This window comes from Tachypleus tridentatus, chromosome 11, assembly GCF_004210375.1.
Source record: "Tachypleus tridentatus isolate NWPU-2018 chromosome 11, ASM421037v1, whole genome shotgun sequence".
In the NCBI taxonomy this organism is placed as follows: domain Eukaryota; kingdom Metazoa; phylum Arthropoda; class Merostomata; order Xiphosura; family Limulidae; genus Tachypleus; species Tachypleus tridentatus.
In genome coordinates this window covers 93,716,666-93,860,844 of record NC_134835.1, presented here as the reverse complement: position 1 = coordinate 93,860,844, position 144,179 = coordinate 93,716,666, and the positions used below count along the sequence as shown (strand labels likewise).

Sequence of the window (144,179 nt, the reverse complement as noted above, 5' to 3'; positions counted from 1 at the left end):
CAAATACATTTAGCGCAGTGAAACTGAGAAAATCATGTTATATTAAATATCGACATGTGTAATTTGTACAACGAGACAATTTCTGTGGATATTATGAAGGATTTATTACAACAGCCAACAATTATGTCAGACACATGTAGAAAGATATGTAAACCTATCATAACAACACATTACCATAACACATATGATGACAAAATATAATACCAATTTATCACAAATAACTTGTGTAACCTTATATCACATGAAGTTATTGATGTAATATACCTTAATTTCGTCTAAAATTGTCACTAGAAGGCGTTTCAGCTCAGCTACAGTAGCTGGTTCAGGATTGTGGTTAGCAATTTTCCAGCTCAGTTTTGTCCAACAGTTCTCAATGGAATAATGATCTTGAGACTTTGCTGGCCACGGTAATCTTGTAACAACCTCCTGGTCAAGATAATTCTTTTGGCAGTGGCATTGTCATATTGGAATACAAGATATTACAAAACCTTTCCCTAGTATGTGGCAAAAACATCGTCTCCACGTAATGCCTGAAGGGGCCACATTGACGTTATTCTGGAGGATGTTAAGAGCAGTTTTTTCACCATGACGAATAGTCTCCGAAACATGTACTTCACCATCTCCTGTGCGAAAGAGAGTCTTTCTTCATCTGTTCTTTAAGCAAAAAACGAACACAAATCCTACCATCAGCTTTAACAAGCCAGAAACATGGTTCATCTGAAAAGACATGTTGGTAGTGTGATAGGTGAAAGTTAACATGCAATCTTGCCCAAGTAACACAGTGATTGCGGTGAATTCTGGTTAATATCGGTTACAGATAATTCTTCTTGTAAAAATAACATTGACTGGTCAGCCCCTGGATACTTTGGAATTAACGTGTTCTTTCCAATCTTGTCGTAAGTTGTTGCAAAACTTCTTTAGATCTTAACGTGTTAACCTGATCAAAACACGGGCATCTCCAGCAGTAGTTTTGCAGCGTCTACCACTAGACTTTCCTGGAACAAAGTTTTCTGCAGTCTGATTAATTTTAAAAATTCTGGATACAGTACATTGGAATTATTCTGAAAATTTCCGTTTGCGTTATACTATTTCTGGACAGTCGAACAGTTTGACGCCTTAGATAACTTTTGGCACATAACGAGACATGACTCTATACCAAGTATTTAGACATTGAACAATGCGTTGATTTGTGTAAAAAACATTCTACAAAACAAATGTGTATGTGTGTTTTGATTTTTAAAATGTTCAAAATACTTGTACAGATAAGAATATCTACTCGTACATGCTTCTCCGATCATAACTTCCCTGTTACTACCTGGACATTTACCCATTAACTACTTACTCCATGCATGTAGACAAGAAAATCAATATAGAACAGTGTGCAAACATTTTATCAAATAGTGTTTAAGGTAACCTAAATTTAATTATTAAAGTTAATAATAAATAACCAGATTTAAGTAACTGTATAGGTTGCTAACCATGACAAAGGTATAATTTTCAGACACATGGGATACTTATGGTCGTAGACACCCTGGTTTTATGGGCAAGAAAATTTATATATGCTCTTGTATTCAGGGAAAACATATAATAACTACTTAAGAATACTTTCCTTGTTTATTTTGTTATTATGCTCAAAACTATACAATGGGCTGTCTGTGCTCTGCACACCTTGGGTATTTAAATCCGGTTTCTATCAATTTTAGTGTTTAGTCGGACCAAGTACTTGTTACATTTCATTGTCTTTATATGTATATATATGATGCATAAAAAATCGTAGGCGACTCATATTAATACATTTTTTAAAGATTGAATGGTTAACTGACTGTTTCAAGATTTGCATTTTGATTGGTTTTTCAATAAGCTTGACACACAACTGTTGAAGGTTTTCATATTTTCTTTATGATGAAATCATTCAGTCTTTCTGTAACTGAAAGTTTTAAAGAATAGCGAATAGAAATAGCCCACAAGCGTATTTCCAACGATTGCGAGTAACAAATAAAAACTATATATATATATATATTACCAAAGAAATACATTTTATTAGTATGTATGTGTAAATATATATACACAGCATAAGAGATAACGTTCGTTTGTTCGCAGGGCTATCTATGCTAGCCGTTCCTAATTTAGTAGTGTAAGACAAGAGGAAAGGCAACTATTCATCACCACCCATCGCCAGCTCTTGAGCTACTGTTTTACCAATGAATAGTGGGATTGACCGAAATTTATAATGCTCTACGGCTAAAATAATGAAAATGTTTGGTAGAAGGGGGATTCGAACCCGCGACCCTTAGATTACGAGTCAAGTGCCTTAACCACCTGGCCAAAAGATAACATTTAATGAAAATTAAATTGGTGATGTTTGTAATACACATATAACATAAGAACTTTTTTTTTTTTTACATGGATAGAAAGTCATGCGTTGTTAACACACTACGTTTCAGTTAACCATTTGAAGGTGTATTTTTTAGTAGCTCACGAGGTTCGTGAACTATTCATGACAGCTACGCTTGAACAGTTTTGTAAAATAATTACGGCATCATTAGCACTTATATATTTAATACTAAACGAATTTCGATGTTTCTTTTCTGGTATATAAATCTGTCAATCAACAGACTTTTCTTTATACCCAGCTCCTGTTCCCTGTCTGATTTTAAGTTGTTCGTTACACTCATTCAGTGCAAGTTTCTTGAAGCTTGAAAACGATGTGGATCTTAAATATATATATTATTGTACGTAAGTTGTTACCCACTTAGTGGTGGATTCAATAGAACTTAAAGGAAGGGGAAACAGATAAGAATAACTGCATATAAAACCTATTGTTCAATTCACTTAAGATGGGATTAAATTTTCGTTTATTCTTCTTCTAAGGTAAAGCTTAGTTTCACAGTAACGATACTGGTATTCATAAATGTACCAAAATAATATTAGAAACTTCTATAATAAAAATCAAGGCGTATAACAAAACAAGACATTTCCAGTAATTCGTGATGACGAGAAACCCACTTAAAGTGTGTTTGTGTTTTCTTTATAGCAAAGCTACATCGGGCTATCTCCTGAGTCAATCAAGGGGAATCGAACCCCTGATTTTAGCGTTTTAACTTCGTAGACTTACCGCTGTACCAGCGGAGGACCCCACTTGGAGTAAAAATGTAGCTCAAATACACATCTCCAGTAAGTTCTTCTAAATATTCTAAAATATGATTATGTATTGTATTCTAATAACCCGTAACTGGGAAGATTAGAGCGTTTAAAGTATAAATAAACAATTTTATGATTGCAAGTTAATTTAAACCAGTTCTTACCAAATGAAGAACCAGATCTAAATTTTGTTGGATACTAGGACAGTTTCACAATACCAGTGTCATCAACAACTTTTTAAAAGTTCCTGGTAATAAAAAATGCCATAAGTATTTGAGAATATTTTTTATAAATGAAGGGAAACTTATATCTATATATCCTTGTAAAGTGAGGTTTTTATGTACTTCTTTCGTCTTACTTTGCTGAAGACAACGTTTTGGACTCTATGGTCAGTTCTTAATCAGGTCTGCATCTTGTCCGCACGATAAACACACTGCATAAACTCATTTTAAAATAATATTACTAAGTTCATGTATCGTCGTGAGCAATCAGTTCACTTTTTAATCAACTAAAAATAGATATCTAATTTATAGCCACACATAAATTAATAAACTTCATTTTAATTTCAAATGAAATAATGAAATCCTTGCACTTACAAAATAACATGAACATTAATAAGTTTTTTTCTTTACTTGCTCTGAGAATATAATAAGCAATGCTATTTTCTAAATTTTTACATAGTTTAAAGTTCTTTTCATTTTCTTCAAAATCCCAGTTTTAATCTTTATTTAAATTCTAATTAACTGTTTGTCTACTAATACTTGTAAGTCCATTTACATTTTTAACCTGCGTTTGATAGATGCTAATAACAATGGGATGTCCTCAGATATTGTTGAGTGTTAATATCTCGTACAATTGTGTTAGAATTTATTCATCAGAGGTTGTTGAATGTTAATATCACGTGCAACTGTGTTAGAACTTATTTCTCGAAGATTGTTGAATGTCATATCACGTACAACTGTTTTAGAACTTATTCCTCGGAGATTGCTGAATGTTAATATCATGTACAACTGTTTTAGAACTTATTCCTCGGAGATTGCTGAATGTTAATATCATGTACAACTGTGTTAGAACTTATTTCTCGAAGATTGTTGAATGTCATATCACGTACAACTGTTTTAGAACTTATTCCTCGGAGATTGCTGAATGTTAATATCATGTACAACTGTGTTAGAACTTATTACTCGAAGATTGCTGAATGTTAATATCACGTACAACTGTTTTAGAACTTTTTCCTCGGAGATTGCTGAATGTTAATATCATGTACAACTACGTTAGAACTTATTCCTTTTGCAGTTGGTACTATTTAATTTTCCCATTTTGATGCCACTTTTTTATAGATGTATATTTAAAAAAAACCTAGATAATGTGACTAGTATGTATGCGTATGTATATAATATTATGCGAGGCATGTTATCTGTATGATATATATTGGTTTTCTTTCCCTTTCTCTCTACACATTTAAGGCTGTTTCAAGAAGTATTCCAACCACTACCATGTTTTTGTTTACCTCCGTCTACCAGGTGGTTAAGGCACTCGATTCATAATCCGAGTGTCGTGGGTTCGAATCCCCATCACACCAAACATAATCGCCGTTAAAGCTATGGGGGCGTTATAATGTAACGTTCAATCCCACTATTCGTTGGTAAAAGAGTAGCCCAAGAGTTGGGGGTGGGTGGCGATGACTAGCTGCCTTCCCTCTACTGCTGATATTTTTGGTCGGAAATCAACAATTATTAAATGTCTTGTGTTTTTTGAGATTTAAGATAATAATTACCACCTGACTTTATTCCTCAAAGACGATTTTTGTATTGCAAGAAAAGTGATGAATGCAGTTTTTGTGTGTTAGTTGGTCAGTATACAACTGAACAATTCTGCTCTGTTCCTCGAGCCTCGAATTTTAGCCGTTGTGCGATAGGAATACCAAACAGAAGATTAGCTCAATAGAATAGTTAGTAAACAATGTTAAAATTATTTAAATTATTGTGATATGTTTACTAAAATATACACATGACAATAAGAATCATAAGTTTATAAAATATTTTTAGGGTTTCAGATGTTTAAATAAACAGATGCAGTGGAACAAGATGATTTTTGTCTCATATTTTTGGTACCCCAAGTGAACATTTTTATTTTATACTAATTAATTTTTAAATACACTTTTTAGATAAATATTATAATAAAAAGTATGATGCACAAAATTTAGGTTTAACGACTTCAATATCTATTTCTATGCATTGTCTTACAGTAACAAATGTGTCTACATTTGTTGTTTCCTGTGAGTTTGTTTTTGGATTTCGCGCATAGTTGCACGAGGGCTATCCGCACTAACTATTCCTAATTTAGCAGTATAAGACTAGAGGGAAGACAGCTAGTCATCACCACGCCAACTCGTGGGTTACTCTTTTACCAACGAATAGTGGAATTGAACGTTACATTATAACACCCCTCACAGTTAAAAGGGCGATCATGTTTGGTGTGATGGGGATTCGAACCCACGATCCGCGGCTTAGGAGTCGAGTGCCTTAACCACCTGAACATGCTGGGCTCTCCTGTGAGTTCATCCCTCACTAAGACAGTCGTAAGTCTAGGGATTTACAACGCTAAAATCCGGGGTTCGATTCCCCTCGTAGACACGGCAGATAGCCCGATGTGGCTTTACTATAATAAAACACACATACACACACTCCTGTGAGTTCTGTGGTCATCATTTGTGTCTTTGGTTTAAAATAATTCAGTAATTAGTTCAAATGCGAGACGAAAATTTGCGTTAATTAAACTAGTCACACTATTTAAATGTACTCGTGAATATATTAGTTATTTTACAACATATCATTTCTTGTTTATTTTATTTAGAGTTTCGCGGGAACTAGCTGCGCAAAACTCTTCCTAATTTTGGAGTGAAAAGAGGAAAAGTAGATAGTTAACAACACTCACCGCTAGAGACGTTATTTTACCAAGACATGGGGTCGTACTGTCATCAATAATAATAGTAATGTTATCCATTGATGAAATTCAAGTCTGTTATACTTTTTATATTTAAATAAACTAAAACATTGTTAACAAATACATTTATGATATTAAATTTCATCTTTTCTTTACTATTTTTCTTCAATTGTAATTATTTTTCATTTTAAATATAACATACTTAACTTACTCTTCACCAACTTTCAATAGCCATACAAGATGGCACTATTTTTTTTTAATCTTCCTCATTCAACACGATAGATATGCTGTTTTAGTTAACCTGGGAAAGGGCGCTCTTAGTCATTCTGGACTCCTGAGCAGAATTCAGTAAATAAAAAGATTAAAAGGCATAACATCAGATGGAGAGGGATTTCATGTATGCAGCCCCAGGAAATTGCCTAGTTTGTCCAATATGGGTGACGTCTTATGTATTTGTAACAGTGTTAAATTTTGAACCATTGTATGTGTGCCGTACTCTCTTATAATGCACTCTCGATTCCAAAATATGGAGAGCGTTTTTGGGTGAACAAGTCACAAAACATAAATATTTAGATTTACAGCCCAGACACTCTAGCCTACAGGTTTCTTAAAAATAAGATAGATAATTTATATCGACTCGTCTGAAGATTTATAACGCTTAAGTTGGCGAAGTGTGATCTGTTGATCGGTAGATGGCGCGCTATTACATCGTATTAAGCTGATAATTGCCATAATCACAAAAATGGGTATGTTGAATACTATTACATAATTTTCTTGCTACTATTACTTGTAGTGGTATGCTAAAATAGCGATCGTTAATTAAAAGTAAAATAATCATAAGTCATGGATAAAGGTGATGCTGTATATCAAAAAGTGCGCATGATGTTAAATAATATCTTGTTTAATGTAATATAAGATGGTTGTTAAAAGTATAATAGTTTTCAACAATATTTTAATATGAAACCTGTAAAATTCCAACCGGGTCGATTGATGTACTCTACCTACGCTGGTTGTGTCAGCAAGAATATAATGTTTAAATTTTTTTAATGTTAATTCGTTGTTGTACAAAAGAAATTAATTTCATAAAAAGTCCGTTCTTTGTAACTTTATCTTGGTTATCGTATTCAATAAATTCAAAAGTGAGAAATTACCTTGTGTTGGTCATATTTTTTTTACTTACCTTATAAATTTTATTTTTCGGATTGTTTTGGGTCTTTCACTATTCTCTAAAAAAAAACTTAATTTATTTGTTTGCGTTGAATTTCGCGCAAAGCTACACGAGGGCTACTTGCGCAAGCCGTCCCTAATTTAGCAGTGTAAGGAAGCTAGCTAGTCATCACCACTCACCGCCAACTCTTGGGCTACTCTTTTTACCAACGAATAGTTAGATAATAGTTTGTGTACTTGTCCTGATTTCTGTAATAAAACAATATCTCTGTTTCTAAGGTAGTATAAGGGATAGAGGACACTCACAAATGAGTGCTCAGCAAATGTAAATATCATTCGAAGTCCGTGCTACTTTCAGTTAAAAAAAAACAATTCCCAATAATTAAAGTTTTCAGAAATCGTAACAGATATAGCGAGTTTTGAAGAATTAGTTTAAGCTAATGAGTAAACATTAATAAAACTAATTCACATAAAAAGGTATATTCTACTTTGTTTTGCTTATTAAAGTGAGACAGAAACATTACGTTAATTGCATAAGCAGTTACTAGAATTTGCCAACATTTCTTTCGATAATAGTAATTTTGTTCATAACGAAAAGGAAATATTGTTTTTAAACTCTTAAACGAAATTTTAAGCCTTATTTGTGAATAAAAATTTACGTAATTTATTCTGGGAGTAGAATTTGTATGCACCCGACGTTTGAGCAAGGTTCCTTTCAGTTCAACGTCCAGCGGGTAAAGCTAAGTCTACTTTTATGAAAATTAGTTATTAGATGCATATATAACAACAAAGTAGGCACACATATTTATGTTTTTCTATTTCATTTAAACTGAATATTTAGTTCATACAAATAACCATTCACGGTGTTGAAATAGAAATTACTTTAATTAAGTTTAACATCCTAAATATAAGTATATCACGGCTGCTAAGATGAGAAAGCTGTACCTTTTATACTTACAAGTCATGCTAACCATAATGAGTTGAAAATTAACTCACTCAAAATGTATGCTTAGAAATCTCTCTGGGCCGAAGTTTTAGTGCACTCCAACAGTAGCACTTAGAATGCTTAAACCTAAGTTTATTCGTTAAGGTTTAAACAATAGATGCGTAAAATTATAACTTCAAATTATCTTCTATTTTACATAACTTCATCAATTGAAATTTCTTGAGCAATTAAATTTTATCTTGTTTATTTCTTTCGGAATTTCTTGCAAAACTACACAACGGTTATTTTCGCATGGCTGTCTTTAATTACGAACTCCTCAAGTGGATGAAAATAGGTAGTTAAAAACACATAGGTCAGAACGTACGTAATACAATTTTGCAACAATGAATCGCGGATTGCGATCCCTTAGATTCCCAGTCCTGTTACGCTAACTACCCAGCCACATTTAACCCAGTAATGATGATGTAATGTGTGTGTATATATGTAGTCTATAATAGCAGAGACACAAGTACTTATAACAACCAAAATGGCACTTATATACATTCATGTACTCTGTATCTTCCAGTTTCAGAGTGTTAGAATTGTGTCCTATGCATTTTCACTATTTCCATATTGTACATACTATTTTTCATCTTTCTAAATGTGAATGCTTATGTTAGTCTATTCATAAACTATTTGAACTGAAATCTTCATCGTGATGTGAATAACATTTTGATATTTTTAGACTGACAGACTGGACACGCTATGCCACGTCAGGGCCCTAAATTTTATCTGAAAGATTATTTTTTTAAAATTCTAGAAAGCCATGAATAACTTGTTAAATTCCGAACTAGCAAAGCAAAAAACCTTTTGAAACTTATTGCATATGGTGAAACATCACACTGAAACTGAAATGTTTTTATCACCTTTTCTTTGATCAACCTTATAAAGAACTAAAACGAAACAGTCTAATATAATATTCAATATTCATATTCTGCTATTACAGCTCATTAACTTAGATTTGCTAGTGTGTATTAAAGAAGTTGACTTATCTCTTTAATGTCAGAACATAATTAAAAAATAAGGTGAACATATCTGTAAATGTTATATATCGTTCAAAAGGAAGTTTTGAGTTATTACGTCATTTAAATGTCATTTTAAACTTTTTCCTCTTTAGTTGCTAACAAAAGAAAAGAAAAATTTCTCGTTATGCTTATCAATTAATTTTGGAGAAAGAAAATCATTTTCTTTTTTCTCAATGATTTTGATCATATTAAATTATATTGTGTACTTTTGTTTGTCATATTATGTGGTGCATAATACTGACTTTGCCTTCCTTTACTGCTGGTACAGCGGTAAGTCTACGCATTTACAAAGCTAAAATCAGGGATTCGATTCCTCTTGGTGGACTCAGCAGACAGCCCAATGTGGCTTTGCTATAAGAAAAACACACACACGCCTTTCTTCAGAGGTTTACGAAAATTTGGTGAAAAGTTTTTAAGAGTGGATGTATTATCATGCAGCTCACTTTGTAGAATCGGTTACCAACTTCTGGCTAATAGCTATTTCTAAGTAAGAAACAGATTAAATGCTTGTCGTATTTAACTCATAATCATGTGATAAATATTTTAAAAACGTTTTAGCAGAAATATAAGTTTATATTTATGAAAAGCGAAATAAGAAGTTTTTTTGTTTTTTTTTTATTTCCCGCTTAAGAACAGGTAATGTTTCCTTTCGTCTTCTAATCCTTAACTTTCAGGGTAAATAAAGTACCAGAAATCTGCCAATTGCTCTTACAGATTCAATAACCTGAACAAAGTCCTAAAGACAAGCGTATTCTACCGAGACCATTGATTCCAAGGCTTCTCTAGAGACACGTTGGATGTCAATCGTTTTTCTGCTTGTGCAATTTCCACTTGAACTGAAGTTGCTTCAGGACTGAACACTGAAGACAAGAGAAAAATGCAATTGTTCGAGAACTAAAGAAAAATTTAGTAAACACGTACACAGTCACCTATCAAATATCTATTGGTTTTATAGACTAGCTTTATTTGGTTTGTAAGGCAATCGACCATAATATACATAAAATGAGAAATTGTTAAAATATTTTTGACCGCCTTTATTCTCATATCAGAGTTTTGTTAAGCCTAACGGCTCGTGTTCCCAGTAGACAGATGGCAGCATCCAATGTTTCTTGTTCGAATGTCGTATTGTTCTCTAATTAACGCCCCCCTGGGGCGTTTCAAACTACAATCAGAGCACTAATTATAGTATTTGTGCAGTTCCGGATTCTATTTTTCGCCTGTGATTTGTTGATTTCAATGCTAATAAGCGTGTGCATGTGTTTGTTTTTCTTCTTTTTTGTTTTCAAATAAAAAGTAAAGTAATAACAGTGGGTTATTATTGCTGTTAAAAAAAGAAAGATTTATAAAAATGCCAGAAAAACGATAATTAGAGAGGGGCGTTAATTAGGGGTATTAAGATAAACCGTTTCAATCTTTTCTAGTTACTAAGTGTATGTGTATGACCCCCAGGGACAGTTAAACTTCTGATGAATCGGCTAACTCTTGATTACCAATAGTGGTTGGTAATTAACTCCAACCTCCCTGCCGATTACTGATTTTCAACACATTCCTGCCACCCTGCTATATAAGAGGGCAACGACAGCTAATTCCTTGGAAAAACTAACAGTTTAGCAAATGCCCTTTTAGTTTCGATTCGAAAGCAACAAGGTCAGCTTTGGAACTCATCATATTGGACGTGTTGTTTGTAATCGTTTTAAAATTACTATAAAGATCGCCATTACTTCTAGGCAATAAGCCGTCGATTTTATTCCTTGATAAGATATAAATTCAAAATAAATGGTAGACAACAAGTACAGAACTTTTCTGAAGTATCATAAATCGAACACCAAATATATTTCGTTCAAACAAACCGCTGACCTATAAAAAAGAAAGTACTAAAGATATAAACTAAGAGTTGAGGTGAGTGATAATGAATAGCTGCCTTCTTTATAGCTTTACACCGTTAAATTAGGGACAGCTAGCGCAGATAGCCATCGTGTAGCGTTGGGCAAAATACATCGTCGTCACTGTGACGTAAGTATTTCATCGAGTACAGAAAAAATTGTCTAAACGTTCATAATTGAAAATAAAGTTATCAGTAATAATGCTGATATTGGTTTCAAGGATATTTCACTAAACCAAAGGAACAGCGACAACAAAAGTGATTTTTGTTTACAAACAGTAACTAGTAAGAAGCAAATTTAACACGAAGCTTCAGCTTAGAAAAATAAATAAAAGGCCTGGATTGGAAAAATAGTATTGTAAAAATGCCGCATGGAAGGAAAGTGACTGTTGAAGTACTGATGAGAGACAAGTAGAAAAGTTAGATGTTGAGGCAACGCTGGATTAGGCATAAACCGAATTGCAGAATTATTTTGTTTGCTTCGAAACTACATAACCTATTATAAACGCATAGCCATTTCTAATTTTGAACTGATAGACAAGACCAAACTCTTTTAGTCTGAAGCTCCCTTGAGTGAATAAAAAAGTTTGAGTCCCTATCCCCCAACTTATAACTTTAGCGTGGTGGTTGAAACACGTTGCCGTATAAAAACAATAACATCTCTTTTCGGCATACTGTATCACTTAATTAATTCAACATATTTTGTATTGGTGAATTGTTTGTTTAGAATTGAAATTAGTTCAACATCATTGTTTTCGGCCCATTGTTTTGGGCTGGTCAACAAAATATATTTCCCACACTTGCGCCACGGCTCTGACCAAATAGTGGGATTTGACCTTCATTCTATAGCACACTCAAGAAGCCAAAGAGCATAGCGCGTTTTATATGATAATAAATCACGAGCAATGAATCCTCGGACTCACAGTTCGGGCTACGTCCAGCTACACTAAAGATAGGTAAATTGTTTGTTTGAATTTTGCGCTAAGCTACACGAGGGCTATCTGCGCTAACTGTCCCTCGTTTAGCAGTGTAAGATTAGAGGGAAAACAGCAAATCATCACCACCCACTGCCAACTCTTGGGCTATTTTTTTACCAACGACTGAAAGGGCGAGCATGTTTGATGTTACTTTCAATTGTTAACCATCAATAAATAAAGACCAGTGATATTAGGTAAACAGAAACATGTAAAAGACATTCACACACATACAAGAAACAAAATGTCTTATAATCAAGCACTACTTGATACATATGTATATATATATATATACGTTTACAAGAATGGAGTGAATATCTTTGATCGCATATTCATGTATAAGCTTCATAGAGCTGCTTTCATTAAGATACGACTGTATTATTCGTAATAACAACTTAAGCGTTAACTGAATACGTAGAAACATTGCAAAAAGACACATAACATAAAAATGCTTTTCAACTTTTTTTTCCCACAGTCTTCAAGTAATGAACTGTACTTGAAACATGTTTACCAATTTACTTCTACTAAAAGAAATGTTAAAAGAATAGTTACAATTGATGATAAATTGTATTAATTGTGAGTAACAGGCAAACTACAAAATCCTTTTATGACTAATTTATCTTAAGTCATAAGTTGGGTATCCTCGCTGCTAGTGGTGTTTTCGGTCGTTAACCGAAGAATACCTAACGAAGTTGGACCTCCTTAATGATGTTACCAAGCATTGAAGTAGACCAGTTTTATGTAAAACTTTATTTGTTATGTCTGTCACACTTGATCAACGTAGTTATTATACTATTTAAGGTCATTTATGGAGTTTACTCGCTTTGTTATTTCCACCTATTATTTTAACACTAAATGTACTAGCAGTTTTTAATAACAATTTTTAATTTGCCGGAACATTATACACTTACATTTCCTTTCTTTGTACCCTAATAAAGGTTGTTACAGTAAAAGTGAAAGCTCTTGATAGTTTACTTTGATGTAATAATATAGTAATTCACTCTTTATATTTAGATGTGTATTATTATAATAACTAAAAACAAAACCGTACTGCTTTTACCGCATTTTTCTCAGATGCAGTTTTTCGTTTTTATTTTAATTACACTTTAGATTACTATGTTAAAAGATCGTTAAACAAGTGATAAATTTAAAGCATTTTCATGCTTGTTACAATTTTTGTTTTAATAGCAGTAAAAGTGATTAATGTGTATAACAGAATAGAAAAAAATATAAATATCAAAACTGGAGTTAGCTAGTAGCGCAAATATAGATTCAACTCTAAAGTAGGGATAACAAGTTAAAGGTTGGTGCATCAGAACAGTATAATATGAATTATTGATGTTAACAGTCGCGTGGTGAAGCATTAAGCATTAAAAAATGAGCAGATAATGTAGTGAAGAATGATTAGTAGAGTCAACGTGTGTTATAGTGAAACGGCAGAAAGGACAAAAAAGTATAAGTAGCGCAAAGAAACTTTAAAATATAGAAGGGAATTATGGGATAGCTTGAAGAAAATATTCTAGCGTGTGAAACATTGTGTAAAATCGCTGATGGTAAAAAATACGCGTGTTCGTATTTTAGTTCGTTATGATACAGAGTAGAATGCTCAGATAATAAGATCAGGAAATGGGTCCATCTATAGAGTTAAGCTGTCAACATGTAGATGCCAATATACAGAAGGTGATACGAAAAGTCGCCATAGTGTTTCAATATGACCATTCCCTCCTATATCGCTGGCTTGCTTGCAAGCTTTCGAGTTTGTAACATTAAGTAGGTAGATAGGTATTTGCGGTTTTGTGGCGTCAACTGATAATACTAAAATGAAGTTGGTTTCTACCTGCGGTGGATAAAGTGTAGATATCCCATTGTCTAAAATTTGCGCTTAAAAAGAAATGACCTCTACATGTGGTACAAAGAAGACATTGTTCTTGATGACGAGAAACCCACTTGAAATAAAAATGTATCTCAGAACGGCTGGTATAGGTAATAACACTTTTATTGACAAGCAGAGAACAGCGTTTTGACCTTCCTAGATCATCATCAGGTTAACAAAGAGAGTTTGGAACTAACCGCTGCCGGACACATGATTTAAGGACGAGAGTATAAACGGGTACGGGATTGTAGGGGGCGTTGCAGGTGGATGTTACGTTATTAATTAGTACAGATATAAAGGTGTTCCTTTATATTGGTTTAATTTTGGTTTTAGTTAATGTATAAGTAGGGCTTCTTTGATTTTACGTTTGTTTATGTTTGTTTCTTTATTTAGTATTTGAGTGTTTTCTATGGTTATGTTGTGTTTATTTGATTTGCAGTGTTCAAAAATATGAAGGTGTTTGTTTTTTTTGTTCTTTGAATCTGGTTTCCATTTTTCTACTTGTTTCTCCAATATAGAAGTCATGGCAGTTGTTGTATTGTATTTTATAAATAATGTTGGTGTTGTGTTTGTCAGTGTAGTTTTTACACAGTATGGACTTTACTTTTGTACCTGGTTTTTGAATAAATTTAGTGTTTACTGTAATTTTGTGTTTTGTTATAAGTTTTTTAAAATGTTGGTTATTTTTTCGAAGATGTCGGGAACATACGGTATGCAGCAGTGTAAGGTTTTGTAGTTTATTGTATCTTGGGATTTATTGTTGTTTCTTTGTTGTTGGTCTAGGTGTGTGCGTATAATTGTTCTACGGTTTTTAAAGAAAATTTGATGTTGATGAAGTATTGTTTTATATTTTTTATTTAATCGTTAATTTTATTTGGTGAGCGTAGTTTTGTGACTGTGTTTATTTGGTTTCTTAGTATGTTAAGTTTTTGTTCCTGAGTCCCAGATAATGTATAATTTAGTATAGGTTATTTTTTTGTGGATTTCTGTTCTAGCGATCTTGAAGCTAAGAAATGCTATTTGGTTATTTTTTTCCTGTTCATAGGTGAACTTAATGTTGAGGTGTATCTAGTTAACGTAATTGAAAAAAACTAAGACATTGAGTAGCATATTCACATGTGAAGTAAAGAACTGCGAAGAAGAAAAGCAGTCACATGTGGAATTAAGCACTTAAACTTTGAAGGTAACAATAAGAAGCCATTGGATAGAATAATCCAAAACACTTGGAATAGAATCTGAATTGTTAAAAAAAATGAATGAGTGTTACACGTGAAATAAAATACAAAAGAAAAATTAATAAAATCAGAGAATGGAATCAAAAGTCAAATGTTTAAATATTTGAAATATACTACTAAACTTAACAACCTAAAAGATAGACAGCACAAGGTAAAATCATTTTTGACATGCGGGATGATACGTTATGGTTAACATGACAAATTAAAAGCTAAATATTGAAATTTTAAAAAATGAGTAATTGTTTATAAGAAAGTGTTATTGTGTTGGGCTAAAGACTACGTATTGAAAGTGTAAAGAAAGAGCGACATTTGGCAAAATAAATTCTTCTAAAGACTGGAATGTGTAGAAGTGAAGGAATAAGAAATATTGTTATACAAAAGAAAATGGGAAAGTTGAGGTACAATATTCAGTGACGAGGTTTCTGACGACCATAACTTGAGTGATTGATCAATGTTTAGTTTTAATAATCGGTCCTATTGTATCTAGTTTTCAACTCAAGCTCGCTTTTGTCCTACGCGTTCATAGGGAAGAAGCTGACTAACAGGAAGGAAAGAAAGTAGATAGCACGAAATGGCACATTTGGTACTTTATATATAATATATATAGCAGGGTTGGTGGTGCCCCTGTCTATAGAAGAAGAGATATTCCTAAGCATATTACAGATAATCGATATGCCGTTCCCCTTGGAAGCACTTAGAAGGCGTCATAACTGGACAGGGGGACAAAACCATATTCTATAGTTAGTGAGGTTATAAATTTTCCTGTCCCTTGGTATCGTTTCATCTGATTCTCTTCCATAGTTCATGCTTTAAAGAGACACGAGAGAGATTGGTTTTGTCTAAGGGTTTTTTTTTGCCTAAGGGGATTTTTGCCGAATTATTAGACAAAAGTTGCGTACCCACAATAAGTACAAATATATATTTTTTTTATATAGACAGAGGTCATACTTGTTTTCAAAAGAACAGTAAAAAGTAAAACAAATTATTTAATTAACTTTCTAGATTGGTACTATGCGTAAGAATACAAATTTTAGTAAATTCTTCATTAAAAAAAACAATACTTTAAATTCCAAGCGCATATAATTCAAAGTATATATAATTCACAAAACCTAAAAATAACAGTGCTTTAATGTCGAACGTGTTTGGTCCGACGGAGATTCGAACCCGAGACATTCAGTTTAAGAGTCCGGCCATGCCGGACCTAGAAATGATAGACTAGAGGAAACACTCCTAATCAACACCACCTACCGTCAACTCTTAGAATACTCTCATTGGAAAGTGGAATAAACTCTCGGCTGAAATGTAGAGCATGTTGGTTGATGGGAATCGAATTCAAGACCTGCAGATTTGAGTATAGTGCCCCGACTCATTAGAATATGTCAGATCCTCCAAGCGATTGATTTAATCAAATGATTTAGTAATCTTCTATATGTGTTTCCATTAAAGTTTAAAATGATGCCCTAAGTTTTGCCATGAACGAAGTGATCTTTTGACATTTCAAAATTTAATGTCGAAACTGTTGAATTATCTAATCATTGAAAATGAAATTCTTATGATTAGAATATTTTATTAATAGTATTAACAGGAAGGTGCTTTTTAGTGGTTGATAATTTGTAATTATTTCTTGTTATATCAATAAAACCACTTATTACTAAAATAAATATGTTTGTTTGTTTTTTAATTTCGCGAAAAACTACACGAGGGCTATCTGCGCTAGCCGTTCCTAATTTAGCAAGGCTAGAGGGAAAGCAGCCAGTCATCACCGCCCACCGCTAACTCTTGGGCTACACTTTTACCAACGAAGAGTGGGATTGTTCGTCACATTATAACGCCCCCACGGCTGAAAGGGCGAGCATGTTTGGTGTGACGGAGATTCGAACCCGCGACCTTCAGATTACGAGTCGAGCGCCTTAACCACCTAACTATGACCGGCCGAAATAACGATGGCCAGTGTTATTGATACTTCTCATATGATGTCTCATTTTGTCAGTGCCAGTTCTTCATTATAGTATTATTATATTGCAAGTTAGGGTAAATGTTTCTTTGCGTTATTGTGGCTTGCATAGCTTTAAAGTTCTTTTCCAGATATTTTCACCACATTTCATTATCTAATTCCTTGCAGAAGTACTTAAATCACTATTTCTTTGTTCATCAGTTATATTTTAAACGGTTTAGTTGGTTATTAAATGGCTTCTAAAATAAAAATTGTGAGATTTCATAATTTTTTAAGTAACCTTTTAGTTTTAATAGCGTTTTCTATTTGTTTGGTGAAGAAGAGTTTGTTAATTGTTTGTTGTTGTTTTTATCTGGAAAGTTACATTGGTTGCAAGACCAATTTACCTCATCTTTATTAAGGCATGCTGTGTTTATTAAAGTATCTAACATCTTATAGTATTAGGATACTGTCAAACCATGTGGCCAAAATTTTGAAGAATTGTAACAATGGCTAACAGCAGATGGCATGTGACGTTTTTAAATTTTAAAGTACAGAAATTGAATTTGAGGCTGGTCTAAATGTTTTATTTATTATTCTGAAGGTTTTACCTGTTTTTATTCCAGGTTGCTTTTTGCTGTGATATCTTCGAATAATGTATTTTAATTTACACTTTTAACAACAATTTCCTCAAATCATATTTCGTGTTGTAACCTTACATTTAGCTTTACTTGGTCAAGTACTTCTATCGGACAGGATAATAACAATTCTTTGTACGTGCTTTTATAACTTATGGTAGATGTAGCCTACCTTTAACCTCTGTTGATTTTAGTATATATAAAAACTGTTTTTTGTAAATTGATTATCATTACGTACTTTTAGCACTTATAAAAGAAAAAAAATGCTAATTTTCTGTGTTTTAATTACGTTTGTTTGACAATTTTCAGTTTCTTGTTCTAGAGTTTTGGTGGGAATTGCTAGACATAAGGCAATTTATTTCTTTGTCTGCATGCGGATCTGAGCCTGAGATATACAGTTAGAATATAAAGTTTGTACTAGTTAGGGATTTAAAACTCGAACTGATTCTCAGGTTTTTCCTTACTCTATTAAGTAATAATTTCTTTCTACCAGAAGAGCAGCTACAATTCTATAATAACAGTTACAATTTAAAAAAGTCTTACTAATAAGTGCTTTCAATGGCTGATAAACACGTAGAAGTGTGAAGTCAACTCTACAAGATGCTATTTCCTGATAGCTGAAGTTTTATATTGAAGTCTATTCTGATCTATTTTCAAGTTACAAAATTTTAAAAACAATTAAGTCATACAACTTGAATTCGAGGCTGGATTCCCCACGGCATGCGTCTCATTATGTATCTTTGCACTAAAATGAAGAATACGACTGAAAAAAACCAGTTTTGTTACTGAAAATACCAAATTTTATACTGAAGTCTGATTGATTTGTCGTTTTAGAATCCACACAAACAGTTAGGTCAACACAATCAAAGAGTCAGTGCTGCTGATATTGCATTCAAATATGAAATTTCTATCATATTGGAATCTAGGCCAACAATTAATTTTAACTGCGGTTGATTCAGTTCATGTCTGTTTCTTTTAACTCTTAAAATATTATAATCCAAACTTGACAATAAAATTATGGTAATTATTTTGTTAAAAGTGACTATATTTTAGTAGTATACTGAGAATGTAAGACATTAGCATCTTCTGTAATTTTTTAACGTAGATGATCTGTGTTTACGTCGAAATGTATTCACTCAAAACTGCCCAAGCTTTTAACTAATCAACGCTTTTAGAAGAATATTTTACCGTAGATTAGTATACTTAATTATAGTCTTAAAGTCTCTTTCAGAGGTACACATATGTATTGAAATCCGCCTCCTGAAGAGGGTGGTGGTTATAATTGTAGTTGAACCAAATTCCTCCACCTTTTGTCATTAAAACCACACCCACAGCTATTGCGCGATGTATAGTTTCTTCAGTTTATTACTTATATATATTTTCCCGCGAAGTGTGGCGAACTTATCTTAAAAGGGAAAGATCATTTTAAGAACAATTTCTCAAGTGAGAAAAATTAATTTTCGTACGGGGTTACTGAATTTTTAAATACCCTGTTGTACTGAATTAAGTGAACATTCTTGGAAGAAAATATATAATCACTATCTGAACGAATAAATTATTCAATGGCTTTGGCACACTTTGTTTAAAACAAACAAATATATATCACCCACGTATAATACCAAGACTTGAATGATGACCTTCTTGAAACATACTTCATATAATCTACTGGTATTTTTTACCTCAAACTAACGGTATATAAATATATATCTGAAAATGAAATTTATTCCAGCTTCTAAGTATTTTATGATCTAAGAAAAACATTCTATAGTTCATTGGTTCGTCTTCTGTTTTTTAACTACTGATGTTCTTTTTACTGTTAGACGCCTTTGTCTGCTAAAAGTTTACGTCTCTTTGAGGCACAGAAGTGTAAGCTATTTTGACCTAAGACTTTGCAAAAAATTACCATAACCGTAAAAAAAGTCGTCAACGATATTAAATCTCGTACTCAAAATGATAGCATCAAACATCGACTTTACTGACTCCAACTAGAAACGCTTGGAAGTGCGCCCATAGTTACGACCCTGAGCATAGTAGAGGGAGACGTGAAGAAAGATTATTGAAACGAATATAACAAAATAGCCGGCCTTACTCTGAGGCTCAATCGATATCGTTTGAAGAAATACTGGTATATCATAAAAGTCAGTTATCACTTTGAAGCCGATTATCCCTAGGGATAATAACAAACAACTTTTCATTGGATCCTCCGCTTCTTCCAGAGGTCTTAGTTTAGATGTATAAGGAAATCCATCGAAGTATTTTTGTATCGCAAATAATATTTTCGATACAAGAATTTCTTGAGAATGTTGAAGTCAGATTACTTGTCGTAAAATATAAGATTTTCTAGACAATTAATAAATGAATGAATACAATTTAAGGCTAGCTTAGCATGCAGAGTGTAGCTTCAAATATCAGTAGTTAAAAAAATCTAAAATGCGTCCGCTCAGTTTATTTGAATAATAGTAAAATAGAATTAAAAGCATAAAAACAAATAATGATGTGTACTTCTACTTCTGATTTCATTAAAGCAAATTGCTAAAGTATTGTTTCAATTTCCTCTCCTTAGTTTGAAAGTTATATCGAGGCCTTTTCGTTCTTTTTGAATCAGAAATACCATAGGTCTGAGTGCGCTTTTAGTCGACTTGCTGTCTTCAACTTACCTTAAATTGTTTTTGTTTTTTTACAAAATTACTGCTATTTTAACGGCCAATGACATTGCTTGCTCTCATAAACTATGGTTCAAAAAGTGTCAAAGAAAGAATGATTTACTATAATTTGTACTTTTAGTTTAATAATTTCTTGCCAGGTGACTGCATACTCATTTGTGTGGTTTTTAAGTTCATTTTTGTAAAATTTATTATTCTTTTCTTAAACAATTTCATAATCGCAATCTACAAACAAAAGTTCAGATGTTTATAGGACTCTACATCACAGATAAACCAAATGAGGGAGAACTTTATTGGATCAAATGTTCCTCCAAGTTAAGGTCGTAACTATTCTTGTTTGTTACATTGGAATTATTCATTTAGATGTTATTCATATGTATAACAAATCGTGCAGTATACTAGTAAAAGAAGAGAAGTGGCATAATGATATTATGCATAAAATAGTTGATTCTAGCGAGCTTAATGAATTCCGTTAAACATAAGTATATATTCTGTAACATAAATAGTAATTGTAAAATTTTTGAGGGAATTAATACATTTCCTGATTACAAATCGTATGATGCTATTCAAGCATTAGAGGAAGATCCAAATATAAATTTTGTTTGCCCAATGTACATTTTACACGCTGTTTAGCTCACTTATAATATTGAAAAAAGTAATTAAAAAGCTGGCATATACATTATATTTCTTAGTGCGTATCGATAATATGCGATCGGAGAAAGAACAATATATATACTGAAAAGATAAGGTATAAAATTCAATGACTTTAACGAAGTAATAGTATATATTTGTGTATATGTTTTGTAATATCGAGATACCTACTCTTATTTTATAATAATGATTTATGAAATTCGCCTCCAGTTTTCTGGAATCTTTCCAGAGAGGTTCATAAAATTACAAAAAGCTGTTATAGATCCCTCGACTGGTTTGAACTGCGACTAAAGTTTTAATTCGTGATGTAAAAGCGATTTAGAACTAGTATCGGTGAATACATTGTTTTTTTCTGGGTGGCTATATGGTGTTTTTAAGAAAGCATAATATAGCAGTCTTTTTTTTTTACTGGAGGCGACAGCGAAAAAGGTGCGTGTTATCTTAATTCTTTTAGAAAGAAAACACAACTCTTAGCTCATCAAACAAAAACAAATCGAGTAATAAGATTGATAAAACATAAATCTAGCTTATAAGTGATGTTTGCCTTTTAATTTTACTTCTGATTATATCAATCTTTTCATCTTACTTCTGATTGTATCAGGCCAAAATTGATTTCTTCACTGCCTCACGAGTCCTCTTTAGCGCTACCTTATCTGAACGTACACTAGGAACTACAATTCACCTTTATTTTATAAAATGGGATTTCTTAGACGGCATACATTATTATATTAGCGTTAATATGGCGAATATTTTGATACGCTTTTAACTTTAAGCGCTGTGCCATTATAACTAAAGCTTTGTATTTACACTTTATAGTCTGTGTGCAGCTGGCTATTAGTAAATAAAATTACAGTGTTTCCAATATCAACCATAAAATCAAATGTCAAAAACTATCAAGCATTGTGCAAACTGTGAGTGTTTTATAGTAAACATTTAAATGCCTACCATAAATTTATTTACAGTCTACAACGAAAATCCCATTTATATAGCTGGATTGTAATTAGTGTAAGAAGCTACACTCATGCAATATCTGAGACGAGAAGTTTATCTTTTATTCTGTGAACAATATACACGTTCACAGGTACAAAGAGTTCAAATTAGATTAATAGACTTAATCATTTCATAGTACAAAGTGCACGTGTCTGGCTATAGTGAATACAATGTGGAAAACTCTGAATGGTTATTCTGTTTCACAAGCTTTCAATCATTAAAGGGGTGGACATCTCAGATAATCTCTTAGGAAGCCAGGCGTAATCAATTTCTCTAATGAAATCAATTTCTAGCTTGTTGTCACATGCTTGTTTTCTGCTGTCTTTATACGGGCCTCGCTTCAACAGTTCCAATGGATTTTCACATAATCACGCTACCATCTGTGCGGCGCCAATTTTTAACTCAGACAGCATCGATGACAAAGCTTTCGTCGAGTTTCGATTTTCTATCCGACTTTCCTCTTTTACTTTCCCTCTTCTAACTCTTTTTTTTCCCTCTCTACTTAAGTATGAAAGGTTAACAGATTTATAGAAACATAACAATAGAGTTAATAGCATGATGAAATACAGATGCGAAAATTACTGCAAAAATCAACCAGCAATGGTTTCTCTCCCTTCAGTAGTTTAATCTTTGATATTCTACTATACAGATCAAACAACTTAAATGACGCTAATAAGCGACTTTCTAAGTTGGTTTCCTTTAGTAACTGACACATATAACTGCAATATATCAGGTAAAATTGCTGAAAATAAGTTAAGTACAAAATCCTGTATTTTTTTCAAGTTTTAACAGTAATAAACACAGAGAAAAAAGTTATACAGTAAGGAAAATAACGAATAAAACGTCATCTTCTTCCGTTTCCTATAAATATGTTCATATAACATCTTTACAGGTGGTTAAGGCACTCGACTCTTAACCTGAGGGTCGCGGGTTCGAATGCCCGTCGCACCAAACATGATCGTCCTTTCAGCCGTGGGAGCGTTATAATTAAGCGATCAATCCCACTATTTGTCGGTAAAAGAGTAGCCCAAGAGCTGGCGGTGGGTTGTGATGACTAGCTGCCTTCCCTTTAATCTTACACAGCTAAATTAGGGACGGTTAGCGCAGATAGCCCTCGAGAGCTTTGTACGAAATTTAAACAAACCAAAATAATTTACAGTATACACTGTAAATACGTAAAGACTGTCAATGCCAAGCTAACACTTTTTTCTCGTTCACACCGCACTTCTAACAGTAGAAAAACAGATAGATGATTGCTTTTTAAAGAATATGCAGCATAATTTTGGAGTTAAAATATAACATCAAAAGATAGTTGGTGTTTTTGCCGATTACTTGGATGCGTTATTGAATAGAGAAAATCTACATCACCAGCAATAAGACTGTAAAATAAACCTGTGTTAAAGATGACATAAATGTGTTGAATTTATTATAAGATACATAAACGTAATAAAAATACAACCCAAGAACACAAGGACGTATTTAAATAAACGCACGTCATTTGTGTTGTAAAAAAACACTCACTATATTGGTACGACAATGAAATCGATTATAATTCACACAATTCTGTTGTTGTTGATATAACACAATGTTTATGTTAATTTACAGGACAACGCGTTTACGGTGTAATGTAAATATTGCCATTTTATAAATTACGGTGGAAAAGGCGTGGTAAGACCAGTCAATCTTTGTCTTTGAAGTTATCAGTACCGAATAAGTCTACTAAGAGTTGGGTATGCTATAAATTTGGTCTAACCCGATGAGTGTGTGACATTCTTAGACGCTATTGTAACAGTTTAAATGCGAGAGCACTCGCTTTCATACAGACTTCATCACGTAATAAATTTTCTACACACGTATCTCCAGCATACAAAAAATAAAATATTACTTTCCTAGTATTCTGGTTTAGTCAGCTGTTTATATTTACAAATATTTAACAGAATTGAGGTAGGCTATTTTCTGAAACTACTATCATTTACGTTTTCATACCAGTATTACTACAAATGTGTGTGTGTGTGTGTTTTCTTACAACAAAGCCACATCGGGTTATCTGCAGGGCCCACCGAGGGGAATCGAACCCCTCATTTTAGCGTTGTAAATCCGTAGACATACTGCTGTACTAGGGGGACACATATTACTAGTGTTCCACAAGCCAACTTTTAAAGACTCAAAAATATTTGATTAAATTTAGGCCATGTTTTTGATACTTTTACTACACGTTTTATTTAAGACGTTTCCGTATTAATATGAGACTTTCTTGTTGAATTTTTACACATTATGATTTCATATAAAAAGTAAACCTTTTTATTCCGAAAAATGCATTAAAGCTTGATTTTGTGTTTTGTTTGTTTGTTTTGAATTTTCGCGCAAAGCTACTCGAGGGCTATCTGCGCTAGCCGTCCCTAATTTAGCAGTGTAAGACTAGAGAGAAAGCAGCTAGTCATCACCACACACCGCCAACTCTTAGGCTACTCTTTTCCAACGAATAGTGGGATTGACCGATACCTTATAACGCCCCCACGGCTGAAAAGGCGAGCATGTTTGGTGCGACGGGGATTCAAACCCGTGATCCTCAGATTACGAGTCGAACGCCTTAACCACCTGGATTTTGCAAAGAAAACCCCTTATAAAAGAGCTTTGACTTTTTCGCTCCAGTATCAAAACGACCAAATTATTTAAGATTTCTATTCGATTAATTTGAGCACTTCTTTTCGTATTGCATGATTTAGTAGTTGCTGTTATATCCTTTAGTGTGTGTTTTTAAAAATAGAAACCAGCATTTATCCTTTTTTTAAACAAATTTTCACAACTATTTCACAACTAACAATGTACAGCTTAAACTTGCTTAACTTGAGCATGTAGTTAAATGTAACGGACAACTTAGTTATTTCAGGAAAGTAAAAAAAAAAAAAAGTTTGCTTTTGTTGTAGAATACCAGGTGCTGCTTTCTAAAGAAATTGGTAAAGATTCTAAAAATAAGACTTTTATAAAACACCAAACTGAAGTGAAACTCTCCACATTTTTTACATTTTTGCTCAAATAAAGTTTTATTTCCGGTTTAATAAGTGCAAATGCCCTTCCAAATTGATATACTTTATACATGTGTACCACGGGACCAATTCTGTTAAGTAAAAACCCAGAACTATATTACTCCAACACAGAACAATAAAAACATTAAGAGTATTGTTTTTGTGAGTTTAATTTAACAGTGTAACTATTCCTCTTGTAACTTAGAAATTGTTGTCGGGTTTTCATCTGTACAAATTTGTCATCTTGTCGCCATTATACTTTTCAGTTAGTTTATTGTAAAACTTTTAGCTGAAAGATTTGAAACAGAGTTTTAGTCGGGATCTGAATATCTTCCGAGTCACTTTTTTTCAGTTTTTTTATTTAATTAGTGATGACAGATAATTAGATTAGTTACAATATGGGAGGTGTTTTTTTTTTAAACGAATAAAGTAATTATTAGGCTTAATGGTCCCATTTTGCCCTTTCCTTAGCTATTCTAAAATAATTAAAGTAATTATTCGACCATGTGGTCTATCTTTGTAGTGGTCGAATTTATTTATTCAATTGCGATAAAAGGCGATAAAACTTTATCACTCATTTATTACCCCATTCAAATTCCTGTTTGCAAAGTCATAACTATTGCTAGTCATGAACTACTATGATCTAAGTCATGAATACGGACTCTTGTCTAAACATGTGCATTTCTAGTTTAAACGTTTTGCATTTCGCAGCATACGGTAATCAAAATTTCATTCTCTAAAATCTTTTGTTTGTTTTCTATTAATTACAAACCTAAACAAGGCTATTTGCATTGTACTAGCCACGAATACCAAAACCGGTTTTCGCGTTGTAAGCCACCAGTCTTACCAATGAGTCAATAAGGAAGAAGCAAAATTACACATAATTTTTAAAGCACGTAAAATTAGGATAAATATGTATATATTAAGTCAAAAACTCATTAATTTAGTAGCTCTTTTGGTAGATTTGAACAAGTGATCCATCATTTCAAAATTTGGATAGCTAGCAAAGTGTATTCGAAGCTTTAAATCTTAATCTTGTGTCATGCTAAGAACGATCTCATTTTACGTATTATAAAACGAAGTGATTAGGGACAAAGTTTTTCCAAATGGCAACACATTTATGGTTTTCATTTTTAAGATATGGCTCGTAGGTATCAGATAATGTTCAGTGGATGGTTCAGTTAGAGCTCAGTATTTTAATCCAAATGATTTTATTGGAGCATTAGTAGATTCTAGAGTTTTAAAAAACGCACCCAGTGTCCCTACTATAGGTTAATTAGGGATGAACATCGAGCATTACTTGTAACCCCTTCATTTTCTGATATTGGAGTTAATAGGGATAACCACAACATGTTTAAAAAAGGAAAATAAAAAATTACCAAAATTATCACAATGATGGCATATCAATGTATTCCAAAACAACAGACTATTATTGTTATATAAAACTACCTTCTCAAGATATAATAAATCAGTGTAATAGATATCAAATGTGTACATGCTCACTGTTGTAAGTGACAAATTAAACGCCTCGTCTCCCACACTTAACGATAATAAACAGAAAATACATACTAGACACCAAAGGTTTCCAAAACGAGGTAAACAGGTACAAAAGTTATGACATAGACATCAGGCGAAATAAAAAGCAAATTGTAGTATTTATGAACGTAGTTTTATTCTTTACTGAAAGCTTAGGCGCTAAAGCTAACATCTTGGAAACTCTATGAAAATCCATTCGATAGTTCATTTGAAATAAAAAGTAATTGAAGAAGTAGGTGTTATCTCTAGTCACAACGTTTCACTGTACCAAGAAATGATGCAACTTTTCTAATAAATTATCGGCCTAAGTGTCATGTTATAAATGGATAATCGTTTATAATTTGAGAATACAGGTGGTGGGCTCGTGCAGATCTTCGTTAATTGACCGGAGATTAAATACCTGAAGTGAAGCATGAAGGTATAACAACATATCTTTGTTGAAGACATTAACATATGGTGCGTAAAAGGAAGGATTACAATAGAGAGTATGTGATGGCTGACTTTGAAATTAAATAACAAACCTAATGGACAGCTGTTGAACACTAGTAACACAGGTTGCTGTCTATATTGTTGCTTTGTTGTTAGACTTTAAATCATTTACTGACAGAACGAAGTAGAAGTGTTTAATGTAACTTTACCAGACGAAAACTCGTAACATCGGTTGCTGTCTATATTGTTTCATCGTTACTACGCTTTCAAATGTTTCTTAACAAAACGAATCAGAAGCGCTTGACGTGAATCTACCAGTTGGAAACTCGTAACACAGGCTGTTGTTAATGTTGTCTCATCGTTATTAGGCTTTAAATTACATTTAAAAGAAAGAAACATAGTTATTTGATGCAAAACTGCTCGTTGAAACTCCCGCTAGAAGACCAAAAGTTTGTGCTGAAAATGACGTGTATACGCAGTGCATAATGTTTGTGAATTCTTGGAGTATTGTGGAAAACTTGTATAGTAAATAATGTTTAAGCTGTTGCTCATGTAAGAGTTAATATATACGCATTGTTAACCATGGCTAGTAACAACAAAAAGAAGTAACTGAAATCTCAGCTATAGATATTAGTGATATAGACGAAAAGGATAAGAACCTGTCGTATTATCCTTTAGGTAGTAGAAAGAAATTTTTGAGTACAACGTTCTAACCAGTTAACTTGAAGAAAGAGAAAGAAAATTCGTATATTTTGATACTAGGTAAAGATTTAAGTTCACCGGATGCTCTTATGTAGATAGATTTTATTACTCTCTTTGTTCTGTATTTATTATATTAATTTCAAGACATATCCTGTAGCGCATTTATCTAATTATTTCATTTATGATTAGCATATTAATAGTGTTTAGCCTTAAATAGCTAGAAGTGTAACGGTTTTTTAGAAACCCTATTATAATTTAAGAAATTCACTACAGATGGGGCTGCATTGTAGCATCTCACAAACGTAATGTGAGTTTTAAGCCCGGCGCTACACAATAGACTACTTATTCTGTGTCCATGACAGGTATCGAACCCCCACTTTTAAAATATAAGCCCTCAGGTTTACCGTTGGCCCATTACAGTGCAAAGTTACAGTTAAACCCATGTTATACAATTAAGTAGATATGCACATTCACACACATACACGAAGAGACAGTGAATAGCTAGCTAACTAAATGATGGTCCAAAAACAAATAATTTGTAGTAGCTCGACAGATGGCACTACAAACATGCTTTATTTTTCAGTCTGTTCCACATGTTTTTACATTTAGACTCAAATCGCTTTTTAAACTAAATAATTATTCTATAATAAATATTAAGATGCAACAAAAAGCAGGTAATAAGGTTTCAAGTTCTGCTTTTGCGTTTTTGCTTCAAGTATTCAAAAAGTATCAACATCTGTTAAAATATAATTTTATTGAACAAACACGTTTTGACAAAAGTGTCATTTCCACTCCTTTAGTTGATAAAGCTAGCTTATTATTTTGTTCTTTTCACGTTTAATTTTTATAAAGAAACAAAAACATTGTACAGCTTTCAAAGAAAGGGTCCCACCAAGTGGCTTTTGTTCCACAGAATGCTTTATTTTGCGAGTCACTATAAGATTAATGAAACAGTTACAAACGGGAACGCACTTTACTTTAATATAACTCAATAGCTTAGACAAAAATAAAAAATTAGCTCACAGGATCGTAATAGAAAACTATACAAAATAAATGAACCATTATGTTTCATTCAGATGATTCTGGATGTTGCCCATTGATAGGACGTTCTTTCTCGCTCTCATATGCGACGATTATGAACAGTGGAGAACGCGTGATGTTGGTCCTGTCACGAGGGAGCACTAGGCGGCGGGCACAACGCGTGCCACAATTTTCGAAAGGAGAAGACGCAGAATCCGTCATTGACAAGCTGTTCCCTATGTGGCGTGTACGGCTGAACTCTAAGATCTCGTGCACGTCGCGTGGACTCCATTGAGCGTGACTCCGAGTCCAGTCTGAACTCAAGCTTTTCGACAATGACAAAGATCAGTTGTTTTAAAGGAATTGTTATGTCTCAGTCCTGAGAAAAAGGTTGCATTTTCTTTATAATATGATAATCGATTAGAGTTTACAACAAACATAATATCGAGTGAGTAATTTGTTGGTGGTATCAAGCTTTCTCAAATTAAAAAGAAAACATGTTAAATGAATTCAGAGGTGGAAAATAAATGCAACGCTTGAGTTCAATAAATATAAAGAAAGTTGTTTCAATAAGACAGGAAAACTGACGTACAACCCAGGAGTAACAACTGTGATTTTTGACATTGTGATGAGGTAGGTGTTCGAACAACAAATTTAAACAAAAAATTAAGATTTTCTCTTGTGAATAACGATTTAGACTGAGAAATCTGGCGTTTCTGGTACCGTATTTTTTAAAATCAAATATACTACTCGTTAATAAGTTGTTTCATTTATAACTGTTTCTTAATTAGAATTTGTTTAATTCTCTTGTGTGTTTCTTTTTTTCAAATTCTTTTACTCCAATCGTTTGGGAAGCAAAAAATTTCAACTAACATTTAATATGGTTATATTCTCTCATTCCAATCTTCGGGCAAACTTAGTTTTCTAGTATTCTTTTGCTGTAGTTTTTAAGAAGCAGTCATTCTCAACGAAGTTTTTGATTAATCTCAGCGCTAGCAGGGAAACCAGAAACGCTTATACCTAAAATTATCTTTCAATGAAATTCTACTATATGTATGGATATATACACATATATAATGCTTGTTTTGTTGTGCTAAGAACATTCTGGGGATATTGTATTGTTAAATTTACTAACGATCTTTGGCTGTGAGGAAATTTCTTTCAAATATTTCAATAAAAGAAGTTGATAAATATACAAAAACACGTACTCTGTTTAGTTAGGATGATCATATTTACTCGTAAGTCATAGCTGTGATATTGAATAATATATACACGACTGATGAATAAAACATAATATTCGTCAATAAAAAAAATCCAAATACTCCGAATTTTTCCAAATCAAAATCAGTGTAAGAATAATAATAGTTTTAGACAGATAGATAAATACATGCAGAGAGAGAAAGTGAGTGCATATGCGTGAACAGAATTATCGTATTTGTCGAGATTTTCCTTTGATTTGTCTTTCAGTGAACAACATGAAAATGCCCTTAAGTATTATCTCTGTTCAATAAATAATTATACAGCGTAATAAGCTTGCAGATTCATAAAAACACAGCAAAATATGTCGGATAGAAAGTACGTAAGGAAAGTCAGAGGAAACTCATTGAGGTATTGTATTGAGTTTAATGCCATTGCACTAAAATTTTGAAAGCTGCATTTTTCAAACATTTCATGACGATAACCGTAATACAATTGCTTCATTTTAAGTCTAACTTGCCTTTCAGTTCGTTCAATGTTTAATGGCTAACGTAAAACACCATACAACTAAACGCAATTGAAATTACAATTTTATTACATAATTACATCGAATTATCTTAAGAATGCTTTCATTTAGAGAGTGCCAAGTATCGGGCTGAGAATCAAAAAGTCTACGTCTCCCGCTGCAATGTTTCTAAATGTTCTCTGAACTTTCAGGTATGGATGAGTTACAATACCGACAGTCAGTTCCGTTTCTCGTTTCAAAGTGAGGCAATAATCTTGAGCCAGCGAGTGAGGGTGAGTGACTGCTACTGCCTGTTCTTTTGTAAGTAGCTTAAAGTATAAAATAAGGAGGAGGGGGCGGTCTCTGGTCTGGCCGTTTAGCTCGAGTGTCGCATAAGGTGTCGTTCACGTTAAAATTTTTATCAATATCTTGCGCAATACAGCTTTCCCTTGCTATTTTTCATTTTATCAATTATACTTGAAGTGAAAGAACTTACTTTGATACTTAAGATCTTAAAGTAGATGAGTCCTTGCCTTTTGAAGTGATATTACAGAAATAAAGATACAGTGTTGTAATAACATTAAATATTAGAAATTATATGACACTTGAGATTAATTACTTCAAAGTATCGTAGTCAGTAGATAAACTAGAAGTATTTGTGCCAAACGCCAAGCGTAATAGTATTAATACTATTATTAATAATAATAATATATTAATAATAATAATAGTATTAATACTATTAAAGTGGTTGTAGTCTTCTGATTTTAACCTAATTACAAAGTAACAAGAATGGTCGACTTCAAATGTATTTATGTCAATCCAAGAACTGTTTGTAAAAGGAAAGCATCCACTAAGGTTAAAACAACAGTAAAAGTTTAATACTAGGCTTATTTGTCGAATTTCACACAAAATCCCTAATTTTGATGTAAATGACTGGAAGAAATTCGGCCATTACAACCAATCACCAACATTTGAACTACTCTTCTCAGATCGAATGTGAGATTTGACAGTTACCTTTATAATGCATCAGCAGATCTAAAGTGCGAACTACGAACAGTTCAGAACGTTAACTGCTGGGCAAGCTCGACTCTATGAGAATGAATCATACGTAAAGTAACAAAACATTTTTGTGTAAACTGTTTGTTTGTTCACCAAGTATTGAATCGTATATGATGTCTGAATTCAGGTCATACTACGTAATTCCAAACTGTTTACAACTGCTTATATTCTTGTCACCAAAATTATTTTATTATACTTTACATTAACTCTATAACGATAGCCCTAAACGCTAAGCTTGAGCTCATATGACAATGTTTAAAGCATATAGACTTGATGACCGTACTTTTTCCTAGCTAAATGTACAGTTCGATAAATTAATATTATCTAACACATTGTATGTCATGAATAATATCGTTTTCATGTAAAAGATGAATATGATTAAAGAGTGAATTTTGGAAGTACTAAAAAATACAAAAAACGCATAACTCACACTGCGGAAGAGAGATTTTTTTTTTCGAGTATTGAGTGAACTATACAAGGCACATATCGACAATTTAAAACCCTGGCGCCCTTCCTTTACGAATACTTCAGACGAAGTACCAAATGAAGAAATTGGTCATGTTGGGTACAAACTAAAAAACAGTTATAGTGACTCCAACTCTAACTTCCCATTTGCACAATGCATGCTGTATAATAAAACGTTATTCTGTTCGATAGAAAAGTAGAGAACAAGACATTTCTGCTCGAGGCCCACTCTCAAGAAAGAAGTTATCCACGCGAAAACAGACGTGACTTTAGAAGGTTCCTCTTCTATTTAAGCTGGCGCTGCTAAACCAAACATACCCGTAAGCTAAAGCAAAAGCAAATGTTGGCGGTGTTGATACACATTTTTTTTTTTGGTCTGGATACTTAGTAGGATAGACTGAGAAAATAAAATGTAGAAAAGTTGGCTTCAAGTATGTAAATTCACTGCTAGCTGACATGTTAAATGTTAAATTCACTGCTAGCTGACATGTTAAATGTTAAATTCACTGCTAGTTGACATGTTAAATGTTAAATTCATTGCTAGCTGACATGTTAAATGTTAAATTCACTGCTAGCTGACATGTTAAATGTTAAATTCACTACTAGCTGACATGTTAAATGTTAAATTCACTGCTAGCTGACATGTTAAATGTTAAATTCACTACTAGCTGACATGTTAAATGTTAAATTCACTGCTAGCTGACATGTTAAATGCCTTGAGTTTAAATACGCAAAGTATAGAAATATCAGAAACGTCACTTTTTTTAAACAGCTCAATCTAAAAAGAAAAATTATTAGGCACAGAATCATAATGTGAACGGAATATACAATCTTAATTTTCGTAGTTTTGGAATATTAGGCTCTATTTAATGAGCTGTTAAAAATATATATATTGAAAATTATTGTGAAGGTTTATAATGTGATGTTGTACTGTAACCGTTTTTTTAAATCATTTGTTTTGTGGAAGAATGTTTAAGGTATGTTATATGTTTGTGTAACTTCATACTTTCACACTCCTTTTTTGTTCAAAGTTTATATCGACGAAATTAGTGAAACAATCTGATATGTGCAAAACATTTCATCATATAGTATCTAGAGGGCGCTTTGAGAGAAACTACAAATCGATCAATTTAATGGTCTAGTTAATAAGCTAAATTGCAGACAAAGTGTCATTTATTATGCTCAGAGTATCAGTACGCAAAAAAATGATAAAAATAAAAATAAATAAAATAAAATATATACGAATTAAAGGGCTGCTTATTTTTTTCATTAGCGTACAATCCTTTCAGAATTAGTTGTGTAGAATTAAGCACTAATTTGATTATGTTGATTATGCTGAAAAAAACAACATCTTTAGATCCCAAATAGCTATAACTTCGAAAGCTAGCATATTTGATTAAGGTTGTTCTGTAGCTGCCACTAATGAACAACATAATAGGAAAGTTCCTAGACTGAGATGTAACCCTTGATTAATGCATTTACTTGAAATGTTGCATTTACTCTCAAGTTACTGGAATTGTATTCCTTTAAGTCGCGTTTATAGGGTGGCTAAACACGGTAAAGCTATTGAACTAGCTCTTGGCTAGTTTAACATACCAGCTAAACATACGCACACTAACTCACACATGTTCTACACACTACAGCGGTCTTCGTAGCCAAGAATATATGTGTAGAATGCATTGTTTGAAATTCGCTTCCAGCCACTCTCCACTAAACAGTTCGTAGTACACTCTGAGCATAAGTACATACAATATGAACATGCACCCAAGAGGTCAACGTTTGAAATAATTTATGTGACTAAAATTTCACTAAGTGATTATTGCATCAGTATTGTATGGCAAAACTTGACATTATTTGTGTTGGCGAAGCTAATAATAAATCTTCAGGAAGTCAAGACATACACGTAAATGCTACAAACGTTTTCTGCTATTCGATATATAATACCTATATCCATATATAATCTCTATATCTATATCCATATATAATGTCTATATCTATATCCATATATAATACCTATATCCATATATAATGTCTATATCTATATCCATATATAATGTCTATATCTATATCCATATATAATACCTATATCCATATATTATACCTATATCTATGTATAACACCTATATCCATATATAATACCTATATACATACATTATGTATATATATTATATATATTCATATATAATGCCTATATCTATATATAATACCTATATCCATATATGTTAAAATTACTATACAGTGTACCTATATGTACGAACGCAATACTAGTACATATATATATATATATATATATATTAAAATGGAAGAATTGCTTATTGTTCGTTTATGTGAGAACAAAGCCAAATTAAGCTATTTGTTGTATCCGTCTAAGACAAGCTCCGGATTATAGCGTTCTAAATCAGTAAAGTTATTGCTGTTATACTGAGAAACTAAATGGACGAACCAATGTGAAGATATGGTTTTAAGGTTCACTTTAAACCGATAATAATGGTAGTTTTTGTCACGTTATGTTTCACAATGTAAGACAAAAGATGTCGTAGAAGCTGCTAGTTTCACTGTTGAAGTCAGAAATATATTCATATGCTTCATAAATACTTCGACATTTGTATTTCAGTAAACGTATTAATCATAGTACCTGACGTGTGAAATAATTTTGTAATTATCGTTATTTATGCAAGCTTCTAAACAAGTTACCCTGGGGGACAGCAGTAAGATTGAAGACTTACATCGATAAAATATAGGGTTCGACTCCATACAGTGGACACAACAGAGAGCAAATAAAACATCTTAGTAGATGCGCTGTAAGAACAACTATGATTAATCTATTATAATCAATAGACAATAAAACCAAAGTTTATTTGACTTTTGTAAACATGTGCTTATAAAGTCTTTATTACGAAAAAACATAATATCACTTCACAAAATAACAGAAAAGGAATAAAAAATTTCGTGAACAATTTACTCAAGAAAATATACCGCGACGTAGAAATTCTTGAGATAAGAGAGTCGTGAAAATAAACGTAATTGTTTTATTTTTAATGGTGTATTGCTATATAGCGGTAACTTTAACAGTCGATTACCTGCTGGTACACAAGTTTGTTTTTTTAGTCACAAGGGTGCACTTTGACTTTGGATGAATACATGAAGACACTTTAGAAATCAAGATGACGTTAAGACAAGGAGCTTCGTTACACTTATTTTTAAAACGCGAAAAGATTTGCTTGCTATTGTGTGACAGCGGTATGTCTGCGGACTTACAACGCTAAAAACCGGGTTTCGATACCCGTGGTGGGCAGAGCACAGATAGCCCATTGAGTAGCTTTGTGCTTAATTCAAAAACAACAACAACAACAAAACAGCTATTGTGTGAATGTCTATTCTAAATTAGTGAAGCGCGGTTAAAATTAAGAAAAGGGTACTTTGACCGCACTATGTCCAACAGGGATGTTGCGAACATAGTGTAATCGAAACTCTTATTACATTCCTTTTCGTCTTGAGAAACCCTAGGTGCGTGAATTAAAAGGTGTACTAAGCCTAATACTCATGTCTCATAGCAAGACAAACCAGCTTTACTCGCTGTCATAGGATTAGTATCAGTATTTTTTTAGGGAATCAGTGACACGACATCTGTAGATGGCTAGTAATGCAAATACATGAACATTTACCACATTACTCAGCTCTATGACTCTTAGGACAAATCAACTTCATTCTTTGTTTATGATTAGCCACCATTTTCATATCTTCGATCAGTTTTTATTTTTGCCTGTGTGCTAATATAAGTACACGAACGCTTGCGCTTAGGTTTCGGGTAATAGGAAGCTGTATGGGTTTTTAGAACCAAGCAACTTTTCTTAAGCGTTTTTTTTTTTTAAAGTAGTGAGATACTCCATTTTCATTAAAGTTAGTTTAGTTGTTATTATTGGCTATAATGTTTAAAATACTATTAAGTAAATGATTTTATCATTAAACGCAATACCTGGAAAACACCGATTGTTCGCATTTGACACAAGTGAACAAAACCCACTGGCGTTTGAACTTGATCAAGGAGAACAACAATCGCCGCTTGGATTTTAAAATTGACCAGATGAACAGCTGTGTTTAACTTATTTCATCAGCCAAGACGGTTTTACACAGAATAAACTAACTAGACAATAATACGAACAAAAACACTAAATTAGGTTTTAATACTCACTGTGAGCTTAACACAGATAAACCATTGTTTAGCCGTATGCTTAATAACAATCAAATCCCTGTCACACCATAGATGCTTGCCCTTTCAGCCGTGAGGGTGCTATAATGTTACGGTCAATCCCAGTATTCGTTGGTAAAATAGTATCCAAAGAGTTGGCGATGGGTGGTGTACGACTAGTTGCTTTCCTTCTAGACTTACACTGCTAAATTAGGGACGGCTAGCGCAGATAACCCTCGTGTAGCCTTGCGCGAAATTCAAAACAAACCAAACTTTCAGTCAAAACATAACGGGCGCCGTAACAGATGCGTACAAATCTAATATCTAGAAATTTATACATTGTATTATTTACAACTATTTCGATGTTCTTTTTTTTCTCTTTTTTATTTAGAAATATTTCATAGTAAAATGAAAGATCAGTCTGTAAAAAAGTAAAAGTGTTATTTTAACATAGAGATAATTATCCTCTATTCTTTGGTTTGTGTGTTTTTTCTTGAAGCAAAGCCACATCAGGCTATTTGCTGTGTCCATCGAGGAGAATCGAGCCCCTGATTTTGGCTTTATAAATCTTAAAAACCTACTCCTGTTTCAGCGGGGAACGCAATCTTTGGTGTCTACTTAAAATTCATATTTGACCGTAAATAAAAAATCGTAATAAAATAAATTGAACTGAGAAAAACAGGGAACTAGAATTACGAGACTCTTGCAAAGTCTTATAATGTATTGTCTGTCCTTGTATATATATATATACATCACACACATATATATATATCACTACAGAGAACGACAATCCCCAAACTCCGCTGCAATACAGACAACTTAATATACATTCCAAATTTGCAACGAATACGGCCGTGTTTATAGAATATCATACGCACGATAAATAAAATTACATCCCGCTGCACTGAGGCTACAGATCGTCTCGTCAACAGTAGCACTACTAAACCACAATGTCATCAAACAAAGAAAGTATTATTCATAAAAAGGCATAGGAAACATTACGACAGCATACTTTTATACCTTGTTTTTATGGATTTAATTAGGCTGAATTTAACTATTGAAAAAATAAAAGGATCTCCATCACGTGGATAGTAACCTTTCAGCAGCTTGTGTAAGGATACTCATGTTACGCCTTTTAACGTGTATTATATATACTATGTGTGACTGTTCGCTGATATTAAGTTTATTCTAGTGTTAGGTTAAATAATGCAGTGTTGTATTTAATTTGTTTTGCTTTTGTACGTTTGAGTAAACTGATTAAATGTTTTTTTTTTAAGTTTATAATTGACTACTGTAACCAAAAATAATTTGTTTGTTTATTTTTGAATTTCGTGCAAAGCTACACGAGAGCTAACTGCGCTGGTAGTCCCTAATTTAGCAGTGTAAGACTAGAGGGAAGGCAGCTAGTCATCGACACCCACTGCTAACTCTTGGACTATTCTTTTACCAACGAATAGTTGAATGTCCGACACATTATAACGCCACCACTGCTGAAAGGGCGAGCATGTTTGGTGTGTGTCAGGGATTTAAACCCGTGACCTTCGGTTTTTGAGTCAAACGCCTTAACCACTTGGCCTTCTGACAATATTGGATACTAACTTTTAAAATCTGATATCAAGTGGTGCGTTATTCAAAAATATATTGTTTGTCTATTTCCTGTTAACTTAAACAAAAAACTATCAACGGGCTATCTTTGCAATGGCCACCACGTGTATCAAAGCCCGAATTTTAGTGTTATAAACCTTCAGATTTAATAACGTGCCATTACAGGTTTAAGAAACGGCTCCAACCAACAAGTTTTAAGATATAAAGAAAACATTTAGGGTTTCGTGTTGACACCTTACGTAATAAAGATATATTATGCTACTTATTTGCTTGACTGATGCGATTATCTATTCTACATTTCATGCCCCCAGGTGGTTCAGCGGTAAGTTTGAGAGCTTATGATGTTAAAAGTCGATTTTCCATATTTGCGATGGGCTTGCGACAGATATTCCATTCAGGAGGTTTGTCCACCGTTAGATCAGCTGTAAATTTAAGAATTTATCACACTAAAGTCTGGAGCACGATTCCGTGCAATGAACAGAGTGCAAATAGTTATTGTTTAGTCTTTTATTAGCCAGCAATAAAAACATCAAAATATCACCTGTCAATAACTATGCAATTTTTGGACAACGTTGTTATGGTACTCTATTAAGCTTCCAAACCACAAAATTCCATTTGTTACAGAATATTTATTTTAAAACAGATGACAAAATTTTACATCACTGAAAACAGTAATTTTCCCCTCTTTGAATTTAATTATGTCAAAATTGTTACTCAAGAGCCTTGAATAATCGAGTGAGGATCAGTTTCCAAATCAGTAGTGAATCGTTACAAAATTGATGAAAAAAAAAGATCAATAACCCGCTGTATATGTGTACAGCCTTCTGAACACGCGCATGCCATTTTTCCCCTCAGTTTTTTTTACAGTTCTGTTCTGATATGCATTGTTTCGACTGACTTTTATATACTATAATGAATACTGCGTCTCTCTATCCAGTGTCATAAAATACAAATAATTATTTTCATTCCATAAGAGAGGCTAGAATGCGAAAGCCAAAAACGTCATACTGGTCATTTTCTTTGGATTAATTATATAATGATGTATCATGATGCACAAGTGAAGAATAAAAACATTTTGGAAAAAAATGATCATATGATCATTCGTGATTAATAAGAGTATTAATGCAAAACAATTGTGAAGATCACTTGTAGTGGTATATTATATATTAAAGCCATTGTGTTACGAATAATAATTATTTTTCTTATATTTTCCCATCACAGTAAGCTATCACAACGTGCAGATAAAAACCTAACTTTTGCACATAAGTTAAGATTGTGCTAAAGTGTTGCTTAAATAAATACACTGCTTTCTTAAAGGCACTGATAGAAGCTTTAGTTGATTTTTTAAACTTCTAAGGTTATTGCTAGTTACAAATGATATGTATATAAAAAAACATACGAAGGACAATCTTTTGATATTCATAGCCAAAGTTAAGCTACATTATCTACTTGGAATATTATATTAGACAAAATGATACTGAATCATCCTATTTTGTATCCCATCAAACAGATAAGTAAATCTAAAGCATCATATTTTGCATTCCATCAAAAAGAAGTGGTTGACTGGTACGATGTGAGACATAGAAGATTATAGAATATCAAGAAAGTTGGTGAAGCAGGAAGTTTGAACATCAAAAATAATGTTTGAAAAAGATTATCTGAAAATATAAAAATTAACACAAAGGATATCTTTAAAAATATTAAGGGTAAATAAAATGTTATGATGAGGGTAGGATCATTGAGAGATAATAAAAGAAGGATTGTATCTGATGCTTATGAGATTGCTGAGTTATTAAATTCTGCTTTTTCTTCGGTTTTTACTAATGAAGATTCAAACAATATTCCTCATTCTGAACAGTTGCTAGATGGATGCAAGAACAAACAAAATGATCACATAGATTCTGAGCTGGTTGAGAGAAGATTCGAAAGTTTAAAAAACAATAAGGTTTCTAGGCCAGATAATATTTACCCAAGGGTTTTGAAGTAGATTAAAAATTGTATATTTGAGCAACTTGTAGTATTTTTTATAAATCCTTAAATAGTAGGCTGATGAGGATTGGAAGTTGGTAATGTTTTTCCTCTTTTCAAGGAAGGTAACAACAATTCTAGTCATTATAGATTTACACCAGATGTGGGAAAAATTTTTTAAATTCAATGCTTTGCAAAATCATTTAATAAAGTTTGGAATTTTACTGGATAGTCAACATGGTTTCGCTAAGGAAAAATCCTTTTTATTTTGCAAATCTTTCGATATTCTTTGAAAAGATTACTGTGTATGTAAATGATGGTAATGGTATATATTTGACATATCTGGATTTTGTTCACGAAGCATTTTACAAGATGCCACATAAAAGGCCTTTAAAATATATTTATAGAAGAGGGAGAGCTAAGTTAACTAATTAGATAGAAGATTAACTGTATGGAAGAAAGCAGATGCTTGTTATGAATGGAGTTCACTTAAACTGAATTAATACTGTAAGTGGTGTATCTCAGGGCTCAGTCATAGGACTATTCTGTTTTCTTACTTACATCAATAACATAGATGAAGAAATAATCAATTAATTACTTAAATTTGCACATGATATTATAGTGTTGGATGTTGTTAGCTCTGAAAAGAATGTTGCTGATTTACAAAAGTATTTAGATAATTTAGTGAGTTCAGCGAATAAATGACAGATAAATTATAATATAATACAAGGTGTTCGGAAAGTCACTCTGCACTTATATATTTATTAACATACATGTTTCAATATAGAATACAGGAGGTAAATATGAATGACAATTATAAACAATGCTAAAAGTGACCCTCGTTGGCATCAATACAGGCCTGGATCCTTCTTATTTTGTTTCTAAACACCGCTATCAGTTGCTGGCTTGAAATAGACTGAATAAAATATGATTACAAAATTGCACAGTGACTTTCCGAACACCCTGTATAATGTAGATGGGAATAAACTTAACAGTGTCATGAAAGAAAGGGATCTTTGCATAATAGTTGATCAGTCTTTAAAGCCATCCAAGCGGCGTGCTGTTGCAATTAGTAGGGCAAGTAGTAGTTTAAGTCTTAGCTACAGAAATATTAAATACAATTCTAAAGAGGTTATAATTCATTTGTACAGGCCACAGGTTAGACTACATTTGAAGTATTGTGCTTAGTATTGGGCTCCTTATCTTAGGAAGGACACTGAATTGTTGGAAATGGTCCAGATAAGGGCTACTAGGATGATGCTTGGGATGGAAAGAGTTGTCATACGACAAGAGGTTAAAGTCTCTGCAATTGTTTTCTCTTGAAAAAAAGATTTAAAGGGTTCTGTTTAAGGTATTTAAGATTGTTAATGTAATTAATAGTGATGATGCATCATATAAATTTTGGCAGCGAAAAAGTCACTTTCAGCCAAGACAGTTTTATTTTTTAAATAGTGTGGTTGACCTTTGGAACGGATTGCCTTCGGATATTGTGGAGACAGTAAACTTAAGTGACTTTAAGAGAATGTTTGATGAGTATATAAATGATAAGGACTGGCTTTGAGGTATTTTATATTTTTTTAATTAATAGTTTTAGTTTGGTTTAAAGGATGGAACAGCCTAAATAGACCAGTAGATCCCTTATTATTCCCAAACATTATGTTGTGTTGTGATTATTAAATCTAAAACGTTCTGTTTTGTATTACATCAAACATGTGATAGATAAATCTAAAGCATTATAATTTGTATCATATCAAACATGTGGTAAGTGAATCTGAAACATTATAGTTTGTATCACATCAAACAGTTGGTAAGTCAATATAAAAAATCCCCTTTGGCATCCCGTCAAACAGGTGGCAAGAAAGTTTAAAACATCCTGTTTGGTATATCCTATAAAATAAATGATAAATAAGTCTGAAATGTTCTGTTTTGAAAGTCCTACCACACGGGTGAAAAGTGATTCTTGACGCCTATAACCAGAAATATCTGAAACCTGTAGCATATTCTAGTGGTTAGCGTAATGATCTGCGATATGTTGCTGAATACAAATCACTCTTCTCGCTGTGTTAGTCAGTTCTACTATTCAGCTAAAGTAGCCCATGAGCTGTGGATGTTGTTAACTGGTTTCGTTTCTTCTGTCAGCAGTTCTTGGTCAAAGATGGCTTATCTGATTTTCAGGGTTTTCTGACTTGTTGTTTAGTCTATTGAGCAAAGTGTCGTTTAAGTTGAAAATACTAATTGTTTCGTGAGTTTCGAACCAACACTCGATATTCTCTAACATCCATGTTTTATAACAGTGGCACCAAAGTGTTGTTTGTTTTGATGACCAAAGCTACATTGTGGGCTATCTGTGCTTTCCGTACCGCATTTCGATACCTAATTTTGTTTAGTGTTATAAACTCTGAGTTACAGCTGATCCACCAAGAAGCGTTGCACCAGTTCTTTCACAGTTACTTTTGTAAATTACATAAGAAAATATTATATTAAACATTCTTATAAGTGATTTATGTTTGAAAGTTCCTGTACCTTTACTCTTAGTATCCTTTAAGATGAAGATTTGTGATACTAACTGTTTTATTTGTTTTTACTTCACGTACAAGGTTTACCTCCTGTTTTTATTTGCAAAATGTCCAATTATATGTGTTTTTATTTTGCCATCTTCCCCGTAGTGTCAATACATACGATGGTACATTTTAGCTGCAAGCTTCATTCTTGTATTAACTCAGTCAGATTTTCTTTTAAAATTATTATAGAAAGTTATCTCTTCAAATCTGATACAACCTTGTTAGACTTTTTCGTGAAATGGTTCGTCCAAATGATGAAAATGTCTTACTATTCAGTTTGTTTGTCTGTGACTGTAAACTCTGTTAAGCTAGCGTGCAACAGGGCGCTATACGCTGTATATTTTATAATATAAGATTGATTAAAAAGAGTAAAATTATTATACTTGTTTTTCGATATGTATTGGATAGTACACTCTAAACGCTTTGAGAATTAGTCAAATTATTTTTCCTAAGATTTCCCATCAAAGAATATTCAGTAATTTGACTAAGGTAAAAGATCTTTGCCTCGTTGAAAGATTCACGACTCATAATGTACTGATCAATCTTCTTCATTATACCTAGTTATTTGTATAGTTACTCCAATGAGGTTTCATACACATATAGCACTCCGTTAGGACACCCGTTCCTGGTACTTGAGAATATGTGCCAAGTTTGTTGTCGCAAGTTTGGGGCCCCCCGCTAGTACAGCGGTATGTCTCCGGATTTACAACGCTAAAATCAGGGGTTCGATTCCCCTCGGTGGGCTGAGCAAATAGCCCTTTGTGGCTTTGCAATATGAAAAACACAAACACACGCAAGTTTGGGAGTAGAGAAGGAGATATGAGCACAGTTTTTCAACATGATGCCTCGGGATTATGAATGGGTCTGAAACACAAAATCTGAAAGCAATTTCAGGCTCAAGCGATCATGGAAATATACTCTAAGGCTTTCCGTCATGTTTTAGTGACCTTATGAGGACATCATTTTTAGCTCCCCTTGGTAGTAGAGTTACAGCATACAGTAAACTATAACCCTTCCAGGCCATTCCGACTCCGCCTAAAGTTTGGTCCTCCTAGCTCCTGAACTGTGGGAAGGGTTAGTTGGAATACCTACATGCCAAGCTGCAAGTTGAATTTATATATGGTTGATGTTACTATTGTTCTATCAAGTATTGGTATATCTATATGTGTAGGTTATGCCGTTCTCTAAAACTGTGGTGTATATTAGGTTCTGTAAAGTAGTAATAAGTGTAAGGTTTCATTGTGGTCTTTTTAAGAAACTGTAAACTTATGATCCATGTAAGGTTTCACAGTGTATGTTACGTCGTTCTCTAGAGCAATGATCTGTGTATGTTACTGTTGTTTGTTAAGTTATGGGTTATGTATAGTTTCAGGATGAAACTTCCAATTTACTCATACGAGCGTATTAAAAAAGGCTTAACTAGCTTAGGTAAATTTAATTTCTCTGTTAGCCTGCAGATTCCAAAAACTTTATCAAATTCTCAAGTTTTTTCACGGCAAACCTTTACAGTGAACTTGTTCAAGTTTTAATGGAAATACGTTAAATTTTTAAAGTCTTATAATTCTGTTTCCAACAAAGGGATGATTGTATCAACTTTTGTTATTGGATAAAATTACTTCTGTCGAATGTGGGTTCAGCATGAGATCCTATTTTGTTTTTAGTGCGAACTACGATCGTACCAGTACTGCGTGTAAAACCTTACAAGTGAAGCAGAAGTTGAAACGCGTTTCCTTATTTAATTCTAACCAGCCAACCAGATAAATCCTGATATTAGGTTCACCGCATCGTGCTACTAGCGAACAGTAAGCACGGAATAGATACAGTTCATCAACCAATCTAATGCGTTGTCTGACTAAAACGAGGACTATTTACTGTCTTGTTGATGATTGTTGAATTTATAACACGAGGAGACAGCAGCGGCGTTAACTTCAACAACCCATCCTAATAGAATATTAAAAAATCCTATATCTGAAAAGGCAGCAATATAGCATAAAGCATTTTGCATCACTTTAACACTTATAACACTATGTAACAAAATTTTTACTTTTTCTTGTTCCTGGGCAGAAGGTACTATTTCCCAATTGCTTATACCTAAAGTAAATGGGAAAGACCTATTTTTCTCTTCAAACTTTGCTTTTCTGACCAGGAAGCGTATAACGAAAACATGATGGGAGACTATATCTGGGGGCTGATACGTGCAAATGATTTACATTAAGTCGCAAATCTCGAAAAACTACTCACTTTTAAACATTTTTGTATAACTTTAGTATAAATACATGTAAATATTGATTCATATGTTGTTTTATTCAGACCTTATGTAAATGAAAAGGTGCAAATTTGCCTGTTTTTACATAGAAAATAGGTTAATTTATAAATTTCATTATCCAGGTCACAAAACAATGTTTGAAGGGAATAATGGCCATTTTCTGTACTTTTACAACATAAGCAATTAAGAAATAACACATACTATCCAGGAACAAAATTCGTGTTACACAGTGTAATCAACACGTGGCTTGTTTTTAGTTCTTCAGGTCGTCTCTGTACCATGGCTCGAAAAACTGTAGAAAACCAATCAGAAACAACAAAAATCAGCCAACAAGCCCATTCCCTTGGCTGTGGTTTCGCTAGATAGTAGAAAGGGACAGTGTGAATCTCGTTAATCACATGCTCGCCCTTTCAGCCGTGGGGACGTTATACTGTGACGGTCAATCCCACTCTTCGTTGGTAAAAGAGTAGCCCAAGAGTTGGCGGTGGGTGGTGATGACTAGCTGCCTTCCCTCTAGTCTTACACTGCTAAATTAGGGACGGCTAGCACAGATAGCCCTCGAGTAGCTTTGTGCGAAATTCAAAAAACAAACAAACAACTCCTTCCTTGATATTTCGGATACTTTGTTCCTTCAGGATGTTGTTAAGAAATAGCATTAATTAATATCAGCTGTAAACAAACAAATTTCTGACAGAGAAAAATGGCGCTTCAATATTGTATGTCCAAAACTCTTTTTATGGACACTCGTGAAAGGTAGGTTTATATATATCTAATTAAAGCTTACACTAAGTTACGAAGGAAGTCAATCACACTGTATATTACCTACGATTCACATTCAGATACGGAGAATACTTCTAGTACCTATGATACAAACAACTTTAAAAGTGTGAGCACACAAGAGTAACAACAATATGATCAACTTATTGTCCCTAGATACCATTTCACTTCAACTTGCTTAGTGTAGTTTATAGTTAAACGCAGCAACAGAGGTAGTCTGCCTCCATTACCTTGGATCCACGTGTTTGGTTAAGTGAAGTTACATTAATAGAATGACATTTCTCCATAAATCAGTTATCACAGCAATCTACACACCAAGTTACTTTGAGGTCTTTTATGAGGTTGTCTTTGATAAAGTGATCTATTGTCGAAGATTAGAGGGAGCGAGATTATTTACGAAAACAATTTTAGAGTCGACTGAGCATTATATCATTATATCGCTTGCTGATGGCAACAATCTAGTCAAGCAAACTCGGGTTTTCATCGTTTTATTTTATTATTGGGTTGAGGAATTTCTTCGTGAGCGTTTTTTCAAGTTAAACAAATATATTCATAAATGAAATGCTTTCGCAAAATATTTCATGTCATTTGGTAGATAATTTTTTGCTCTAATAGATGGTGTGTTTGATTTTCGTATGTCTTTAATTTTTGCTTTCATTTTCAGCTCATTAAATTGACTGTCAAGTGGACAAAATCGAGCATTTTTGACACCATCTGCTTTTCGCATTTAATTTCTTGCAATTTCGTTTAAAACAATGCATACTATATACCTAGGTATTACATGAAATAAAGTATCATAATAAATGTTTTGGGTGTAATGTGTTCATGCATTGAAGTATTGTATAGTCTTGCATGTAATGCTTGAATGAAATTATTTAAAAACGCTCACGAATTATTCCTCAACCTAATAGAAACAATGGGATGAATCCCGGATCTATAGGAGACGACATGTATCTACCGAATGGTTGTAATAAACAAACATTGCACAAACCACATGGACGTATAAGTTAATTGTGTTTGTTTTGTTTCAAATATTCACGTACAGTTACGACAGAAATTGTTCGTACCCCTGCGTCCCGATTAGTTTTTTTCTCATAACTTAAAAAGTATAATGATTTTGCTAATAGACATACAATATGTTATAAATATTATACTAACACACATCTACATAATTTTTATGTAAATTAAACGACAAATAAACTGTTTATAAACAAATAACCAAAAATAGGAGCAGAAAGTGTTCGTACATTTCAGAATGTGTGGAAAAACTGATATTCCCGTAAAACTTTTGTTTCGTTTGGCGAATAAACTACATTATACCATTTCAGAACTAGACACTGGGTTCATAATTTTTTGAATTTAGCCAGCAAAATATGTACTTCTGGCAATTTAGCGCCGTCTCCGTCATTATCTGCTTGGTCATCATTGCGAAATGAAACAACTGTCCAGTGATTTAAAAAAACCGAATTATTGTAAAATACAAGTCTCGTGTGCCTCTTTCCGTTATTGCAACACAACTTAATGTGCCGAAATCTACTGTTCAAAGCATAATTGCCAAGTTTAAGCTTATAAAATCAACTGCTAACCTCCCTCGTTCCGGACGCCCCACCAAAATTCCAGAGAGAACCAAGAGGAAGGTTCTCAGAGAAGTTAGTAGGAACCCTCGTATGCAAGAAAGTATGTAGATAAACCCTTTACCTATTGGAAGAGTATTGTTTGGTCAGAGGAGACTAAAATCGAGCTTTTCGGCCACAATGATGTTTGCAATATTTTCCGTAAGAAAGGGGGAACGAAACCTTCCAAAGAACACCGTCCCTAGAGTTAAACACGAAGGTGGCTCGATCATGCTATGAGGTTCCTTTAGCTCTTCTGGTGTAGGCAGTTTTCACTGTGTCAACGAACTCATGAAAAAAGAAGAGTACGTTGATATGTTAGGCACATATGTCAAGAATGATGCTCGGAACTTGCGGCTTGGGCGTCGTTGGATATTCCAGCACGACAATGACCCTAAGTACACATCGAAATATGTACAATCCTGGTTGCAGAGGAACCATATAAGCGTTCTGGAGTGGCCATCGCAGTCACCCGATCTCAACCCAATTGAAAACGTTTGGCATGAGATGAAGACCAGGGTTCATCAGCGTCATCCGAAAAACTTGCAAGAGTTGGAGGCCTTCTGTAAAGAAGAATGGAAGATAATACCAGTCGAGTACTGTCAAACCGAATAGAGATTGCGCCAAGTAATTCACCTGAAAGGCTACACAACTGACCATTAAAGTAGACGCACGAACACTTTCTGCCCCTCCTATGTTTGGTTATTTGTTTATAAGCAGTTTATTTGTCGTTCAATTTACATAAAAATATATGTAGATGTGTGTTAGTAAAATATTTATAATATACTATACTTTCATTATCCTAATCATGATACTTTTTAATGTATGAGGAAAAATTACTCACGACGCAGGGGTACGAACACTTTCTGTCGTAACTGTAAAGCTACACAAGTGTTATGTGTGCTAGCCGTTCCTATACTTCAACAGAATAGTAGCAATAAAAAAACATTTCATAAACTAGATGGACATATAAGTCGCGTTAGTTTTGTTCCAAATATTCATAGAAAAGTACGCAAATGTTATTGGCACTAGTTTGTAAGTGACAGGCTTGAAGAAAGACAACTAGAATAAACATCATCACCGTTAATTTCTTTGGTTACTCTAATTGGATAATGAGATTTCACCATCACTCTCTTAATACACCCACGGTACCGAAGTGTGGAGCACGAGTCGCTATTGTTGTTTATTTCCTATCAACGAGATGCAAGTCGAGGAATCAAGAATCCTTAGAACTACAACTCGATCATTTAACCATTTAACCTAAGGTTAAGAATTGAGCTTGAGATAGTTTTACTCCTTTGGTAATCATATTTAAAATATGAAGAGTTTATCATGGAGTAAACTGCACACGTTTATGGTTTTTTTTTGTTGAATAACTCACCAATGGCACAGTGCTATGTCTGCAGACTTACAATACTAGAAACTGAGTTCCAAAACCCGAAGAGTATAGATAATCCCTTTGTGTAGCTTTGTGCTTAACTTCAAACAAAGTTATTGGATAGTCTATATATGTATATGATATCATATTCAATAAATATAAACTATTAACATGCAGAACATTTATTTCCAAATATATAAAATTATACATGTATATCAAATCAATTGAACTTCTTCGAAATATGCGATAACATAGCTTTAACCAATTTCAATGTATCTTTGAAAGATATCACAATATTTTATTGAATTTTTTAAAAAAATTACATATTCCTTCATGATTTCAACGTAAACTTATTCTGAACAGTTCTTGATTATACTCCAAGGTATAAAAACAATGGGATGAAACTCGTGGTTACTGGTTCCAGACTTACCATTTTAGAATGTGACAGAACATTCTCTTACCCGATTAGTTCTGTATACAACGAGATTATGTTTTTATTTAACATTAAATAAATTCTTATTTTACCTGTATTTGATATAAACCTACTCAAGAGAGAGAGCGATGAGAGTGGAAGGGGACAGATGTTTCCAAAAACAATGTTTTAGCTGTACTTCTCTTTCCTCTTTACCAAATACTGTTTTATAAACGTGTCTGTTTTTTAGTGTTTCATGTTGTGGATTTAACTCTTAAATTAGAAACTAATTATGGAGAAATACTGTCCGAACTTTATTAAAAATATTAATTAATTTAACTTTTCTCGAACTCTTAAATAATTAAAAAAAGACAATGTTGAATGTTATACGATATAACAGTCTTCAGCAAGATATTATATATGACGTAACATTCTTCAGCAGGTATTATATATGATGTAACATTATTCAACAAGGTATTATATATGATATAACATTAAGGTATTATATAGAATATAACATTCTTTAGCAGATATTGTATACGATATACCTGTGGCCTGGCATGGCCAAGCGCGTAAGGCGTGCGACTCGTAATCCGAGGATCGCGGGTTCGAATCCCCGTCACACCAAACATGCTCGCCCTCCTAGCCGTGGGGGCGTTATAATGTGACGGTCAATCCCACTATTCGTTAGTAAAAGAGTAGCCCAAGAGTTGGCGGTGGGTGGTGATGACTAGCTGCCTTCCCTCTAGTCTTACACTGCTAAATTAGGGACGGCTAGCACAGATAGCCCTTGAGTAGCTTTGTGCGAAATTCCAAAACAAAACAAACGATATACCTTTTTGCAGCTGGTATTATATATGATATAACATTCTTCAGCAGATATTATATACGGTATAACATTCTTCAGCAGGTATTACATACGGTATAACATTCTTCAGCAGGTATTATATATGGTATGACATTGTTCAACAGGTAATATATATGATATAACATTCTTGAGCAAGGTATTATGTATGATGTAACATTATTCAACAGGTATTTTATATAACTTTATTCAGCAAGGTATTATATATAATATAACATTATTCAGCAAGGTATTATATATAATATAACATTATTCAGAAATGTATTATATATAATACCTTTATTGAGAAAGGAATTATATGTGATATAAAATTCTTCAGCATGTATTACATACGGTATAACATTCTTCTGTAGGTATTATACACGATGTAACATACTTCAGCAGGTATCTTATAGAATATAATTTTGTTCAGCAGGTTAATATATATGGTATAACATTCTTCAGCAGGTAATATATATGATATAACATTCTTGAGCACGTAGTATATACGATATAACATTCTTAAGCGGATATTATATATACTACAATATCATTGAGAAAAGTATTATATGTGATGTAAAATTCTTCAGCATGTATTATATATAATATAACATTCTTCAATAGGTATTATATATGATATAACATTATTGAGCAAGGTATTATGTGTAATGTAGCATTATTCGGCACGTTTTATATATGATGTAACATTCTTTAGCAGGTATTATATATGATATAACATTCTTCAGTAGGTGTTATGTATGATATAACATTCTTCAGCAGGTATTATATACGACATAACTTTCTTCAACAAGGTATTATGTATCGTATAATATTCTTCATCAGGTATTATATACGATATAACTATCTTTCAGCACGTATGATATATGATATAACGTCACTGATAATAAGTTAAATTACATATTTTTATAAAATAAACCACGATTCTGCAGTAAGTGTGCAGGCTTATAACACCAAAAATTGGGTTTCGATACCAGTGGTGAGCAGAGCACAGATAGCTCATTTTGTATCTTCGTACTTAATAACAATCTAACTTTATCAAAAGAAAAATTATCTTGAAATTCAATCGAGCTTATGAGCCTGAACTGGAGAAATTCCCTTGTCGAGAGGACATACTATACCATTGTGTTAAAATTTATTATTCACTCTTTTAAACAGAAAGTGCTTTAGATTGTTATTAATATTATTTGGTATTACATACATTGCCTATTCTGAATGTCACTTCATTTACTAATATATATATATGTGCTATAGAATTCTAAAAGCTTTCTAGCTTGGTAGTCTATTAAGATATAACACAATACATTAAACATTAAGATTACTGACAAATAAGGGTTTGTTTCCTGATTCCTATTTACGAAATGCTTCTGTTCAAGCTAGTGATGTTATTTGGTATCTGAACCAGAAATCTGGGATAAACGGCTAAGAAACTTCAAGTAATGATTGCAGATTAAAGATAAGTCATCTAATCCCTGAGAATGAGGTGCCCAATCGATTTCTAGCTGCGCATGCTCATCTAGAATACATCCGAACTAAAATTTTGGTATCTTTTAAGTGAAAAGAAGAAATGGCGTTGTCAAATGTATTTTAATTTTACTGATAATATTGCACAATTGAGACCACACGTATTTAGTAAAGCGTTCAATTTAGTTAAATATACTTTCGTCACATAAACTTTCTTCTTTTAGTGTAACGTGAGTTGTGTTTAATTTCTAAAGTCATTAAAATTCAAATGCTTGACTACTGCTTTACTTCCAGTGCCCTTGGCATATGCAGTTTTGCAACATCTTTGCTCCCGCAAGTGACGCTGTGTTATAAAACTCTTTTATCTAACAAAACCTGTTATGTTAGTGAAATTTAGCATATTTGTACAATTCACAAAGCATGGTCACATACCTACTGTTTAGTAAGTTCACTGAGACGTAGTACTCATGGCTAACTACTAATAATGTTTCAATTAGCGATGCTAAATTTGGTATTTTAAGGCTATGTGTTGCAACAATGGTTTTGTGAAATCTTAAAACTTCTTCTGCAGAGTCCAAATAACAGTAAAATTATTTCATGTGGTTTGCAACATATTTTAAATAACTAAAAAAAAAAGTAAGTTAGTTAAGAACCCCTTATTGTTATTGTAATATTATATCTGGTCTCTTCAATACACCTATTGATGACACTATAAGTGATACTTTGACAATTGAAAGATAGCTGGACCTGTTAACTGCAGACCAAATTTCGACTAAATTCCATAAAACGTCTTCTTTTTTCTGATATTCTATTTTTCATATTTTCCATGAAAAGTTTTCCTGTTTCTCTTCTCATGTCGCTCTTTTCTCTTTCCCTAAATCAACAGAACTTATGTTGAGATATGTAGATGAGCATGAACTGAACACATTCTGCAACGTTTCCTTCCAACCACAAGTATGACATAAATCTACCTTGTCATCATACCAAACACTTAAGTGTAGAGAGCAAATCATACTTAAATTGCCAGAGGAATGAAATTCTAAAAGGCTCCACCCTCCATTAACACATTTCATAATAAAGCCCGCTGCTCTACACAATTCTATCATGTTTATCCTAGGCAACCACTGTGTTTAGTTTCTTTTTTCTTCCCAGCTGTTTGAATCTTCCTGAAAAACTAACTCATTTCCCTCTTGGTCACCAGCATATGACCATCATTTATGACTTCATCATCCCAGATCCTGGTCCTCTACCAGGATAGCCTCAAAAGTCTCTTTGTATCTAATTCTGGACTGTGCCTCACTTACTGCTACCTCAGCAGTCCACTTTCTGCCAGATCAGATATTAGGTTGGGTATCTCTGACCAGAGAATATTTTGAGTCTTTAGAATCATGAATGATCTTGCTTTGGGTATTTTGAACTCCTTTAAAAGAGACATCACTGACAACACCGACTTCGTGAGAAAGCTGTGTAACGAAACAGTTTTATAGCCATCTAAATAACCAACTATCACCACTAACTTCATAACAATAGAATCGTAAAGTGATTACAAACTTCTTTTTTCTGATGTAATAGTTCTGAAAACAAACATCAACGCAAAACCGCAATGTACTAACACTTATCTACATAATTTCTCCTGCCACCTAGAACTGACTAAAATAGAATTATAAACTATTTTGGATAAGGATAGGCAATTCGCTTGAAATTATTACACGAATTTTCGAGACTAATAAGTAACCAAATACAATAATACAAAACATATTTAGAACACCTGTATATACACATATATAAGAAACCTGGTTATTTCATTTCCAGGTGACAATTCCAGAAAGAGATGGACACTTCACTACATTACTCAATGTTTCATATTTATATGCTACAAGAAACACCCACACATTAAATTCAATAATTTGTGGATTCCGTTTATTAAAAATAAATATTTGGAGTGAATAATATTACATTTTTTGTTTCCAAACTTAGAAAAATTTCCAGTTATATTATAAAGAAGATATTATATTCTTCTTTATTGATTTCTCTAATTTAGTTGGTAGATAGCAACATGTAAAGACGGTTAGTGATGCAGTAACTGAAAATATCTGAATTAAATAAATAACAAAGAGAAAAACAAAACTTGACTCTTATTCCTTAATACCTATATATACTGTCCATGCTACGAACCTATATCATTAACTGAAAACTGATATATACTTTTGAAACATCAAATGTACTTTTACAATATCATGTCATCAAAGCTTCTTCGATACGCTTAAGTCACTTTACATAATAGATTGTACTAAATGTGATACGGTAACTGGATAACATGATGATAGAAAACACAGGTGCTAACTAAATTCTAAACATTAGTTTGATCTGGATAAAGTGTATTCAAAATATTGGAAAACTCTCACCACTCTTGCTTGAAAAACACAATATGAAGATTCCAGCAATCAGGTTTCTTTTTGTTGTTTTGTTTTTTTCTGTTTAGCGTGAAGCAACACAATGGACTGACTGTCTGTGTACCGTCCGCCTCTAGAAGTGCAACCCTGGATTTTAGCGTTGTAAATCAAAAAGCTTATTTCTGTCCCACCGGGAGACAATCAGTTAGGATTGTATAGTATACATATGTACACCATACATTTACTGTTGATTTATCAGGAGACAATTATATAGAACTGTTGTATATATTATAGGTACACCATAAAATTACCTCTGACCCATTGGGTGACAATCGGGTAAGAATGTTATATATATGTGCATACCGTAAATGTACTTCTGACACACCGGGAGACAATTAGGTAGGACTTAATGTATATATGTATATCGTACATTTACCTTTGGTTCACTGAAAGACAATAAGGTAGGACTGTAATATATATATATCATAAACTTACCAGAAGACAGCCAGTTAGAACAATAATATATATACAGTACTGTTTTAAAGTGTTAGGACAAGAAAATATTTTGTCATTCTTTCCATTATATGAGACTAATTCTTCCATGTCATTGCAGAATGTTAATTTCAACACTGTTGTAATGTGTGATCTAGATTCATTTTTTGTTGCTATGGTAATGCTTCACTGATCCTTGTTGACAAATGAATGAGCCAGGATGAGAATACTTAGCATTATTTAAAATTACACCTTAGAAACAGGTAAATTTGAAAATAGGATGGAGACAGAACATTTAAACTCAATGATATCAATGTATCTTAGTTTGTACAGTTGAAGACAGAAGGAAGACTACCACTGATCTCGAGCATGAGATAAACAACCATGTACCAAATGACAGAAAGTGTCCAGATCTACAATATCAAAAATACTCAACAAGAATGAAATATTTGGTTGTGCAGTAGCATAAAAAACTTTTACTTCATTCTCCAAATATTGTCAAGAGACTGTGCTAAAAAGTACAAAAATTGGGCTACTAATGATTGGAAAAATGATGTTATGGTCGGATGAGTCGAAGTTTAAAATATTTGATTAAATGTGTAGGTTGTACGTCCGGCAGAAGAAAGGTAAAATATACTTATCTCAGTGTATAGCTCCTACCATGAAGCATAGAAGAAGAAGTGTGATAGTTTGAGGTGTTTTTCTGCTGAGGCGACAGGAGATTTTTGCAAAACAGATCGAATAATGAGCCAGCGCAAGTACCATCAAATACTAATCAGTCATGGTATACCAAGTGTTTTGTGTATTATTGATAAAAACATTATACTACCAGCATAGAGAGTAATTGATTAATCCACCCTATAAAGAAATTACTTAACTAAGAAAGAAGTTGTTGGAGTCATTTAAACGATGCAATGAGCAAATCTGGGATTTTAAAGATAAAAAACTTGACAACTCAAAGTTACTTCCAAAGAACGTTTATGGTAGTATATTAGAGACATCTAGAGTAAGTTCTCAAAGAACACTTTGATTAAATATATTGCAACAATGTCTGAAATACTGTTTGGAGTTATTAAAGCAAAAGAGGGAACACACAAAATATTAACTGTTTGATGAACTCAAGTAATTCGACTGAATTTCTGTTGTATTAAATGTGAATATTGATAAAACTTGGATAATTCACCTGGGATTTACCTTCCATTGTTCTTTGAAAGAAGTCTGATATCTAACTTTTGACTTAGTCCTAACATTTTTGCACAATACTGTATGTAAACCGTAAAAGAGACAATTAAGTAGGACTATAATATATTACATGCATATCGCACATTTACATCTGATTCACTGGGAGACAGTCAGGTAGGACTACAATATGCATACCTTAAACTTAGCTCTTGGTCACCGAGAGAAAATAAGTTGAGACTGTAATATAAATAAATATACCATAAACTTACCTCTGACTTATTGGGATATAATCATGTGCATATGTGTGTGTAAACATAAACGTGATATATGTATGTCTACACCACAATTTTACTTCTAACCAACCGCAAGGCAGTTAGGTTAGGCTGTAATATATATTTTTTCAGGTGGATATAAAATCACCCAATTCTTTGTGAATTGCGATTAATTTACAATACTAAATCTACGTGATTTAATAAGCTTAAGATAATTAAATTTAGTAAACCTAGGTTAGGTTACTAGAGATGCCATGAATGACAAAAGTATATTTAGTTAATTGAAGGATTATTTGAAATTACCTACATGAAGTTTGATAAATATATTTGTTTGGAGTAAGCGTCAGACGTAGAGAAAAAAATTAAACTTGAATTAGACCGCTAGGAGCACAACAAAGTAAAAAAAATACACCTGTTTACTACCAGGTACTGGTTAAGCCTATATTTATATATACAATGTTTGGTAAAATTGAGCATTTTTAGATTCTTTAAAAACGCAAAATCGAAGAAAGAACATCTTGTAAGAAGTGGTTTTTGGTATATACACTAACACTTCTCTGCAGCAAACATATGGAGTGGAAGATGCTTCATAGATTTAATGAAAGTCCATTCTTTAAATAACACTCTTTTATTGCCTGAATCTTTAAATACTAGAACACATCCCTAACCATCAAATTGCAGGCTTGTTTTTATACTGTTCTCTACCGGTATGGTCCACAAATTATATTATATATTGATCAATTCTTTGTTTTTGTCCATTAAAACACCTATTGTAAAGAACTGACCAAATATTGAACATCATCATTTTTTCTCTCTCTCTCTATGTGTGTATATATAACGCACACAGAAGCAAACCGATAGTTGGTAAAATTAAGTTATATATTAATGGCATTCTTGTTCAAAATTTTACGTGACGCATATGTTATTAGGAATTTCCAAAACAATAAAACAACAAACAGTTTGGTGCATGAATTATTTACAAAACTGGGATTAAAAAGTCGATGAGCTTGGATCTAATTGGTAGATTAGGTTAAGATTACTTTTTTGAACATTTATTAGCATAAACACAAGTCGCTCTATGAACTTAGTATTTCTATAGAAACTTCTCATTCCTTGCTTACTATTCACGTTAGGAGCTTATATCATTAAACGAAAGCTGATACATGTCTTTAAAGCAGATGGCCCTCGAGTAACTTTGCGCAAAATTAAAAAAAATAAACCTTTTGGTTCTGACCAGAAGCTACTAATAAGTAGATTGTCTTAACCGGTAAATGAAAAATCTTCAGATATCTTGTTTCAGGTGTTTTGAGATGTGTTAAGTTTACATAGTTTATGTTTGGTAAAAATGCTAAAATCAACAAAAATCAGTTACAGTTGAAAATAAACTCCATCAAACTGAATATGTGTGTGTCAGAAACATTATAGACAGAACTAGATTTTTTTTTATTGTTTTGAATTTCACGCAAAGCTACTCGAGGGCTATGTGCGCTAGCCGTTCCGAATTTAGCAGTGTAAGAGGAAAGGCAGCTAGTCATCACCACCCACCGCCAACTCTTGGGCTACTCTTTTACCAACGAATAGTGGGATTGACCGTTGCATTATAACGCCCCCCCAGGCTGAAAGGGCGCGCATGTTTGGTGCGATCGGGATTCGAACCCGCAACCCTCGGATTACGAGTTCGAACGCCTTAACACGCTTGACCATGCCGGGCCGACAGAACTTGAAGAATGGTTATTGGAAGTAAGTTCACGTTCAGCCTGTTAGAGGACGCCATAGATCAATAATTTATAAGGTGCTTATTCCCGTGACACAAACTTTTCTTGGCTTTCATAAACATTGAAATAACTGTATTATAAAGAAATACTAGAATGTTTTTGGTTTAGTAGAGCTCATTTTTGGGTTACGTGAAGTTATGTCAAATAACAATTTATGTATATTCTATGTTAACTACAAGGTTTAATTGGTTTACTTTCATAAAACTTGTTACAAATGCAGAATGATGAATGCCATTGTTAATAAAGCATATTTGCTCTTACCATTAGAGGACAAAAAACGGAAAGTTCATACATGAAGTACCTTAATATTTTATAAAGACTGTACATACGTAATTATGAAAAATGATTGCAGTAAGGCAATTCTTTAATTCACACCGTTTTGGCTATAACGTGAAAACGGATAGAGCAAATAAAAATGACACTTGTAACCTAAGTTCAAATTACCAGAGTTGAAAATACAGTACAATTCAGGTAGTAAACGTCACAATAAAACCAAAACCAAATTTTAAAAGTCAAACCAAAAACGTGGTACAAGAGTCTTTCGTTTCCTACGAACGTTTGAACAACTACTACGATGCTCATTTTCTATCAGGCCTATTACTGTGGTTAAAGAACTAATTTCTGTGTTTACCCTGGCCATGCATATTCGAACATTAGTCATGTGATTGCTTATACACTCTGCATTTGAAGAAAAATGTTAATTTTCGCTACCACAAATTCCTTGTTATATCACATGTGCTTACCCGTGTTTCTTTATAGACAATTATCACTTTTACATCTGGTTGGTCAAGCACCCACACATTGTAATTCTCAAAACGATCTAACGTCTGAGCTTGTACTTACATTACGCTTATCAACTAAATATTGAAATGTGTAAAAAGTTCGGTAAAGAAGTGCAAAAATTTCGTTTAAATTATGTTGCATTAGTTTGTTTGTTGTTAGGCGCAAATCAAGAGAGATGGCTACCTGTATTCTGCTCATCGTAAATACTGAAACCGATTTAAGCATGAAAAGTCTCCAGAATAAGCTTTGAACCATTAAAGGACAGTCGAATCAGTAAACTAATTTAGTTTATTTGAAGCACAAATCTAAACAATATGCTATCTGTGCTATGCCCACCACGGGTATCAAAACCCGGTTTCTAGTGTTTTAAGTTCGCAGACATATCGCTGTACTACTGGGAGGGAAAGGCAAAGTATTAAGATTAGCAAGAAATGCAATAATAGTAATAACAAAAGTGTATAACTAACTTTAAAATAATAAAATTATAGCTAGCTAAACTACGTCAATCCGCTTAGAAATAAATGCTTTGATGTAACTGAAATAAAAATAATTATACAGCCATAAAATAAATTAATTAGTTGTTTAGTATCTATATATAATACCTTATCATGAAAAAAAATGCCTTATAGCCAAGAATTAAATCTTTTCCGATAACACAGCACCAAAAACGTTACCGACTTGTGAAGAAATATCACTAAGTACAGCAGTAGTTAACAGTAGACATCGTGAAGAAACAAAATGGTGTCCATAGAAATCACTCGTTTGAAACCACCTTTAAAATGTCTGAATATTAACAATGAATATTTAATAGCGTTGGCTAAGAAAAACTAAAACTTATTTTACTTATAATGTCGCTTTAATTACTATATATGTATTTGTGGAGTGAATCCAAATTTAACTATTTAAACAAATTTTCATCTAAGAAGTGACTTCTCCAGACAAGTGTACTAAAAAAATGAGGAACCTAGTCACTCTAACTATTTCACAACATTATTCCAACTGGGATCCCAATTATTCCTGTTTTGTACTGAAAATGGTACTAGTATATATATAACGAATGATGTGTTAGTTTGGGAATATAATTAAACTTAAGGGTGAGCTGGTAGAGAACCAGAGAAGTAATAAAGTCAAATGAGTATACGACCGTCCAACAGTTTGGTATTGCTGGCGCATAAAAATAGAGCTAATAAAAAAGAAACAAACAAACCTATTTAACTATAATAATATAGAAAGTTTTAATGCTACAAAAAGTAGTGCACCAAGAAATCAAAACTATTGGGTTGAGGAATAATTCGTGAGCGTTTTTTCAAGTTAAAAAATATATTCATAAATGAAACGCTTTCGCAAAATATTTCATGTCATTTGGTAGATAATTTTTTGCTCTAATAGATGGTGTGTTTGATTTTCATATGTCTTTAATGTTTGCTTTCATTTTCAGCTCATTAAATGGAATGTCAAGTGGACAAAATCGAGCATTTTCGACACCATCTGCTTTTCGCATTTAATTTCTTGCAATTTCGTTTAAAACAATGCATACTATATACCTAGGTATTACATGAAATAAAGTATCATAATAAATGTTTTGGGTGTAATGTGTTCATGCATTGAAGTATTGTATAGTCTTGCATGTAATGCTTGAATGAAATTATTTAAAAACGCTCACGAATTATTCCTCAACCTAATACAAAACTGAATTATTTAAAACTTAAAGAGTGTTATCTTATATTTGACTCACACTAACGTAATTACAGTGATTTCTAATTACCGACTATTAAGTTAAATTTTAAGTTTTATTGTGTAATTATTAAATCTAATAACTTCCTAATTCTAAAAGATAAGTTATTTTAGAGTAGCCAATTTAGGAAGATAGTGTATTGTGTTTAGTGAGGAGTCGAGACGCTCACAATATACCACTCTTTTAGAGTAGCCATTTCAGGAAGATAGTGTATTGTGTTTAGTGAGGAGACGAGACGCTCACAATATGCCACTCTTTTAGAGTAGCCATTTCAGGAAGATAGTGCATTGTGTTTAGTGAGGAAACGAGACGCTCACAATATGCCACTCTTTTAGGGTAGCCATTTCAGGAAGATAGTGTATTGTCTTTAGTGAGGAGACGAGACGCTCACAATATGCCACTCTTTTAGAGTAGCCATTTCAGGAAGATAATGTATTGTGTTTAGTGAGGAAACGAGACGCTCACAATATGCCACTCTTTTAGGGTAGCCATTTCAGGAAGATAGTGTATTGTGTTTAGTGAGGAGACGAGACGCTCACAATATGCCACTCTTTTAGAGTAGCCATTTCAGGAAGATAGTGTATTGTGTTTAGTGAGGAGACGAGACGCTCAGAATATACCACTCTTTTTCTTGTCTAAATAGTTATCTCTAAATGCTCATCAACTTGAACTGTGATGACTGTACTATTCTCTGTCATTGTAAGTGGATTTTTTAAACTGTGTTTTTGTTGTTTTCTGCTATCGGGTGTATAGAAGTTGAGAGAAGCCAAAAATTGCTGATGGACTAAAACCAAAAAATATATCAAACAATGAATGTACTAAATAAGTATAAATGAAATAAAGTACACATAGTTTTTGTAATATGTATACGAAACACGAATATGAAGTGTAAACTCACAAATGAATAAGAGTCCTGAAGAGTGTATTAACTTTATGGTGTAGACCTGCTACCAAGGGGGTCTAAAACGCTACCAGAAGGCTAACTAAGCACAATACGGGCCTTTGTATAGGTTTTCAATGCCACTAAACCCGAATGTTGTATCAAATGTTGTGTTTCTAAATTTACACAAGATTACGTGGTCGATATGTTCGAAACTATATTTGAACCAATCACAAATTAGCGGAAACAAACTTGGTATGCGTGCTCAGGTATCACGTTTAGGTGCCCTAATATACATATATTTTTCAAATAAGGATCCTCCTTGGGATATCTCTAGAAGTAGCTGGAGTTAATGAGAGCTTGGTCACTATAAGTAAATAATGAGGGGAGCTTTAAACCCCACAGCAGAGAGTGGGCATTTCATGTTATTCTTAGAACGTGTAAGTTAATAATGAAGTATTTTGTAACAATATTTGTTGGCCCGGCATGACCAAGTGGTTAAGGCATTCGACTTGTAATCTGAGGGTCGCGAGTTCGAATCCCTGTCACACTAAATATGCTCGTTCTTACAGTCTTGGGTGGGTTATACTGTGACGGTCAATCCCACTATTCGTTGGTAAAAGAGTAGACCAAGAGTTGGCGGTGGGTAGTGATGACTAGCTGCCTTCCCTCTAGTCTTACACTGCTGAATTAGGGACGGCTAGCGCAGATAATTCTCATATAGCGAAATTTAAAACAAACCAAACCCTTCATGGCACTCAGATTTCGTGTGTATAGTTTGGCCCTGCTAGTTTCAAAATTGTGAAAAGAGTTATCATGGCATACATACATATAAATCTACAAGCTAAATTAATATAAAATGTATTTTATGTGTGTGAATATACTGATGCAATCCTAAAATATATACCTGTATGACATGTTAAAATAAACCACAAGGTTCATTTGTTTGTTTGTTCCTTCATCTCGATTTCTCTTATACAAGTCAACTTTTTCTGTGGTAGTTTGAAGTGACCCTTACATGTTTATATTCGTCTGTGAATATTAGCGTAGCTAGTTACGTGCGTAGAAAATATTTTAATATTTATGCTTGGTTTCAGAACTAGGTACTTAAAGTGCTACTTGTAACTATTGGTTACAATCGTCAGTTGTAATGAACAGTGTGAGTGAGAAAAAGATGAGGTGTTAAGAACAAACTAACCACGACTGATGCTGACCACGTACATAATGTTAATTACACAGCAGCCCTACATTTATTTTATTCAATAAACTATGTCTATGTTATTTGTAATTACTGGATTTCGGTTTATATGAACTGCGTAAGACCTTTTTACTTCAACAAAATAGGAGACTTCAACGATGTCAGTAACAGAGAAATTAAAACTATTTCAATGTATAATTGAACAAATATATATAATGTACATTATTGTAACAAATCAACTGATCCAATAATAATATGTAACTAAATAATACAGTATTTGTTTCAAAAGCAATCATATAAGGTCGACATATATTGACTCCTACTTCAGCGATACGGTTTTATTGTTTTTTTAATAAAACAGGACTTTCGTATGTAACATAAATCAATTTACAATCATTTTAAATGTGACTTTTATTATATCACTGGCATATTGTATTAGTATTCACAATATTTTGTTATATACTCTCTACTTCTTACTATTCCAAAACATGTAACATTATCACGTTTTATATACGAAGGCCCAATTTTTCTAACAATGAACACAATGTTCTTATTACTTTACAGCCTGTAGTGTCTTTATAGACTAAAGTTTTTTCCGTTTAGTTAACCTACATGAAAGCTAAAGATCGAAAAGTTCATAAAGCTAAATCTGTATCTATAATAAACGATGCATACAATGATATACACATTGAAAGAAATTATGATGCATTATCAGTAAATCAGTATCTTCAGTATTATTGTATTTCGGGTTCTGAATAAACTAAACTCTGTTATATTCTCCCTGTTCCTACAGTCTGATGTTTCATGTGTTTTATGTAACTGTTTTTGTGTTTGGAGAGTAGCCGAATTTCTACAGCTGGAGCGGATAAATGTTCATTTAAAACACGTGTATAAATTCCTCGTCTATAGATAGAATGGAGAGAGGGTCAATCGATTTTTACGCTTCAGTTTATACCCTTGAGCCCGGTCACATCTGACTACGTTCTTATGCTTACACAGGCTTCTCTCTAATGAAGAAAACAGTCCCTTAGTGGCAGCCCACAGCTGTCCTATTTTCGGAACTATAATGTTTATCTCCAGACTCAAAGTTCCAGTAGAACTTGGGCATACATACACTTGAATACACATAAGACACCTTATTCAGCGCCACTGAGACCATGTTATCTCTAGAACATTTTTAATGAATTACTATAATTTGACTACGTCCTTCATACAGAAACGATTTATTCAGTGTCGTTGAGTAAAATCCTGTTGCATTTACAACATGCATAACGAGTGTCTTGTACTGTCGACTATGCCCTTCGTACGCAGATGATTCAGTGCCTTTAAGTAAGAACATATCTTTAGAAAATGCTTTATAGCTGTCTAAACAGTCAGTCAACCATGTCTAGATTAAAGACTGACTGGTGAATTCTGTCGTCTTTAGGATAAATTGAGATTGACAGAATAATAGAGTCGTATTTTGTGAAATATCTGGTTATGTTGTTTTTGTTTTTAGCTTACAATGTGCCTGTTAAATGTGAATGAATTAAAGTTAGACGTTAAATGTATCTGCGATTTTATGTTGTTTACATCACAGAATTGCACTTGAATGTTCTAAGTGTCTGAATCACTTTTTGGCTAAGAAATAAGATTAATCCATAAACTAATTGTCCAAAATGATTGGGGTAAATTTTAGTTTTTGAATGGACTAAAGTTAAAATGAATTATTTGGTGTGACTTAGTTACATTTTAACTGTTGAAAGGACAAGTCAAAGGTTGATTTTCTGATATGATTATTACGTTTTAACTGTTGAGTGGGCCTTAACTTCAGAAGTATTGATGAGTGAGATTGACCTACAAATTAATTGCTTAGTACGACTTGCAATACAATTATTTGTTGAATATGAATGAAGTACGATTCACTTTTGGATTTCAGTGAGTTACATTACGGTTGATTTGAAAGGCTGGAATTCAGAAAAACAGATTTTAACTGAACTTAAGACTGATTACTATATTAAAAATGGTTATGTTTTAACTTTTTTACTGAGTATAAGCTGTACCTGTACTGTTTTATGTGACCCATTGCTAGGTTTAAGTTGACCATCTATTGAGTTTTTTACTGAGGATAAGCAGTCTTGTAACGTTTGTGCGAGGTCAACTCTCACTGTATTTTCTGACGTCCTTAATTAATTTATCACTGTAGATCAAGACTGGCTCTTTGATTTAGTAAGTGACATGACTCAGTTATGCTTTGACTGTTGCCTCACAATGAATTAGATAACCGTTGTTATATTTGCATTTCTATTATTAGAAATTTCACAGTTACTCAACAATATATCAGCGAATACCTTACACAGTATATTATTATTGTGTACTAGTAAAGCTTTACCCGTTCCAACTAGGTTACTAAACCCAAATACGTTTACTGTTATTTAGAACTTTATTTTCTATTTATAACAAATATAGTTTATTTTTATTTAATACATATAATAAAATAATCAAGCACACGCATACTTGCTTTGTATAAAAGCTTGAGACAAGACGTAATGAAAAGTAATCAAAATCATATCGGAATACAACTAGTTGTTTATTCGATGAATTAGCTATTTTTTTCAAGATGATACTCGACTTTACACAGACCTGCCAAATTTTATTTTTTTTTATTTAAAAAAAACACTGAATTACGCTGTCATCACTTGTAATGAAATACTTTATCGTATTCTTAGTATTAAAGCCAATCATATACATTTTCGTTGTACTTTGTGCTGTTTAAATGAAAATATTTAATGAGACACTTCAGAGGTATGAATACTACGCTTGCAGTAAAATGTTCATTAAAACATAATTCTGTCATTGTTAGTGAAGCCTAGTAATAACAATTTCAGCACTCTTAACTTTTTCCTAGCATAAAATAAATTAATTTTAAATAAACGTATCAACGAATTCTTCAAGTTGCATCAAACTCACACAACCAAGCTTGTATTTCTGCTACTTATGATGTCAATAATTAAACCCCTTTGCTGAAATCTTCCACAAATTTAGCTATTAAGAAACCCATAAAAAATCACAGGTTATAGAGCTGAACTAATCTATTCTTACGTATTAGCTCGTTACCGTAAAATAAATAAGTGCCTCTAACTTTCTTTACACATATGTTCCAAAGTAAAACCTCTCATAATTACTTATTTTACTCTTTAATAAAATTAGGTTAGTTTTTATGATACAGAGGGAGTAGAGGACTTCTTGACTGTGTATTTCATTCACCAGAAGAGAATATTGTCAATGAGAGTTGCTTATCAATACATTCAAGAAAATATATAATAGTTGAGAAATCTCTATCTCCTTTAATGTCCATCAGAGTTCCTTGCTACAAACACGTTTATTGTTGTTTATAACGGATATGTTTTTTTTTGGTTGCTAATAAGGATTTTTCTTTATATGAAATATTTTCTTGTAGACAAAGATAAAGAGTATTATTTAATCCACTACACTTGTGTTAATGCCACTACTTATAATATTGCTGGTTTTGTTAACAAGAACGCCTCACTTCTTTCTCCGATGGCTAAGCAACATATTAGAGAGTTTATAACACTGAAATTCGGAGTTTAATCCCTATGGACAACACAGACAAATGGTCCATTATGAAGTTTTCTGCAAGTTAACAACGAAGTAAAATAAATTTCACGTAAAACCAACATAAATATATGTTAGAGAACCAACATTAAGGCTGACTGTGAAGATTAAGATGCAAACCTAGAGTTTATTTTTCTCTTCTTTTTACCTCTAGTTTATATTTCACTATAATTATTATTAACAACTTTCTACGCTATTTTTTACATTTTTGTTTCACCTTTAAATAATAAAATATAAATGGTATTTCTTAGTATCAGTAGTAATTGGATTATTTTTGGTATATTAATTCTGAAAGGTTCTTGAAAGTAACTCATAAGTCAGGTTTTGTTTGTTTGTTTTGGAATTTCGCACAAAGCAACTCGAGGGCTATCTGTGCTAGCCGTCCCTAATTTAGCAGTGTAAGACCAGAGGGAAGGCAGCTAGTCATCACCACCCACCGCCAACTCTTGGGCTACTCTTTTACCAACGAATAGTGGGATTGATCGTCACATTATAACGCCCCCACGGCTGGGAGGGCGAGCATGTTTTGGCGCGACTCGGGCGCGAACCCGCGACCCTCAGATTACGAAGCGCACGCCTTAACGCGCTAGGCCATGCCAGGCCTCATAAGTCAGGTAAGAGACCCCTAGGCTCACAAATATCTTTATTTTTTTAGAATGTTGACCAAAATGGCTTTCAGTTTTAGCACTTCCGTCTTCCTGGCTACTTTAAACAGACTGACAAAATAAAATGCTACTTTTGTAATACGCTCACAGTTATAAGTTTATAGACTTACAACACTAAATTCTGTAATTCTATTTCGCGCGGTGGACAGAACAGATATCCTAATGTGGCTTTGTTCTATAGCAAGCAACATAATTCCGGGTTTTTATTTTGTATTTTTAATTTTTATTTGCCCCCCAGTGACTCAGCGGTATGTTTGTGGACTTACAACGCTAAAAAACCGGATTTCGATACCTGTGGTGAGCAGAGCACACAAAGCCCATTGTGTAGCTTTGTCCTTAATTAAAAAAAACAAACCAAAAAAAACAATTTTTATTTTCGAAACCATTGTCTAGTTCGTATATTATATGCTAGAATCTGTATATTGAGTAGTTACAAAAATAGTAATTACCGAAAAAGTAATTACTGTCTAGCTGCAGCAAGACAGGCGAAATCACATTTGGCTCCTAACACTAAAACCACGAACAAGATTACATAAACCTCTCACATTAAACTTTAAAAAAAAAAAAAATTGTTACTCATATAGTCACTTCATTACTAGGCATGGCCAGGTGGATTAAAGCGTTCGACTTGTAATCTGAGGGTCGCGGGTTCGAATCCCCATCACAATCAAACATGCTCGCGCTTACATTATAAAGCCCCCACGACTAAAAGGCAAACATGTTTGATATAACGAGGATTTGAATCTGTGACCCTCAGATTGCTAGTCGAACGCCCCAGCCACCTTGCAATGCCGGGCCGGAGACGGAAGCATATATTTTGAAGTTGCTTGACCTTTAACACATAAAATAATTAAAAAGGACTACATTAAATAAATGAAAAAAATGCATGTGATATATTGGTTCCCCGCTGGTACAGCGGTAAGTCTTCCGATTTACAACGTTAAAATCAGGGGTTTGATTCCTCTCGGTGGACAGATCAGATATTCCGATGTGGCTTTGCTATAAGAAAGCACACACACTGAGTGTATTGGAACAAATTATGACCCTAACAAGTTTCAAGTTAATCCGCCGAAAAATGAAGGAACGGTGGTCGATTGAAGAGTGTTTGGAAGAAGTACAAACAATATAAAAACAGTATGTTTATCAGTGGATACAAAAATATGTAACATTAACCACAAAGATAATGAAATACAGAATCAAAGAAAAACCCAATGGCATACCAACATTTTCTCTTTCATGCAAAAGTGAGAATTCAAGTGAAATTGAACTCATTCTCCTTAAGAACATCGTGTCAAACGCGTTTTATGTCCTTCACCTATCAAGAGCTGAAAATCTAACAGAATAAAAATAAAAGTCTCTAATAAATCAAAGGGTCATTCATTCTCCAAAACTATACACGTAATAGCTTGTACTATATTTACTGTAAGCTGAAAATATTATACTGACAGAGACGTAACAAAAATTGATTCAAATACTAAACTCTAATGAAAATTCTTTTTAAAGAGCGTTTATTTGCCATCTTTATAATTTTAACCCTCATTACTGATGAGCGCATATATTGTACACATTTCAGTAATATTATGTTACCTAATATAAAAAACTCAAAGAATTGAGCGAAATCACTCGATTTCTATGTAAAACACAGAAGGAACCATTATTAGGGTTAATTACAATATTAATGACATGTTAATTTAGATATTTCGTGTGATTCGTATATAACTGCTGAGACTGTAATCAACAAAGGCTTAAACTCACAGATAAATTTATCCATAAACAGTTTAGACATCCTTGCTTAAAAACAAACAACAATGTACCTGAATATCACCGATTATTATAAGGTTAATTACTCTTGATAAGAGAAATGTCAAACCTTGAGCCTACATTTTCACAACCTCACAAAACACGAGTTTTCCTAGAAATTAAAGAAAAAAAATCAAACAATATATTAACATTATATTAAATTATAAATATCTTTGTTGTTCTTTTTTCTAAAATAAAGAAGGAACTGTTTCTAAATTAGTTAGTGATTAAAAACCCAAATATGTGTGAATATAAAACAACTTTAATCGGAGTCTTTCTGATATTTTAAAATAAAAAAACTACCGTTTTGGTTCCGCTATGCGACGAATAATAAATTGTACATTCATTTTATGAGTTTTTCTTCCAAGTCGTATTCTTCTACTTAAAGCCATTCTCATCTAGCCTATTTCACAAACCATACGTCCATTTACTGCAGTATTTTAAAGATACCAATCTTATGTCTTTCATCTGCGCATCAAAGAATCCTAGTAGGATTAATGACGTAAAAACCCATATTTTATAAGCAGACTACTGTCCAAAGCCGCAATTTCGAGGCGTATTGGTGAAGACATTCTATTAATGTGTCGTTGCAAAGGATAATCTAGAAGAATTGCCAACACTGATTCCCGGTCAAACTGCTCTAACTGATGGAACGCGTCCTGTGAGTCGCAGCAGGAATTGTGCCATCTATTACTCAAGTAGGATGGACATTATTGTCTTAAACTCTTGTTAAATAAACAACTTCCACTTACATTAAGACGTCATCTAAAATAATTAGTCCAACAGATGGCGGTAATAACCTTCAAAGTTACTGATTATTAGTGAAAACAAAATTTGGTGTGTCATAACTGCCATCAATTTCTAAAAAGCTTCTTCAAGAACTTTAATTTATTGCAGAACTTTAATCTAATTTATAAATAATTTGTGTATAATCAGTGATATCGAGAAAACCCACTTGTAGAGAAATATATATGCAAAAACGGCTCGTTTGGGTTGAGAAAATATTTTACGTAGAAGAGCGAACAACGTTTCGACTTTCTACGTAAAATATTTCCTCAACCCAAACGAGCCGTTTTTGCATATAAATTTGTGTATAGTTCTGACTTATGTATAATATCGTCTTATGATCCTTTTAAATATTCGACTGTTTCGAAAGTTCCAAAATATACTCAAAATTAACGTCCCTCACCGTCATTGATAAGTCTTAAAGAGTTAATGTAAAGTTGTTAAGAACTTAATTCTAAAGATGGTTTGAAAAAAAAAGTTAAAGAACTGACTTATAAATTACAAATATAACTAAATACACTTATTAAGCTACGATTACCATATTGAAACTGAAGTCCGTATTTCTTTGGAGAAGGTTTTTTTTTTGAGAGAAAGCTTCAGTAAGAACAAGTGCTAAGAGATTTAGTAAGAACAAGTGTTAAGAGTTTTAGTAAGAACAAGTATAGAGAGTTGCAGTAAGAACAAGTGTAGAGAGGTTTAGTGAGAACAAGTATAGAGAGTTTCAGTAAGAACAAATGTAGAGAGGTTTAGTGAGAACAAGTGTAGAGAGCTTTAGTGAGGACAAGTGTAGAAAGCTTTAGTAAGAACAAGTGTAGAGAGATTAAATAAGAACAAGTGTAGAGAGATTAAATAAGAACAAGTGTAGAAAGCTTTTCTAATAACAAGTGTACAGAGTTTTAAGTAGAAGATTCAGTTAGAACAAGTGTAGAAAGCTTTAGTAAAAACAAGTGTAGAGAGATTCTGTAAGAACAAGGTTAGAGAGTTTTAGTTAGAACAAGTGTAGAGAGATTCTGTAAGAACAAGGTGTTGGATGGCAAGGATGAAATTTGGAGAAGAACAGTTGAAACGAAGATGCACTTGAAACAAAATGCGGATTCAAGGGAATGTTAGCAGGATTCTAATCCAAAAACTATGAATTTAAATATATGAGTAGAAAACAGAATTTTGTGTTCAAAAGAATTATAAAGGACTGAAGGGAAACCAGATACCTAAATGAGTTAAAAAAGTAGAAAAATGAGTCGTATGGATTCGACATATGAAAACCAAGTAAGTAAGGAAGAAAGTGTCCAAAACCTATAATAGTAACATTTTGACAAGTAAAAGAAAGCCAATGTCTTCTCAAAAAGAAGAAGAAGGAATTTTAAAACTGTAGAAATCTTTGGTGAAGAGGACTGTTCGGTAAGAATTAGAGTTATAAGTGAAAATGAACCGGTTAAAATTTAGAGGAGGTGGACAGAGACGGTGGTGCGTATGAAATACGATAACATAACAGTTGAAGAATCTCCAAAGGTTGTAAGAAAAGAGGTATGCGATAAGAAAAATGAGGTCGACATAATGTAGGAATTGAAAAACACAAAAGAGTAGAAAACAAAAGAAGAGACTATTGAACTGTTAATGTTACATATTGGAACATTATTACAAACTGGGGTTTTTGGGAAGCTTGTTTAGTAACATGAAATGGTAAATCTGGATTGAAGAAAAATTCAAAGATTTATGTTGAGAAGAAATCTTCACCTTGAGTCTTTTGGTAAGACGGCGATAGGTTTAAGGATTTACGACGCTAGAATCCGTGATTCGATTCCTTATGGTGAGCACAGCAGATAGCTTAGCGTGGCTTGCTCTAAAGCAACCAAACTCTACGTAAAGTATCAGCCAAAACATTAAATGGCTAGAGAGAAAGAACAACAAAAGAGATCGCATGATAGGAGTGAGAAGAAATATATAAAGAAAGACTGTAGGAAGGGAAAGTATGAATAACAGGCGTTGGAGAGGAAATAAACAAGAATATCATGTACAAGAAGAAGAAAACATGGAAAATGTGAAAGAAATCAAAAGATAGAAACTGAATAGACTAGAGAAATATTTATGGTTTTTTTTTTTAACTTGGAGTTTGATCGAGTTGAATGGGAGGGTGGACGGTGACATGAGGGGAAAAAAAGACAACGTATTGTACAGCTCATTGGTTAGTTGTTTTAAGCCAAGCACAAAAAGTACACAATGGGCTATCTGCCTACCATTGGTATCGAAACCCAGTTTCTAGCGTTGTAAGTCTGCAGACATTCTGCTGTGCCGCTAGGAGGCTGTACATTTGAGAAAGAAGAACTAAAATCGATAATTAAGCGAATGAAGGTAGAAACGAGATTAAAATTGAATCACATGTTAATTACATGTGGGTGTGAAAGAAGATTCTGCTGGTTTGTTGTTAAGCGCATTGTTACTCAATGGACTATTTTAAGTATTAAAAGAGGACAGAGAAAAAAGTCCAGAACAGTGAAGAGAAAATGCTAGAATAAGTAACATAGAAATGGAAAGACGAAAAAGAAAAAAAAAAGACGTGGAAAAAACGAGGCTAAGTAAGAATAAGATCTATAATACGTTTTGGAGAAGATTGACATAACCTGGAAAATGATAGCACAGAAGGTAGGAATGAAGGGTCAAATAGAAAGAGAAGGTAATGAGAGGCAGGGAGGAAAAAAGGTACGGGAGAACAACAATAAAAGATAATATCATGTTGAAAGCAAAAAGAAACTGTAACAGTTATATCAAAAAATGAATAAGAAAAGAGAGGAAGTCTGGAAAGGAGCAAAATATAACAAAACAACTAATGAGTTTTGGAAAGCGCTGGACATATTCGGCAGGAAGTGTAAGGACAGTAAACAATCGGAAAAACGGAAGGATGTAGGAAATATTTTGAGAAAATTTTTATATAATGGCAAAAATAGAACTGAATTGCAATAAACGGAATAGAAAACGAGTGAAAAACTGGATAGTTTGAGGACAGAAAAGAATATGAAAAGTTCGTGAACAAGAGTCGATTTGTAAGAGCTTTGTAGGATTTTGATATATACCGTAAAGTATTAACAATTATGAACAAAATATGAAAGATATCAACAGACGTAAAAAAGAGAAGGTTAAATACATGTCGAATTTATAAATCAATAAATAAAGCAGAAGCAAAGAATCATAGAAAAGCACCATTAATATATGTAACATATAAATTAATGACTAAAATTATGAGAAGATGGCTTAAAAGTGATTAGAAGAAAAAGAAGAAATAAAGGAAAGCTAAGCATAGTTTCGAAAAATTTATGTCACTAGAGGTAATATATTTATTTCAAATGCTTTAATAAAAACAAATTCCAAGAAAAATATGAATGTTGTAAGGATTTTTTAAAGGCTTAAAAGCTGCATTTGATATTAAGGATAGAAAGAAGTTATTTCAAAATTAGAAAAGTGGGAATATTTTATAAAATGCTAGATATAGTTAAAGATAAAACGAAGCAACAAATGGAATTAAAGGAAACACATGATCAAAGTGACTTTATGCGGTAAAAAAGGGTTAGAGAAGGACGCTCGTTAAGTCCTGCATTGTTCTCAATATATTTAAATAATTTTCTAGATGAATTAATGGGAAAATTTCTGTAGTAAATGCATTTGTTTATTTAGAATTAAGTAAAAAGCTACACAATGGACTATCTGTGATCTACCTACCCGGTTTTTTAGCGGTGTGTTTGTTTTGGAATTTTGCACAAAGCTACTCGAGGGCTATCTGTGCTAGCCGTCCCTAATTTAGTAGTGTAAGACTAGAGGGAAGGCAGCTAGTCATCACCACCCACCACCAACTCTTGGGCTACTCTTTTACCAACGAATAGTGGGATTGACCGTCACATTATAACGTCCCCACGGCTGAAAGGGCGAGCATGTTTGGCGCCACGGGGATACGAACCCGCGACCCTTAAATTATGAGTCGCACGCCTTAACACGCTTGGCCATGCCGGGCCTTAGCGGTGTGAGTCCGCTCAATACCGTTGTGCTACTGGATAGCAGGAGAAAGTTTAACGGTTAAAAGGAAGAACTAAGTGTGAAATATGAAGATTACGTTATAATGGCTGAGGTTTAACCACAGAAAATGTTGTTACCATTATTGTTAGTTTCCAGTGCAAAGGTACACAAAGACATATTTGAGGTATGTCCACTCTGGAGAATCATATACCGGATTTTAGCAGTCTAAATCCAAACAGTTTCCATTGACCCATGGGATGTTCCACAGTAGATTGAAGAATGTGCTTAAAATACTTAGAAATACACTGAATACACAAACTTTAAAATTAGAAAAACTAAAAATTAATGATGTTCTTTAGAAAGGGGGAAGGACAACAAATAATGAAACATGGTAAAAAAATCGGTACGTATAGGTTTGAGGTATTTATTTAACAACAAGAATACTGGAATGAAACAAATAAAAGACGTTGAAACCAAAGTACAACGAATAGTAAGTACAATACAGAATGTAACTAAAACAAGCAAAATGTTAGACCTGGATAACCAGTTGCACTTGTTTGAAAGCCTTTTGAATTCTATTATTAGCCAAGGGTCAGAAATTTGTAAGATTGGAATAAAAATACATTAACAAAACGTTGTGTTTATAACAAGATACACATTATTTCATTTAGTAGATGGGGTAAAAATGCCGGATGTTTTAAACGTATATTTTATTTGAAAAGACTTTCTTGATAAAATTTTATACGCGCCTATTGGGAATTGTGTTTTAGTCTAGAAAAATATTTATGCATTGCTACATATCATATAGAGAGAATTTAGTTACACAGAAACTATAAATGTTCACAATATTTCCAAACAAGTCTTCATGACAATTTTCAGTTGGTGCTTAACATCTTACACCTCGGACTAATGCTATCAAATAGTCAATAGCTACAGTAAATTATCATGAACCGTATCAGCCAGCTACTAGGTATGTTTATTATTATTACAATGTATAAAGTTAGTTGCCATATCAAGTAATAATTTGCCAATAGTTGAACACAGAAAAGCCAGTAAACAGGATAAATAAAAAAATGGCAACTTAGAAACCTGCAAACAGGGATCGTAGAAAAAAGTAAGCAAACATTGATGGAGATACCGTAGATATTATTTACTCAAACTACAAATCTCTATTTTGATTCCACCAAATGTAATTCTAGGTAATAGCAGGGAGCCAAAATAGAAGTTTGTAGTTCAAGTAAATAATATATACAATATCTTCAGATTTGTTTCTTTACTTTTGTACGATATCTATTTGCAGGTTTTTAACTTCCTAATTTTTCTTTATCTTTAAAAAAAGCTGTGGGAAAATCAACTTTAGCAAGAATGAAGTATAGTAATGTATCAAATTGGACAATAATTGGATAAAGAAGGATGGAAGAAAATGTAGACTTTGTAAAGAAAAACAAATACTGTAACATATACATGAAACTGAATAGAAACATGCAGCTGATGTGTAATGAGTAGAAGATGGCAGAATACTTGAAAATGAAAGAATTAAAAAAACAAAGAGTAAATATACATATAAATATATAGATGTCCTTATAAGAAAATAGAACATAATTAGATTGTGTAAACAAATGATATATTTCATGATCAAATTGTGTCGAATTGTAATAATGTAATCATAAGTAAAAGAGAAAATAGAAAATACTGTAAATGTGCATTTCTTAAAAAGGCTGAAAGCTTAAGGAGTAAACATGGTTTAGTTTTAGTCATCTAGAAATATAATGGTTATAAGGGTAATTGTCATGATTGAAGTATTAACACAGTGAGGTTTTAGACTCTGTTTTACTTTTGGAACTAGAAGTTATCGATTTCCTTGCCAGAGTAGAACAAAAACACATATTATTATGTAAAAAAGATGAATGAGACATTATATTATATACGAATCTTTTAAATGACTATAATTTATTATTCGAGGTTCTTCTACTTTTGCTGTTTGTTGTGTTTCCTTTCTATGAAAGCAATTTAAGAACTTAATTCTACCTGTTCATGGAAGTAACTTTAGCCGAGATGCATAAAACAAAAGATTGATTTTCATAGTTTTTATCAAGATGTATACTTTAGTTAGCCCAAGAAGACAGAAAAATGTTTAAAACTGACATCCAGAAGCATATATATTGCAAGTGATATGACCAGGTGAGCACTGAGTAAATAACTTATCGTTAAGTTAATTCACAACCTTGTGCTTCTTTATTTTTTACTAATCGAACATTTTATACTTCCAAATAACATTCAAGTTTAAAAAAGATTAAATTAAAAATTTTTCCTGACTAATTACTTTATCAAACAAAGTTCATATAACGAATGATATTGATATTCATTATAAAACAAAATGTTCACGTTAGTTCACGTTTCTTTTATTGTTCATTAAAGAAACAGCAAAAATCCGTAAGACAAATAGTTTTGTGTTTCGTAAGCGAAGTATGTTCTCTATTTCATTCTTTATTGTTACTTTTATTAACGCTATTTGTTAGAACGTACCAGCTCAGCGGTATGTCTGCGGACTTACAACACTACAAACTGGGTTTCGATACCCATGGTGGGCAGCGCAGAGATAAACCATTGTGTAGCTTTCTGCTTAATTCAAAACAACAACAATCGTTATAATGTTTAGTGCGTTTACTTTCGTGATGTTATTTATTATAAAAATTGCTTTTTATTATTAATTTATGGACTTGAAACAAAGTTAAATTTAAACTTGGCTAAACATATTGCTAACAGTGAAGGTAACCAACTTATGAAGCAATGCATTCTGATCTTTGTAAATAATAATGGTATATTTAATCAGCTATACCCATTATCGAGTTGATTTATAGTTAGGATCTAAATAGGTAGCTTTCTTTTATGATAAATTAATACTGATTATTCAAGAACACAAGGTAAACAACAGAAAATATTTTGAAAATGTTTTATTGTTGTTCGCAAAATAAAAAGTGAAAACCGAGAGGATAAAATATTTTGAAAAGTCTCTATTATTTTACACGAAAGACAAAAACGTAAAGGTCAATAATAGAAAGCATTTCGAAGCAAAGACATGCCAGTTCATTGAATACAAAACAAATAACCAATCAAATAATATACCACAATCTATGACGTACATGAGAAACAAAAGTAAAGGACAATAGAAAATGATTTTACAAAATGTCCTTCGTTGTTTATGAATGACAAAATAGAAGTTCTGTACGGGAAAATATCGGAAAAAAAAACTCTATCATTAAATATGAAACACAAAAGTAAAAGTCATTAAAATGTTACACATATACACACATAAAAATTCATCATTGTTAATGGAATGCAAAAGAGAATCCCACTAAGAAATGAATGCTTTAGAAGCATCTCTAAATTCTTAGTCTTAAAGCTTGCAGTCTATGGAATGCTTTCTATGCATGGCTACTTCCCATATCATCGTCATCAATAGCAATCTTAATAAAGACGGACGAGCTTGAAGTGACCCAAAGGAAAAATGCATTTCACTGCATGCATCACCTATGTCTTTCCTATGCATGCCTTGAAAGGTACTTCTTGCTTTGTCGTCTCGGGAGAAAATTGACAAGAATTCTGGTTGTGCCTCCCCTTAATCTCTAGTAATTCCATAAATCTGGACCGTATACAGTGACGGAAGTCACCATTTACACGCAGCTTAAGATCACTGTAAGTTATGAGAATTGATAAGAATGGTAGATAGGGAAGCACGTCATTATATGTACTAGTTACAGTCAAGCTAGCCACGCTAGGGCAGCTTGTGGTGGTAATCTCCTCCAACTATTCCTTGCCATCAAGAGTCTAAGTTTGAAGGTTTTATTACTTTGAGTTTATCGAAACTTCTGATAAGCCACGAAAAGGCTTAAAATGAATAGCTTGCACCATTATTGCGAGAATGGATCTTAAGTACGTAATAAAAGCTCCTAATTACATGTGAAGTATTATGTTTATTCAATAAGCTCTATCTCTTTGCTTTTTTTTTTTACGTTATGTTATAGTTATTAAATAAATTTTATATCAAATTAAAGTTTAGTTGGGAATTCTTTAAACATTTAACGAAAGTGCAATATGTATATTTTACATGGAAGAAGGAACAGTAACTAAACAAACTTTCTGAATATTAATGTTTTAAACAATGAGCTTGTATCAAAAATGACTCTGTAATTGTAAGCTCTTGTTTACCGATAACTGATAACTAACTTCAAACGACTTTTTAATCATCTACTGGAGGTAATTGTTTATTTTGAATTTCGCACAAAACTACTCCTCGAGGACTATCTGCGCTAGCGTCCCTAATTTAGAAGTGTAAGACTAGAGGGAAGGCAGGTAGTCATCACCACCCGTCGCCAACTCTTGGGCTACTCTTTTACCAACGAATAGTGGAATTGACCATCACATTATAACGCCCCCACGGCTGAAAAGGCGAGTATGTTTGGTGCGACGGGGATGCAAACCCGCGACCTTCGGATTACGAATCGCACGCCTTAACCCACCTGGCCATGCCGGGCCCTGGAGGTAATGAAAAACTATTGAATGTTGATATGTTTCTTTAACGTATTTTTACGGTTGGTTTGTTGGTTTTTTTAGAGGAGGAATTTTGATAAATGACTACCAGGGAAAAGTATTTACTCAATTAACTAATTCATTTGTCATGAACTCTAATGTAATGAATATAATGTTACATTTATATATTTTTATAGTGGGATCATTTCAAGAGCAAAGTAACAGAATGTTGTGTACTAATGGTCTTTCTCGTTTGTAATGCTTGAAGTAAATTTCAAATTTCTTGAGTAACAATTATAAACCAAACAAAAGTAATCTAGGTTTCGGATTAAGTATTTTTCTTATTCTTCATGGAAAAATGAACGTGCTTGCCTCATAACACGTTCTCATTGTGTTCGTTTACGTGACGAATATCCTGGAGTTTCGTTTACAGTACCGAAATATATGGTGTTTCAGTGAAATGTTGACATACAAATATCATGTTGTATTCATGATCTTACAAAGAAATGGTGTTCTATATTTATTTTCATTTTGGTTTGGTTTGTGTATTTTACATATAATACTTATATATGTATATATTGACTTTATTGAACAAATGCATATACAGGTGTAGTTAATAAAGTAGTTCTGTAGAGGAACTGTGATATTCGTTGTCTCATTATATCTTTTCTGTTATTGTTCCTCTGAAAGAAAAAGAAAAAGCGTTTCGTTGTGTACCTATATTGCTTGCTTGTATAGTTCAGTACAAAACTACATAACGAGCTAGCTGTGTTGCGCTCACCACAGATATCGAAACTTACTTTCTAGTTTTATAAGCCTTCAGACTTACATCTATGCTAATGAGGGCATGTATACGTATATTCCTATGTGTAGATCACTGTGACAAATTTTAAACGTTTCAACTAAACCACACAAAAGTAAAGTAGTTAGCTATAAGAAAATATTGTTCCAGATCAGCTGGTAGTATAATAAAAATATGCATGGATAATATATTATATATTCTGTTGGCTGAATTAATTGCGGCCTTGTGAGACATACTAGTTACATATTGGTTTAGACTTTGTGCTGGAAGAAAATATTAGTTTAGAAAACTTGAGCAGGGTTTGACTTGTTAAATATTTTTCAAAGGAACAACATTAAAATACTTTAGTGCAGTCAAATATTTCTTTATATATATGTTATTTTGTGTGCTTTATATTAACCCTCAAAGTACTTCCTGATATCGTATTGACGAAGTCTGTGATTTGTTTGTTAGAGCATTCATAAAGATTATTGCACGAAATCATTCATTTTATGGGTAAATACAACGAAAAATCCCACCAGTATTAGTGAGGTTCATAGCAATACTGGTGATATATTTTTTAACTGTTTTGCGTGACACGTGGTTTTAGAGACCCTGTAAGCAACAAAGTCATGGACCATCAAACAATCTGATACACAAACAATGTAAAGAAACGTTTTTAGAGAAGCTAATTTTCCATATGGATTCTCCGTAATTCTCCGGTTAACGAATTTATACTGTTTTCTTGAACAAATACGGTGGGCAAGTACAGTGATTTATTTGTACAGATTTACGTCATTCTTAAATTGCAACTGTCTTGGTGATATAAAGCGAGACTTCATGATAAAGACAAAACTCTCCTCTTGTTTCTAACGTAGTTCAACTAAACAAAGACCAAATATATATGTTGCTAAAAACAAAATGTAGTGAACAGTTGATAATTCACTTGCGATGAAGCGTGATACGCATATGTATGTAATAGAAGAAAAAAAAATATTATCTGAATCAAGGAACTTTTTCCGTTATATTTCCTCATTTTCTTATCTTAATTAAAACACGATATACCGTTACTGGAATTCACATATTATTTCTGTTCATAGTTCCCTATTTCGTAGCTTTGCAACAAACTATTAAAATGTATTCTGGAGTTTTCAACAAATTAAGATTTAAAGCAGCTCTCGATTTTTACACGTCTGCTTTAATAACCTTTCGTTGACATGCTAAATTAAATAATGTTACTTTAATGTCCTCTTTTACTTACTTCTCTCAGTTATGAAATTTGAAAGAAATGCAGATATTCCCATTAGAAAGTTGCAACTTTATGGAATAATGTACGTTCCTAAATAACAATTTGAAGCTATTTGAAAATTATTGTTTAATTGTTTTAATTTATTAGATTGTTTTAACGTTATTTAACATATTATTCTGAAGATACACTTCCAGTAATAAAGAGAAAACAGACTAGTTACGATTATATCTGATAAGGTATTTTGATATAAAGAGTTCGCTCGTTTCTAACATTATAACAGATTTGAACAGGTATAAAAGTGTAAAGGTGTTGTCGTTAAAACAATAATATTGAAAAAATATATCCGTCTATACTTCTAACTCTCATAAGACCTAATTGAATTGTGTTTATTACATATACGAGACCTAATGAGGAAAAATCTCAATCTGACTTGAGTAAATCCATTCGATTTATCAAGATACTATTAGAAAATCTCTGTTGTCTCAGATATTGAGCGTAAACTATACTGTTAACGGTAAATTCATCGCATGCCAAATCCTCTGTTATATTCAAGAGTTAATATTACCAAAGCATATATGAAGTATGAACAACAAACGTAGGAAACTTCTAACCTCTCTTGCGGGATGTATTCCAGGCGCGTTTAACGTGACTGCTACAAAGAAATGCCACCGAATGCCTTCTTCAGAAAAAGATGCCGAAAAGCTAACGAAGCAAATTAGTCTAATTACTGAAAAAGCGAATAACCTATAATGATTTATGAAAGTCGTCATTAAGCATTCATACATTTAAAAGTCAGTAAACTTAAGTCAAGCGTTAATCTCTTCAGACCAGTATACTTACATTTACGGAAAACTTCCTTGTGTCAACAGTGTTAAAAGCTTCACTCCGATTAGTTACCTCACGCTAAGCTTAGATGAGAAGATTCTTAAAAAAAAAAAGAAAAGAGTAATATGCCAACCTAAATATTCATACGAATATTGAGTTATTCCTCGAATATGTATCATAATCTAGATTTTATCTGCTTAGTCACACTGTTAGCACATGATAAGTCAGGCTGCTAAAAACAAAGCCCTTTACGCAGACGTTTGCTTTGTATTTATATCATTGCATTAAAATAAGTATCAAACGTATACTAAAATTTATGAGCATAAATAATTTAAAAAGTCTCGGTTTCACGCCTTTTACCCACACATTAGTTGTATATTTATATATAAATCTCAAGAATCACTCAACCAGACGAGCTGTTTATAACACTAAAAAAACGTGAAATCTAGTCTGTCATTCGATTTACTATTTGTAATTGATTTTTACCGATTCGGGGAATCCTACCTCTTATAAGTAACCCTGGACAAAGGTAAATCAAAAGAATAAGACTGGGATTTATATAGAAGTAAAGTTTATATCTTATGTATGGTGCTATGAAGTGTCTTTATATAAGTCTTTGTAAGTATTTTTTATTATTTTAGATAGTTTATCTGGTTGAAAACTATTACAAAAGTAAATAGTATTATCATTTCTCCATTTTATTCATATTTCGATATGTATAAAATTACTACGTGAATAAAAGACAATTCAAAGCTCCATACATACAGTATCCATTCCACTACTATATGAAACTTAAGAGTATATCTTCGATTTGTATTTGGAAAGGATTACTGATGAGAAGTGGAATTCCCCGAAACTGGTATAATTCAATGACAAATAGTAAAGCGAGTGATAGATTGGGTTTCACATTCAGATCTGTTACGAACATGATGTATCTTAAGTAATTCCCACAAATTTATACAGCAAACAGATAGTAAAAACTAATATAAGTTATGGAAGAATTATTCGGATTTATTGTGAAATTTTCTAATGAGATTTTACGAGCTTCTTTTGCCATAATAATACTTGTAATACCGAACTTTCTTCGGTTTCTAAAAGGTTTTTAAAAATATTATATATTTTTTAACAATAACTTCATTCAGAGACAGAGAAATATTAGCTTTTAGAGGGAGCTCCACTACATAGAGGATAATGAATATGTCATTCATCCTCCTTTTGTATGGCCCGGCATGGCCAGGTAGTTAGAGTTGATTCGAATCCATATCACACCAAATATGCTTGCTCTTTCAGTCGTGGGGGCGTTATATGCAACGATCAATCCTACTATTCGCCGGTAAAAGAGTAGTTCAAGTTAGCGGTGAGTGGTGATCACTAGCTACCTTTACTTTAGTCTTACACTGCTAAATTAACTAATTCTGACATTTGGGTATACAGAGCATACCATATCACTTATCTTAACTGATTCAGACACTTGGGTATACAGAGCGTACCACATCACTTATCTTCACTGATTCAGACACTTGGGTATAGAGAGCATACCATATCACTTATCTTAACTGATTCAGACACTTGGGTATACAGAGCATACCATATCATTTATCTTAACTGATTCAGACACTTGGGTAAACAGAGCATACCATATCATTTATCTTAACTGATTCAGGCACTTTGGGGTAACCGGGATGGCGAGGTAATTAGAGCGCTCGACTCCTAATCTGTAGGTCATGGGTGTGAATCTCCCTCACACCAAACGTGCTTACCTTTTCAGCCGTAGGGGCGTTATAAGTGACGGTCAATCCCACTATTCATTGGTAAAAGAGTAACCAAAGAGTTGGCGGTGGGTGGTGATGACTAACTGCCTTCCCTCTAGTCTTATATTACTAAGTTATGGACGACTATCGCAGATAGCTCTCGTGTAGCTTTGCGCGAAAATTCAAAAACAAAATTATTCTATCTAATAACCATAACATGACAACGGAACTAAAAAGTTGTATGGGAAAACGAAACTAGCGTTACTGCAAGACCCGTCTACTGATTAAATAAAAAAAAAGTGTGGAGAAAACAATGAGGTAATTTCTTGTCCATTCACACCACGTTTACAATCCCTTCTTCTTCTATACAGGTGGTAGTTAATGAGAAAAAGTTAGCAGAAGAGAAAATATCACTGTTTTTGTTATGCTAACTAATGCTACACAATCTTTATGATATTAAAACACGATACAGAATATGTTCAATAACTGGTAGAAAATTACGTTAAAATAATGTGTTTTTATTAGAATATTCTAGCGCACATATGCTATATCACATAGTAATTTAATCCTCATTAAACAGCTTTTTCTGATATACAAAAAGAGACGCTCTTTAACTAACACTTTTATCCTGTGGCAGATGTGTAGTCTATTAAGTATATAATGTGAAGAAAAAACGTGTTTTGAAAATAATCTATTGACGCAGAATTTGTTTCTGCCAAAGGAATTCTCTATAAAAGATTTTCTTTTGTATATGGAATTGAAGTCTGTGATGGAGATCTGTTCCCGATTTATTTCTTTTTTTTAATAATATTTTATTTTTCATCAATATTATAATAACAGTAAAATCTTTCAATTGATGACTTTTATACGTAGCTGGTTCCCTTATTTCATTCGTCTTTTTTACAGCGAAAGGCTTATCGTTACAGACTGTCCGCACTACACATGTCGCAGGGATCGAGTCTTGAGTATTAGCATTTTAAGTAACTATACTTATAAGGCTGATTAGTAACCTCTTGCATCTGTGTTTATTGATTTAAAAGTTTGTAATGAGAAAGAACTTGAATCAGTTGTGTCGAATTTTAGGTATTACTTAATAACGTTAAAATTTATTATTTCCGTCTAATGGGTTTTTACTCTACCATAAGTGTACATATTGTTTTTTAAAGTAAAAAAAAAACTGAATAAGTAAAGATAATCAAACTGATTAACATTCAGTATTTCAGCACTCGAATTTCTCATTTGTGAATGGCATCCTTTCAGTAATCTTTATTCCATGTGTTATTTAATTGCTTCAGGATTGCCATGAAAATTGTGATTTCATGTATAACTTAAGCAGATTCAGGTTGTAACGAAAATGGCATGTGTTAGTCCTGTAGTAGAGCTCTAGATTTCAAAACTATCGAGCCGGGTTCGAACTTGTACGGTACCACAAGATATTTCCCATGCTTTAATCTGTGGACGCATTATAACGGTTACAGCCAACCCCTTATCATGGATTATGGCTATGAATTTAAAATGTCTACATTCTTGAACAACATTTAGTGTACAAATATTGGAAATTGTGATTTGAAATACGTGTTTGTATGAGTATCCGCTATAATAAGGACTGGCGTGATAAGGAGTAATGAATCGTTTACATTCTGTTTAACTACTATAGAAAGGAATTTGTAAGCCTAATTTTAGTCTCCCTCGTGGCTTGGAAAATACGGTTTTATAACTTGCAGCATCACCATTTATATCAAACGGTTATTAAACAAATGCTATGAGCCAATAATCGGATCTGGTGTCTTGAGGGTGATTATAAAAATTTATGACAATACGTGACGTTATCCAACCGACAGAAAAGACAAGATAAGAAACATCACTTTCAAATATTCTAAACCCAATCTTTCTTTTTCCTATCCCTCATTAATTGTACGAAGCAGAGCTACTATCTGTATTACTCCGAATAACATAAAGAACAATATGATGTAGTACCATTATCTCCTCTTCTGAAACTATTATAATGATGATTTTTAGCATATATGTAATAGATACTCAGATATTTTCATTCAGTATAGACTGGCATCGAGTAAAATGCACATTTTTAACATTCCTTTCGCCATTATCCTTTATGCGAATCATTTAGCGTTCTACCTACAATTTGCTGTTATTTTTCTATGGAGACAGTGTCAGTCGTGTCAAATGTGACTCGAAAGCGAATGTTCTAAAATATGATAAAGATGATAATGACAGCTAAGACATGAAATAAAATATCTAGAAAAATAGACAGATAATCCTCCAAAGTACGAGATATAAAAGGTGTTTGAGGCGTTAGCAAAGCTCAGTTCGTAGGGTACAAGGGTTATGAATTATGCACGATCTCAGTGTGCAATTTATATGCAAGTAATAACCTTCTTAGACTCGCAGTTTACTGTGTCAGTTATGGTATCTGAGTTATTTAAGTGGATACCTGACTATGTTACCAAAGCCAATCAGTAGGAACAAGCATTATTAAAAAAAAAAAAAACATAGACGGAACAGCATCAAATATATCTGGTAAAAGGCAATTCTATCTGAAGCTAAAGCCGCATCGACTTCAATTAATAAAAAAAACAATGCAAAAAATAGCAGCAAAACAAGCAAAGATGTCAACAGGCAAAGCTGTGATCAATCACCGTTTGGAAGATATCTAAGAAGACAAGGGTTGGATATATTCTAGAGGACAGTGTCCGAGATATATGAGATTTATTGTAGTGTAAAAGCAGTATAAAACGAAATAGAGTTATAATATACTGGACTTTCAAAAGGTGGAATTATGTAATACATTTGTTGTGTGCACATACTATGAGAGAAAACAATGTAAATTAAGTGTTGTATAATGTCATAGAACTGATATTACTACACAGAAGAGTAGAATATTATTGATATATAAACAATATCGTGACGAAAATAGAAGTGGTACGTATTATTCAAAACCTGAAGTTAAAGATATAAAAAACAATATTAGAAATACTATTTGGTTTGTAGAATAATATACTTTATGTTGTGAAAAACTAAAACTGGATAACAAAATTGGTCGAACGTGAACTTTATATGTGATCTGAAGAGGAACCATCTGACTGTTTTCTAAAATTAAATAGATTTTGAAATAATTCATCTTCTTTTTAAGTTATTTTTATACACTTTAGTTACTTATATAATGTTCTTCTCCGATGTTCAACAAAACTACAGTAGTTACTGTGTGTTTCTTAACCTTTTAGGTTAAGGTGTTTTTTAACCTTTCAAAACCTGCTGGGTCCTAAAGGAATTTACTGGTAGTCAGCAAAGAAGTTTGCTTATTCAAAAGTAGCCTTTCCCTCATTCCTGTCAGTAAAGTAAATTCACATTATCCCCTGTATGTTTATAAAAAAAATTCATATTACTAACAAACAGATACGATATTGGAGTAATATAAGAATATCGCATCCAGTTTAACCCCTTTTTTTTTTGTAAGCTGCAGATTAATGGAATGGCAAGTATATTGGCAGACCCTACCTCCTTAAGCGGCTGCTCTTAATCAAATAGCTATATTGACTGCTACTCTTATAATTCATTCACAGCTGAAAGAGCAAAACCTGTTTAGTAGTTTCACGTTTCTAGCCTGATATTCTCGGAACCCTATTCTGAGACGTTAATTATAGGCTACGATCGGGTTAGTATAAGTAACATATCCACCTCGTTACCGTTAGGACAAGCCTTAACGATCATCGTTTGAGAATCCTTTCATCGTTCACCAAGTCAACTGAGGCAACGGAAGAAGCCAAGAAAAGCTGTAAAAATAGCACAGTTTAATTACACTATTTCAGAATTTTAGCTACCACGTTGTTCAGAAACATTGATAACCATTGAATTGTAACTGAAATTATAACAAGTTTCTAATGGTTATTTACAGGGTAGTTTGTAACTGAAGCTTCAAATGTTACTGTTACGAGGCCCCTTAAATATTACAACAAACGGCTGTTCACACTTTAGACAGTTGTTTTTCTTTATTTAGTGTCAAATATGCTTAAATTTAATTAAACTAGAGTAAAATATTATTACATAGCTATGTTGTAAGTCATGACAAGTAATTATTATTGTAAAGTGTATGGTAGCTACAATATAGTTTTAGTTTTTAACATGCTACTGTAAAAACATACGTATACTGAGTAGAATATAAGGTTAATCATTACTATACACGGGATGCAGTGCAAGGCCTGATAATTATTGAATACTATATAATACACGCGTAAGAATTGATCGTTATAATGCAAAGAGTAGTATATGACACGTGGTCTTTATTATAGAACGGGTAGAGTTAAGACTCCTGATAACTATTTCACACTTGATAGAGTATGAAGTCAGATAATATTTACATTAGCTAGAGTATAATAGTGGATCATTATTGTATACCGGGTAGAGCATGAAACTTGGTAAATATTGTAAATAGGAAATATGAAAATTAGTATGCTATTTTACATTTAGTAGTAATAAGAATTGGTTATTATTGCATACTAAGTAGAATATAAAACCCGATCGTTATTGTATAATAGTTAGAACATAGGATCTTGTGAAGACTACACACGGGGTAGAGAATAAACCTGACTGTCGTTGTATGGCGGCTCAATATAATGCAATAACTAAAACATAACGAGGACTACAAGAGACGAAAAGCAATATTATTAATAAATGTTTGGCGAATGTAAGAAATAGTAGAAAATATTATTATCTACCAAAGAAATAATCGATACACATGGAGAGAAGTTAATCGTTTTATAAACTTATATTTTGAACATTGTAGATGTCATCATGGAGATTTGGTGTTTTTTTTATTTTTTTTAGCTTGATCAAGGCGTTCGATGGAATATTAAGGTTATGAAATGTCTTAGTTAAATGACACATGGTACATATACTCCTTTGGTTAGTGCAACATAAGAAGGAACTCTCCTTGTTCTGGATGTAATGGATCTATTGTTATTTTATAATGGGTGCTATATGGGACAGGTTATCGCTAAGGCCAGATAAACAACACACATTTCTCAATATTTCTTAGTGTAAAACAGCCATTTTTTTAACAGAGAGTACCTCTACCATGAATAGAAGCTTAACTAGAATGTGAAATCGGAAATACTAAACTTGTCTGCTTAAACAGGAATATAATTACTTGGGAACAATAACAGCGGTTCGAAACTAAAGATATATCATTAAAGCTGACGGCATGCAGGACGACACAAGCCCATATAATCGAATCATCTTTGGTGAGAAATGGACACTAAATATTCACTAGAATACACGAAAAGAGCGAGGATATTCTATCAGTGTTTCTTTCTGTACAGCGGTCTTCGTTTCAGCTTTCTAAAGCGCTGGTGATCAAACGGTGTTATTTTATCTAAGATTTTTTATATATAAACGTATAAAAACTAAACTTTACAATTATTTGGAAATTTAAGAAATAACGACAGTTTTCAAGATCTTTTCTGCTACTATTTTTTGCATAATACCTGTTTCACTTAAAGGAACCCGAGTTTTGGTACGTTGCAAATCTTTACTGAAAAATCACTAGAATCTGAGTCTTCTATTTCCGTTTTGAGCACGATGGTTAAATGTTTTATCTCTTTCCATTTCTTGTGCTTGTATACTGCAAAAAATTGATGAAATTTGTTCATAAGGTGTAAGTTATAATATTTGTCATTTCTTCCATATTTTCGCTGTAACTTATAATCTAGCTCTGACTTTATATATTAAAAAAATGAAAATAAAATATTGATTTTCCGTCTCCTTAACTTTCTTTTTCCACCACAGAAAAAAATATCTCGAAACTTCCTCTTCAGCTAGAAAACGATGGCACTCGTATGCTTGTGAATAAGATATTTGTTACTTACGTTGCTTTATTGCTTTATCTCTCGGATTGTCAGTTATTGATAATAAAGCTGCGCACTATTAACTAGCATTTAGCATAGGTGGAATCATTATAAGAAAACTAATTAATTTCGTATCGTATATCAATTTCTGATTTTTTTTCTCCAAAATTTAAAATACACTTTCTTATTTGAACCATTAATTGAACGTTAACTTAAAGTTTTTTACGGATTTAAAATGCTCAAATAGCAACTTCTGTGATGCGTATTACATTTCAGCTTGAAAAGAATGCAAAGGAAAAAAAAACCGGCCTAATCCGAAAAATGCTTCATTTACTTTAAAGTAAAGTCATTCACCAAACTAGGAATAAAGTAGAATAACGTTGTCACGTGTATCAAGTAGGTGGTTTTTGAAGTAAGATTGAAGACAAAAATAAAATAAATGAAACATTCCGATTCATAACTTAATTTTTGTACATGGCATTTTTAGTAATAACCATACACTGCACTATCGATATCGAGTTGTTTTAAATGCTTTAGAAAAGTAAAAATTGACATATTCAAAATTTTTGTTTTAATAGTTCTCTTTTCAGAAAGAAAAGACTAAAATAATGTTTAAAATAAAAATCTGTCCTATATATTATATAAATATACGCAATGTTTAAGTCGCTTTATGTTTTTAATTGTTCGTGTGCTTGAGTCTTATTATTTTATCGAACACCAAATTGGTAAAATGTTTGTCTTGTATTTTTTATTCCATGTAAACATAATTTAGAACTAAGAAAGCAATCTGGATGTTCAACTTAATTTATACACATACATTTCAGCTAAGTAACTATTCTATGTTTTAAGCCGTATTATAGTCATAATTTATCTTAATTACAGCTCTAATGTTCTGTCTTTAGAACCTATTGTAATAATTAACGTAAGCTAAGTTTTATGTATTTATTCCAATGTCATCACTAAATCGACTTTTATATATGTTATATGTTATATATGTTTTGAACTTGTTTTGGTTTTCAGTGAAGTGAATGGCTTTCTTGTGTTCCAACGAATGATAACACATTTCAGTCTTACATGTCAAGCAGTCTTTTTGTACCCTTAACCGCTTTTACACTGATATTGTATACAGTCGACTTTGTTGAAAATATAGCATAAAATAAATGTCTTTTCTCTGCTTGCTTGTCTGAAAGGTTCATTGTTTACTATCAAGTGGGATTTCAACATAAGAGTTCAAGTGATCAACCATTTTACGAATACATATATCGTTTTATTATCATAATTTTTCTGCCTTAATTACAACACTAGTAATCCGTCTTTCACATCAAACTGTTAAAGTTAATTAAGACTTCATTTTAAATATATCCTAATAATTAATGAAGTATTTTCTTTCTTTGAGTCACTTAAGGTATATGTACTTCATAGTTATTTAGTTTATGCCATTCCAAAATATTCTCATTACAATAAAACTTTTCCGTAATTTACAAAGCAGAATTTGGAATGGCATTTTTAATGTTCATTTTAAGTGCTGGTATAGAACTGGTTAGTTATGATGAAGCACATTTTATTTCAAAACATAAGTTCTTGGCTTAAATAAGCTTCATTTAACCAAACTTCCTTCTACTGCAACATGTGAGCAGACTCCTTCGTGCAACAACAAATTATCATAGAATGAAAATATTCTGAATAATAAGTATATTTTGTTTTGAATAACGTCTTTCTCTCGTCCCTAACCTACAACAAACGTATTTTATTCAGGTCTGAATCAGTTCTACCATTATACACATCATAAACAATGATCACAAAAAATATTTCCAAGTAACTTCCATCCATGGAATCTGATGCCTGCACAGGAAGTTTGTTCCTAAATTCTTCCTACCCATAAACTTGTCTTGTCTCAATTCGTATACATTGAAAAACAGAAGAAACTTAAAACTAGAAATGCTTTCTGAACTGTTTTATTAAAATATCCGAAACTATAGAGTATTTCCATACGTCAAAATTATTTGCGGTCTATCTCTTTTTGCAATGTTGTGTGTTTTGTTTCAATATTAACAATTTTTGCTTTTACAGACGAGAGGAAGAATGAATAAGTTACCATTTCAAGTGTGATAACGAGTGAAATTTATATCACACTTAAATTATTTACAGAATTTCCACAATATTCTAACACACATCATGAGCTTGAGAATATTGTAACTGTTAATCACCTGTGTATAAATTTAAATATATATATATATATTTAGAAAGAAAAATGAAGAATAAAAGAGGTCTGATTGGGGTGTATAACATTCTTACGTAGCAGGGTAAAGATCGTCTTTACAGTAAATTTAAGGGAGTTTGAAGGAAAGCTTGATAAGTGTTTGGATGATAAAGGTTTGTTTGTTTGAAATTAAGCACAAGACTACACATTGGGCTGTCCGTGCTCGGCCCACAACAGATATTGAAACCCATTTTTAAGCGTTGTAATTTTGTAGACATACGGTTGTGCAACTGAGTGGAGAGAAATTGATTAATGCCGTCTTTGAATTTATTTAAAGCTAATTTAGATCAGTGGATTGGACGACCTATATAAACCAACAGATGTCTTTTTGTCCTGAGATTTGATGTTATGTTGTATGTATCTGGAGATAATTACACAAAATTAACAGACAGATTTCAATAATATTTCATGTAATGATATTGAAAGCCCGATAGCCAACTTTTAAAAACACTACTAATTAGAAGTGGGAAAACTAGAAAGCCAGTAAACGTTTTCAAAGAAAACAAAAGCATGTCAAAGTTCCGTGATGAAAATGTTCGCGTGTTATTACCATCAGTAATTAAACATAGCTATTTTAACACAGATGTTTGTAGTAACCGAAACTAATCAATATTGTTCGACCGTATCTCTACTTTTTAGTTAAAAACATTTTAAGCATTTTTTACGCGACTCCACAGTTTTTGTTTATGAAAAAGCGCCGTATTTGTAAGAGTTTACGAATGTAATAATGTATTAACCACGGGAAATTCGATGTATTCTGTTTCGACGATGTTTAACAGAACACAATAGAATAGCTATGGTTGAGACGCCATTTATATTATCAACTTGGTTGAATAATAACTGTCTTGGCGTAAACTGGATTAAGTTGATGAAGCTGAATATATTTAATGGATCTTATTTAAGTCACTCTTTCTAATATTACAATAGTTGTGTATAAAAAGCTATAATGAACATTTCATTATTACTATGTGATTAGACCCAGCATTGCAAAGTGGTTAGGGTGCTCGACTCGTAATCCGAGGGTAGCGGGTTCGCGCCCGCGTGGCGCCAAACATGCTCGCCCTCCCAGCCGTGGGGGCGTTATAATGTGACGGTCAATCCCACTATTCGTTGGTAAAAGAGTAGCCCAAGAGTTGGCGGTGGGTGGTGATGACTAGCTGCCTTCCCTCTAGTCTTACACTACTAAATTAGGGACGGCTAGCACAGACAGCCCTTGAGTAGCTTTGTGCGAAATTCAAAACAAACATACACTGCTAAATTAGGGACGGCTAGCGCAAATTGCCCTTTGCGCGAAATTAAAAAAAGCAAACTAGCTATATAATTAATTCCATGACACACATTTAAGTTTCCTTCACATGTGTACTATAATTCAATTTTGATTCAAAATGGAGCAGTTTCTTTTCTGAGATTCTTTTAAAATTAGACAGCTGAACACCCGTAGAACAGCTGACGACAGGTGACGTTTGTAGGGAAAACAAATTTTTCCATTGCTATTTTTATTCACACCAGACTGTCTAATTTTGGAACGGCTTCAGATGTTGTCTACTTGTTTTTAAAAACACGTATTTTACCCAGCTATGACCGCAGAACTATAACAGATCAAAGCTTATGTTCTATAAATTTGTTATAAAGAAAGGTGAGATCCAAATTAGGTTTTATTTCCGTTGCAATTAAGGTGAAATAAATTAATAGAGTAACATTAAAAAGCCGATCGTGGAAGAATGTTGACATAAAATTTCTTGGTTCGCGTCCCGATACTTTGGACTGTTGGTGTATTATAAGAAAGACGTCAAAACCCCTATTTTTCGATCTAAAACGACTAGTTGAAAAACTAGGTGAAGTTGTTGACTAGTTTATTTCCCTACAGTCTGTCAGATCAGGATTAAGGACACTATTACACACAGTTTTTAACAGGTTAAAGAAAAATAAGAGAGAAAAACAGAATTGGGTCCACACTACAATGTGAGAAGAGTACGGCGTATCCTTTTAAGATAGGATATTTGGGAAAGTAAAACCCACATAAAGCGAGAATAAATTGCTAGTAACTATCCACATGTAAAAATTTAAGCATTAAAGAGTCCATGTCAGAGCTTAAGCTCATGACCTCCCACAGTTAAAACATTCATTCACTCTTTGAAGCCTATTTTGGGAGGAAGTTATTTCATGATAAAATAGAAGAAGAAATAAAACACATAAAAAATAAGCAAGCTACGACCACTAGACTAAGTGGGGTGATAAGTAAAACTGATATTCTCAAGTGGTCATTCCTACCTTCCTTTACCTCTAAAGTATTCTTACCCATATGAATAGAATAGTAAAAACTATAACGTTTAAGATAAAAAATACTACTATTAGATAAATCAAAACAGAATTTACCTATCAAGGTAAAAAAGTAGAATTAATAAAGCATATCTTCTCTTATTGTTCAGTAAAGCGGGTGCTCGGTTGTATGCATGAACGTATTCGGTAATCATTATTAATGGATATTGCCAAAGAAGTATGGTGTAATTGATATAACTTATATCTAAATATCACATTATGTATATATAATAATTCTTTTTTTTTTAACTTTTTCTGACTGTTTCGACAAAAGCCTTTTTTGATATTTTTATTTTGGTATTAGAAAATCAACTGTAATTAGGACTGAAATGTGCTTCGAAATGCAAACTTCTTGTTTGCATGATTTATAGATTTATATTATGGCGTTTTGAATTCATTGAGACAGGAATGCATTTTGTGTTAGGCATCTTGATTGCATGAATTAAAGTCACAACAAACTTATTTTTTGCTTGTTAGTAGAATTTTTCAGGTTCATCTTTTCTGCCTTGAAAAGATTCATAAATACGAAACAATCCCAGCAACTGTTTCTATAACGAATAATTTCTAAACATCAAACTGATAAATTTCAGAAAGTATCTATTTCGGTAAATATGTTCATAAGAACGAATAATTCTTCATATACAAAATATAAACGCATGTGTTTGTCTGACGAAAGATAACTAAACATGAAATAACAGAATCTCGCACACATGTATTTGGTGCTCTCTTACTTCATTTTTCACCAGTGACAGCAGACCAAAGACTTCATTGGGCTTCAACGAACCAAACAAAAATGATAAATTTGTCTTTCTTGTGTGATCTACAAGCGGTACACGAAATCACATGAAATTAATTTTCTCTTGGCTGTTTTGGCACGCATGTCAGTAGCACCGAGACGACGAATCTTCAGAGAACACGTGTAATGAGTCAAGTAGACTAGCCCCAGGAAAACGAATCACAGACCGCTATCCGTCGATGTAGACCGTAATTTCAAACCCTGCTGGTCCAAAGGCACTTTATTACGCTCTCTTTTTGTTTGTTGTTCCCAGTTTGTTGCTACACCTGATTAGCACAGGTTACTACGAGTAGAAACTTAGACCTTCCCAAGGGTAGGCAATAACAGGTCTCTCATGGGATGGTCAAAGGCTATTATTACCTCTAGCTGCACAGTTGGAAGCATATTCGTTTTGTTCATCGTGACCATTGACATGAAGTTGTTTTCTCATAGCTATAAGAGTCGTTAATAACCAGAAGCTCTTGCTAAGTGTTTCGATTTTGGTACTTCTTTTTTCCTTTGAGTACAAATAAAAGTTACGGTTTGTTCTTTGGAAATAGTCCGAAGAAAACTAACGAATGAATGGTGAATCTAATTATAAAAGTAGCACATTATACAATCATAAATTATCTTAATTTACCTGTCCAGTTCATGATTGGATTTTCACTCGTCTGTTTAAATCTTCTTTTCCGTTAATCATCAGAGAGACAGTGAAAAAAAATATCATAATGTGAAATATGTTGATTAATGTATGTTCTTTTCATAACCGTTAGCTGTTTCTAAACAAATATGCCGTTTTTTGTTATCTTTAAAATCTTAATTTAAGCAATAATATCAATATTAATGCACACAAGTATAAAATAATACCTTATTTGAAACAACAACTGATAAAACAGGTTTCATCAAAAAAGGGAAATTCATGTTTTCGTCCTTCTTAACTAAAATGTTTTGATGATATGTATGATGATTTCATTTTATGATAAATATTTGAAGAATGAATCAAAGCTGAATATCCCTTGAATACATTGTTAGTCTGTTAATTGAAACTACACAACTTTCTGATAAGTTGAAATTTCATCAATTTTATATTCTATTTATAAGATGAGCTGAAAATGGTAATGGTAATCACTGATGTAGGTGTAACTAAAAATAAGAGCATGGTAATTGTTAGCGTAGGTGTAACTAAAAATAAAACCATTGTAATTACTGGTATAGGTGTAACTAGAAATAAACTCATCGTAATTATTGGTGTAGGTGCAACTAAAAATAAGACCATGGTAATTGTTGGTGTAGGTGTAACTAAAAATAAGACTATGGTAATCATTGGTGTAGACGTAACTAAAAATAAGATCATGATACTTGTTGGCGTAAGTGTAACTAAAAATAAAATCATTGTAATTATTGGTATAGGTGTAACTGAAAATAAAACCATGGTAATCATTGGTATAGATGTAACTAAAAATAAAATCATGGTAATCATTGGTGTAGATGTAATTAAAAATGAGACCATGGTAATCATTGGCATAGATGTAACTAGAAATAAAACCATCGTAATTATTTGTGTAGGTGTAACTAAAAATGAGACCATTGGTATAGATGTAACTAAAATAAGACCATGGTAATTGTTGGTGTTAGGGTAACTTAAAAAGTGCAACTCGTCTTAAAAGAGAAACTACTAAATTTTGAGATGAATTATTTTCAATTTAAATATTCGTGTAAAAATTTAGTAACTCAGTACCTTTTGTTTTCTACCAAAATAACGACCTTAGTTCTCTCTGTATCTATCTCTTGGACTTCACATTTTTATTTTAAAAGTAGTTTCAATGTTTTAGATGTTACTGGTTCGTTTGTCACTTCAGCTGTTTAAGTCATCGTTGTTTATTCTGAACCATTTATTTCGACGTTCTATTAGATCCTCAAAAGATGCTGATTTAGTAGACAAAAAACATACACAAAAGAATACCATCGTTCTAATCCACGTGCGTTTGAGCTTTTTAACAACACTAATCATATAAAATGATAAAACCGTCCCATTTCGCATGTGCTTGAGCTTTCTAACCAAGCAAACAACCCTTCTTTTATCCAATTCACGTATGCTTAAAGTTTCTAAACCAACAACAATGTAATAGAAAATGATCAGAAGTAAATGTCAACACTTAAAAATAAAGAAAACTGTATAACCACCCACTTTTACCCTTCTCGGATAAGCCAACCGTTTGACATCTTGTAACTATACGACTTGTAGCCTTGTTTTCTGTATTTTGCCATAATGTAACAAAGATCAATATGATGGATTTTTAATATATTTATATAAATGTATATACTTTTATTTGTTTTGTCACACCATTTCGATAAATAAAATAAAACATACATCAGTGTTTTCTACAGAAGAGGAAAACCCTCCACGGCAGAGCGTTTGAGACACGAACGAGTTCCAAAACGAGCGATTAATCATCACCAGATAAGGTTAAGTTAAAATCCATGAATTTCATTCATTCTCGGACCTTAACCTAATATCTAACAACTTAAAATCTGTACAAGTGGAATATGTAAAAAGACGACAGTAATTAATTTCACCCTTTTATAGCACTTTTAATCTATTCAGTTTAGTAATCCATTGTGGTAATATACATATGATATGTTTGGAAGTCTGCCTCTTTTACAAACAACAGTTGTAGATATTAGAAACTCGGCTAAATCAACAGATATCGCCTAGTTTGACACTAAGAGTGTAGTATTGGTCTAATAATAAAACAATCATCTTACAAAGGTTTTCTAACGGCGGTGAAAGTACGTTCGTCGCCACACTAATCCTATTTTCTGACATAAATAACGTTCGTTTCAAGAGGCCTTATATAGTCAAAAACCTCGCTTTCAGTTGGTTGGTTTGATCCGCCTAGAGTTAAACAGCTGTCAGTATTCTTCCTGAAAAACGGTACAAATCAAAATAAATTGTCACTTTAGATAGACAGAGATTCGAAATTTGATAAATTGGTCAAACATAATTAAGCTTAAAAACCTTAAGGATAACAATTTTGTAAGTCTCACACAAGATCAATATATTGTAAACAGCTATAAATATCTGAAACAAATGTTATATAACTTAAAATCTGAAACTTTGCTGTGGCATAAGGCAGTGGTTTTCAATCTTCTGAAACTAGGGCATCCCTTTTTCATAAATGATTTCTCTGATTTCAATTCAGAAAATAAATACAAAATTAAATATATTCAATAACAAAATTGCTTTGTTTCTTTATTATTATTATTTTATTCAAGTTGTCACACTATTATTTCTGTTACTAACTATAATTCACAAACTTCGGACGAATAAAAACATTACAAACATTCTTTAATTTTAGCCATGAGGGCGCTGTTATGTCACGGTCAATCCTGTTATTCGTTGGTAAAAACGTAGCATAAGAGTTGGCGGTGGATGATGATGACTAGTTGACTTCCCTCTAGTCTTAGGCTGCTAAATTTAGGGACGGCTAGCGCAGATAACCCTCGTGTAGCTTAGCGCGAAATTCAAAAACAAACAAAATATCAACAACTTCGTTTTGTTTAATTTTTTCCGTTTCGCTTCTCGTATTCCTTAATTAACCACCGCGTACGACAGTTTGAGAAACAATGACATAAGGGAACTAAATAATGAATATGACGAAAAATAAATTTCTAAAAGATACTTAAAGCACTTGAAAACTGGATTGCTTTTGAAACGTAGGCCTTTCACTGTTTATTCACCAGGATGTTCGAAACGTGAGCCTCCTATTTTCCTTGATGTTTCAAATGTGGCTTTGGCTTCATTCACTTACTTTGATGAAGAAAAACAAAGTAATTTTTATAAAACTAGACATTTAAAGCTTAATCAAATACTTTAAAATGGATATTAATTAGTTTGTTTGAATAATTTCACCATAAACTACACCTATAATTGCATAGCCCTCTCTTCAGAGAGGAGATTGCTAAATAACATTCTCCACAACTTCACAACAAACTCTAGAACTATGCTCTTGTTTGATTGAACAGTTGAGCGTAATTACCACTTTTATAGCTTATTCACGTGCAGCGGGTTTTTACTGCGACACAACAATCTTGGGACGCTAACCACTGTGCAACTCAGGGTCAGACGATCAACAGAAGTAACCATGGTTGAATTATACCGAAGAATAAGCTTAATAAGTAATGTTAAAGAGTTGTAGATTCAACAAGCTATTGTTGAGAAAACTATATGCTATTCCAAATAATGATTAAAAGTTTGCATTTCTACCGATAATTAGTTGACGTAAAAATTATGAAATATCAATACCTTACATACTAGTTATAATTAATAAAATACTTTAAAAGTTTAAATCCAACAGACGATGATTGGCTGATGTAAAATATTACACACTAGAGATAGTAAGTAACTGATTTAGGAAAATTATACTTCTGTTTGCTTGCAGCTAAAAACAAAGCTGCACAAGAGGTTATCTGTGCTCTGACCACAAGTGGTATCGAAACCCGGTTCCTAGCGTTGTAAGTCCGCAGACATTGTATCACTGAGAGGGGGGGGGCAAAATATTATACATCAATGATAATTAACTGATATAAATTTAGTTTTTGTTAATAATTAATTAGTTAGCCTTCTAAAATGTTATTCAATCGCTGATTCTTAGCAAATGAAAAAAATGTTTTACAATTCTAAGTCAAAAAATGTTAAAAATATATCTCTGTAAACATACATAATGCTGCGTAAAATAATATATTCAAGAATTTACTCTTCGATACAATTAGCATGTAAAAGAAAAAGCAGCACTGACAAACTCTGGAAAAATACGAAACTACGAGTCCGAATAGTTTGGCTAAAGATTTAAATAATTACAATGTTACTTCCAGAATTATTAATACAGAGAGCCATTTGTGCTGTGCCTTTAAAATAAACATTCAAAGCAGAGCAATCATTTCAAAATTTTCAAGTACACATGAATATTGTAAAGCTGAAGAAACTTTACTGCAGTGAGATGAGTAATGTCAAATCGATTACATCACCAAAAGTGACAGGGGTTCTGGAGCAAACAGGAAAACTGGACAGCCACTAACACTTTCACTGTGACAAAAGGAGAGTGAGAGATTTTATTAAGTAATTAATTAAAAACAGTTGACCGCTTTACTTGAAACAGTTGTTCTTGAAACAGATGTAATTATGTGATCTTCAGACTTTGTATTCAGGTACATGCTTAGCGCGAAGTACCACCTTTGTCTCATCTACTCGTGACAACTGTGTATCATGTGAGGTAAGCCTAACATTTGATCTTCTGTTATACCAACATTCGAGTAATAGAATTAAGATTTGTCTCCTTACAGTGTAGCAGTTTAGTGATAGATGAAGTATACACAGACAGCGAAAAAAAAGAAAGATTTTAACCCAATTTATGTAACACTTTTAACCAAGTTGTATCAAATAAATAGCTTGCATTTTTTAGTTCATTAAATCTGATATAAAGATTTACAAAGCTAGTTCTAGTAAAATGGCAGATCTCTACAAGATGTTATCGGGTTTACAGCCAAAAATAACACTGACAGCTGTGAAATTGTGAAATCTAGTTATTATAAATAGTAATGGCATATCTAATGAGCTATTTTTATTACTAGATTGGTTTATTTATCTCATCAATGTAAGTTGCATGGTTTGATCAGAATATAATAGTAATTAATTAAAATTTATACACTAGAGGTTTACTTTAAAGAATTACAGACTCTAATTAAAAGCCTTGAAATATGCTTTAATATTCTCCTGCAAGTCTGTTCTGTGTTTAGCTATTCATCATTTTGAACACTGTGGCTTTTAGACGGCCTTATTAACATTTCTTTGTCTTAGAATTTTCGTGTAGTAGCTTTGCACGGTTATCTACATCATTAAATTTTCATTGCCTGTTTTGAAAAGAGAGCTTAATTAGCATTGTAGATAGAAAGAACCAGAAAAAGATATAAAAAAGGCTAAGGTCTACTGGAGAAAACTTCCTTAGACAGTGTTTTAGCTCAAATCAAGAGGTACGAGAGAAAAGTTGATTAAATCAAATATAAAATACGAAAGAAGTAAACATAATTAGAAGATAAATATGAAGTAACTGATGCAGGCACATCGCATTCCTCTTCGATTCTGTGTTATTAATCCAGTTCGATTTGTACAGTGAAATTACTTTGTAAGTAACAAATAATAGATTTTTTTCGTACAGTAAGAAGACTAATAATTATTATTTTCTTTAAATGTATGTGTATAGGGGTAGACAAAAAGTGGCTACCCTCGAAAGTGTTGTTAATTTGTTATACATTTTATTGGATAACAGAAATTATGTAAAACTATGTTTTTAAATTCACTCGACGAAATCTGTTCAAATATGGTCTTAAATCCTAATTTTAACACAGGCTTTCGTAAATATCTTAACTTTTCATGATTTTAGTTACATTTTCTTATAACAAGTGTTGTATAACTGTTGTAGTTTATTAGATTTTCTTATTCCAATTAGTCTACAAAATGATCCAACAAATTTATCTGTGATAATGTAACGTGAAAATAAAACTCAAAATAACAAAACTAGTTTTTATAAATTAATATTTAGTCGCCATTTCCTTACATTTCAGTACTGCTTCACATTGACGTAGGATGCTTTCAGTGATTTTGTACAGATATTCCTGAGTGATTGACTGCCATCCTTCAAAACGTTCATTTTCCGTGCTTGGCTTGCGCTCTTTTGTTATAACAAATTAATAACATTTTCAAGGAGGACCACTTTTATCGTTCACCCCCTGAATATATAACTGGATAGCGCAATTGTACCAACACAAAAAACGTATTTTAGTCACTGTTTTGTATCTTTTCACCCATAAAACTTGACATATATCTTGATTCAATAACACAACGCTAGACATATATTGAAGTGTACCATGATGCAAAAATAAAGAAATATATCACAATAAGCACAGATATAGAACTGAAACTTTTCCGTTTATCCTATAATAATAATAAGCAAGCCTAAATACAAACCATTCCTTACAATACATTTATTGCAAAACTATCTATCGTAGAGCATTGCTTACGTTCACACGGACATGTGTAAAATAAATTACTCTGAATTAATGAACTTTAATCACGAAAATGATGTTACCAAGATCAATGGAAATAGTATGAGTTTCTTTTCCTTGTTAAAAGGTGTGCAGCTACTTAAAGTTATAATGATATCCATGCAAATCCAGTAATTTTAAAGGAGAAATGATGTGGAAACATGTTGGCTCTCTGATAAAACGGAAACTAAGCGGAATAAATCAAATATAAATCCTATAAGATGTATTCCAACTTAAAATATAGCATACTTTTGAAGCATATTAATTTGAATTGCATAAAATATACAAAATCCATGATAACTATTTTAAGATGGGTAAAGGTAATTTACGGTTTGATTTTAAGACATATAAAGGCAACTCATACTTTTATTTAAAGGCAGATAAAATTAATTCAAAATATAATTCAGGTATTACTCCTTACAGTGTAGCAGTTTAGTGATAGATGAAGTATACACAGATCTACATATATGTAGTTTTAACGGTTTGGTTAAAATGAGTAAAGGTAATTCACAGTTTGGTTTCAAAATAAGTAAAAATAATTTAAATTTTGGTTTTAAAATGAGGAAAGGTAATCCACAGCTTGGTTTTGAGATGGATACTTCCTTTTGCTTTATATGAAAGGCAGTAGTATTGTCTACGTGGAAGAAAATATTGTAAATACATTAAATTGGAATCAGCTATGTATTATGTGGGTACAATACCTAATCGTGCTTTAAGAACAGAAGGTAATTTTAATGTTTTCAGAGTTTCTACTTTGATTTTAAACAAAACTCACTTGTTTGTAGAGTGTACCAGCAATACTCATTTTTACTGATAGCTTGATAAATCTTATTCAATAGAATGCTCTAATTACATCGTGGTAAATCCATGATTTTTTTTACCTTGTAATTGCTTTGTGCGTGGTGTTTAATTAAATCATGAAATCCATTACTAAGAGTGGTAAGAAAACAAAAGTCACTCTTCCTTCAACAAGAATCATTAGCTAATTTATTACACCCAGGTAAACACTGCTTGTCATATTTCCATTTTGTTTTGCACTTTTAAAGAACAAAGTATTGTATCATGTTGACACAGTGTATCTGGTATCATTTAATAATTCAGTATCTTTACTGAGTAGAACGATACCGGAATTCCTTGTAAGGAAAGTGTTATGGATAATAACAGAACAAACAAACAACCTGATAAGTAGATGTCGAACTAAAAATGAACAAATTTAAATAACGGGACATAAACCTACCCTCCGTTAGCATTATGTAGATACAACTCACATATAAACAACTCTAAAATGCCACAATATCAGGTTAACTAATCCCTAACATAAATATCATGCAAAGATAGAAGCTGTAAAGTCTACTTCATCAGTTTGAAGACAGGTGTTAAATCTCTATTCCATGTAGCTGCTCACACTTTTTGCTTATTGAGATATTATATATTCTTTTGCATCATTAAATAGCAAAAAAAGTCAAAGATCATTTTTAAAATCTGGTAATTATCCCACTAACCCTTTTAGATGCGATCGTGCTTGAAAGACAACTTCCGCCATGCAAATACATTCAATCTCTGACCTTATCGACATACCCACTAACATCTGGCTCACAACCTAACATTAGAGATATGCCCACCAATAAATGGTTTACAACCCTGCCCTTAGCGACTTACCAACCAATAGATGGCTTACAACTGACTGATTTATTTGCCATATTATTTGGATATCAAACATACAATAATAATGAGTTATCCTTAGTTTTGCTATAATGCAGCCAAGAATTTGTATACTTTGCCCTATAATTATTAATAATGAAGAACACGAATGTTTACTACAAATGCTTGTGTCATACACCAGTGTATTTCATCTGGAAGTTATGGAAAATGTAAATTGTGTAAGGAATAACGTGACTTCTATTCTGATGATAATTTTTTATTTTATAAAACTTCAACATATTTTCCTAATATTTCGAGTCTTCTAATACAATAGCCTTCTGCGTTAAGAAAACGTTCGGAATTTTTGCTGTGTAGACTTACTTTTCATATTTCATTTATTTAGTGCGCTATTCCATATGTAGAACCCATTCTGTGTGTTCTAGCAAAAATATTTTAGTCTACGCGCCATTAAACATTGAATTTAGTGAAATTCAGCGCGACTGACATTGCTCTAAGTTACTATAAGAGCAGCTGCATTTACTAGGTAAATTTTTAATCTGGCGCAGAAATACTTGTTTAGTTGAATAAGCTGAAACATTAATGATAAGCTAAATGATAAAATATTATTTTAACGTTATGATTCAATTTGGATATTTTCTTTAATGCAGTTAAAGTTTGAGTACAGAAAGTTTAGAGTTTAAATAAACCATAGAAAGCTGAATTGTTGAAGTAGTCTTAAAGTTTGAACAATTTTAACAAATAACTGAAATTAATGTAACTGTTTTCAGTAACAGTTTTTCATCCAATTTAGTCTGATCTTCTGTTCGAAAGAGAAGGAATGTGAATGAGTATAGGTTTCAGAAGAATGATTCCAGTGGCTGAGTCTATGTTCTAGCATACTTTTTATGGTCCTAAGACAATGGTCGGGGATACGAATTACTTTTGAAACTTACCATATTGCTCCATATATCACATTGTGTTATCTCCAATTATACAAGTTAATCTAAAAAAGTATTCAAATGTCAATAAAAATTCTGGTTTGTGTTTGAACACAACGCTACACAATGGTCTATCTTTGCTGTTCCCAAATAGGGACTGAACTTCAAATATTAGCCTTATAAGCCATGAAGCTTGATACTGAGTTATATACTAGAAACCAGACGCAAAAACATTTTCTGCGAGTTCTTTAATCATCATTTATAATTTTATAAAACTATTACTAGTTACGATTTACCCTTAAACTTTTTGTTTTGACGTCGTTTAATCACTTAAACGATTTATTGTACTGAAATAGACCTTATTGTATGTAATATTGACCTAAACGTTATGCAGGGTATGTGTAATTTAAGTAACGAACGAAATAAAGGATTAAAGAATCGTGAAGTAATGGCATTAGAACACCGATTTGTTGAAAAATGGTTGTCATTCGAAAATTATATCGTGTCAACGCTAGAAAATATTATTTATACAGATGTGAAAAGTCTTCTTTAAGATACGTAGTTTCTAATAATGGTTTTCGAACTCTAAATATAAGAAGAAAACTAATTCATTCTGTATTTACTTGCAGGATTGCGTCATGAGACATGATATGTCCGGTAATCTCTCTCTGGCCACGGTAATTAACATTATATTTATTTGGATCATCCTGTGTCGATCACAATCATCTTCAAATGAATGTCCTTCATGGACAGATAGTCCATGGTGTTCATGTTATCAGTTTGAAGATGGACTATTTCTGGAGTGTCCTAACACAGGACTCACCCAGATCAAGAAAACCCTCTCGCTGATCACTTCTTCTGTGAAGTCCCTCAGCATTTATCACTTGGATTCAAACATTACCAAATTACCCTCGGATCTTTTTGGCAACACAACAATTTTCCATTTTCAACTTTCCTTTTCTCAGATCAGTTCTGTTGCAGAAGACGCATTCATCGAAATTCAGGACACACTCGAGAGTTTGTCCATCGTTAACAGTCAAATTTCAGAGATCCCCCAAAAGGCCCTAAACAAACTACGTGTCTTGCGAACGTTAGATCTCGACTCTAATGTCATTACAGAAATCGAAAGTTACACATTCTACAATCTACAATTAATGATCCTCAACCTTCAAGGGAACCAGATCTCTTCTTTATCGGAGTATGCATTTGGTGGATTAGAAAACACGCTGGAGAAACTTATTCTAATAAATAACAAACTACAACACTTTCCTCTGAGCGCTTTACGAAGACTTCGAAAACTTCATACTTTAAAATTAGTGTCGAATGAGATCGAAGATATTCCAGACGACGGCTTCACCCGCCTCACGGGATTAGAAAGACTTGATTTAAGTTCCAATCGAATCCATCACTTGCATGACCGCAGCTTTATTACCATACCACGCTTGACTACTCTTTCACTGTATATGAATCGGCTGACTTCTTTAGATGATACGACTTTTATTTACCTCCAAGAGCTGGAAACAATAGACCTCAGCCACAATACCATCATGGCTCTGAATGGAAGAGTTTTCAGACCTTTACAGAAGTTGAAAACAGTTGACCTAGGTTTCAATCACTTACACTCTGTTGAACAAGGTATTTTCCAAAATCTGACACGCCTACAAGAGGTAATACTTTCAAACAACAATGTTATCCAAATTACTAACGAGACGTTTTTGAACTCCACCAAAATTTCTGTTCTTTTTGTACCAAATAATGCGATCTCGTTAATTGAAAGTGGGGCTCTTTACGGGCTTAAAGATCTTTATCAGCTTCAGTTGTCTTTTAATCTTATCAGTGATATTCATCCAACTCTTTTTAAGAATAACTACAAGCTTCGGTCTCTCTCTCTGGACCATAACCTGATCAATGATCTACAGGCAGGAACATTCCAGGAACTTGTGGAGCTTCGTGATTTGAGACTTCAAAATAACCTTCTGAAAAGGATCGCAAAAGGAGTTTTTTATTCTCTTCCTAACTTGCAGGAATTACACTTGCAATTCAACAGGATAGAAGTAATCGAAGAAGAGGCCCTACGAAGTTTAGCAAACCTCCAGCATTTAAATATTCAAGAAAATAAGATAGTTGAAGTAGGAGATATTTTAAGTAGATATCCATCAAGTATGCATTCTCTCCTGCTTAGTCATAATAAGATAACTACACTTCATCACAACAGCTTACGAGGACTTAGCAAAATGGGAATTTTGTGGCTGAGTCACAACAAGATAAGAATGTTAGAGAAAGAGGTTTTCAAGGATTTAATAGAGGTCCAAAAACTATATCTAGATCATAACGAGATCACCACAATAGAAAGGAGGACCTTTGAAAGACTACAAAAACTGATATATATCAATTTAGAGCACAACAACTTAAATCATTTGACCCCTCAGCTGTTCCAGGGAGCAGATCATTTGGAAGAATTGTATTTATCATTTAATCGCATCATGGATATTAAGCCTCAAACATTCCAACAATTAAAGAAACTTCGAATATTGCACCTCGCCCACAATCAAATTTACGCTATTCGAAAATATATGTTTGAAGGACAAATACCATTAGAAGAGATTAATTTATCTAATGTAATGGCTGAAGAGATTGAAGATGGAACCTTCTTAGAACTTTCAATGCTTAAAACTTTGGATATTAGTAACAATAAATTAATGGGTGCTAACGTAAACTTTTTGTTTCTTCCTTCACTCAATCGTTTGGACATATCAGGAAACAATCTGAGTGGAATGAACAACAATGTTTTCTATGGGTTATCGAAACTGGTGGACCTTGGAATAGAAAATGCTAATTTAAATCATATTACTGGTAGTCTTTTTGAACCACTAACCCACTTGGAGGTCATTCGGATAGGTGGAAATGGCTTTTTTGATTTACAAGCTGACCAGACATACAGTTTAAGCTTTATTCGTGAACTATACTTGAATAACAATTACATTGACAGTGTCCCTTCTATTGCTATCGCATCTATACCAAATCTTCAAGTGCTGTCTTTTGCTAACAATAATATTAAAAAACTCAAGACTGCTGGTTTCATGGCCAATAAGAACATTCAAAAATTAAACTTAGCCAACAACTCTATATCCATTATCGAACCCAATGCATTTCGTAACCTAACTAAACTTCAAGAGCTTGATTTGTCAGATAACACCATTAGAAGTCCATCTCCTGATATCTTTAATGAACTGGAAACTCTGGAGTGGTTGGCACTAGATGGAAACTTGATGTATTTTATATCTAATGTTCTCTTTCGATCCTCGTTAATGAATCTGAAATTCCTCACTGTAAACAGAAATCCGTTAATAAGGATTCGAGAGGACCTCAGTGCAGATGGTGGGTTTCCTCAGCTTCAGGAGTTTAGTTTGAATCATGGAAACATATCAGTAATAGCGTCTCATGATTTTCATGGTATGTCAAACCTTTTATCACTTTCCCTCACTCACAATAAAATCAACAAAGTTTCACCAGGTGCTTTCAAACCATTAAATCTGCTTAAAATATTGGAATTAGGAAATAATGAATTAGAAATATTACCAGAAGAGAGATTCTACGGCTTGGATCATTTGCAAGCAATAAACTTAACTAAAAATCATCTTGTAGACCTCCTGCCATTTTCATCGAACCTAGGTTGCTTGGAAACAGTTGACCTATCTTTCAACAAATTAACTCGACTTCGGGCTAACACATTTCAACACCTCTACAATTTGAAGGTGTTGTCCCTAAAAAGTAACTCAATTAGTATCGTGGCAAAAGATACGTTTTATAACCTCACATCTCTTCAAGAATTGGATCTCTTGGGTAATGCATTAACAGTTCTTTCCAGCGAAGTATTAGTTCCTGTTGAAGTACGTCTAACGGATATCCAACTAGCTGGTAAGCTTTATTAAATATTAATTCTTCTATCATTCTGACAGGTGAATTTCGTATGTAAGAATTTGTAAACGTTATTATAATCTAAATTTTATTAAACAGGCTTAGTAGAAAAAAATAAATGTATACATTACAAGTTGAAAGATATTATTATAATATTTCGTTTCAACCATGTTTAAATTTTTTTCAACAAAACTTGAAGAGTTTTTAGAGTTTTTAGCTGCAGCAAACTTAGCTTTACAGTTTTATATTACCTATTATAAGACATAGAAATCTTTCATGTGTTTAAGGTGCTATTTTTTTGTGTCTGTGATTTTAGTTTGATTTTAAATATATATGTATTCGTTTTCAGTAATGTTTTATTATTTTATTAAGTTTTTAGTAAATATTATGTGTGTTTTGTTCAAAAGCCAGTTAACTTCAGGCATTTTGTTTTCCATATTCCACTTTCTTTTATTACTTCTGTTTCTATTGGTTCACATTCATTTACTTTTATAAGAGCTTTTATTGTATTGGTTCACATTCCACTTGTTGTTATAACTTTTATTCCCATTGGTTTTTTTAATATTTCGCCGGCTCTTTGAATTCAGACTGTAACATGTTCTTATTCAATTTAGTTATAATCTATCTTCAGTTAGGCCTCGATTTTCAAGAAATGTAAAACTTAGGATATATGTGAGTGTATAAAAACGCAGAAACAAAGCGTATTCCTGCATTCCAAAAATCTTACACGACTACATTGTACTAGAGATTTTGTTTTATAAAGCTATATTTTTCATTCTATAATGTGTGACAGAAAACGTATTTCTTGTTTTCAGTAAATCGTGAACTTCTTGAATCATGCTATATTTCATGAATGGTTCAAACATATTACTTGTATTGTCAAATCTTTAGTACTTTTGTTAAATTTATTACAGCCGGAGAAGTAATCTCAACTTATAACTGACAGAAAAATCATTACATTGTGCCATATATTTTACCTTACTGATAAATGGTTCTCAGAGGAATGCATTAAAAATATCAATATATATTTGTATTCGAAAACAGGTAATCCATTTGACTGCAGATGTGGTTTGTTAAGCCTATGGGAGTGGCTTCATGAGCATCAACATATTGTAACACCAATAAGTGGGGATTTGAAATTAGCATGTATGAATCCTAAAAAGCTTCATGGTCAAGCACTTACAAATCTTCATCCTGTCGACATTTGTCCAGCTCCACTCATCTCCCTGTTTGAGGTCCAGCGTTTGGATCACGACAGCTTGACAGTCCGTTGGGACGTACTAAACGGTACTCTAATTGGTGGGTTTTTGCTGACATACCATTTAACATCAGACCGATTATCTCAAGCAAGTGTTAATCTTGTCTCTGTAAGACGGTCTTATGAAGTTGAGAACTTGGAACCCGAAACCTGGTACACGATTTGTGTGACAGCTACCGGAAAGTACCTCAAAGTACTTCACACACCGACCCGGTACGCAACAGACGTAGAAAACAAATACTTGGAAACAAACAGCAACAACAGAAAATGCTTGCAGATCCGAACAATACCCAAAACTGATAAGACTAAAATTTCCCTCTCCACTTTAGGAATCATTCTAGGAAGCAGTATTAGTGGTATTTTAGTTCTGACACTGTCCATTCTCTTAACGGCAATTAAGTTTCGGAAGCGTCGACGCCCTGTTAAGAACGACAACATTCCTCAAGAATATGTTTCTTATCGACATTTTTCAATTCAAGAGCCAGAAGGCATTTACTCATGACGTTGTTGTATGTTCTAAGGGAGTAAACTTCCCATGCTAACATGTTGTTTCGTAGCCCGTGAAGGGATAAAACTGTGATTCGTTTACGAAAGACAAATGATAAGAAAAGTGTTGTATTCTTGTTATCTAGTCAGTACACGTAATACGCTGTGTGCTAGTTTAGGTAGAAGTAAAACAGTTTCATATTCGCAGTGTTCTCCCTAGAACGTTTTCACAGTGTATCTCAGAATCTATTGGTATAGTTACTGAAAAACATTCGAGGGTTGCAAGTGGGAAGTAAAATACACCATAAAGGATACATTCTACTGTTCAGAAACAAATACTTGTTATCTGTTCAGTGTTCAATGTTTAGTATACCCAGATGCTTTCTTAATGGACATTTCATGCAAAAGGGATCCCATATTATAGTTATACTAACTTACGTGTTGTTCAAATGTGGACTGTTTTGAAGAGTTCAGTTTTCAAAGAAATAGTGTCATCCTGTTCTATTTTCAATTGGCTGGTATACTAAGAAACATGCTGTTTTTCTACCGCTGGGGTTTTTATTTGTAAAATAATACGGCTACCTACTCAGTTCATGTCCATCCAGGTAAGCCTTCTTCATTTACTTAAGATTAATATAATTGTTACTTTCATTTTAAAAAGTCTTAGATCTTAAGAGATATGCTTTTATTACTAACTTCTTGTTTATCATGACCAAATGTTCAGATTTTATGATAAACACTTTTCAAATTCCTTGTAAGTAAATTAAGACACTGGACTTTCAGAAGTTTTGCCCATTTAATCTACCAACAATTTTTTCATATTGCAGCGTTTACATCAGTCAGGTTGGATTATTATCTAAAGTATCTTGCAAGTTTCTCTTTAGTTTAATCGATAAGGTTTATTATTTATTCGAAAAACATTACAAATTATGAGAGATAATTAAACGGTAGCAAACGACATTCGGCTATTCCATCTCCGCACAGCTTTTTTTATATATACATTGCTGGCCAAAATCTTAAGGCCAATGAACATAAAGAAAAAAATATGCATTTTGCATTGTTAGACTCAACCACTTATTTGAGTAGAGCATCGAAAGATGAAAATAAGAAAAGGGAAAATTAAAAAAAAACCTTTTTAAGCATTTAATAGGGAAAATGTGAACACTATGAAATTAGCCTAAATACTAGGCGAACTTGAATGAAAGAAATAAAATCAATCTTACATCGTGTGAATTCTGTTGTTTTCACAAATAATTTAGTTTGACGCCCTCAATTTTTCTCCAATAGGGCCTTCTGTACACCGGAAATATACATATATATATATTACTAAATATAAAACGAATATACAGCTTCTTTCAAGAAGATGATAACAATGAAGCATATGACAACTAACGAAGACAACACTAAATTATTACGTTATTGTTTTAACCGGAAATTATTGTTATTTTCATCTTAATTTCAAAGATCGTTCCTAACTCTTTCCAACCTATAAATCGCTGTATAAAACAAACGTCGCTAGTCGAGCTACAGTTTAGCAACAGAAACTCTTCTAATATCGTTCTTATCTGGTGTTTCACAATAAAGCTGGTGTTCTTTGTTTAACTCGGCTGTTGAGTTGGACTTGATAAGTCGTCTGCTTGAATGCTCGTTAAAGGACAGACAAAATACAGCCATGAGGGTTACAACCATAAGTACGCGTTACACTATCCTAATCATGAAGTATTTGATTATTTCTTTCTCTACTGACAGCTATACTGTCAGTACTGTCGTACTCTTTCCAACCTTTAAATCGCTGTACAAAACAAACGTCGCTAGTCGAGCTACAGTTTAGCAACAGAAACTCTTCTAATATCGTTCTTATCTGGTGTTTCACAATAAAGCTGGTGTTCTTTGTTTAACTCGGCTGTTGAGTTGGACTTGATAAGTCGTCTGCTTGAATGCTCGTTAAAGGACAGACAAAATACAGCCATGAGGGTTACAACCATAAGTACGCGTTACACTATCCTAATCATGAAGTATTTGATTATTTCTTTCTCTACTGACAGCTATACTGTCAGTACTGTCGTACTCTTTCCAACCTTTAAATCGCTGTACAAAACAAACGTCGCTAGTCGAGCTACAGTTTAGCAACAGAAACTCTTCTAATATCGTTCTTATCTGGTGTTTCACAATAAAGCTGGTGTTCTTTGTTTAACTCGGCTGTTGAGTTGGACTTGATAAGTCGTCTGCTTGAATGCTCGTTAAAGGACAGACAAAATACAGCCATGAGGGTTACAACCATAAGTACGCGTTACACTATCCTAATCATGAAGTATTTGATTATTTCTTTCTCTACTGACAGCTATACCTCTTTTACTGTCGTTTCTATTCTTTACCTTGATATTTAAGATTCTATTCTATTTAAAGAACACCATGCAGTTCACGACATAAGTTATTTGAAAAGGCTAAAATTTACTAGGTTTTCTTATTTATTATATACGTATATAGGTGTGATCACCTCGAGAGTGTTAATACATAAATATTCAAAGCAACACCACTTTCTAAAAATCTTATATATATATATATTCTACAGAGATTGATAGCGCTTTCGCAGGTTTGACGTTGCACTTCAGCCAGCCTTGTTAGACTCAATTTATAATACAGAAAATATGTATATTTCACAAAATCGAACTATATATATATATACACACGGGCATTCCAGTAAAAATAGTGCAAAAAATCAATATAAATAGCAATTATATGTTATATAAAATCCATAAATAATTAAAAATTACAAATAATAGAACATAAGAAATCCGCAAAATATTTAAATAAAATTCAAAGTAATTTTGATTTTTTATAAATACTTTTCACAAAATGATATCTATATTAATTATAAAAAACAAAACAAAATGTAAAACAAAAGAAGGAAACATGATGGGTACCTTAAGATATAATTGTAAAATTTATCTGAACATGGTCTCTGACTTGGAGTTATAGCATTAAACTTACATTTACTTATTCTAACTATTAAATTCTATTTTAGGTTAACGTAATTTTCATCGCATATAGTAAGTAATTCCAACATATAAATACACCTTGCGAGAGAGGGTTTGTTTGTTGTTGCACACAATGCTACACGCTGAACTCTCTTTGTTATGCCTACTAAAACCATCGAAACCCAATTTTTAATATTGTAAGCCTGCAGACTAATTGTAGAGTCTTTGGAAGTGGGAGAATGATGTTTTGAATTAAAACATAGTACTTCCATCTGTTCCTCTAATGATATTACTTTTGATAATATGAACTAGATTACAGACTTGGTATCTTGAGATCTTGGACTGAATTATTCTTTATTTTCAGTGTTTTGTAACAAAGTAAACGGTTCGTGTTTTTAGTTTGTGTATAAGTTACTATAACATAACATCTCTTATGGCTCTTCTTATACTTCTAGATATAAAGAAAGCTATCAGTATGTTTTATTATTTAATATTAACTTGTAAACCTGGAGTATACGTAATAATGACTTGTAACACTTCTGATTGATTATTAGTGTGTTCCCATCTAATATGGTGCCAAACATACAACTGTCAAGTAGGCCCTTTTTAATAAATTTATTTAATCTAACACTTATTTTTTCTTTATTCTTAAGAAGTTTTACTCGTATATTTATGAGATATTTCTTTTTACATGTCTCGGATAGCTACTTTTAACATCTAAATAAGTGTGCGATTTTGTCGGTTTATAAAAAGCATAAATGCTTTAAGAGTCATTCTCCGATATATGAATCGATATATCAAAGAAATGTATAGTTTTATAAGTTTTTCAATAGTAAAGTTAGTGTTTTGATTTAGAACATTTAAAACTTCACGAAAGTTAAACCATTTTAAATCTTTGTTCCAAATAATAATAATGTAGCTGAGTCAATGCGACATCATATAAGAATTGACATTTAACTTCTAAGAAGACGATTATTAAATTAGCGTAAATAGGTGCCATTTTTGTATCCATAGCGCTTCCATTTTTGCTGTTCTTGAAATCGTTATTATAGATAAATTAATTATTTTTCAGCACTAATTTTACAGCTTATATTAAACATTCATCAGTACTTCTAATTAACAGCTGTAACACTAACTTCATGTTCAATATTGTTATAAATATAATACATCTAGTATAATTATGATGCCAGGTTCGTATTCGGTTAATGCATAGAGATACTGCATCTAGTATAATTACAGTTCCAAGTTCATTGTTGTTGTGTAAAGGTACTACACCTAGTAAAACCAAACTTGTGTTATGACCAATTTCATTAGACAACTTTGATATAAAGTCTAAGTTATTCCTCTTGTAATTGTTAATTTGTACGATAAATGGTTGTTATAGTTCATCTACGAAAGAATTTAATACAGTTATTGGAAAAACTAAGGGTGATTTACTAGAGAAACAAGAAGGCTCAGCGAGTTGTACATAATTATTATTTAAATTGAATTTATGTATCTTTGGTAAAATATAAAATACACTTGTAATCATGAGAAAAAGTAACTTAACAATCTATATGTTTTTGTTTTGTTTGTTTGTTTTTTTTCATTCTGCTTTTGTGATAATCAACGAAAGATTGTTTTGTGAAAATTATTTTATAAAAGAAATTAGTAGTACTTTGGATTTTATTTAAATAACTTTTGGATTTCTTACGTTTTTAGATAGTTTTATTATTTTAAAAGTTTCAATTGTTTATGAATTTTGTGTAACATATATTTATTATTTGCAATACTTTTGTTAGAATATATTTCTCTGATGTTTGTGTTTATGTATACATATTTCTACTTTGTTAAATATTATGTGTAATATACTATGTATTGTTGAAGCTACGAAAGCTCTATCAACCTATTCAGAATATAAGTAAATATGAGCAATATTTAAAGCCTAGTATCGTTTTGAATACCTATATTTATATATATATGTGTATGTATCACATTCGACAGTATTACTTTATATACAGAAACTGTAATTTAAAATGTAATTGTCGATAATAGTGTTATTGTATTTTGTAATGTTCTAGAACGTAAACAAAGTGTAAAAACATTTTCAGTTGCTCGCTAAATGTAGCCCCACAGCAAGTATGTATATGAAAGTGGCATGGCTCTGTCTTTAAAAATAGATAAATTAGGCATGCTTTTTTAAAGCAAACTACGTATACACTACTGTCATAATAGCTACATCTGTTCGAATACTTTTCAGGACATGCAGAAGCAAAGAAGAAACTGCAGTGAAAGGAAAATTAATTGCTATTCAAATATAGTATTAAATATTACATTAACAATTTCTGTATTTTAAGTATTTTAATACTTAATTCTTTATTCAGTTCGTCAGGATTTGTCAAAAAGAATAGTGTTTGATATTTTTTCAGTCATACCATGTTCGCCATGTCCACTGACAACGACATGTTTTGCTTAAAACATAGATCATCAGGCTGGCTGAAACACAACAAACACAGTTGTTATGGTTAAAACTGTTTTTCTTAGCTATGAAAGTATGGTTAAATTATTTATACTTGTCACAAAACATTAGTATTGGAGCTATTATGTCTTTAGCGCCTCATTCTTTATTTAGTTTCTTAGGGTTATTCCAGAAGAAGTGTATAATAGTACTTCGACTACACTTTGTCTACCGTATTTACCGTCAACGAAGCGTTTCGCTCAATACGCAGCTCATCAGGATGGCTGGGAAAACCCTGAGGGACTGAATAATTAACGTGTTTTTTTTTCAAAATATAAAATACTTAATATTAATGTCTTATGACCAGTTTAATTAACTATAATCATACTTTCGCCAACCTTAAAGAGGCGTTCGTATTATAGCTATTGTTTTTGTTACAAATGCAGTATATAAGTAATGTTTGTCCCAGCTGGCCTGGTAGTCCTGTATTGAGCGAAACGCTTAATCTGTAATGGATAATGGCTGATAGAGTGGGATCTAACTGCTATTACACGCTTTTTCTTCTTATTCAAGAAACTGTAAGGGACATAATAAAGAAAGTAATCTTAAAAATATAATAGGTATAATACTAATGTTTTACGTCAAGTATGATTACATGTTATAATTTTTTTCTCGATACAAAATTCAAACGTCATATTCTGTCTTGACAGAGGTGTTATGTATACGTCCAATGCGCGAAGTTTAACTCAAGCTGTCTTTATCCAACAAAAAAAGTAAAAACAACTAAGAAAAATACATAAAAACTCGACTTTTGAATGATTTGCCACTCAAATAAGATTTTTCTTCTCAAAACATTGAACCAGAGTAAGTTAAAACCCCTGTTAAAGGCTGATATGACTTCGATCTCTGAAGGGCATACACGTTCGGTATCGTTGGATTGATCGTCGCTGAACACAGCTTTCCTTACAAACTAAAGTGTCATTCGAGGAAGTTTGGTACTTGTTTTCTATTCTCTAAGCACAGAGGTTTGAACAAAAGAAAACGACATGTAAAGAGTAGTATTTTATATAAACATAACGTAGCCGATCTAACAAAATATTTAAAAAAATTATTGTTTCAGGTCGTGACGTATAATTGGCCAACTAAGCCTGTTGTACTTGTCATAACAAATGTTCAATGGTTCCGAAAGAATGCGGTGAAGAACAAAGAAGAAAAAAGTTGATATTAGTGCTGTGTTGTTTTATCCGATGTCATATTCTGACCCGAATATATTTGATAAATAAAGAACGAATAAAGTAAAATGGATATATTTGGGCATTTTGTATGTAATATAATTATAAATTGATAAATATAACACTTATTCATGCTAACTCTAAAACAAGGGTTACTTCAGGAATCATTCTCAAATTGCAGCAAAACGGTGTGCTTCGGAAAATATATGTTACAATTCTTTATTTATCGTTTATATGTCCCAACAAGGATAACACAATGTCAAAAATAGTAGAATAATAAAACTAAAGTACCTTTTTTAATATATCATTATATTTTATAACAATATTCTTTAAAAAAATATTTCCGAAAATGCAAGTGTTTTACTTTCAAAAGTAGAACAGTCCTTTTATGTGTTGAATTCTGACTTAATACAAAAATACAGTTATTTATTTAAAAACAAAATTCTAACTGGAAAATACTCTGCTTAAAAACAACTAAAATTTCTGAACATGTAAAATGCAAAAAATATGTTCTGTGTCTTTTACAAAGTAATTTCTTTGAAAATTTGTTTGTTTTTGAATTTCGCACAAAAAGAACTCGAGGGCTACCTATGTTAGCCGACCCTAATTTAGCAGTGTAAGACTAGAGGGAAGTCATCACCACCCACCGCCAACTCTTGGGCTACTCTTTTACCAACGAATAGTAGGAGTGACCGTCTTATTATAACGCCCCCACGGCTGAAAGGGCGAGCATGATTGGCGCGACCGGAAGCGAACTCTCGACCCTCAGATTACGAGTCGCACGCCTTAACACGCTTGGCCATGCCGGGCCAATTAAATGGAAGAAAATATCGCAGTCGGTAGGATCCGAACCCATTCTTTGAAGAATGAAATAAGACGAATATATGAAAGTTCTTTTAAAATTTGCAATCAAATTCTTTTGAATTTAGCATTTACAAATATATAAATATAAGTTGGTTAAAATTTTCTTGAGTATTTTTATTTTCGGCAAAGAGTGGAATTTTACAATAACAAAAAACTACATAATTTAGCTAAGCCTCTTTTTTTTCTCTTAATATTAATTTGAGCTGTTAAAGCCTTGAATGTTTCACCTCATTTCGAAAAGTATTTGTTTTGAATATGAAGTATTAGGCACCATAATGTATACCCATTTTAATGTGAATTGAATAGTAAATTACGTTAGTCTTAAATATGGCTCAGAGTTTAAATGTTCTTGTTGTCTACTTTAGTAGCAAACGTTGAAATTACGCATAATTTAGCAGCTCCATCTAAGCCTTGTTTAAAAACTGCACTTGTACTAACTAGAGCACTATAGTTTATGGTAACAATATGGTAACAGAGAAAAGTAACAAAATTCTACTGAGCAAAGGAGATAAGTTAGATTCTTAATTTTTTTTTACTCAGAACCCCGTTGTAAACATTGATGGCAAGTCGGGTATCAATAAGTAGCTTCAGTGCACAATACATTTCACTTGTTAAATTACCGAATAAACTAATATTTATTTTCAAAGTCTGTTCATGACCCTTTTATACATTTTAATGTCCCACGTTTTGATCGTAATCCTTGAGTTAAGATATACTGTCCTAGGTTTTGCATATGAGTTATAATGTGACAATCTCATTATTCATTGGTAAAAGAGTAATCCAAGAGCTGGTGGTGTTGACTAGTTGCCTTCCCTCTAAATTATAGATGGCTGGCGCAGATAGTCCTCTAGTAGCTGTGTCCGAAATTTGAAAAAAAACACTTCACCACGATTTGAGCCAAATGCTAATAACCTTCAATCCCACTTGAGTTACAATTTTGTATAAAAGATTATAGTGGCTTTCAGTACTCTCTTTATTACATCTCCCTGTAATTTTTCGATCATCACATACATTGAAAATTTATCTGCCCCTAAAACTTCACATAGATGTATTTCACAGATTTCACACGGTTAAAAAAACGAAATTTGTCGCTACTTAAAGTCAATTTTTTTCTTATCAGAGCGATATTCTAGAGAATACCACAACTAACAAGCATGCTAGTCACAACTGCTTGCATGTGTCTTTCTCATAGCAAATCCACACCGGGCTATCTGCTATATCCACCGAGGGGAATTAAACCCATGATTTTGGCGTTTTAAATCCGTAGACTTACCGCTACCCCAGCGGGGGGTTAGTTACAATTACCATTAAAGACATCTTTAAGCCTGTTGACAGACATATCATGTTACTTGATTGAGTGTTGTTTCTCTGAACTGTGTATGAAACTAAAACTACACTAATATAACATACGAATTAATGAAAGTTCCACATCGAAAAAGTAAATCCTTAGAAACTATAAAAATACTATCATATGAAATTTTCGAAAATTAATTAAAGGAAACACGTTACGAAAATATTCGAAAGGAAACATACAAAATGTACAAAGTTAAAACAATAACAGCCACAACAGCACGTGATAAATAGATAGGTTTGTGGTTCCATTTTGCCAGCGTTTGTTTATTGTTAGGCATAAAACTACCCAATGAGATACCTACGCTCTTCCCTCAGCGATGTCGAAACTTGATTTCAGTTTAATAAGCCCTTAAACTTGCAGCTGAGCAGCCGAAGGGAGTTTAACATATTATATAGTTCAATATAAACCAATCCTATCTTGCGCAATAGCTCGTTTTGCATGTGATTCCTCAAGTGTTTTTTTTTTTTTTTTTTATCTTAATGGTTGAATTTGGTAAACCATCAATTTGTTAACTTGTTTGTTTATTGAATTTCGCGCCAAGCTGCACGAGATATATCTCCTCTCGCCGTTTCTAATTCTGAAGTGATACACCAAAGGGAAAAACACTCTAGTTAACACCACTTACTGCCAACTATTTGGCTGCTATTTTATCTGCAAATAGTGACACTGACCGTTCACATTAAAACGCTCCCACGGCTGGAGAGTCGAGCATGTTCGATAAAACTGCAACACGCCTGGCCCTAAACCACCAGATGTTGTGTTTGTTTGTTTTTTGTCACGCAAGTCTCACAAGGAGCTAATCCCTACGTTTAATCTGACAGACTACAGAGAAAACAATCAGTCAACAGTGCCCACCGCCATCTGCTTAGCTACTTTTATATATTAATTTCATCGTCAAGTCATATCTTTCGCTTTGTACAGACAAAAGCTTTCCATGATGCTATTAACGAAAGAAATCGCAGTAAAATCAGGGGTTTGATTCCTCTTAGTGGGCTCAGCAGATAGACCGATGTGGCTTTGCTATAAGAAAACACACACACGCAAGAAACCACAGCTTAAAAATGTGAAGCATGATTTTGTGGCAATGGGTTACAAAACATGAACTCGGATTCAGTCTAAGCACGCTAGTATATAAAAGGTTTCATTCAATCCCAGCAGAAGGATTATATATAAAAGTGCAGATAACTGAGTCACAATTTTGTGTTCATCTCTTGTTAATATCTTGAGAGTATTTCTATTTATAATAAAGTTAAAATAATATATACGTATATAACTTGTGTAAAAGCTAAATATACACCATCTGGGTTCCTTTTCCTTCATTCAACTCCTTTGGTCAATGAAAGGTGATACAATTAAAAATTACACACATCTGTTCATCATGAACAATGCACGTTTTTTAATCATTATCCGATAATGGAATTTCGGCGGAAAATGTCGTAATCATTGAAGGTGCCCAACTGATTAAACAATACTTTCAAATAATTATACATAAAAACTTAAGAACAGTATTTTTAATTAGTTATGCTCATTATCTGGTTGATTTTTTATTAAGATCTAAGTAGGTAGCTTGCTTCGAACAGAAAATAATATCAAACAAAACTAACTCTCAATTCGACAGAACTTCCTTAACTAATAAAAGATGGTGTAATTTAAAATTAAACATCTCATTCAATCGTGAATGAACGTGTGACTTTTTCCCTGAGAACACTTTAGCTGAATACAGTTAGTTTTAGTCCTAGACAATTTTTTGTTAATTTCTAATCAATGTAGTTAATTTTTCACGGTTGTGAGACTAAAAGAAACTCCATAAGTAAAACTGAAATATGCTTGCAAGCAAAAGGCATGAAAGAGTCGTTAAAATGAATAGAATTCATCAAATGAAAGAAATTTTTCTAAAGAAGGAGTAGTAATAAATTACTAGTACTGTCATGAAAAAGAGATATATCACAACCAAACTTTATAACATTACATCAACTATATGAATTTTAGAATGTTAAAACTGAATGGTTGGAGAGGTATTTAGAAGACTTATGATAATATACCATCAAACTAAAAAGCCATAATCACTTATCAAAATAAACGTTAGAAAACAATGCAAAATTCAAATTACTTTGAATTTTGTTTTTTACGTTTTCAATTCCTTCATAACACCAAGTGAAATAAAAATCAATATAGTTAACGATATTAATAAATAATCTTTTATAAAAATGTATTCATAACAAACCTTGTTGTTCTGCCACCATTATAAATGTTGATTAAAGGCCAAACTAATTCAAATTAGTGACACTAGCATCATGGTATGAAAGTGAATCGTAATGAATACCATGTATTATCTTTTCGATTTTATGACTTGCAGTAAAATTGTTAGAATACGTCATATTTCTTTCTCTTTTAATATTCGGAGTTTTCTGAAAATGCAAATTTTTCTTCATTATTTGGATTTCAAAAAATTTCGCACTACCTTCAAACCTGGAGTCTGTGAGTCAATAATACTGAATCAGCGAAGCAGAAAAAGAACTCCTGAACTAGCAATGATAAATGAGGTAATTAGATAAAACCGATTACAACAAGAGCTTTGCTGTAAGAGATTGAAGGGAGAAGACTACGAAAAATTCATCGAGCGTAAAAAAACCAAAAACTTCCAACTCATCCGGGTTATTGAAAACAAATATAATTACAGTAAATATACATATATATATATATATATATATTAACATGGAAGATCACTTAAAATATTATTTAAAGGAAAGTTTACTTGATTTTTTTCTAATATGAGAATCTTCCAAAAAGAAATTGCTGAATTTTTGTTGTTGTTTTTTTTAAAATCTGGTAACAGCTACTTTTTCTAATAATCAAACTACGTTTACTAATATACATTCCTTGAGAAAAGTAAGAAATTATTGTTGTAAGATGATATAAGCCTTAAATGATTATATCAGTTTATAACAGACTATGTTTTTATCATTGGTTGAGCTTAAACGATTTTAAAGCATCACATTCTTTGTCTGAAGAAGTAACGAACATCCTCAAGTGATGAATAATAATAATAGCCTAATAATGAAAAATAATTCAAAATACAAATGTTAAAAACCTTTCATTCAAAACGGCAACCGAGAAACAGTTAAAATACCCTTGCGGTAATTAGTAAGACTAAATTCTGTAATGATAAAAGGTAATTCAGTAAAGTTACGATCCTTAAGTAACAAGGGGTAACCTAACACTGAAATATTAAACGAGTGTAAGTTAACAAAGAAAACAACCTTTCAAACATTTGACACAAAAAAGACTAGAATCACAGAAAAAAGTTAAATGAGAAACTATTACAATCCTAACTAAGCCTATTTGAAAAAAATAGAAAATTAAATGTTTAAGCGTCTGTTATGAAACACATAACGAATACCGTGTTCACAGTATTACTTAAATGTAATTCAAACGCTTTTCCTTGCTTTGACCGCGTCTCATCCTCATAGTATAATAATAAAATTTATAAATCGATGTTGGATCGCGATAATACAAACAAAACTGAGAGTAATCCACAATTTAGATAAATATAAAGAACAACAAATAAAATGAGAAATGAAAGAACACTTACTGGGGAGAATTAGCTGCAACAAAACGCATTCTGAAAGGAAGAAATTTATTTCAACTTTATGAGTAAAAAAATAGATCGCCGCGACTTTTTTTATTATGCCGATGTAGAAATTTCAATGGTGATAACGTCGTTAGCCCATTGTTCTTCTGTGTTCTACTATCCTATCACATGATCTTGAAATAATCAATTTGTCTGGGTTTCTTTTACTGAATGTGCATGATAGAGAAGACGTTACTACACAATTCAAGAGTGATGCCTTACAAGTTAGAAGTATGAAATACATTTCCGAGTTTTTGTAAAATATATTTGTGTTACTATTAACAGCTTGAAAATATTCAGTAGATAATACATTTAATACGTCTAAATACTTCAAGCAGACAGGTATTTGTTTTTAATTATTGTAAATAAGCAAATGGCTTAATCCAGAAAATATCAAAATTATCGAAGAGACCTTAAGTAAAAAGTAAAACATGCATTAATAATGGTTAATAAATGATGAATAAACAGAGAAACTTAGGAAATAAAGTGAGATATGTATGCTTTCACACACACAACTCATATTTTCAGACAAAAAACTTAGCTTTTCTTGTAATAGGCTTTATCTTTTTTCTATCCCGAAAGAGCACATACATATTATGAATAGACCTCATAGTTTCAAGAACTCCTTTGACAGGTGTCATTTCATTACATTTAGACGAAAAGAAAATTAACTAAAAACAAATCGATATCTGTATGAAAGCTAGGAGCGAATTCGTTTTGAATAAACATAAAAGAGGCCCGGCATGGCCAAGTGTGTTAAGGCGTTCGACTCGTAATCCGAGAGTCGCGAGTTAGAATCCTGGTCGTACCAAACATACTCGCCCTTTCAGCCGTGGGGTTGTTATAATATGATGGTCAATCCCACTATTCGTTGGTAAAAGAGTAGCCCAAGAGTTGGCGGTGGGTGGTGATGACTAGCTGCCTTCCCTCTAGTCTTACACTGCTAAATTAGGGACGGCACAGATTAGCCCTCGAGTAACATTGTGCGAAATTCAAAACAAACAATAAACACAAATAAATGACCAGCATATTTCTCTCCAACCGAGAGTGTAGCTCATTCTTACCTAGGAAGAATTTGTTTCTTATTACTTGGTGGTTAAGTTCTCTACAGTTGGTCATCAAGACATGAGTTCAATGATAAGATGTAGAAAAGTCGCGAAATCCTATTTGGACGACAGATTCTCCTGTACAAAACAAGAGTGTACTGAACTAAAGAAGCACACAACACAATCGATCGTCTAACAAAAGAAAATTTATTGTTCCAAACTTCGTTTTGAGTGATCCTGCTTTTTTCTGTCTATTTCAGAGTAAATTGTAGGCACATGACAAGAGAGACAATTAGTTATTAAATCTCAAGTAAGCATGCGTCTATCGAACAAGAGAGAATTTTTTCGAGTTTCTCCAGTAATTTTAAATCCTTTTTAACCGACCCACCAGAAAATTATAAGTATTCCTGATAAAAAAAAAAAACGTTTCGTTTAACGAAGTGTGTAACGTCGTTGAACTCCCATAGTTCTTCTCTTCATGAAACTCAGCTGTGGTTCATTTAGAGTAATTAACATAAGGTGAGTGGTAACTTTAATAGCCTCGGCTGTCTTTATGGTTGCATAGATTTTCACTAACGGGTACAAGAGGATGCCGTACAGACATAAACTGTTTACTTATATGGTAAAACGGATTGAGTTATCTCATGACTGTTTTACATAATTTACTACAAACTCAAGTCATGTCTGAGCTTGTCCGGCTATGATTAAAACAAACAAGTTTTTCGTGTGGTCACCATATTGTGAAGATAATTAGCTATACTGTTTTAGTTTGTTACGCTGATCACTTTACATGACTCATTTTGTTGCTACATATCTAAAGGCAACTTGATCAAATTTTCAAACATGGCAGATTTAATGAATCAAAAAAAATATCTTATTAGTTCGCTTATTTATCTTTTTTTCTCCTTTGTAATTGATAACAACCAATCCCATGAAACATAAACGAAAGCTTCGAAAAGTTTCATAAGAAACCTCACTTTACAAACCTTTATATACAGGTTTCGGTGCTCAAAACTGTCGAGATGACCATTTAAAATACATGATAATGATACACAAACTTTATTTAATCAAAGTAGTTTATTAATAATGCCGAGACCACTAAGAATGTTTATTAGATTTGACTGACCTGATTTACGGTGCAAGGCGTGTGATGCACATGGTTCTTGATGATGAGAAACCCACTTGAAATAAAAATGTTGCTCAGAACAGCTAGTACGGGTATTAACACTTTTATTGATAAGCAGAGAACAACGTCACGATCTTCCTAGGTAATCTTCAGGTTAACAAAGAGAGAGTTAGCAACTAACCGTTGCCGGGCACATGTCATAGGTAGGAGAGTATAAACGGGTACTGAATTGTAGGGGGCGTGGCAGTTGGATGTTAGGCTATTAATTAGTTGAAAAACTCTCTTTGTTAACCTGAAGATGACCTAGAAAGGTCGAAACGTTGTTCTCTGCTTATCAGTAAAATTGTTAATACCCATATCTGCCGTTCCGAGATACATACAAATGCACATGGTATTTATAAATATTCAACGATGATTGAATAATAGAACATACAGTTATCGCTTGAGAATTTTATTATAAGTTAAACAAAAGTGACTATTTTTTCTTGCTGTTTCTCAATAGGAAAACCTTAAAAGTTGTTTTTTATTTTAATAAGTTTTCTGTCGTTTTCTTTTTTGCTGAAATGGCTTTATCTTTATGTTCTGATTATAAGGCCTATCCATATGACATGGTTGAGCTTCTTAATGCCTATCGTTTGTTGTAAAATTTGGCTGTAAATAAGTTTCTATGGACACACAGTACTTACCAAGACAGCAGGACAGAAATACCAAACCTCATTTTCATGGGTGTTATTTATTTAAGTGTTTACAAGTAAGTTACATATTATTAAGTGATAAGCGTCCATGTAACATATTACAGAGCACTCGATACAAAACTATTTATACTTATATAACAAAACAGTCATGTATCATGCTTTCTACAGTGGCTACGGTGAAATGAGGAGAAATATTTATTAGTGACCGTCTGTTTTCTTCGTCTAGAGGCGTGTGCCAGGAAGATTTTTTAGTTTTGGCAGAGGAATTTGCTAAAAACCATCCCAACGTATATATTTTTTTCTAAAGTTGTATTCCAGATAATTTTAATTACTTTACGAACCAGAAAGCAGTTGAAATGATATGATTTTCGGATCATAAAATGAAATTCAAAGTGGGAAAGGGAATATTTCAGTCAAGGATTTAGAACATAAAGAAAGCTTATCGTGTTGAAGTTTAATAGCAATATATTGAAAAAGGAAACGAGGAAGAGAAGATTGCCAACAAGGCTTAGGTTTAAATATTAATACCAAATAATTTCCTCTTTATGCAGACTTCTTGTATTACACCTGCTGCTTTACCTCCACAGTTGGGACATTTAGGCAAGCACATACAACCACAAATGAGACAGTTCACCTTAATGTCAAAGTCTGATTATTGCGATCTTTTTTAATGTGAGATCCCCAACAACCATTACATTTTAATTCTCGTTGAATGTGTTATTTCGATGTGATTCATTTTAGTGTCTCTTGGCATATCTTCAATAAGACACCTTAATGAACCAAGCACTCGTCTTTTGTTTTACAGAATGGCCTTAGGGTTTCAATCTCTCTCGTAGGCAAGATTTATTTCAATGTACAAAAAAAGTTCTCTACCTACCATGTTAACTGGACACTCGCCAGAGTCTTGACCAGGACAGATAGATTTGTGTTTTTTGAAGTTAAGTACAAAACTGCACAATGAGTTATCTGTGTTCTGCCCACCATGAGCACTGAAAACTGTTTCTAGTGTTATCAGTCCGCAGACATTCCGGTTGCCTCAATGAAGGGGGGGCAGATTGTAGGAGTCATTTAAGCTAATAGACCTTATTAGTATGCACTTTTACTCTTATTTCTATTTACGTGGCCTGGCAACCCGGCTGTAAGGGTCTTTTTTTGTTCATTTCACAATATTATGGAGTGTGTGTATTTGTGTATTTTTCTTATACTAAAGCTACATCGGGCTATCTGCGGAGTCCACCGAGGGGAATCGAACCCCTGATTTTAGTGTTGTAAATCCGTACACTTACCGCTGTACTAGCGGAAAGCATTATGAAGTCAAAGTTAAATGCAGGATTTCCAACACAAAACAATAATTTTAAAACTGCAATTCCCTTTTCAAGATTTCCAATGAGTTATTAAAACCTAATGAAAAGCTAAACCAATTAACCATACGTCAAATGAAAAAATGCGCTTAATCACAGGTGTATGTATTCCATATTTAATTCCTTGTAGCTAAACTTTTATTTGTTCTATATATATATTATATACATATATATATATATGTGTGTCTGTATGTATATCTCTTTGAATATATCTTTGGTAAAAAAACTAGAACAAAGCTAAAAAGATAGAGCAGAATTTCTGTGACTCTGTCCATGGAACTTCACTTTTGCCCAAGCCTGAGTTATTGTCACAGTTGATCCAAATGCTAAAGATGCAAATTTTCTTTGAACTACTGTTATTTCAACAAATATAAATACTTTTACATCACATTAAAAACAGCAGCTTTATATATGTTTTAGATTCAAAGAAATAAACAGTCAGATAGTGGTAAAAATATATAATCAAAATTATATTTTCTATGTAAACTTATTCAACATTATGCTGTAGTTTAGCTGAAGCAAGTATGAAATAGAGGACGTTTTCGTAGCTGTCATAAATGTGTGTAATTTAATTGATCTAAGTGGCATTACTCTGTTTGAATTAAATCAAAACATCAGAGACTATTACTGCCCTAAAATCATTTGTTACTGTCGAGCTGGATCTTGAAAAACTGTCACAGCCACTTTCATTCAGTACCTCCAATAAAATCGAAGCAGTGATTGTTCAGCCTAACAAAATGTGTCAGGCATTGTGAATAGCCTGTTTCCTATATCATTTTTTTAAAATTCAAATTACATATTAGTTTGTATCTACGGTTACATTTACAGACACCTAGTAACATTTGCTAAGAGATTTAGCGCGGTCATAATCCGAACCTTTAAATTATTCTTAGAATATCAGGAAAGAAACTATGTTTGCACAACGACTAAGAGACTTGAAACGTTCCAGTTGTTTTCCAGGCATTATTAATGAAGAACCTTTGAAATATTAGGAAATCACAATGAGGTTGTTGAACATTTTCGTTAAAGAAACAGAGATACGTTCGGTGTTTTGATAAAGTCCTATTTTAATATTTATATAATTATTTAACACGAGTTTTTTCACGTAACTGCTTAATAATTATATAGAGTTGGACCATCATTAGAGTAATAACGCACTAACACTGGAGTTACCAGCAGAATCAGAAAGAAAGTTTATTTCCGAACCTAAGAGAAACTTCAGCACACTCCAACAACAAGAACAGTTCTTTGTTCACACGCGTCGAAACATGTTACGTGTACTGGTAACTGTAGACTAATTACAAATAACAGTTTATTTATTGTGTAAACAAAAATAAGCTGTTCTTTCTGACCGTAATATTTATTTATTTATGATTTTACACAAGTATCCAAAATAACAACTTATTTAATCCTAGTACAGAAATGGTTGATCTCATGAGTATGTCTGCTGCAACGCTAGAAACCGTGTTTCGATATTTAACCGTGGTGGTCAGAGCATAGAAAACCAATTGTGTAGCTTTGTGCTTAACTACAAACAAATTCATGAATATGTGTTTACTTCTTTCTTTTATTATATACACTACATGGCCAAAAATATGTGGACACCCGACCATCACACCCATATGTGCTTGTTGAACATCTCATTCTAAAACCATGGGCATTAATATGAAATTGGTCCCCTCTTCGCTGCTATAACAGCCTCCACTCTTTTGGGAAGGTTTTTCACTAGATTTTGGAACATATCTGCGTAGATTCGCTCCTATTCAGTCATAAGAGCATTAGTGAGGTCAGGGCAAGAAGACTTGGATCGCATTCAGTGTTCCAATTCATCCCAAAGGTGTTCGATAGGGTTGAGATCAGGGATCTGTGCAGGCAAGTCAAGTTCTTCCACACCAACTTCGACAAATCATGTCTTTATGGACCTCGCTTTGTGCACGGAGGCATTGGCTTGCTGAAACAAAAAAGAGCCTTCCCCAAACTGTTGCAACAAAGTTGGAAGCACACAACTCTCTAGAATGTCATTGTATGCTGTAGCATTAAGATTCCCTTCACTGGAACTAAAAAGCCAAACCCAAACCATGAGAAATAGCCCCAGGGTCTTTCGGAAGTCAACCTCTATACTATGCACGAAGTGAAGGAGCAAATAAAAATAACCATTACACATAACATTAAGTTTCAATACTCATATTCGTAGAATAATTAATTGAAAAGACATAAAGATTTATTTCACCTGGCATGGCCAAGCGCGTAAGGCGTGCGACTCGTAATCCGAGGGTCGCGGGTTTGCGCCCGCGTTGCGCCAAACATGCTCGCCCTCCCAGCCGTGAGGGCGTTATAATGTGACGGTCAATCCCACTATTCGTTGGTAAAAGAGTAGCCCAAGAGTTGGCGGTGGGTGGTGATGACTACCTGCCTTCCCTCTAGTCTTACACTGCTAAATTAGGGACGGCTCGGTGCAGTGGGCTAGCAACCTACTCACTTAAATATTTGTTGAAGAATCCGCAAGCGATTGCGGCCCTATGTTCCTAGATGGAATCTAATGGTGATAACTAACCAACTAACTAAAGGTTTATTTCAAGCTATGTTTTAAACGTATGTTTTATTTGAAAAAGCTTTTCTACTGGCAAAATTTTATACGTGCCTATTAGGAGTTATGTTTAATGTAGAAAAATATATTCCTATTGCTATGTATTATAAATAGATAATTTTGTTAGGCAGAAACTGTAAATGTTCACTGTATTTCCAAACAAATCTCCATGACAATCTTAAGTTGCAGCTTAACATCTTGCACCTCGAACTAATCCGATCAAATAGTTAATAGCTACAGTAAATTATCATCAACCGTGTCAGTTGACTTCTAGGTATGTTTATTGTCGTTACAATGTGTAAAGTTAGCTACCAATAATTGAACACAAAAAAGCCAGCAAACTAGTTAAATAAAAAAATGGGAATTTAAAAACCTGCAAATAGGAATTATAAAAAAGTAAGGAAACAAGGCTGTAAATACTGTAGATATTATTTATTCAAGCTACAAACTCCTATTTTGACTCCATGATGTTACTTAGAATTAAATTTGGTGGAGCTGAAATAGGGATTGTAGTTTGAGTAAATAATGTCTACAGAGACCCATGTTTTCTTACATTTTTTTTACGATCCCTATTTACAGATATTTAAATTCCCAGTTTTTATTTATATTGTTAATATATTGTTCGAGATGTCCAAGACTGGGGTTACCAAAACTGTTTATTTATGTTTCAAAAGCAAAAGTATTGAACTTCTGTTACAATCACTATTATCTAGTGTTAGAAACCTGTTAAGCCAACGTGATTCTTCGTAGTAAACATGAAATATCATGGCAGGAAACACGCGCTAGATAGGAATTTCATCGGATTCAGAATTAAACGTTAATAGATATGACTACATACTTTCCGGAGACGTGTAGAAAACGAATTATCTTAAAAACGCTATCTAGATGTGGGAAGGAGGTTCTGGACGTCCACATGTCTGGGAAATGTGGTAGTGATGGAATCATGTTTTGAGTATAGTGGGATACTGTTTCAATTGTTTTATCACTGTTATTCACTTTGTTATAGAAAGTCACTAGCCGTGTTTGAAATTGGTAGCGTTGTCGAATGGTAAATAATTTGTGGTGAATTAAATATATAGTGACGGAACTAAAAATAATGCCTCTTTCCCCGCATAAAAGGCAACTGGGGCCTCTTACATTTATTTCCCTATAATTTTAGTTACGATTCTGAGTGGTTCAGGCTCGCTTTTGGCTCGGGTTTCCCCGCAGTTACTGGGCCATATATGTGAGCCATTGGTACTACGGATATCATCTTTTGTGCAACAATTAAAATATTTAGTGATACATACGCCACTATTTTAGTATGATCCCTGATAATGAGTTCTTTAGCACTGAATGTGCAGCGTAGTGTGATTGACATGTAATATTATCCTCTGCTTTCACTCGTAAGTTCTTAGAATAATGTAGTTGGTGCTGTGGTTGCTTGACCCGCTTCAGAAACAATAAGTTTAGCTTTCTGAATGATAATAAAATTAATTCAAATAAAATAATATTAATAATACATAAATAACTCGGTTCCTATAATATTTCGTTATTAATTCCTACCCTAAAAGTCTATATATAAGTAATTTAAAAAAGTTGATTAATATTTATAATTTATTTATACCATAACAGTCGTCCTTCCTGAAAGGCTCGGTATGGCCAATTGGTTAAGGCACTCGACTCGTAGTCTGAGGGTCGCGGGTTGGAATCCCTGTCACATCCAACACGCTGGCCTTTTCAGCCGTGAGAGGTTATAATGTGATGGTCAATCCCACTATTCGTTGATAAAAGAGTAGCCCAAGAGTTAGCGGTGGGCTATGATGCCTTTCTTCTTGTCTTACACTGCTAAATTAGGAACGGCTAGCGCAGATAGTCCTCGTGTAGCTTTGCGCGAAATTCAAAACAAATAAACAAATCTTCCTAAAAAGTGATAATGTAAGTAAAGCCTAAACTACTGTTGTATCTGTCCTGTCGTAGGTCGAACCTGATGAGCTATAGTATTGACCGAAATACCTTGTCGATATTGAATATGGAAAATGAAGTATGGTTGACATATTATAATATGTGCTCATTTGCTTTAACTTATAAGATGATGAAATATGCAGATCTTTTACATAAAGTTGGACATATTTTACCTACATAAAGTAACATTTGATGTTGTATAAGAAATGTTGAATTAGGATAATTATGCAGAAGAATGAGTGCGTTATATTTACACTATTCTGAATATATAAACAAGTAAATCAAGTAACAACCATAATCAGTAAAAAGTCGCTGTAATACATAATGTATCAGAACTACATTGTTTAGTATTAATATATACTGTGATGCTGCTTAAGACTGACCGGTTTTGGAAAGGAAATATAGCAGCCCTTTCCGACACAAAATATTCATAACCTCATATCAATAAATGTGTTCAAATCTGAAATGCAGAATTTCTAAAATGGGGATATCTCTTGTATTTAACGGCAATGAGAAACAAAGAAACTTAGATAAACTTTGGGAACCAGGTTATTCCAGAAACAGAGCTACAACAAGACGTACCCTAGCAAAATGTAGGATCTTGGAACAGATGATAATCTAGAAGTACAAAAGTCATTGGCAGAAACCGTTCATATTCTCCAAGCAACAATAAGCAACTAAGCAAAAAAGATCTCCATCTGGAAACAATATCAAGAGAGTAGAGATTCACCAAGATAAGCCTCTAATCATACAACCTGCCCAACGACTGCATACCTAAACCATCTGGAGAATGAAACAGGTATTCACAATATTCCATACGAAGACATATCGACCAAGTCAACACTTACAACTCCTACAGACTTCTATGTGATAAAGCTGTCTAAATTGAAGCTAGGAAACAATTGTCTTTATACACTAAATGCATTGTGACAATAAAGCGGAAAGGAGAGGTGTGCTTTGAACATTATATTCTTACGACGATGCCTTTAGGTATGGAAGATACGCTAGATGGATATTGTCAAGATACACAATCAATATATATAGCATGACCAGACATAGTAACATAGATTGCTAATTAACCACATCAATTTAAAGCTCCTTAAATCTGCCACAAGATAATAACAAAAAATATATAACGAGTGCTTAAACCCATCTGGTATAAATAATCAAACTTTTATAATCCTTCCACAGGCTTAGAAATTAGTCATCAGGCTAATCACAGACATTAAGGTTCGAATTTCAATGTCAGAGGTGGCCAGAGAACAAATAGGCTGCCGTGTAGTTTTGTGCGTAAGCACAACTGACCCAAAAAGCCTATATAAAATACTCCTTAAAATGTGTAGTTTCAACTAAACATGTACTTTAGTGTGTAAAATAATCTTACATTGACGACAACAGCCGTATAATTTTACCACTTCCATTCTTCATAAAATGATACGCAATCATATGGGTTGAGATATTAAAAGTTCTGAATATTCTTTGTCTTGTATTTGTTTATTCGTATTATTCCTCTCAGCTGCGAATAATGGCTTTCAGTAGACTCTAAACCACCACGAAAAAAGATTAGACCATGCAATGAAAATAATTAATTTGATTCACTTTTGAGTATGAATGTCGTTATTTTCGAACTTAAAGAGCATGTCATGTAGTTTATACGAAAGCAGCAATCTAGAAGAGATCGACTTACATGATTTCAGAAAATTATCCGATATAAAGTTGTATAAATCTACACATTACTGTGTTGATATGTTGGCGTCTAAAAACCTTCATAGTAATTTGTTTTCCTTTAATATTGAGCAAGTGCCAAAAGGTATATAAAAACAATGATACTTGAAAAACAAATATTCATTATATTGCTGTTGAAATGATTGTGCATTGAAGAAATATTTATTTGTTAAAAAAATTGTGTACTGCTACAAAGTAACAATAAAACTAATTCATATTTTCCGCTTTTTCTCTTTTTTTACTATCCATACCCTGATAGGAAGCATTCTGTTCTAATTGAAACCATAATGCACTAGAATTTCTAATATAATTAACCTCAGATGATACTGAATACTAATAATTACATTTTCTCCTAATTTTAATATAATTATTACACTATCTTATATTTAAGTAGAACAGTGTATGTGATTTCTCTACAGGATTAGGTTTAATAAATGTAATCACCAAATTAAAAAAAAAAATCAGAAATTATCAGTAACGCTTTGAATTTAACTTCAAAATCTTGAAGGTGAAGTAAAAAACTTTTTTATTTTCATACATTTAATGCAGTGAAACAATAACTTCACTGAGTAAAATATTTTATGAAAAAGCCACATTAGGGAAATATTTACACTGTTTGAAAACGTAACGTGCATACAACATTGAACAATGTTGTATAAAATGAAAGTGTTATGTCACAAGAAAAATTTAATCTCCTGTATAAGTGGCTCAGTAACAGTAAAAATGTCATGAAAACAACATTCAAGCTAAACAGTGGACTACATGTCATACTTCTTGAGAGGGTACCGCAATAAAAATTGTATTCTCTAAACTCGGAGAAGGCAGAAATCTTTGACATCAAATCGATCACAAAAAGCAATATAGTTAGTACTTTTGTTTAGGTTGACATTAAACAAACAAATTGAAAACTTCTTCAGCGGATTAACTACTGCCTTTTAGATTTCTGTAGTCTATTTTTTGACACCCAAATTCCTGAAAGTAGAAGTAGAACATAAATATCTTATGTTCTGGATGATATGACTGAGGTCATCTTGGGAACACCTTTTACTTGTGCGGCAGAATTAGATGCTCTAAATCTGATTTCGAAAATTTCAAATCCATTTGTTTCTTTTAGAATAAAGCTACATATGGCCATCTGCTATGTCCACTGCTAGAAATCGAACTCCGCACTTTAGCATCATAAGTTCACTCACATCGACCAGTCAATGTCTTGAACTACATCTCGCTCCATTCCATTTCATGATATTAAGCATGTTCCTTGAAACAAATTAATTTCATTTAGTTTAATAAAACTCTATACCAACTACGTATCGCTTTTGGCGTTGTCACATATGCATCTACAATTAAACATGACGATGAAGAAACATTTTGTTCATAAAAATAACAAACGCTTTAAAAAAAAAAAAAGAATATATTTTTCTATTACACTAAAATCTGGATACCCTGTCTACAAAGATAAAAATTTATGTAAAAGGAAATTATCTTATTTCAATAACTCCAGTCTACATAAGAATATACAGCTTGTAGACATTTCTTCATTTGCCCTTGTTCACATTTCATAACTTACTGCTACTCTTTCAACACACATCTTCTCTTCTCGGTGGTTTATCACGAACATTTCACGTCTAATTTACTTCTTTCTTAAAATAAACCAATGCAGGCAGTCAAATTAACTTTTTCTAACATTGCACTTTTAACCTTTTGTTTGTTAACTAAATCAACTTCAACATCTTCGTGTCACCTAAATGACAATTATGTGTCCAAATTCACGACCCATTACATGAACCATCTTATATTGAAGTTGGCGCGCGTGACATTCTAAGCTGAAATGTAATTCAAAACTGGATTACGACACGTCTGCTGTTCCCAAGAGCCTAGCCTTTAACAGATGTTCCCAGGAATCTTTAATTTCATCTTAGTGCTACTACACCATTTTCCTTTCCATCAATTAAACTCTTCTCTATAAACCTCGATCAAAAGACAAAAAAGAGAGAGAGAGAATTAAACGTACCTAAAGAGTCTCAAGAGACACTTAATAACGTCGAATCCAAGAATACCCGTAAATGACGTTGACATAGCCTGTATGCTACTAAATGTTACCATCCGTGGGCCTTACAGTTCTTACAAGCTTCTAGTTAAGTTCAATCTAACAGCCAAGTCACAGCCTGTTTAATCGTTTAAGCACCTGTTTTCAAAACTCTGATGCAACCCAGAATTGAGTTGGACGGTATTAAATAATGTCACAAGATAACAGAATATAAAATCGGCGTTCCAAAAAGTTAATTTAAAAAAGTAAAACACAAAAAGAAGTTATTCAATCCCAAACTTTAAGAATTAGCTTCTAACTAAGTTTCGAGTTGCAGGAAGTCACGAGAAAAGATGGTCTTATCGTTTGGTAAATGCGCTAGAAACAAAAGTTATACATGAGACATGATTTTGAAAATATAATACCACATGTCATTATCAAAATACATAAATCAAAAGTAAAAAAGTGTAATTAAATAAGTTTTTCTCAATTTTCAAACACTACTATCTGTGTTCACTTGTGACAGTGAATGATTCTGATATAGACGTATGATTTACTTTTTATGTACATGAATTGCATTCAAATGAAAGTAAATGAACATGTTATAAAGATAAACTAATATATTTAAAACTATTTAAGAATTCTTTGCCCTTTAGTGGCTCAGAGGTAACCTTAGGGTTTTGAAATGCTAAATTTCAAAATCGATCATTAACGTGAGCATAATGTTACAATCCGTTGTGCAACTTTACCCACCTCGACAAAATAATCCTCCCACAACGGTTACGCCCCCTTAAACATATCAAACAATTTAAGCTTGACGTCACACGTAACAATCATGTCAAGATGTATAGTAACAAATAGTCGACATATTGTGGTTTGTATCTCACAATCACTTTGAAGCAGAATTCTCAAAGGGATTTGTAGCGGAAGCGGCTTCTGAGGCCATTTTCTACAGTACACCACTTTGAACTATTGATTACAAGAAAAGTAACCAATCAGAAGCACTATACCATCCACCCATCTACACTGAGGAACTGACTGTCACTTTTATAATGCAGCTTAAACTATGGGAAACATTTTTTGTGGTACTACGTGGAAAGAGACCTGTTCGCTAGCTCCGGAATCAAGAACTCTAGCACAGAGATAACAAGCATTCTGGCATTATAAGCAGTTATTTACTCTTATCCTTCCTACAATATAAATAATCATAATGTTTTTGCCCCTCTGAGCTTCATACATTTTTACTTTTTCTCTGTACGCTATTTGTTGATCATTTATTTGTAGAGACTACCAACGTTTATTTTTCTCTAACTGACATAAAAGCAAAGACACCGCTTGACCTTTAACTTATATATACACGTGTGAAAATCTTATATTATTAAGTTCGATCAACTAAGGTTCGTAGATTTTTAATCCCAATTATTCATAAATATTTTACGATTTAAAAACGCCACACAAAACTCCAACAATAAATTTCATATGACAAAGATTTTAAATGCGTTTTGTTTTATATTACCGGATCGCCAAATGAAAGCCAGAAGAAACAACTTTAATGTCACTTGTTCCTGATCTTTAGAACTTAATTAAAGTTAATGAAATATAGAATTTCATTAATTAAGCTACGAATAGTGAACAATATTGGTGCACAGAGAAATGAAACTGATTTTTGGGAATGACATTTCGTTACAAATAACGAAGTTTGTCTACTTAAGAGTTTACAGTCTGTGACATCAATTAAATTGATCTTTTACAAAGTTATTTAAATCATATCCATATGAAATGTTAACAACGAACTTCAAGAAATAAAATATACATTTTAATAGATCAAATACAACTGTTAATCCGTGAAGACGAGAAAACCCACTTGTAGAGAAAAATATATATTTAAAAACGGCTGGTATGGATTGAGAAAATTCTATGTAGAGGAGCGAACAACTTTTCGACCTTCTTCGGTCATCGTCAGGTTCACAAAGAAAGAAAGAGATAATTGACAGTGCAAAGTAAAAAAATGGAAACTAGATTCAAAGAACACAAAAAAGTCACTCACCTTCACACGTTTTCGAACACTGCAAATCAAATAAACACAATATAACCATAGAAAACACCCAAATACTAAATAAAGAAACAAACATAAAATAAACGCAAAATTGAAGAAGCCTTACTTATACAACTCAAGCCTAAAATAACCCATTACAAAGGAACACCTTTTTACCTATATTAATAAATATATTCAATACATTATTACTTTACAAAACTGTACATACATATAAACCAAAAGTTGACAAACGTAGTATGATCCGGGCAATAAAATCAGCACAAAAACCAATCATTAATTCATAAATGTAATAAACATCACGCAGGTATCGTACAACTAATTATAGAAAACTAAAAGTTATAATCTTGAAAATACATAACCAAAATAAAATTAATAACAAAACGTTTAGCGACATCCTGTTTAACCAATTAAGCACAAAGTTACATAAAGGTCTGTCTGTGCTCTGCCAGTCATCGGTATCAAAACCCAGTTTCTAGCGGTGCTAGTCCGCAAACATCCCGTTGTGCCACTGGGGGCCCAATACCCGAGTCACATTAAATATCAGTAGACTTGAATCAAAGAGAGATATCCTGTTTAACCAATACCTAAGTCACATGTAAGTACCAGTAAACTTGAATCAAGTCAGTTAGGAGAGGAGGGAGATAGGATCCTAGTCAGTTGTGGGCATGGTAGTTATCGCCCTTGTAACAAATAATTAAACATATTATAGTGCAAATAGATCGAATAAGCAATCTATAAAACGAATTTGTTATATATATATATATATAAACATACATTCACACATATTACTCTTAGAGTATTTAATTTGCTCTCGCTTTAAATTAATTCATATACTTTCGTGACTGGATAACACCAGCTTTACAACAGAAAGCTAATTCATAGGGAAACCTAGCTATGCAAAGTCACGCATACCACCGTGTCTCTCTGTCACTGAAAGTTCTCGTATTAGAACGATGCCTCTAAAAAATCATCTAATCAGTCAACACCGAGTTTGAGCTTACAGCATCACGTGGTAGATACACTTCCTCCTGAATCTTGCTTGAAATTAATTGCAATCCAGCAAATACTTCCCGAATACCTTATGTCCCCCAGCCTCTATGAGGTAGCGAGTTTCATTATTCATACCGATCGACAGTGCAAAGATATTAGATTAAAACTAATCTGTCTTTCCTACACTCATATATGCAGTTTGAATTTTTGTCATCGTCATTCACGACTTTAACCGCTACTGACAGATAAAGTAACCGCATAGCTTATAAGTTAAAATTTATTAAATATTTTACAAAGTTATCTCCTTTTTTATTTTTTAGAATTAGTGGAGGAAGAGCTTACGCATGCGTGAGCCACTTAAATGAACTCAACCTTAGCGATTCTAGAATGATTCACATATGTGCTGTATAGCTTTCAAGCTTTTCTTTCTTCTTGTGTTAGGGGGAGAGGTATCATTAATACAAACATTAAAAATACACATGTATTTATGATTACTGCTAATATATTTATAAAAGACAATATTGCTTGTGCATTATAAATTTATTGTCTAACTCAGCAACACATCGTTCATAATCTCTATAATTTTTACCACCGTCCTATTTTTATTTATGTGAACTATTCATGCTGGCATCTAATTTATCAGCATTATTTATCTAATTCCTCCTACCTACTTCAATCTGATTATTTCCCACCATATCCCCAAAACGTAAAGTTAAAGCTATATATATATATATATATAAAAGTTAAACCGATTTTTTAGCTTTAAGGTTTCTGTTCCAATTCAAAGTTCCATACGTTACAGAGACGACATCTATTAATTCTTGTTTATTAACTGTAAAAAGAAAAAAAAGTCAATAATTTTCAAAACGCTGAAGTTCGATGTTTTCTGAAAGAATTGTTATTCTTCTTGCTTTTAATTTTCTTCAAATAAAGGTCATAAAATGGATAATTTTCCGTTTATTTAAATAACTATTACGCACAGATATGAGATCCTATATCTAGTGTTTATATTATTAAGTAATTCATTAGATATTAACATACCGCACTGTCACAAAGTTAAAAAACCAATAATACAGATCATCATTGTACTGTTCTAACTTAAATACACTTTTATCCGTTTTATATGCATAAGTTGTTGTAATGAATACAGATGATGATGCATCATTATATAATTCATTCTACATGAAATAAATAAATGCTAAAATGTATATAAGCAAGCATACTGAAATCTTTAGCCTAACACACCCAAAAGTTAACATCCACCCACTCTGTAAATGATAATCTCTTGTACAGTAAAGCTGAGTAAGTGTCATTGCTTTTGTTTAATCATTTTTCTAATGCACCATTTTTTCTTTGTTTTTGAATTTCGCGCAAAGCTACTCGAGGGTTATCTGCGCTAGCCGTCCCTAATTTAACAGTGTAAGACCAGAGGGCCACTAGTCATCACCACCCACCGCCAACTCTTGGGCTACTCTTTTATCAAAGAAAAGTGGGATTGACCGTCACAGTATAACGTCCCCACGGCTGAAAGGGCGAGCATGTTTGGTGTGACGGGGATTCGAACCCGCGACCCTCAGATTACGAGTCGAACGCCTTAACACACCTGGCCATGCCGGACCTCTAATGCATCATCTTGATTATGATTCATTGGAATCATAATCAATATATCATTTATTTAATTCCTCCTGTATTAAATACTTGATTAACATTCTCAATATAAGTGAGTACTATACATAATAAGACGAAATAAATCAGCTCTATTTCGTTTATTCTCTGGATATAGATGACGTTGTATCATTATATAGTTCATTCTACATGAAATAAATAAATGATAAAATGTATATAATGAGAAAACGCATTGAAAACTTTAACCTAACATATCAAACAGTTAACATTCACCTACTCTGAAAATGAAGATCTTTATGCGCTGGACGTAGCTCTTTGCCTAACTTTGTGCTTAAGAATAAATACTACTTTATTGCCCTCTGATGACAGCTAAACGAAACTTTGAAGATATTTTACGTCGGCAACGTACTCATTTACTGTTTTCCTATACACAGTTCTTATTGCAAAGATGTTCCGCTCGTGATTGTCGAGACTGGTTAACGTATTCTAAAAATTACAACTTGTTTGAAAAAAATACATACAAGTTTTAGTAACAGGTATTAATTATGAGAATTACGTAAGTTTTTTATTATTTTTTTCTAAACAAACATTTTAAAAATTAAATTTATTTACTGTATTATAGTTATATATTCATAGAGTTTATTTTTTTGTACAAAGTCACTTTGCTTTATATCAAAACGGACACTTTTAATTTCGGGTTTATAACGAAATATGCTGTTTAAATTATTTTTGAAATATTCAAATATCTTATTTTATGTTGTGATAAAAGTAAAACAATATATAATACACTAAACTTTACAATATTATCCACTTCACTCGCGTACACGCTTGGTTTTCCCAATGGCAAAGCATTTTAAATTATATAAATTATCAAGAAAGATGAACTAGCATTAACCACAGAAAATGTTGAAATTTAGTTCACATATACCCTCCCAAATGGCAGTCAGCTAGAATGTTGCTGATTGACATCGAAATCGCTGAATGTTTTCACTTCCAAATACAGTGGTACCTCGGTTCTCGAACTTAATCCGTTTCAGAAGGCTGTTCGAAAACCGAATCAATTTTCCCGTAAGAAATACTGTAAATTAAATTAACCCGTTACAGACCTCCACAAATTACGCATTACGAAGCATTTTAAATACAAATATAACTTATTTATACCTGTAAAATAATACTTACATGCATAAAGTCAACCACAAAAACTATAAACACAATAAAAAACAATAAATGAAAATTTAACTGCACTTTATCTGTGCTGAGGAGAGCTGATGGCGTAAGTGAAAGGTGGTGAGGGACGTAGAGAGTAGGAGGGTTATTATTGTTTGGAAGGGGAATCACCTTCCATATAAACGTCAGGTAACTCTCCTTCTGGGGTTTTTTTCTCTTTGCACCGCTACAACCTGTTCGAGACTCACTGAACCTATTTCTCACTAAACACTTGTCTAATGAGGTTTGTTTCTGCCTGCATTTTAAAATGTTTCTGAAGTAAGACATGACATTGTCATTGAAAAGGTTTATGCTGCAGTTTGCTACAGCTTTGTCAGGGTGAAATTTTTTTCCACAAAACTTTGCAATTCTCCCCATCCTCCACACATTTCCTTGATTAGTGAACTAGGAACATCTCCCTTCCCTCCTCCTCATCTGAAGACACTTCCACAGTTGCCTTCTGTTGCTGCTCCTTCTGAAGGTCTTGGAGTTCTTCCGTGGTGAGCTCAGTGTTGTGGTCTTCCACCAACTCCTCCACATCATCACCACTCACATTCAAGCCCATACACTTGCCTAGCGAGACAATATCCTCGACAACAGGCTCAGCCTCAAAGCCTTCAAAGTCTCTATCTGCTACTGAGTCTGGCCACAATTACTTCCAGGCTGAATTCATGATCCTGAAAAACACTTCCCTCCAGGCTTTGTCTATGATCCTCAAGCAATGGAGGATATTAAAGTGATTTTTCCAGAACTCTCTGAGGGTTAGCTCTGTGTCAGAGGTCACTTCAAAGCACCTTTGAAACAGTGTTTTGGTGTAGAGTTTCTTAAAGTTCAATATGACCCGATGGTCCATGGGCTGAATGAGAGGAGTCATGTTAGGGAGCAAGAGCTTCACCGTAATGAAACTGTACTCCTCCACCAACCCGCCCTCCAAGTCTGGTGGGTGAGCAGGTGCATTGTCCATCACAAGAAGGACCTTGAGTGGCAACTGTTTTTCCGTGAGGTAATTTTTTTACACTTGGGGCAAACACTTCATGGACCCACTCCATAAAAAATTGCCTGGTTACCCATGCTTTACTATTAGCCCTCCACATGACATTTAGTTTACTTTTCAGGACATTATTTTTCTTAAAAACCCTCGGGTTCTCAGAATGGTACACAAGCAAGTCCCCACTTGCATTACTACATAACAACAGAGTTAGCCTGTCCTTCGTTGGCTTGTGTCCTAGCAGTGACTTCTCCTTGGTGATGTAGGTCCTCTTTGACATTTTCTTCCAAAAGAGGCCTGTCTCATCACAGTTGAACACTTGTTGGGAAATAAAACCCTCAGCTTCTACATAGTCCTTAAATTCCTTAACAAATTTATCAGCAGCGTCTTTGTTAGAACTGGCACCCTCCCCATGTCTCACCACACTATGTATGCCACTTCTCTTCCCAAATTTTTCAAGCCACCCCCCACTAGCCTACAGGTGGGTATTATTCAGGAGGTCAGCATGCAACTGCTTTGCTTTCTCACAAATGCTATCACCAGCTAACTGTTTTTCGTTTACACAAATCAACAACAGTTTTTCTACCTCTTCCATTGTTTGTGATTTTTGTTTCGTAAGCACTGTCACTCCTTTTGCAACATCAGCTCCTTTGATGACCTCTTTATTTTTCAGTATGGTGCAGACTGTAGACTTCGCTATACCAAACTGTGTAGCAAGGTCAGACACGCGAACACCACTCTCATACTTCGCTATGAGATCTTTTTTCACCTCTATTGTGGCTCTAACAACTTTTCTTTTTCGTTTACTGCTTTTATTATCCTTCTTTGACCCCATGGTGGCTTATTTAATCAGAATATTTAGAAAAAAACAAAAAACAAAAAGGAAAACGAGAACGTTCACAGAAGATTTTAGCGGGGGTGCGGACTGAGCGACAGGTGCGGGCAAAATGTTTTGGGCAAGCTTGGCGTGGGCCGAAAATGGTCGAAGGGTCGTTCGGGTCATCAGTCGGGTTATTTCGGGGGTTCGGGAACCGAGTTTATGTTTGACAACCGAGACGTTTTTTTTCTCAAACAATATGTTCGAAAACCGAATTGTTCGAGAAGGAAGTCGTTTGAGAACCGAGGTACTACTGTACTTCTACAAATCTGTCTAGTGTCATTAGAGGAATAAATAATTTCCTAAATAATACTTCAACATAATTTTGTACGCATTCAATATGGAGTACTTTAATCAATATCAAACGATACTGTCTATTAGTTCAAGTGCTTTTCAAAAATATCTTGAAAGAAAAATGTTATTGCAATCAGTCTGGTGTAATCACAAAAGTGATAGTTTTTTAGTATATATACATGCCTACATAAACATACAAGAGTGAAAATATTGATAAATGATCGTAATATATATAGCATTCAATGTTAGTTTAAAATAATAAACTAGGTTTTAAATGTACTTTTAAATTATGCTTAACTATAAAAGACGAAAACTATTTCGTTATAAATCTATTCTCAAATAAGACAAAAGTTGAACTAAAATTTTCCTAGACAGTTGTAACTATTTTAGTTTTATTTAAGCATAGATGCAAAAAGATGTTAGCGCGTACATAAAATTTCTACAAACTATACAAAGATTTTACAGATCCTACACTAACAGAATTGCGCTTTGGTACAATATTGTGGAATAAAAACTGTCAAAAATGTCTGTTCTTTCGTCGTTACAAACCTCTATGTAATTTTTCTGTGTCAGTAATATTTAGATGCCACTCCGCAGTTTTTAAAGAGTGGTTTGCAAGGGATCTGATAATGTTATATGTTATTAGTCAAATGCTTCACCTCGTATTTTTTTAATCTTTTATTATTCATTTTTATTCTGTCCGAGACTAACTCAACTATACTTGTAATATCGTAATACTTTGTCCATCTTATTTTTTGTCCACTGCTATGTGGCAACCATTTTCCTGCACCATGGTTGCTTCTCTCTAATTTCCAAGCAAGTGATAGTTACATCAATGATTCTACCTTGTGAATTATTAATAGATGCTATTGCGGTTTTGTTTAATAAAATGTGAAAATTTCTATTTTAGAACTTTATTTCAGAGATAGTACGTTGATGTTTTACCTCCTCATTTATTGTCGTTGCAGACGTTGTTGGAGTGAAGAATATTTTGTTTGTTTGTGTTTGAATTTCGCGCAAAGGTACTCGAGGACTATCTGCATTAGCCTTTCCTAATTTAGCAGTGTAAGACTAGAGGGAAGGCAGCTAGTCACCACAACCCACCGCCAACTCTTGGGCTACTCTTTTGTCAACGCATAGTGGGATTGACCGTCATATTATAACGCCCCATAGATAAAAGGGCAAATGTGTTTAGTGCGACCCTTAGGTTACGAGTCGAACGCCTTAACTCACCTGGCTATGCCGGACCGGAGAAGAGTAAAGCGGGGATACGTGTACCCAACACCTCCAGTTTAACATTTTGTGTATCCCCATCCCTTATTGTACACGATAATGCATCACGATTAACAATGAAAAACGCTGTTACCATTCTACGCTGGACCGTACCACTTCTGAATTCCCCCTTTGAGCACTGGCTATGACAACATTCAGGTTTTGTTACGAAACAGTAACCCTGCCAACACAGGGGATCAGTTGTCTCCGACTTGTATGTCGCTTTCAGACATCGAAATAGTTTGCACTTTGTATTCCTATCAGAAAGATGGCTAAAATAAACAATTTCTCCAAAAGTAATCGTGCGTGTAATTCGAAAAAAAGAGAAAAAAAGGGTAGATAAGTCACATATCACAGATTATTATGGAGGAAAACGTTTTATTAGATGAAACTGACATATTTCTACTTAACATCTGAAACCTCATAAGCATCACACTTTGCTTTAGCAAGGTGTTTATATGAATATTTAAATATAAGTCATAAATGTATATGAACATAGTTCTGTCTATTAACTATTATCGAGATGCAAGATAACCTCAAAATCTACATATTTGTAACTAAACTTTAAGACTGAATGACAAAGAACTAATGACAGAAGAAACAAATGTCGCGATATAAATTATTATTCTGGCCTGTTTGTTTGTATTTAAGCACAAAACTACACAATGTGTCCATCACAGGTATCAAAACCCAGTTTCTAACGTTGTAGGTCCGCAGACTTACCACTGCGCCATTTATGGCCAATATTGGTTTAAATTGACTTACAGAAATTGCTGATACTACTCATCATTTGTTCAAAAGACAGCACTTTTGTACTTCACCATGAACTACACAAGAAGTAAAAACGTATCTCTGCAGTCAAGTGTAAATATAGTAAGACAATGACGATTCAAACAAAGTGCGCCAGAACAACATCACGGTACTAATGCTGGGGTTTCACTACTTGAGGCCATTCGCAATTACAAGTGTTGACGTCATCAACATACCCTACTTTAACTTCAATGTTTTTCGAAAGTGTGAAGAAAATGTTCTTAGAAGTAAATAAGTAGTGACGTACATATATTTCACCAGCATTTTATAAAGTTTATTTTTATTATTAAACAAATATAAATAAGATATTTGCAGCTGGTTTCATACTGGTAAATTTTATTTTACTCTTGTGAATTACAGCAAATATTTTAGTATGTACAGTATATTTTTAAAAAATTATTTCCTGATAAGCTTTTTTCTTTTCTTTTTTTGAGTATATAAATAAACCAAAATCACTTCATTTCTTCTGGTTTACGAATGGAAAACTTTATAATCAACAGTTGATAGTACGTTGTGAAGAAAGACTACTTGGATAGTGTTCCATACATCACTTTACTTCGGTAAAGATAAGGGTAAAATCAGTTGAAGATACACGAAAACTACAAACTCTGTATTAGTGTAGTTTTTCCTGGTCAAAAGGTTTGAA

General features: G+C 32.9%; 1 protein-coding gene across 1 annotated transcript; it reads left to right on the top strand.

The window, feature by feature from the left end:
• Positions 1 to 29,018: 29,018 nt before the first annotated feature.
• On the top strand, positions 29,019 to 115,131 carry LOC143232794 (uncharacterized). Its single transcript, XM_076468656.1, has 4 exons — positions 29,019 to 29,449; positions 103,376 to 106,664; positions 107,709 to 109,013; positions 114,944 to 115,131. Exons 2-3 carry the CDS (start codon positions 103,385 to 103,387, stop codon positions 108,422 to 108,424), a joined length of 3,996 nt encoding a protein of 1,331 aa, XP_076324771.1. The 5' UTR covers positions 29,019 to 29,449; positions 103,376 to 103,384; the 3' UTR covers positions 108,425 to 109,013; positions 114,944 to 115,131.
• The last annotated feature ends 29,048 nt before the right edge of the window (positions 115,132 to 144,179 follow it).

Excerpts from the sequence above, each read along its gene's own strand:
- LOC143232794 (XM_076468656.1), top strand. The coding sequence starts at position 103,385 with ATGAGACATGATATGTCCGGTAATCTCTCTCTGGCCACGGTAATTAAC. Across the intron at positions 106,665-107,708 it reads AACGGATATCCAACTAGCTG|GTAATCCATTTGACTGCAGA; the intron begins GTAAGCTTTATT and ends ATTCGAAAACAG.